Here is a 117,806-nt window from a genome sequence, read left to right as displayed (position 1 = left end):
TTTGGTTGCTTGGGATTTTTTTTAAATACCAGATAGCAGTGTTTCATAAAAAGCTTTCTTGGGACAGAACAAGAGCTTCCATGCATATATAACATCATGATTAGCATTTTGCAATGAACTGGCTAGCATGCACAAAGTGCTGTCTGCTGGTAGATCACATAACCTGCTTTTCCTCAGCTGCTTTAGCATAAAGCTGATGTTTGAGTAGAAAGTCCCAAGGACAGCCTTAATGTCAGAAACATAGAATTATTTAGGTTGGAAAAGACCTCTGAGATCATTGAGTCCAATCTGTGACTGATCACCACTATGTCAACTACAGCATGGCACTAAATGCTACATTCAGTCCTTCCTTAAATACCTCCAGGAATGGTGACTCCACCACCTCCCTGGGCAGCCCGTTCTGATGTTCAGCAATCCCTTCCATGAAAAAATTCCTCCTCATGTCCAGAAAAAAAATTCTAAGTGATCCTAACTCGCAGCAAAGCAGCTGCGCTGGCTTTGCCTTGTGTTTCCAAGATTGCCTTCTTTCTAGGTGAGCCCTCACCCCCAGCAATAGAAGAGCTGGGCTGGAGTGTCCTGCCTAGTGCCGGACAGAGCAGGATTACACTGACTCCCTTTGGGGGAAAACCAACTGGTCAGTTCAGATCGGCCCTCCGGGACAGACAGGACAGACAGCACCCTGCAGATCCCCCGCCCGAGGGAGCAGGGTGTTCTGAGGGTTGGAAAGGCAGGACGACGCAGGACCAATAGGTCCCACCTCAGCTTTCCAGCCTACTGGTTCTCCCCCAACCATCCCTTATCCACCATCACTGAAGCGGGCAGAGCAGGCTGCGGGCAGCACTGGCACAACGCAGGAGGCGCCGCTCTGGCTTCCACTCGCTCCCGGCTGAGTCTGTACCACGCCAAGAAGGCTCGCAGGGCTCAGCCCAGCGCCCTCACCAAGATGGCGCTCGCCCTCCTCCCCTCTCCCCAGCGCGGCCCCTCACCAAGGCGTGCGCATGCGCGGCCAGGCCGAGCCGGGCCGGACCATGGGCAGGCGGCGCGCGGGGCCGAGCGTGGCCCGGGAGGTGAGGGGGGGGGGGGCGGGAGCAGCGCTGGGCTCTGAGGGGGAGCGCGGAACATCGTCCTCACCGCCGGGCTGTGAGAGGGAACGGAAAGCACTGTCCTCATCGCCGGGCTGTGAGCGGGAGCACTGTCCTCACCGCCGGGCCGGGAGCGATGGTGCTTGGTGTCGCTGCTCCCGCCGAGCCCTGGAGCCGGGGCCGTGAGGGGCGGCGGGGCTGTGCCCGCTGCTGCGGCCCCCAGCGCGGTGTGGGCGTTGCGGCGAGGGCAGTCAGACGTGCGCGGGGCACGGGCTTCTCCTCATGGCTGCTTGTGAGGAGCCCGGTGGTGAACCAGGGTGTGAGGGGCCTGTAAATCACAGCGAGGAGAAAGGGGAAAGGCTGTTTTTTAATAACACGTCTCCCTTGTAAAATGTCTTTTTATTGTTGCACTTGGGTGTTTTGTCTCCCACGCCGGAGTTACTCGGGAACTGTCTGGACGCAGTCCTGTGCCACGTGCTCTAGGATGGTCCAAGGTCGGACCAGATGATGCACGGTGGTCCCTTCAGATCTGACCCATTCTGTGATTCCATGATTCTGTAATGTCCTGCGTGGCAGGAGGGCTGCTGGTAAGCTTTGTTGAAGCTTTACATTAGTGTTAACAGTCTGAGTCACATTAGTTAGGGTCTCTCTGAATCGTATGTCGTTTTGGCTCCTGTGCTAAAGAGTGCTGTCCTGGCTGACTCCGAGGAGGCACTGGAGAGCCTGTAGTTCAAATCTGAGGATTGTGGATACTTTGAGGACAGCAGAGGCCTGTACACTCATCACAAATGGCTGAGATGGGACAGAATCAATCCAGTGAACCTCACTGGTCATCTTTCCTGAAGCCTTTCGGGTGGGATTATGCATAGCAGACAAAAAGAAAACAGAGTAGAAAGGCCAGGTAAAGGACTTGGGGCTTATAATGTATGTGTCATCAGCCATTAACATAAAGGTGTTACAGAATTGTTAGGGCTGGAAGGGACCTTCTGGAAATCATCCGGTCCAACCCCCTGCCAAGGCAGGGTCACTTGTAGCAGGTTACAAAGGAACGTATCCCAGTGAGTTTTGAATGCCTATAGGGAGTGAGAACCCATGACTTCCTGGGCAGCCTGTTCTAGTGTTCTGCCACCCTCAGTGTAAAGAAGTTCTTCCTGATGTTGAGGGGGAATTTCCTGGGCTTCAGTTTGTGGCCATTGCTCCTCCTCCTGTTGCTGGGCACCACTGAAAGGAGTCTGGCACCATCCTCTTGGCACCTACCTTTGAGAATGTTGATGAGATTCCCTCTCGTCCTACTATGTCATATAATTGGGAGTTCAGTTCATAGTAGTTTTCTTGTCTGTTTCATTGGTTAGGCTTTCATTAGAGACACAGACGTTTCTAGGCACTCTAACCCAAATATAACCACCAAAGCGAGTCCAGAGGAGAGTGTGCTGACTGTCCAGGCTTCCCTTCGATGAGCCTAGCAAGGAGCTGAAATGCTTTTTCAGTGGTGGTTGTTTGAGATATGGTAGACAAGGGGAGTTGAGACGGTAGAGCCTACCTTACAAAAAAGTGCTAAAAGGCTGAGCCTTTCAGGGACCTCTTGGCCACAGATTTTAGCTGCTGCAGAAAATTCTTGCTAAGTGTTTATGGACTTGTAGTTACTTTAGGTTTTCAGGGTGGGGGAGGTTTAGAAGTTGTTATGATGGAACACAGTAGTTTTGAAAGGATTTTAGAACTACTCTTTTTTTGGTGTGTTACAGGTGAAAACCTCGCAGTGCAAAGATACTGCTAAAAGATAAACTTCTTTCCACTTGCAGTGATGAGAAAGGTACTGAATAGCAGTTAGGGAGGAAGAAAACAAAATCCCTTTAAGCCAGAGGAAGAGGGCTGTGTTCCAGGTGTCAGAATGCATGACAACCAAGACATTGATTTCATAATTTAAACTTTTATTCTGTTCAGTATTACCTTCTGAGCTGTTATGATTGTAAAGAAAACTTTCCAAATGAGTCTTAATATGACGTGATGCATGGCTAGTTCTGAAAGGCCTCATCTAGGCAGAGTCATGCTTGTTTAACTGAAGTCATGATGCTAAATGAATGTAATTTTCTATATGGACACTTATCAGATTAGCTTGCACTTACGAATTGCAGGTGTAATTGATATGATCTGGTTTAAACCGATATAAATGCATCTCCATAATGTTGTGGTGGTTTAAACGCGTCTAACCTCTTTCCTATAGCTCTCTAGTCTTTTCAACAGGCAGCCCTACTGACAGTGCTGAGCTGCACAGAACTCTCTTGAGGAAACTCGTCAGGAAAATGAAACTGAGGAGACTGGTCCATTTTGTAGCAAAATAATGAAAATGGAAAGAACTTAAGAGAGTGACAAGGATGATCAAAGGTGTGGAAAACTTTTATGCAAGATTCTGCCAGGCGTTCCAGGTCCTTTTAAGCTTGAAAACATGACTGCAAGGGAACCCAATATAGGTCTATATCCTCTGCATGCTATTTGTAGCTTTAAACAATGAACCTTCACTGTCAATAAAAAATTAGGGCTATCAAATGAAACTAGCAGCTGGCGAGCTCAGAACAAACAAAAGGGGTTGGTTCTTCCCATAACCTGGGGCTGTGCTGTGAAACTCCCTGCCAGAGGATGTTGTAACCCTTAAAAATATACTTGTGGATCAGACAACAACTGGAAAAAAAATCACGGAAGCGAAAAGTGCGTTAAATGCAAAGAGAACACCCTGCACTCGGGCAGTGCCTAAGCTGCAAAATGTCAGGTGTGTGTTTGGAGAAAGTATTGTCACTTTGTGTATTGCTGCTTCTGACAGGGCAGTTCCTGGTGACTGTCTGTGCAAGAGCATAAAGAATAGGGAAAAGCCAACATAGTTTTTACTCAGTAAAGCTGTTCTTACAGGATTTTTCTAAAAGCACTGGTCTGAGCTGAGGCAGGATGTGCTTATGGGATAGTCTCTGCAAGGCTGAAGGAAGAGGTGCAGGTAGGATTCAGCCTTTTCTTCTTTAGCAATGCAGAGGATTGTTCTGCAAAATTTATCCTGCTGGAGGATCATCCTCTGCTGTGTAGTAGCTTATCTCGTAAGTATTTCCCAGCACACTGTGGGCAGAGCATCTGTGAAATTATTTGCCAGCACACAAAATGATTCCAGTAGTGTGGAGAAAATGGAAATGTGTACATGAACTGCAAGTTGAATTTAAACAAAACTTGTTTCTGCTGGACTGATATTAATAATCCAGCCAAATTTGTGGGTGAAGGAACCATTAATTCTTCTGTGAAAAGAAGGACTCGAGTATGCTGGCAGGTGATAAGGCATGTAAAGACTGCTCAGGGAAGGGTTTCTTCATTTGCCCCTACCTCTTCAGTTGGCTTTGATCTGTTTTATGAGGGTCACAAGATGAAAACCTCATTACCTAATGCTGTTGGATGTCAACGTATGTGTGATATGGCTTTTTGCCAGTATTTTAATTAGGGAATTCATAAAAGCAGAGGGTGGATGCCAGTTCTTGAAAAGCGCTTTTAGCCTTTCTGCTGGAAAGAAAGATTTTATTAATTCATTACAAAATGTATTAAATGGGATCCCGCTCAACTCTGTAAGCAAAGCTGCTTCTTTTTCTCTTCTCTCTTTGTCTCTGCCTTTATGTGAGCTATTTTGGGCTCCCTGCCCAAGATGGTCCCCACAAATGATATTTGTAATCAGCACATAAATCAGTTTGGATTGAAATCCATTCCAGGTCTCTCTGGCTTAAAAAGGTTTCCAGATTGTGAGCGAGTATTGCCAGAATTCAACAAAAATAGCCCAATGCCTTGTCATACCTGTGGAGCAAAGGAGGCATCTGGTCTTAGATCTCTGTGTGCATCCAAAGCTGCTGGGACCTGACTTTGTGGAGTGTCTCATGATGAGCTCCAGAAGGGCAGCTCCGCGTGCCCCGTGCTGCTGCCTGGATGTGAAGCACCCATTTCACTCACCCCTTTTAACTGGCACTACTTAAAGATGTTGCTGTGAGTGAAGTCCTGTGTCCCTGCTACCGCCTGTGAGCCATGATGAGTTGTCGTGTGAGCCTTCTGAGCGCTGCATTTCAACTCTGTCCCACAGGATTCCCTTCATGGAAGGGAGAGCTTCAAGGAGAAAGGCTTCGTCTTTGCAGCTTAAGAGTCACTGTGCTGAGCTTGCCACTAAAACGATAAGGCAGTGTGGAGTGCAGGGGTGGGCCAGCTAAGCGAGCTTGGCTCTTTGTTTTCCTGTGGGCTTCTAGTATGCCTGGGTACATACCCCAGCTAGCCTTCTCCTGTATTAGTTAGGAGGGAAAGCTTTCCATCCACAGCTAGCTGAGGTGAGCCCCTATTTCTAGGATTGCTCTCCTGGAGAGCTGCATAGGGAATTATGCCAAAGCCCTACAGATTTTCTTGTGCTGCAATTTTACAGACTACGCCCCCACTGTGAGTTTCCTGAGCAGCCCAGAGAGTAATCAGTAAATCCCAGGCATTAGTCTGATTTTTCCCTGTGCTTGTTTTCTATTTCTGTCTTTCCTTTGTCCTGCAGTGAAGAATTATTTGGATGGCTGAGCTCCTGGAGAGCCTCCTGGAGAGACTCCTGGCTTGCAGGAACTGATCCCAAATCCCAAGTGAGGTAGTGGCTTCTTGTGCAAATGAGCTAACTTCAGGAGGCAAATGGTATTGTCCCAATTTGTAAGTGGGGAAACTGAGGCATGGTGATGGGTAACATCTGTGAATGCTAACTCTTGTCCTTCCTTACAACCCCTCATTCCCTAGACTAGCTGGAAGAAAAGAAACAGAGAGATTCTGAAGGAAAAGTATTTTGTTCATTCAGCAGTCTGTTCCTCCTTCCTTACTTCTTTTTTTTTTTTTCTGATTATTTCCTGTCCCTTGTGCCCTCAGCTCAGCAAAGCTGATGGTGCAGTTCTAGGGCATGTGGTTTATTAGCAAATTATTGCTCTCTAGCAGGGGACCCAAACTTTGGGTTTGATTTAAGAGCAGCAACACCAGTTGAAACTTTTAAAGTATTGTGTGGAATCTGGAGATTTTTAGTCAGCAGAAAGTAAAAGCATTGCCAGAATTGGGTGGAATATCCTCTTGTTGAGTCTCATGAAATGAGGGAAGTATGGGCAGAGAATGTCCTAGTGAGAGCAACTGCAGACTCACCAGGAGGAGCAGCTCTGGAGGAGAGGATAGGAGTGGAGTGGCATGGACTAATTTAGTGGTGGGGTTGGCAGCTGACTAAAGCTCTCATTAAATTGTATTATTTAACATTATTTTTAAATGTATTTCCCAAGAAGGCATGGTGCATTGTAATAAGTTTACTGGCTAAGGAGAAGCCAAATAACATGCTGGAGCATCCCTAGCTGTGTGTATATACGAGGGTTTCCGACACCTAAGGGAGCTGAGACAGTAATTTTTAAATGGTAGGAACTGGTGAAGGTGATGGTAGTTCTTAAGCTGGACCAGACAGACACCCCACCTCCACTCTGCTGCACTCTGCCTTTAAATTAACTTGCTGATAACTGTGGTCAGAGTTGACCTGGGCAAAGCCCTCACTTGGCCCTGAAACATCATGCTGATTGACCTGTAGTGGATGACCTAGTGATGAGCAGCTGGAATTAACATTCCTAGCTGGTACAGCTGGAAATGGAGGAGAACAATTATCTTTGCCCTCACCGAATGCATTTTCAGCTAACGTGATTCAAAAATATCCATGTCCCCATCCAGGCAAACCCAAGCATTGCCAAACACAGAAGTGCCCTTCCATGTGCTCTGGATCAGGTGATGTGCTTTGGTGCTCCCCTTGGGCTCAGGGAAAGCTGTGCAGGTGCCTCTGGGGAGCTTGACATCTCAACAGCCCTAGCAGATTTGCCTAATAACGTGGGACTTTGAAATTGCTATCTGGTAAATAAAATACTTTCTTGAGCCTTGTTATATGTGTCCCCCTTCCCAGCTCTGCTGTAATCCTTGCAGTGAGACTATTCAGCTGACTGGCTAAACTTCTTTTTATGGTCTGTTTTGTTCTCCTCTTTTGCGTAAAGCCTCTTCTCCCGTCCTGCTTATTTATGATGCTTGCCTGCCTTTCCTGAGCAGAAGGTGTGAATTGCTAATGAGCTCAGGACAGAGCTGATTCCCAAAGCAGCAATAATTAGGGATCACTACCTTTGATTTTGTTTCCCTTATCACTCTTTATGGGAGTGTTTGTGCTCTGGGCCACCTCAGAGGCTGATGTCCAGGCAGCTTATTCCACCTCAGTACTTTGCCCAGGACTGTGCTGCCTCTCAGCATCTGGTGTGTGAAAGCTCCCACCATAGAGAGGCTGCGCTGCCTGCCATCTAGCCAGCCCTGGCCTTCCCTGGAGAACCAGGCACAGCAGGAGTGTTGTGCTAAGTAGCTAAAAAGAGAGGTCATTGCCACCTCAGGGCACCAAGGCTGTTTGCTTTCAGGCTAGGTTGTTGTGTTCATATTATCTGATTAGTCCCATTGTTTCCCTGCTGGCAGCAAGCTTGAAAGAAAGTTTTCCTAAAGATGTCTATGTTCTGGTTGCCAGGCAGGAGAGAGGAATGATTCCCAGAACTGTTGCCCACAGTGGGATTCTCTCCTGGGCAATCCCTTTGCACACAAGTAGATCAACCCCTCCTATGCTTAGCCACAGTAACTCCCCTCCACAGGAAGACACAGGAGGAGGGCGGCTGTTCGGATACTTGATGAGGAGACACAAGAAGATGACCAGTGTTTTTCTGCATGGGAACATGTTGCTGCCAAAATTTGGTGCAAGTGGAAGTTGTGGAGGTAGGGTTGAGTGCTCTCTTGAGCGTACTCTGCAGAGCACTGTTGCTGTTGTAGATTTAGTTGGGTAAAAGAAGGTAAGTATTAGTGTTTCTTTCCCCTTTTTCCCACTCTTCACCCAACCAGACAGCTGAGGGTGCTTCATAGTCACATCCCATGAACTTCTGCATCCATTCACAGTGCCATATCGAGACCTTGTCCCTCAGGCTTTGGCCTAGGCCAGTCTCTCTTTTTTTTCTTAATTGCCTAAAGATGCCTTAGATCACATCTTGTGGAAGTCTGCTTGTGGACCCACATGCAAAGAAACTAGGACAGGCTGGAACAGAATCAGATCCTGGCAAAAAGGTGCTAGCCAGCCACAGAATTGGCAGCATCAGGGCTGGCTTGGCTGTGTCTGGCTTTACGATGTCACAGTTGCCTGGGGTATAATACAGGGTGATCTGGGAGGCAAAGGACTTCCTGTGCTGTGATATCTACACAGAGCTGAGGTTCCTCCCTGGATTAGGGCAGGAAGAAGGTGGAGTGGCTGAGCAGCCACCCTTCTCTTCTGAGTGGGAATGGGTCGGTGTTAGCTGAGGCAGCAAATGATGGTGACTGCTGTGGTGTTTTTCAGATCGATGGACTGGAGGAGAAGCTGGCACGCTGCAGACAGAGCATGGAAGAGGTGGAACTTAAGCTGCGCAGGGAGAAGCTCAGCCCTGAAGGAAGGTATTGATGACCACCTCTTTTCATGGCTGTGGCTGTGCACTTCAGCTGCCTTGTAGTACGGAGCAAGGGCTCTTGAAAGGATGGGAGTCTGTGGTTCCCTGTGACAGGACTCTCTTCCCCCAGCTTGGAGCTCACTTGGGGAACTTGCTGTGTGAGCAGTTCAGTGATAAATGGAGAGAGCTTTATCTTGTTAACGGCCTGACTCCAACCTCCACCACAACCAGACAAGCAGTGCCCAAAACTTGCCAGTTTGTTTGCAGATCTGGCTCCTGGCTTGCTAGGAGACAGCTCTGTGAGTCTGGCAAAGGTTTGTGGCATGCTGTTGCTTAAGCCTTGCCAATGCTGCTTGAGTTCAGTCGGGGGAGATGGGCAGCAGCTTCTAACGAGGGCCAAACCAGGCTGGGATGCAGTTGCAGAAGAGGCTGAGGGAAATCATCTGTGCCTGTGTTGCACGTGTGTCTGGATGTAGGGATGCATTGACACACTGGCTTTTCTTGGGAAAGCTAAGAGGAACAATCCTCCTGAAATCTGTCACTGCTGTAGAGGTGGCAACTGTTGGCTTCTAGAGCTGGAATTCAAGCAAGGACTTTGGCCTGGATTTTGCAGCAGACAGAGGCAGAATCTGCTTTCTCCTGAGTTTGAAGCAAGAGATCCTAAGTCTTCCAGCTGATTCTCAAATCTCTCAGCTTGAGGACATTCTTTCAGTCACCTGAGAGGAGCTCAGTTGGTCAGAGCTTGGTGCTCTTAACGCCAAGGTCATGGGGTTTGATCCCCATAGAGACCATTCCCTTAAGAGTTGGACTTGATGATCCTTGTGGGTTCCTTCTAATTCAGAATATTCTGTGACCAGCATCCTACTGTTCTGCTCCTAGCAAAAAAGGCCAGGAAGCTCAGTTATAGGCCCAGGGCGTGGTTCTGTTGATCCTGGTGCTTGCTCTACAGCGCTGTACTACAGAACCCGTTAGAAATGATCCTAGCAGTGGTGATGTCTCCATACTCTGATATTTACCAGCCTCAAACTCTAATTTGCACTCTGCCTCACTCCTTTACTGGGATTTTGGATCCCCATCCGTATTTAGATAGTGTCCTGTCCCTCATCTCTTTAGCTCTTCATTTCAGTCCTTTGCTACGTCTAAATTCTTGTTTACTGTGTGTGTTCTTTATCTGGTACTTAGATGGCCAACAACAAGCCTACAGCTGTGATAACTTGACAGGATGGAATAGAGATGATGGTTTCTTTCTGAAATACAGGGCCTAGAGCAAAGAATTAGAAATAGGGATTCCTGGGGCCTTTTCTGAACTTTACAGCTGGTATGGAGATAGAAACAGAACTTCAGTTGCCCTATTCCAGACTATTTGAAAAACCCTTGAGGAAGGTACCATGAGGAAAATTATTGATTCAGTGCATAGTACACAAAGGAGAGCTCTGCTTTCCCACTTTGAAGTTCAGTTGTCATGGTTTCTTCATGTCTCATTCTCAAAGCTTCTTCCCTTGACTCTCTTCACAAGGCAAGTTTCTAAATAGCAGCTCAGTCATGTTGGTAAATGTCTTCTCACTTCCTCCTGGCTGCTCTCCACATTGCCTTTCCCCAGTTGTATTTAAAAGCCCTTTCCTCTCCTGCTGCTCTGCTGTAGCTTGCTTTCTTGCCATCCCTTACTTAACCAGCTGTACAAATAGATTTGGATTTCTTTCCTCCTGCAAGTTCTTGGTCTGCCCCAAGGGGAGCAACAAACTCTGTTACACTTACTGCCTTCTCTGAACCAGGAGCTAATTTGTTAGTGCATGTTTATTGATGTTCATAGTCTGAAAGGAGTGACCGTGTCCCCACTGCCATAATGGAAGTGCTGCTGCTTTCAGGAATTTTATTTTGCATCTATATTTTAAACTGCGTATTAATTAATCATCTTCTGCAGTTTAAGACAAGAGCAGGGTTGGCCTGTTATTATCATGAGTTTTCAGCATAATAACAGGTTGTTTAACTGGTTGCTACTGGGCTTGGAGTCGGCTTGTTTCCTGGAGTTCACCAGTCTGTGTAAATGGGATACCTCTGACACAGGGATCCTGGCTTCTCTCAGTGAGAGGAATTACTGGTGCAGCACTAAGCCAGTGTGCTGGAGAGGTAGGATTCTGCAGAGAGCACTTAGGGACCTGCCCCTTCCCACAGCTATGTCAGAACTTCCTACCCCACCTGGGAGAACTAGAGCAGGGGCTCTCTGACACACAGACCCCTTTGTAGCTGCTTCAGGAACACTGACACCATCCTGAAAGAAGAGACGGGAAGCAGTTTGAGGGAAGGAGAAAAATAATCTAAAACGCTGCATTGCTTCTCTTGCACAACTGGGTGTTTCTAGACTGTCATCATTCCACAGTGAAGGGTGAGGGGCTCATTCTGTGAGCAGATATCCCCAGCAGTGGGACAGTCTCTCTTCCATCATGTAAGCAAAGAAATAGGCTGTGTTGTGCCTCGCAGGTAATGAACTCCTCTTCTCATTACAGAAAGTCACTGGAGAGAGAGAGAAACTTACTAATGACCAAAGCTGACAACTATGGTAAGAGCTTCATTAAAAATGGTCCCTCTGGGCTGGATGGGATCACTGCTGCAGCTTAGCTTTGTCTTCTAGCTCCTGCCACCTCTGACTTCTGCCTTTGAATTTAGGTTCAGCCAAAGGGAGCTAGACTGAGGGAAATGTAGTCAGCATATTATAATAGGAGTCTGTATCCTCCTGCTTGAGCTGTGCTACCATAGGGGAAAAAAAATAAGCATCAGCTAATGAAGGAGGGAAAATGTCCCATTCACATACCCCAAATTACTTGTCTTTAGATAATCATAGCCAATAGATCAGCTTGAGTAGCTTTTAACATTTCTTCCCCCCCCTTTTTTATTTTTTTTTCCTTTTTATTTTTTTTAATAGAAGCTTGCTAAGCAAACTGGCAAGTGTTAGCTGAAGTGCAGCAAAATCTGCCTTCCTTGGAGAAAGTTTGTACTGCATCAGTTTCTGAGGCCACTCAGCACAGGACCATAGGGATTCACACCGATGTGCTCCCTGAAGTTCTAGAGAGTCAGGGTCTTTCCTTGCTGCAAGTCCTGATGTAGACGGTTAAAATGAGAGTCACTCCAAGCTACCACAACTTCACAGCCTGTCCATTCCACCAGGGATGCTGCTTTGCACATCTTCAGGCTCCTGCTGTTGATCATCGTGTTACCTGCTTGACAGTACTTCTAGGCCTGAAGAATGGAAAGCCAGCAACTTTGTAATTATAACTCCTGTTAAAGGACTGTTTCCAGAAGAGTAGCCCTTAGTTTAAATAGATTGAAAGCTGTTTCCTAAGGGGCTACCACTAGAGACAGCAGAAGATTCTACACATCACTGCCACTCTTTCACCAGCCAGCAGCCAGCCAGCACTGGCAGCATCAGCAAAGTAGTCTGACAGCAGCTCAGACAGCAGCAACAGCCTCACCTAATGGTGATGGCTGCTCCTTCTGGAACAGAACACACAGTGCATGTGTACGGAGTCTTTTTAGATCACTGCTGTGGCCTCTAATTCTTTACTTATTCCAGCTGACACGAGGTCATGAACTGCAGCGGCTGACGATGGCATTGCTCCATCACTTCAAGCTGGCACTGCTGTGCGTGAGGTTATGTGACCTCCTGGCTGTGCCACTTCCTCGGTGGCCCTGCAGATTTAAGCAGGTTGCTCTGTGGTTGCATGAGAATGCTTGCATTACATGAACAATGGGGGCAGACAGAACAGCTAAGAGTCTCTTTTGGTACCAACACCAGTTTAGGAACTGCTGGAGGCTGCTTGTGCAAACTGTAGAGGCAGTCACTTATGTAGTTATACTGCAGATGAACTCGGCAGCAAAAGCAGTCTGACTCTGGAGACAGGCCCCACCCAACTCTGCCCTGCAAACCATTACTGCTGTTTTACCCTGTTTGATCCTATTTAGTGCTGGAGGCCTCACTGCTTGCCTGTACCACCCAGCAAAGTTTTGTGGAACCAAACTAGCCGGACTGGAGTTCTCATCTTTTGTAAAGGAGACAGAAATGAAATGGAGATCAGCAAGACTCCACACCTGCAGTAGCCGCTTCCTTTATCTCTCTATATTTGTGGTGGTTCTGTAAACCAGGGCAAGCAATACCAACCTGTCTCTAAAAAGCTTCAGACCCCAACAGAATGAGTGTCTAGGCTCAGACCTGTTCCACGCTCATCCTTCTGAAGCACAAGGAAACCCATATTCTGCAACATTCAAAGGCGGCCACAGTTGTATTTAAATAAATTTTAACACTAGAAAGAGCTACCAGGCTGTTACCCCTAGAAGATATTAGAAATAGCTCACAGCCCTCTGTCTCCTTCATTCTCTTAGGGAACAAGCAGTTATTCTAATGACAAACTCTGTCTGTAGTAGAGGCCTACAGCAATGTCATTTGCAAACAGGAACTGGTCTGGCACTGAAGTATTCCCAAGCACAAGTGTCAGGATGAGAGTTAGCAAATGAAAAGGTTCCCACTAGTTTACTTCCTGTTTGGCACATCCTATAATTGGCAGCCTTGCATACCGCTCCCAAAATGTTGCCCGTGGCCAAGGTAGCTTTGTGCTTTTAAGAGAGTTTTGGAAGTAGATGTAGCTGCAATATGATGAACCTTCACAGGCAAGGCTTTCGTTTGTTTCCCAGAGAAAGAACTGAGTGCTCTTCGCAAGGAAAATCGCAAGAATGCTGCCCTTGCTGTGGCCATGGCGTTGCTGATGGCTCTTATTTACGCCTGCTGGACGATGTGATTGCAGTCAAGAATTCTCCCTGCTGACCAAACGACTCTCCTGCAAGGGGCTCTTCCTCCTCTCACCACTGTGCCTCCAAGAGTGAGGATCAGCATTTCAAAATGCTGTTCTTGTTTACTGTCTCCAAGCCTCATTGTAGGGAAGATTTTTCTCTGCAAATTGAGGGGGACAGGAGACAAACCAGAAATCACAGCACACTTGCACTTGAAAATCAGGTCAAACAGAACTCAAGGTGGTGCCATCTTACCCAAAACACAGTCAAGACCACCCAGCATGATGCAAGAAAGCAGTTCTCCCTTTTGAAGAGGACATCTGTGGTTGTAGACAAGTGCTCTCTGCCCAGCCCTGGTGGAACACATGCCACTTTCTTGGCTCCTGTGACTCCGCCTTAAGATGAAGGGACACTAAGCTCAATCAAAGGGTAATCTTGAGGAATTGTGACCTTAAGATTTTATGTGTTTGCAGAGCTGCACTAAAGATGTTTCCTCCTCCACCCTGACTTTAAGGACCAAAGGAATCCTACCTCCACAGAAGCATAGGTACATAGGTATCTCTTTTTCTGCAAGGTAGCATACAGCTTGAGATCTGGATGCTGGGGGCTTTAAGAAGATCTGCCTGCTTCTCCAGTGCATCAGAGCTTGGTAGCCATTTTGTGCCTTTGAGAATCAGCGCTTGCAGAAGAGAATTTACTAGCACCTGCCAGAAATGGAAGTGCTTGTGTAGGGTTTTAAATAAAATAATCTGACCTTGTAATTTCCTGGGTTTTTTGCTTGTTTGTTTGTTTTAAATTTCTCTCCTTGTTTTGTCCTGTTTTGCCAGCAGTGCTTTATTCCCATCCTACCATCTTCCTGCTGGCACACACTGCACCACAATAAGCCTAGGCTGGGTTAGGCACTTAATATCCCTGGACAGTGAGGTCTCAGCTGTGGTTACTGGTCTGTTGCAGCCTGGGATCTGCTTCCTTTGAGAGGAAAAGCAGCCTAGCATGCTGCAGAGGAGCACTGGAGACTGTCCCCTGTAGTCAGTCCCCTCATTTCCATGCAGGACATAGAGTAAGTAGCCCTCAGCATGCTCTAACCTGGCAGGAAGGCCTTTAGAAAGGACTGCCTTGAAAATGTAACTCTGCAAGGCATATCTCTGTCGCCACACTAGCACACACTGCTGGCCAGAATTTTGTGGGGAAGCGAAGTAAACAAGCACTGCTGTGAACTAAAGGGGCTGTATTGGCAATAGAGACAATGAAAGCAGAGAAGTCAACACAAAATAATACAAAGCCTAATAATACATTGTGCAATTAACATACATAACATTCCCTTCAGCAAGACCTTACCCAGCCCTTCTCAACATAATCCATCAGCAGGGAAGCAAGTGGCATGGTGGCTCAAGCTTGTCTCGAAGGGAGATTTGGAATCAAGGTTCAGTGCATCAAAAATAAAATCAAAAATAAAAAGCAAATTTAAATGAGGAGCTAGAGACAACTGAGTAAACATAAAGTATCCATTCATTAAAGCTAGCCTGCAGGCTGACGAGGCATTCTTGTACCCTCAGAGACCTACACTCACCCCCCCTAGTGTCCTTCTTAGTCACCCCTCTGCCAGCCCACAGAAGTCAAAGCCTTGAGTGGAGGGTACAACACTCAGGGAAGGAGCTGGCAGAGGGAGCAGCATGCTCTGCTGGCACTGGAACAGCCTCAAGGCAGTCCACACAAGTGCCAGAACTCAATTACTGGTTGGTTTAAAAAGCCAGCTATACACAGGCCAGGACACCACACAGTTGGAGGTACTTTACTGCCCAGTGGGAGAGATTCTCCTCGTTCCTCGTGGAATTGCTTGTGTCAGGACAAAAGGTACTAGTGACACACTTCTGTTCTTTTGGAGGAAGGACCACCACTTGTTTCATACACGTTTGAGAGCAGAGGGGGTCTACAGGTCAGCAAGAGGATGCACTAACAGCCTGCAGTCCTTCACCTGCTTTGACAGACCTGCATCTGAGTGGAAATTTCAGTTTTGCCGCACAAGCTTGTTCAAATCATATGTATGCTTGCGGAGAAAAAACTCTATCTAATAACTGCTATAGACTCTAGAACTATAGCTTTCCTTAAGGCACACTTCAGACCTAAATCAGTTTTCTCCCTACTGCCAATCTGTGTTTAAAAACAAGAACAAACAAAACGAAACAAAACACTGAACAAAAAAAAAAAAAGGGGCAATTTTGCTTCTTGGTCAAAAGCATTCAACTATGTGTTATCTCCTGATTTATGTGGAAGACCTGGCAAAGTGCCATGGAAGCCAGAAGTGAAGATAAAACATGCAACAGAAGCCAACTTTGAGCCTGGCACAGAAGTGCTTGGAGAAGTCTGGATGCGAATACCATGCTGAAAGTTTCACAGCTCTATGCCTTCACCCCAGATGCAGTTCCACAGCCAAATGAGATACAAAGGGTTTCAAAGCCTCTTTGACATTTAAAAAGGAAAGTCTGGTTACCTTGCCAGGGGTACAGTCAGGGGACAGGATTTCTTCTAATTAACCAACATGGTCAAAGTCAAGATCTCTTTTCACTGAAGCCCTGGGTCTTTTTAATTAAGTCAGACATCCTCATAATTTCTTCCAAAGACTCCAGCATCCCAGCCTTCCAGTGTCTTCCCTCCCACATCTGCCTTCCTCCCTGAAGATTTGGGTAACAGTGTTGAGTACCAAGAACCAAAGCACCTTGGTCTCAGAAGTACCATGAGGCACATATACCAACAGTGGTACCTGTTCACAAACCCTAGGCTGCTGGCTTGGGATCAGTCACTAATGTGGAGAGGGGAAATCCTTGTCACAGCAGCTTCTAGAGGTCTGAGAAAGCCCTGGCACTGAGCAGTTCAGATCTGTGCCAGGAGCTCTACTCATCATCTGCATTGGCATTTGTCCGACAGGATACCATCACATAAGAATTGCCAGTGGCCAACTGAGTGCCTTGATAACCAGAAGTGTTGGAGACGCCAACAAGGATACATGACTTGTGTCCCACAACAAGCATTCCCCAAGAGTTAACACCCTCCAGTGGGAAGTGTAGGCCTTTGACAAGGCCAAGGAGACATAGCTGCCAGGAACAATGCAGGGCTGCTTCAATGTGCAGTTGCCAAGCTCTGCCATCAAAACCTCTCTGCTCCTTCCCGTACTGCCAGAGAAGCACAAGCCTGGAAAGTTCTGGCACACACAGAGCTCCACAGACCTTGCTGAATGTTTGAGCAGGAGCAAAGAAAGCTGCCAGCCCCTTGGCCTCATGCATGCAGTAGGGCATTAGGCCTTGGCTCCAGGAATCACCAGGGGTACTCCGGCAGCAGGTGCTACCTGGGCTGTACTCTTATATACACTGCCAAGGTAGAGCCTCATCCTGCGCCTTCTGCATACCACCCCCTGCTTCAATCACCTCCAGGAAATCAGCTCTGGAGAAGAACAGGATAGAAGCTGTGGAGCCTTCCCAGTCTCATCAGTCCCTGAAGAATCCAAGCTCCCCCTGCACCCTCAAGGGAGAAGGGTTAGGGGTAGTGTGCTTGGATGAAAGACAGGACAGTCTCTTTTGAGAGCTTCTCTGGATCTTGTCTCTTCTGAGAGTCGTGCACTTTGACACCTTCCCCCCACTCCCAGAAGAGGCGGCTGTAATGGCAGATGCTGTGGGCAGAGAGGAGAGAAAGATTAGTCTGGCAGGGGAGGGAAAGGAAAACATTTTCATCCTATCCAGGGACAGCTGCCTTTACAATGGGAGCCACAGAGAAATACTGGTGCATTCATTGACCTTACAACAAACTCTACAGCTCCCAAAGTACAGCAACTGCCAACCCTGAGAGATTTCCACAGAAACAAACTTCTTAATTCTAGCTTCACTTGAATTCAGTTCAGTATTTGCTGGAAGGAGTCAGGTCATTAGAGAAAAAAACCCTACCTCCCCCCATGTTTTTCAGAGGATGAAACTGTCATTGCAGGCAATGGAAAGGCCTAATGAAGAATTTAGAAAGCCTGCCAGGGGCAGCAACCTAATCACTCACCACAGATCTACTATAATCAGTAATGGCTGTCCTATGGAGCTTTGCAAACAAACAGCACTTCCCACTGCACAAAAGCAGCTACTAGGATCATCCCCTCTTTCCCCTCGTGTGAAATAACAGTGTTCAGCTTGGCTGCTGACAGTTCTAGTCCTACAGCCATCTCCCACTCCATCCATCAAGCACAGCCCTCCCTCACTGCATCAACACAGTCCCAGCCATAATGAAATCAGAGCTGCTAATTACTGCCAGCACAGCAGCCTTTAGATTTGTACAATTACTGACACTTAATATTCATAGCTTATTTAGTGCTTCTGTTCTAACAAAGCAGTACTAGCAGAGGGACAAGAGCACATGTCAATGGCTAATTACAGACATTAGTACTCACTAACCACAACACAAACACAAAACATCCCTTCTAGAGTCCCACACAAGCACTCCCTCCACCTCCTCAGCCATTCCTGCAGGTTCGTGCTGGTCTATTTCCAGTGCAAAGGCAGAACTAAATGCATCTTGACACACAGAGGGAAAAGGCATCAAGTGCCTCTGCTTTTTAAGCCTGTTTTCCATCCACCCCGCTAGGGAAAGCTTCAGGATTCTTGAGAGCACTGCTGCAAGGGAGGTAAGGCGAAACAAAGGGAGAAAATCAGGAACCCTATTTGATACCAAGCTCTTGCTCGGAGGCACAGTCTTGGGTAACAGTGGTAGAGGGCATCTCTTGAGACCACCTGAGGGCAGGGTGTGCAGAACATCTCCACCCAGGTGGAGTGTCTGAGGTGCCCTGAGGTGTCACAGACAGATTTGATGTATTTAAGTAATGGCCTTAGCCTAGTACTCAGTAGAAACAGATGGGGTTCAGCAGCCACAGTGTTAATGACTGTCCCACAGCAAGCCACTCCATCCTTTCCCTAAGAGCTGCTATTTTTCACTCCCTCTCTCCGTCTCCCCACTTTAAGAAAGCTCCCGGTTTCCCACAGCTTATTCCAGAGCCTGGCCTAAATGAACTGGGATTTGCTTTTAAATTAGCAACTTCCAACCAAGCACGTTAAAATACAGAGACAGAGCAAACTATCCTTGCTGGGCTCAATTTCTACTTCCCTGTGTGCAGGAGGCTCAGTAACCTGTACTCTGCTGCAGACAGGGAAACAAAGTTGTGAGGCGTTTGTTATTCATAGCCATTATCACAAAATCCAAGATTCCAGATCGGCAGTTTCCTGAACGTCTGAGAAGGTACCAGCTCCTGCAGCACACCCTGCTGGTGACCAAGCTGCACTTGCAGTGCAAGAACACAAGCACTCCTGAATTCCTCCCAAATACCCAGGTGTGCACACACACAGAGACACTCAGCTTTCTTTCCACAGCCTCAGCTCTGGCTCATACTCACTGAAAGGGTGCAATGGCTTCAGCAGGCAGGCTGTACGTCGCTACATTGGTCATTTTGTTGAAGAAGAATTTCCTCTTGAAGTTTTTGCTATATGCCATTGTCCAGGGATCTAGTAAAAGTTACAGGGATCAGACAGAAAATGAAAGGGAGGAAAAAAGCACAGTTATAAATACACATACAGTGCAAGCAAGAAGGAAGAATCTATAATAATAATTGGGATCCTTCTGTTACTCCTTTTTCCTTTCCTCTCCCCAAGGTGTCCTGCTCCCCAAGCTATTCTCTGAGGAAAAATCCCTTATCCCTGCATTTAAAAGTTGACATTCCAAATTGGATATTTCCATGTACCATTACTCTAGAAAACATCTTGATAAAAAATTCTCCCACTAAAAAAAAAATAATCAGTCATGTAAATAAATGGAATTGCCCACATAATAGCTAATCAACCCACAACAGAAAAACCTGTCTCATAAATATACCCTAACCCTTATCCAAATCCAAGCTACCCTCATTACATGCAAACAGTTGGAATAGCCATTGGAATACTCCCATTAGTTTTCTACCAAGTTACAACAGGAACAAGCCTGGTGAATACTTTTTACTTGGAGAAACAAAGAAAAGCTGAGTTAGAGTGAGGACTGTCTCTTCCTACCATTCATAGTCCGTACGATGTAGAGTCCGGTGGGCACAAAGTGCCGGTCATCTCGGCCAGTGTAGGACAGCCGGGGCATTCCCCCTGAACTCTTGATGACTTTCATCTCTAACCTAAATGTTGAGAGAAGGCAGTGATAGAGGTTGCCTGTTTCTTCCTTTACCACTCTCTTGCACACACCTCTCTAGAGAGTGTGAACTGACAGCACTGTACGGGACAGGACCAAATCATCACATCCCAGAGAATTCAGTCTCTTGCCTTCCCACACAGGGCTAGAGAAATCAGCCAGACCTGCCTAGATCAGGTTGCAAACTGAGTATTGGGATGAAGAATCTGTGATGAACTACCATAATTAATCCAAACATGGTTACCAATTCAGGTATGAACTCTTGATCTTTCAAGCTAGTGAGAATCCACTGATACTGCTGCACACAAACTCCAGCACTGTTGCTACTCCAGCTGTTTTTAAGTGCACTGGTCACATCTACAGCATTAGAATGCAGCAGAATGATGCTCTGAGACAGCATCGTCTCGGGAACAGCAGCCACCAGCTAAATGAGCTCCAACAGGACTCCTCTAGCCCAGATGAGCACATCCCTTCCATTCCTGTGCACCAGTGGCTGATAACCTTAGTTTCATTTGCACCAGTCACTTACCTCACAAAAATTTTCTCCATTTCCTCCAATCTGTATACCTCCTTCACTCTAGGAGGAAAACACAAAAGCATGATTTAAAAAGAAAAAAATTAACTATTTTTTTTCCTGTTCCAGCTACAGGGAGCAGACAAATGGCTGATTTTGTACAGCATGAGGTAGTCAAGCATGACTTGAGGTTCACCCTTCTCCTCAATCTTATGTTTCAGTGGCTAACTCTTCCTGGTTTGAGAAAACCTGACACCTGCATGCTCATGGTTGGGTTGCTATGAGCAGCATGTGAGCATCCTTGCTGCTAAGGAAGCTGTGCGTTTTTACTTCAGGTTGAGTACACAGAAGAGTAAGAACAGTGAAAGTCAGGTGCTTTTGTTTTCCCATCAGATAAATTAATTGGGATCAGACCCAGACAGGTTCTGGCCTCACAACCTGATCTTCACTGTTACTATCCTCAGGGATGCCACAGATTCCTTAGTTACCATGAGGTAAAAACAGTTTTGGTTGGTTTTTTTTTTTTTCAATCAGTAAAGATGATTTTGAGTCATCATTCCATCATTTCATCAAACTAGTTCTGTTGTTCTGAGACACAGAAAAACAATCATTAAGTTTCAAAAGCACTGCCTCTGATCTGACACTCCAAACACCCATTTCCCATATACTGCTACAAGCATCAGGCTTCAAAGCGCATCACTGGAACACCTTAACACCTTTCCACAAGAGCAGCGAAGGACCCCTCCACAATCCACTTCCACAGCTCTCCTCCTCACTTCACCTTCAGCCCACCCCAACACTTTGAGCTCCTCCAATTACTACAACTGTCTGTTTGTCTCGAGTCTGAGATCCCACTAATTACCTTTCATTAAGCCACCAAAGACAACATTCTCTTTCCCTGCCTCCAGATTCTTTCCTAATATTGCTGCACTTCTAGCTTCTGTTTTGTCCATAATACCTATCTGGTGCCCAGCACAGTAATGCTCTTATGCTCTACCGCAGCAGAATTAATGAAATGGAAGGTCAGGAGACACTCAAAGGTGAAGCCCATTGTCAGGAACTTTCTTAGGGTTGTAAATAAAGCCTTGTCTTGATAAATGCTGGTCAATATTTCATCTATTACCAGTCAGCATAGAATTCTTTGCAACAACTAAGCTAACTAGGTGCTAGACCTATTATTGCACATATCTGAAATCAGCACCAGCCAATCCACCTATGAGGAAAATATGACTGTTTGACATTTGAAAGGAGGCCACAACTTCTCCTCTAACAATATTTACCTTAGATATTGAAAGAGCTTTTAGCCTCTTTCCAAAGAATATAAACAGAACTATGAATTTCAGTCTGAAATTTAACTCCCCTTCAGCTCCTTATCTTCATCCTCCAACACAGTGGCACCAAAGCATGCCAGGCTGAGGGAAGGAGTCGTTACTCACCGGATGGGGTTCATATCTGGTCTGCTTGGTTTAGAAACAGCTTTAACAAACTTCTCCGCCAGCCGAATCCTGAATGAAAATGGAAGGAGAACCCAGCAATTTAATGAGATCTTTGGCACAGTGGATACTTTCAGCAGAATAACTGATTAGATACTTCAATACATGCAAACTGCCTCCACTGCTAGCCAAATGGGTCTGAGCAAGACTTTTTTCACCCCACCCTCCCAATTCAGTGCCCAGTGATAGTGGCTATTACCCATTAGGAATGAGTCTCCATAGCTTACTCTACAGGCCCACACACTTTTGAATGCATTGATGCATCAGCAGGATAGTAGGACTAGCAGAGACATCATGTCCCTAAGGAATCAGAGGGGCTTGTTCCTTCACCCTCAGCCAGTTATTAGCTGTATTCCCAGAATGCTCAGTTTACCCCAGCTGTTCCTGGCTCAACCCAGACTAAGGAAGGAGCTAAACCTGCCCTCATACACAGAGAAGATACAGCTGGAAAAGTCTATAAGCACTTCACTTCAGAGCAGCTTCATTCACAGCTCATCCTTGTATCTCTGTTTCAGCTGAATGCACTTGTCTCCCTGTGCTCAGCATTCTGCTTTTTGGGTGAACACTGTTTCCCAGTCACTCCTATTCAGGTACAAGAAAAAAGTTTCTCCAGATCCCACATACCTCTGGTTGAAATGCTGCGTTCGAACATCATTGCCATTCAGCACCAAGACATCAAGGATGTGGATGGCACTGATTTTTCGCTGGGCTTTCCCCTAAGGAGGGCAATACAGAGATTTACCACTCAGACTGGTGATATTTCAGCTTGGATATATAGCTCCTTTTTTTCACACAGCATCACTCTTTTCTATCAAGAAAGCACCTTTCTTGATATTAGAAGCACACAAATTCCCTGCTGCCCATTATACAGTAACATGCCATCCACCAAAAACTGGGGCATCCTAAATACCCAGTTCTGTCTAAGGGGAGGAGAGGGCAGTACCACAGCTACCATGACCAGCCCTCTGTGCTTATCAGGTACCACAGCACAAAGCCCAGTGCACTACAGCATCCTCATCTGAGGTACCAGAGGACAGGCAAAGTCCCAGGCAGCTGAGAATTTCTACCTTACGCTGTGAATATACCTTGAGAATCTTTTCCCCACAGCCTGCAATCACTGCTGAGCATTTATGTACCCGAAGAGCCACAGACACATGAAGTCATGCCGGCAATGCCACAAGCTGCTCCACGTAGAACAGCAACAGTTCAGGTCCAAAGGGTTTTTAAAACAATGTTAAAAGTTTGTATCTCTAGTGCTGGACAGAAAGAAGAAACTTCATCCAATACAGTTACTCTAAAGACGATGTACCAAAAACACTTTGGACCCGGCACAGATGGAACAATTACTCTGCAGTATCTTCCACAGAATAGGCAAAACCTCTCTTTGTATTTGCAGCCACTTGGTAAGCAAGAGAATGGGCTCCTACCTCTCCTTTCAGCTCATGAACAATCTCCACAGACAGAAGAGTATCTCGTGGCAGCTCAGTTTTCAAATCCAGTTTTGTCCAGCGATCTGACTGGCGACCACCCCAGGTGTAGATCTGCGATTTCTGTGTGCAGAAGGCAGAGTCAAACTCAGCCAAAGCTTCATGAGGGCAGGGGTGGAGGAGAGACCTCTGGCTAACTGCAGAGCAGCCCTCAGAGAATCTTTCTGTCCTAAGCTGTTACAGGCAGTTTCTTTGTCAGAAGTTTTACGGAAGAAGTTTAATGTCTACAGCAAAGGAACAAAAACACTGATTCTAATCTGCGAGTGACTTTTCATACCTGCATAAAGAACCAGAAATAGAACACCTTTAAGAGAACAGTGAAGATAATTAGAGACACTAGCAGGAGTGCAGGTCTCTGTGTAGGCTGAGATTACAAAAACAGGGTTAATTAGTGCGAAAAGCAGTGACATCAGGAGAAAGAAATATAACTGGCAGTCTCAGATGCTGCTGATGGGGATTCTTTTAAGGAAAGGATGGGCTGAAACTGCAAAGCAGAATAGTAGCATTTAAATCAACCAGCAAAACTTCCATACTGTCCTTAGCACTTACCCCTAAGCCCAAGAGGAACTTCTGCTCGCTTCCAGACACCATACACCGGTAATCTAACACTTGGCGAATTTTCTCCAGTGTGCTGGAATTCAGAGGGGTGGGTTTGTAACTGAAGGTATCAATGTCTGTGCCCTAAAGAACAAAGTGCAGAGAAGGCAACTTAGATACATTACATCAACAGGTAGGTAAATGCAACTTCTACATGAAATGATAATCCAGGACTAGGTTCTTCATCTCTTAATTCCAGGGGGGAAAAAACTTAGATTAGTGTGAAAGGACTCAGAACAAGCTTATGGGCAAGGTCTCACCTGAATCAGCTCAAAGAACTTGGACTTGGGATCTGAAGATGAAGGAGCAACACGAGCCTGATCAGGAATCTGAAAACAAATCCAAACAACTGATAGTAAGTGTTATTCTTTGGCACATTCATAGGAACATTTCTCGTTTCAATACATGACAGAACATCCAGCCCCCAAAACTCCTGCTCTTGGGATTCCAGTTGAAGAAGAGACGTCATATGGCATCTAGAAGGTCTCATGTTTTGCAAATTTAATGTAGGCATACCACATCTCCCAGAAACCAACAGGCAACTTCAGAAAGATATAGCCTAAACCTTTGATTTCATGCATGTTTTGATGAAATACTCTTTCATTGAAGACATAAAATTAGTATGTGAAACTGAGTGCCAGCTCCACAGCTCCACTGCAGTCAACAGCTTGGGAAACAGAAACTGCAGACTCATAAAACAAGACCTTTTGAAGAGTTCTGCTGCTTGAGATCTAGGTGTTGAGTTCACTCCATGTACAATGAGATATTCTGAACTGCACCAAAGGAGCCTGCCTGGTTAAGCCATACACAATAAATCAGGGATATCCTGTTTAATTACATAAACAGCTTGAAATGGCCTCCAACTTTCCTACAAGACAATATATTAAACCTCTGGCTAAAAGTCGTGTCTGTACTGCAGCTCCACTCCTGTTTCACCACAGCAAGGATCCTTGCACAACAAGTGCCGTGCCTGACAGCACACTTACCCCCCATAGCTGGAGACACTCCTTCCGGATTTCAGCCTGCCGTGGCTCAATCAGTGTCCTAAAGAAAGACAGCAGACTGTTGAGATGCTAAAACCTCCTTGATCTTGCAGCCTTACATATCCCAGCCCTACAGCACTTGGATCTTTCAGCCTCTGGCTTGGACATGACAAATATGCACGGCTCCACAACAGGTTACACAAAAGAGGAATGATGCCTTCCCTCCCCACCCTCCACCCACTTCCAGTTCCTGTGTTCAGCTTTATTTCATGGCCTGCACTGCTGATTAGCAGCTACCACTCCGTTCCATGAAAGTACCACTGGGTATAAATATTTTCAGAAAGTTATGTATTAGTATGAATTTATGGTGATCTCCAAGAGCTGGGTACACAGCCCTACTTAAGAACAGCAGTGAAAACCCACTAAAGGCCACACAAAAACCAGCATCAATGTTATTATTAAGTCTTGGATTATTCCTTATTACCAAACTCACCCAACTTTCTACCATATATTATCTCTCAATAACACCTGAACAGAAAAGTCATGGCAGGAAAACTCTGCAATGGCTTTAGTTTTATGCAAGAAATTAACTTCATAAGTGTTGAGTAATTCTAGGTATGTAAGTTAAATGCTTTCAATTGCCCCTGGAAAATGGAACAGCTATGAACCACGCTCAGCTTAGATGGTTACTGTTGAATTGAACATACCAGCTGGGAGTTACTTCTCTGCTTTTACACTCCTGCTAAGAAGCAAGCTCACTTATGGTAACTGGAAATCATGCAATGCATGGAAGCCTTCTCAACAAGGGTGATAATAGACCATCAATTTTCAGGACTCCTCCAGCCACCCACACGTTTCTGCAAATAACTCAGGCAGAGACACAAACTGAGCTACCTAAAAGCACTATTCATTTGCCTGGCTCCAAAGGCCAAGACAAGTACTAGCTCAAATCAAGAGCATATTAAAGAAGGGCCAAGCAATTAATTTACAGTGGGTTAATTACATCCTCACGAAAAACCAGAGGAACATACTCACGTGTCTTGAACAAAAGCACGAATTTTGGCTAGCGCCTTTATCTGAACTTTGCAGTGGCTAAAAGAAAATAAAAGTTTCAGTCAGAGAGCAAATTATCACCACCAAGGTTGTTCTACCGTTCAAAACACAAAAGAGTGCTGGGACAAGGGGGAAGCCAGTCTGATCCTCAGAGCAGTGAGGGATCTTTGCCAACATGATTCAAACTGACAGGAAGATCACTGGAACAAATTAGGCAGTACCCTCCATTCTTTTCTGCAGAGTACTCAAGAGGCCAAACTGTCACTAACATCTATACAGCATTTCTGTCTGCACAGAGTCCCTCTGCTCTGCTCAGCCTCTTGGGGTGCAAAAGCAGTGCAGTGTGGCAGCATCAACAAGTATCTCCATGAGTGCAAGAAGCTACAACTGAAAGCCATGCCTGCCGATTAACCTGCCTACAGCCAGCAGCTCTCATCACCCACAGGCACTCACTTCTCGTTGGACTGGACGATGTAATTGTAGAAATCCTGGTTGTCCTTGATCACTTTCAGTGGGACAATAAGGTTCACATCCACATCAGAGTTGCGCAGCTGGTTGAGCCTGATGTTCACCGTGAAGAGGTATTCCCGCACGTCATCAATCCCTGACTTCAGTCCTTTGCAAATCAAATACCTGCAGAGCAAGGCAGGGACATCATGTGGGTTCAGTTCTTCCGCACAGTCAACTCTTCAGCCACACTTCTGTTGTAAGGACAGTTTCCCAAATCCCAGGAATTCCTTTCTCCTGGATACCCCTAGGAAGGTGCAATATCACCTATCACAAAGTCATGATGTTTTCTATGCCCTGGAAAGACTGGGAAATGCAACCCTATGCAAAACACCCAGAGACCTCCCTCAAGTAGTAAATCAATTCTGCCAAATTTGACAGGTACAAAGAAAAATACATATATCATAGAATGTTTTGCATTGGAAGGGACCTTAAAGATCACCTAGTTCCAACCCTACTGCCACGGGTAGGGACACCTTTCACTAGAGCAGGTTGCTTAAACTCCCATCCAGCCCAGCCTTGAACACCTCCAGGGATGGGGAATCAACAACTTCTCTGGGCAACCTGTTCCAGTGCCTCACCACCCACATAGCAAAGAGCTTCCTTCTAGTATCTAACCTAAACCTACTCTCTTTTACTTTGAATCCATTACACCTTGTCATATCTCTTACACATCCTTGTAAAACATCCCTCTCCATCTTTCTTGTAGGCTCCCTTAAGGTACTGGAAGGCCCCAGTTATGTCCCTAAGCTGTCTCTTTTCCAGGCTGAACAATCCAAATTCTCTCAGCCTTTCCTTGTCAGAGAGGTGGTACTCTATCCCTCTAATCATCTTGGTGGCCCTCCTCTGGACTCACTCCAAGATCCAAAGTCAATGTCATTCTTGTGCCGAGGACCCCAGAGCTGGATGCAGTGCTCCAGTGGGGTCTCAAAAGAGCAGAGCAGAGGGGCAGAATGACCTCCCTCGACCTGCTGGCCACACTGCTTTTGATGCAGCCCAGGATACCACTGGCTTTCTGGGCTGTGAGCACACACAGTCAGCTCACATCCAGCCCCTCATATATGCTCTGGCTTCATTGAAACCGTAGCCGTTTCAAGCAAAACAGAATTTGTTATATATCCAGTACCACAGCTTTCTTTCCATAAGAGCAATTTGGCAAATATCATCTTTGCCTTGTCATAATTTGCTAAACACCTAAAATGCTTCCTCCTTCAAGGCAGTTGGCAATTGAGGCATGTCACAAAGCTTCCACTAGGCTTACCCAAATCCATTTATCACTGTATTTATAGGATACTTTATTTAGTAGTCCCTCATGCTCAAGAATCTTACCTCTCCGAGTTAGCAGGGCGGCTTGTCACAGGTTTAAAGATGCACACCCTCTCAAAGCAGCAGTACAGCAGATAAACAAGTCCCACACTGAATGGAGTAAACAGGTCAAAGGTTTTGCAGACAAAATGCCCTCCTGGAAAACAGAAAGGAAGTACGTAAAAACCAGCAGATTATAAGGAAACAAGAAGATACCAGGCACCTCAAAAACTTTCTCTACTGCAGAACTACTTATCGTGTTTCTGTACAACTAAACAGCATCTAGAACACATTTATGAAGTGCACCAGTAAGGCTTAATGAAACATCATCCCCATGTCTCTGCAGCAAAGAGAGAAAAGCATCCCCTTGACCAGAATCAAATCAATATGTAGGCTGTCTCACAAGCAAACCTTCTATCTACCCAACATACTTCCCCCTTCCAGGCACAAGTTGTGCCCTCTGGCATGGCAGCATGCTATGCCAAGGCCTCCATGGAAGAGAGGCTCTAGTATGTGCAACAAGGAGCCTCAGGCTGGAGGAAAAGACTAAGAAATGTTACCTAAACAGAATAACTTGCTATCTAGAGAGAAAAAGAGTCTATGTTGCCTCTCACCTTCAGACAAGATTCCCAATTTTCCCAAGCAAAACGCAGGCAGTTTTACAGAATCATTATCTACCCAGGTAGGAAAGACTTCAAGGCTGCCTCTTTTACCATATTACATTTGAGACTTCTGCTGAGCAGATCGTTGCCTCAGGTACTTCTACACACAGGGCACGAGATAAAAATGATCATTGTGTTACCATGTGTCTCCTGCGTCAGTGCCAAAGGCTAACTAAACTCACTGGAAGAGAGAAGCCATCCAAATCAGATACAGCTGTAATGTCCATCACTTAGCAACAATGAGGTACAGCTAAGACAAGGTGAGACATCATCTTGTTCTGATCACACCGATGGCAAATTTAAAGGAGAAAAGCCAGAAGTTACAGAAAAGGATGAACTGGATAAAGACTCTGTTCTAATCAGCCGACATATTCAGGAAGCACTTGGTCCAGCTAGTGCCACAAAACTCAGATATACCGTCCGGTTATCACACTAGTGACCTGAGCCCAAGACAGCAACATAACCTAACAAATTAGGAGGTTTAAATTAACACATTTTACCTTATGCTTTTAATTAAAAGCAAAATAAACATTAAAAATCTTGTTTTTCTGACCAGTTCTCTTAACTTTGTGACAACCATCTCAGGATGTATGCATACACATTCAATTCTGTGCAACTGAGCCTCACTGCAAAGAAGACTTCAAGGCACATTAATAAAAATTGTACAGCAACCTTTCACGGTGCCACCCACACCTTAGAGAAGGAGGAAAAGATTAATGGATAAAACATACCTGTCCGGACAATGGACAGTGCTGTAAGGAACTGGCAAAGCATGAGCTGCTTGCTTAGGATTTCTTGCAGATTCTCCTGACCCTCCACCGAGAAACCCTGCAAAGCACACAGCATACAATTAGTATCTCCACAAATGTGTTGGTCAAGCAAAGGATTCTACAGAGATAAATCATGGAATCCTGATAATTTCTGTTTCTTCAAGGTAAAAGAGCTGCTACCAGGAATTTTAATGGCAAACCTTGAAGAATTTCACATCATAGCTAAAGATACATGTCAAATACCCTACTATATGCAGACTGAGGTATCAGTTTTGGTTCTTAGTGCAAGAAGAAAAAAAAATTGACCAACCCCATCAGCCATTAAGAAATGCACTCCTTTATGATCAGTGTTGTCCAAAACAAAATTCTGGAAAGCAGTAATGTTCTCTGATCGAGTGATGTCTCCATCTCCATCAATCCCTCCCTCTCCTAAGGTGAAAAAGGAGACAATCACTAACATGTTTGCAAGTACAAAATACAGATCAGTACGCGCAGATGTACTCAGGCAACATTTAGTCATAAATTACAAAACCCTGATAGGCCAATAAGCATTCCCTTGTTCGCCACCAAAGATGTTTTTTAATTTACAAAAACTATTCAGATTGTGTGGTCGGGCCAAAACAAAGCCATATAATAACCACGCTCAAATGATGAGTAGTACATTAGCCTCAGGACAACATAATATTCTCATTCAAGTAGGAATGACACATAGCTGAACCTGCTAAAAATGTAAGATTCAGCCTCACTGCACTGCTCACCTCTTAAAGACATGTTATTACAGGCATAAAATTATTTACATTGTGCATTTGTAACCTTCTAATAATAAGTCCAATCATCCCAAAGAAATACAATACTCACTTCCAAACACAATATAATCTGGACTTTTTTTAAGCAACCACAAAAAACCCCTGTGTCATAAAGCAAGTAGGGAAAGGGAAATAAGTGCAAAAATATGACTTGATATGCAAGCTCACCAATTTCAACCCCTTTCTCTGATGGCAACTCCCTCCTACCTTGCAAACTTTTCCCTAGACTTCTCCTAGATCCTGGTGCTGGTAGCAATACCAGTCCTGCTACCAATGCAGAGGCTGCATCATAAGCGAAAACATCAGGTAACACTCATGGATGCACTACATACCATAATAAGGTTCAAAGAGCTCACTGGAAGCAGAATAAAAATCCTCCAGTTTAAAATCATTAGGTCCTTTCAAGGTCATGCCAAATCCTTTTGCATGCCACTTCCGCCTCCACAAGACATATTCAGAGAAGCCTCCAGGACCAGCACACACGTCAGCAAAGTAGAGCAGCTCTGCATCATACTCCTTTATCAAAGGCACCTGCAAGAGGAAATTGAGGAAATTTACCAACCCATAACAGATACGCCATAAACTGCACTACTCGGAGAAGTCTTTCAAGACACCTGTTTTGCCAGTTAGTATCCTATAGATTCTCCTTTCTTCCCACCTTCTAAATTCTCTGAGAAAGCAGTGCTGTTTGAAAGCCAGAGGCACTCACCCCATTGTAGTCCTTAGGGTTTGTAAACATGTAGTCAAAGACGTGGTCCATATTTGCCATCTTCATTGCAGCCCTGTGAACACATAACCAGGGCCCTTGTAAGTTTTATCCTTGGCTCCCACAGCTGAAAGTGGACATAAATGGGAATGGGACTACACTACCAGATGTTCTACAAACCTGTTCAGAAAGAAAGCTCCACGGATCATCTCGTAGGGGTTAGATCTCGTTCGAGCTCGACGCATTTCTTCTCCATCCAGTTCATCGAATACACTCTGCACAAACAGAAACAAAGTTCAGCTGGACCTGGCACAGGCTGGAGGGATAGGTAGGCACGAGTATTTCCTATCCTCATGCTTCTCTCTCCTTAGACAGCAAACTCCAGGCAGGGTTTGGTTTACCAATACAAAACATTTTTCCATCACATAACGATATCTGCTCTTCTTCAAAGCCACCTCAGCTCTTAAGCAAATTTAGCAACACTGAAGAATTCTGTATTGACAGTTCCAAAGTCTGATAAGGTGGTTAGCCACCTCAAAAGCAGTCCCAAACCAAAGTATGTATTACACAAATATACACACTCACATTCTACCACAATTTACAAAGGGCATGATAAAATCTTGGATGGAAGTGGAACACACAAGAAAGGGAGCTTATTTCCCCAGCTTATCCAAGCCTTCAGCCTTTCAGTCGGACTAAGAAAGGGAGACTATTTTCAATCATTTCTGTGCTGGTTTTGGCTGGGGTAATTTCCTTCACAGTAGCTAGTATGGAGATAGATTTGTGATGGAAACAGTGTTGGTAACAGAGATGGTTTTGCTGAGCAATGCTCAAACAGCATCAAGGCCTTTTCTGCTTCTCCTACTGCCCCATCAGTGAGTGGGCTGGGGGTGCACTTCTGGGGAGTTTGGAGGGGACACAGCTAGGACAGGTGACCCCAACTGTCCAAATAGATATTCTATACCATATGGCATCATGCTCAGTATATAAGGCAGAGGGAAGAAGGAGAAAGGGGGAACTTTCAGAGTTATGACTTCTGTCTTCCCAAGAACTGTGACATCTGAGGGGGCTCTGCTCTCCTGGAGATGGCTGAACAACTGCCTGCCCACGGGAAGCAGTAGATTAATTCCTTGTTCTGCTTTCCTTGCATTGAGTGGCTTTTGCTTTACTTGTTAAACTGTCTTTATTTTAACCTGTTAAGTTTTTCTCACTTTTAACCTTCTGATTTTCTCCCTGATCCTGCTGGTGGGGGAGCGAGTGAGCAGCTGCATGAGGTTTAGCTGCCTGCTAAAGACAGTCTCTTAGAATGCTGAGGTTCAAAACAGATTACTGAAGAGACAGTAAAAACTAGGATGCTAAGTCAAACCAGTGACATGAAGGTGAAAGAGGACGCTCCGAGCACTAGCCAAGCACCCAAGTTAACTACTCAATCCTCTTCAATTATTTCCTACACTTACTTCCCCAAAACCTCAGTTCCTCTCTAAAAAGGGCACTGACCTTGCACTGCAGGACATTACGTAAAAGCTCTTCATTACAGAACTCTGTTTCATCTTCAATCACCATCTTCCTCTGGAACAGGACAAGAACACAGATAGCAATTAGCAAGCATGGTATCAGTCAGTTCAGAATGCAGCATGTATCAGTAATGCATGAAGTCTGCCAACCACTTATTAGGCTGAAGTAACAAAAGTGTGGCAATCAGGTTGAGGAATTATTCTCCCCTCTTATGTATCTTAAGACCACATGTGGAATACTGCATTCAATTCAGAATTCCCTAGTATGAGACAGACATACTGGGGCAAAACCAGGAAAAGGATCACCAAGATGACAAGGGCGCAGAAGCACCTGCTGTAAAAGAAGAGACTGAGAGAACAGTTTGTTCAGAACAGAGAAAGGGAGATCCTATCGCTGTACTTAATGGTAGGAAACAGAGAAGACTGACATAGATTCCTAGAAATGTACAGCAACAGCATAAGAAACAATGGGCAGGAGCCACATAAAAAATGTCAATTAGCCATACAGAAATTTTATTTTGTTGACTGGGTTATCAAACACTGAAGCAGATGCTCAAACAGGTCGTGAAGTTTTCATCCTTGGAGATGCTCAAGGACTTGTTTGGTTGTGTTTTGAGTAACCTGACATAGTCAGCTCTGCTTTAAGCAGGAAGCTGCACTAGCAGTCTCATGTGGTTGTTCCCAACCTGGGCTATTCTACAACTATTTGACATGGCAATCGTTTCAGGCTGGGTAGCCCTGCTTTGTCTTAGGCTGGTAAGTACCAAGATATAAAACAATTACCTTCCCCACAGTCATCCACTCCTTCAGCTCCTGGGCATCTGGGATCTCCGTGGTACACTCGGGGCACCAGTCCACCTTCTCGTAAGCACTAGGCTGCAACCACAAGACCAAATGTGAAGACCAAAAGATGCTTTTACAAGTAAAATATAACAATAATTGCTCCCCCAAAGTTTGCCTTCCAATCTTAGCATAAAGGGTTATTTTAGCATAAAGGCCACAATTTTAGGGCCAACCATATTTTTCTCCTCCTAGACTAAAATGTATCTTACTTGTTTGTTTTTAAAATTTAAAAACTCAAAAACAAACAAACAAACAACACCACAAAAAAAATCGAAGTCTGGCAATCAAGACGAGGCAAAAGTCTAATACTCTCAAAGTACAGTTGAGAAACACGGGGGGACAGCTGTTAAAAAAAATCCCACACTTGCTTTACACATCGTTTCTCCCAGTTCCTGCTGAACACAGCAACATAAATGGGGAACAGAACAAAACAGAAAGTACTTACCTCTGGCTCATCCTGCCAATCAATATTGAGGTCCCCATCAAATCCTTTGAGGGTCAGCCCAAAGCCTCTCCTTCCCTTCTGATTGGAGGCCTCAACAATATCCTTCCGGCCTTGGCCATATTTTCCCAGACCTTCTCCTTCCCGGAAGCCCATCTTGGCCTATAAAGAAACCAAAGGGAACAACACAGTGAAGCAAGTGGACTTGAGTTTATGTACTACAACTGAGGTCAAAGACAGGAAACAGCCCATTACCCTGTGACTTGAAGGCACTGAGCATTTTTAATCTCAGTTGTGGCTTTCAGGACTTAATAGTGAGTTCACCTCATGAAGCAGGACACAAAAAAAAAAAAACTAGATCTGAAGAATGATGTTTGAGATGACAGAAAATTACAAAAGGTTCGGTAATGCAGGAACAGCCTGCTCAGAGGGAGAAGTAGTGAGGAGCGTGGAGACATTCATCACAGAATTCAGTAAGCATGGAAGGCTCATTAAAAAAAGATGTTGGTGCAGGGAAAAAAATCATATTGTGATGATATTCTTTTTTGTGAACATGCACTCACATGCATTTCAAGCATCCGTAAAACTTCACCTAAAGCTCAGAGGAGGAATGCAAGACACACTGTTCCAGAAACATCCTCATCTCTTAGGTTAAAAGAACTATGTTCATTAACTGCTAGTTTTTCAGGTTTTTCTCTTAGTAAATGATAGCAAAAAAAACAGAACAAGAACAAAAAGCAGGGATGCATTCAATTTCACATCCTCCAGTATGCATCTACAAAACAGTAAGTAAATAGAAGACCTAATGACTTATTCACTTTGAATGCTATCCATATACTCCCTCCTGTGAGAAGCAACAAAAACATTGTTTATTACCAATCTGTATGAGAAACAACACAAGAATATCTGACAAAATGTTTTCCCATTACCTTTCCTACCTGTCTCTGAGTGTCACACCAAATGTCACAGTCACCAAATCTGTAATACCAGTTTTCTGAGGACTGAATTTTGAAAATGTAGCAACTAAAGACCATTTTAATTTTACTTGCCTAATGCTGCCAAATTACTCAATTACACTTGGTATCACTTGATATCAATCTTTAAATTCAAATTTATGAGGTCTTACCAAAAGCCTCCCAGATTCAGTAGTAAAAGCTCCCATATTGTGGCAACTGAAAGCACACTTCTTAATTGGCTCAGGAGAGAACTCTCCAAAGATAGTCTTGCTCTAGAATCAGCAAACTCCTGTCCAGTGCCAAAAATGCACATGGACAGAGTCTGAATGATCAGCAACTCTCAGCCTCTGGATCCCACTGAGTTCTGAATTCAGCAAGAAAGATTTTTTTTTCATGTAGAGCCATGATCCTGCTCCTCAGCAGCATTCCACCTCCTTGAGAAGCAGTCCCACCCATAGTAGCAGCTAGTTCTTCCCAGCTTCTAGCAGAACACTGAACTTCTAACTTGGCAAAGGCAGGTACAAGCTGGTCTACCAGCACAGAAAGACTGAGTACAGGACCAGCACAGAGAAAAGGGAGATCCACATTTAGGTCTCCCGTGAGTCCCAAACTTTCTGTCATGTTTCAAGTAACACACAACTATACATCTCTTCTTCTTCCTTGGAACCCAACACTTGGAAATCAACATTTTTGTTTCTCTGTTCTTTCATGATTATGAGACACTAGTGACACCACGGTGACTAAGTCTGCATCAGGAAATAAGCATACATCAAGAGACTCCACTGCTCTACAGCCCACTATTGCCTCAAACTCAAGAACAAGCTGCCAGGTTTAAGACTACCATGAGACAGTTTATCGTTTCTTAGAACTTTCTAAAAGCATTTTCTTCTTCCGTGCTAAAACTGTGCAATCAAGGGGCAGCTGATCACTTTCAAAGTTTAGTTGTCACAGTTGTAATCCTTCACAATTCCCTGCCTCTCTGAGAAATTTCCAGCCCTACATAAAGCAGAGCGTTATGACTAGAAAGAAAAAGGAACACCTTAATAATTAAGGCAATAATTCCACAAGAGTATACTACCAGCCTTCAAGACCAAACAAATTAATGTCAAGCAGAATTTACAAGGGCCTTTCTTCCAAGGCATCTTTTAGCTTAAGCATTGCAAAGTAACACACAGTAGGACTTCTTTTTCAAGCTCAGCAAGCTGCCTGACCCAGAGATCCTTCCCTTCTCATTCACCTCCCTGCTCCTAGGACTTGAATGTGAAACAATTTTCTTTACCAGATCCTCTTAAACCAAGCTCTCTCAGCCTCCCCCAACTGCTGCTAGTAGATGGCTCAAAGATGCAGAGAGCCCCGGTACGAAGAGGATCAGAATCAAAATACCTTATAACAAAGTGATCTTTTCACTTTGCACTCATCAGTCTCTTATAGTTCAGTCCAAAACTATTTTGACCTACCATGAGCTTTTGGGAGACACTGTTATACATTGAGTAGCGAGATGAAGTACCCTCCACAAGAGAGTCTTGTTTGAACTCATTGCTGAAGACTGGTCTTTTTTCATCGCTCTCACTGTCAGACCCACTGCTGCTGCTGGAAGACTCTGAAAACAAATGAAAAAGTGAGAAAAGTGAGAATGAAAATAAAAATAAAACGGAAGACAGGCATCTCAGTAACTACATTAAAACACACTTGGGGGACATTTCAGTATCTCAAATGTGCTATGGGAAGCACACAGGTGTAATATAAAATACCCTGTGGAACCAACACCTGGTTATCTGCCCCTTTGTCTCAGGGACAAACCTCTCTGAGCCAGTGGATTCCAGGCCCCACAAAGGGCTGGGCAAACCCCATCACAGCAGGAGAGCAGCCACAGCACAACCATGACAGAACTGGGGTGTGCCTGACCTTTGCAATGATCCTGAGGAACTGAGAAGGTCCACAGGGATTCTCTCCCGAGAATAATGACAATTGCACCTTGATGAAACATACTGAATTTTCCTCCATATCCTATCTAGCTGCAAGTGTAAATGCATCCCTAACTTAACCAAAAATCTGCATCCAGTACACAGGCATCTACAAAATGGCCAACACTCCAGAAAGAAGAGAAATTTAAACTTGTTAAGCTTTGAGCCCCACTACCCACTTCAGTAGCAAGGATCTACAAGTTCACTACATCAAGACAGCTTTTTACCTCTCAAGACAAAGGTTTGAGGATGAACTTAATAAAATCACGTTAAGGGGTTAGAAGGGACCTGAGAGAACATCTGGTCCCACCCCTCACTGCCATGGGTGGGGACACAACCAAGTCAGTGGTTCAATCAAGGTACCACCATACACTCAAAATAAACTTATGTCACCTGAAACTGATGCGTCAGAGCCTTCATGGGCACTAGACAGTGAAGCTCTGTCTATGCCCATTTTCACCTTTGGACCTAGCTGGGAGGAACCTAGGCCTGTATGAACTGTATAGTCCTCAGCTGTGAGATGCCCAAACCTATTTGCTTTCGGCTGGATGTAACTGGGATCTGGGCAGAAATCATGGTAGTGTCATCATTTCTCTCAGCCTGCTCTGCACCAGGTGGGTGACAAGGGAGGCCCTAAAACCCAGTGAGTCCTTCCATTTCTCGTGTGGTAATATCACTATGAGGGTGAAGCAACGGCACAAGTTTCCTTCCTGAAATCTGCCTTGCACCTCATCAGTCATACTACAGCTAACGCTGTGGGACTGACCATAAAGACCACAGGAGCAGCAATCCACAGCAAGCACAGCCACACTCTGCACTGGATCTGTGCCTCTTGAGCCTCCCTTGTTAGCCAAGCACTAGAAATCATTCTGTGCTACTTTGTACAACTAGGAGAAGTTGAACTACAAAAGCTGCCCTGAGATAACGCAGAAAATTGTTAGAAGAGTTGATCTTTTTCTGTGTATCACTTAAAAGGGAATTATTTTGCTCCACAGATGCGTTAAAAAAAAAGACATTACAGTTTCCTAAAAAGGATTAAACTTCTTTTACATTTGTCTAATTTAAGAGAAAACAGACTATTTCTCTCTCAACTCACACATCTCCCTACTTTCCCATTTCTGGAAAACTGCATCAGTGAAGTAACAGATGAGGAAAGAGTTGAAAAGTTAGCAAAAAGGCCATTACAAAAAAAGTGAAGTGAAAATGAACGACACCACCATGAAATATATGACTGTAATTAAAAAAACCTTTCAGTGTGTCAAGACTTGTTGCTGAACTACCAGTTTTTAAGAGTCAGGACTTGTGTCCCCTCATAACTACTACACTAGAGTCTTACTCTAGTAGAGTAAAACTAGAGTTTCACTAGAGTATCAACCAGCAAAAGAGATGGTGCTAAAACGCAGGAGCCTAAATCAACCTTTGTGTTCATCTCAATTTCTTCCATCTGCAAAAATATGGTAAGATAAACAATTTCTTTCTATCCTTTAAACAAAATTAAGTTTGCAGTGTTTCTTTATGGTACAACACCCATAACTCCTCACTACTGAGAGTCTCCAAACCACAAATACCTGCTGAGACTTACAAGATCGATGCTGCTCATATATTACAAGACTCTTTATAGCTTTGGAGGATGCACAAGTCAGCTACCTCAAACTCGATTTTCTACGTCTGAATTCATACAATTCCCAGATCAAAATGTTTACATGAGATTTTAAAAAAGCTTAAAAAAAAATCCCACCAATTCAAGGCTGTGAAAAGAAATAACGTAGTTTTTTTTTAAGGAGAGAGTATTATTTTGAAGTTCAGGCTATCAATTATGACTTAAGAGATGTAGGTTTAATTCCTAATTATTACTTAGATTCCCTGCAGCAACATATACCAAATCTCCAACCTTACCTTGAGTAGTATGATTACTAAATTGATTTTCATCATCTGAAGTAGAACTGAGGGTTAATCCCAAATCTTCCAGCCTCTTCTTCTGCTTATTTTGGGGGCTGCTAAACTCGGGTTCTGTCCTTCTCTTCATTTTTCTTCTGAAATGCTGAAAGATGATCACACTTGGCAAACATTAAACAAATTAACTTTCTGTAAAATGCAGCAGCATAGTGACATAGATTATTTTATGGACTGTTTGGTGTTATGCTTCTCAAATTTCTTTAATTTAAATACATGGCAGTTGATTATTACTACTACTGCATCAAAGATACATTCTTTGGTGTGCTTGAGTAAAATGAAAGATGAATCTAATGGAGAACATGCAAGGCAGAACCAATTTCTCACAAGGGACTCTGAACAACTCTGACCTCACTTCTGCAAAGGTTAATTAACAAAGGAGCTTTCCCACGTGACTTGTGTAACAGAACTTTATTAAATACCCGTGCTTCAGTTGGGGGTGTGTTTTTCACCAGGAATCACCGTCAAGATAAGAAGCTTCTGGGTGTGGCTGATAAATTTCACATAAACCCAGAGAAAAGACTAATGTTTAAGATAGAGTTAAATAGAAGCCAGCTGGGAAGGTCTGCAGAGGACAGGAACCAAGGAACAGGAAAGCAGGTGAAAATTAAAAGGCAGAAACACTTAGCACTAGCTAAAACCTCCCTGTTATTGAACAACAACAAAAAAAAAAACCAATTAAACTCCTATTGGTGTTTATTATTCTACATAGGAACACTGGGCTAGAAATGGTGCCCCAGGTCACCAATTCAAACCCTCTGTTATCTAACTTATTTCCACAAGCACATACAGGGCAGTTTAAGGCCAAAAGCTTCATTCATCCCCACAATCCTGACTGCAAAATGATCCCATAACCTCACTGCACTATGGCTAGAAAATCTTTTCCATTCTACAAGAAATTCTGTTACAGACAACTCGCCTTTATCTGCTCTTGCCTCAATTTAGGATATTGCTTTTTCCCCTCCTTCTAACAAACTAACTGGCCATTTTCTATTTCTCCTGAGACAGTCTCTCAGTTTACCCCCGACAGGTTCCTCTACAGAACCCCACTAAGGGTGGCTCACCGCATCTGCCTTCCCGACAGATTCCAAAGCATACAAAATGAAGTGGAAAGTTAGGGACACTCCGTCCGTCGGGAGCCCCTCCGCTGCACCACCTCTGTGCCCGCGGGGAGCTCCCAGCCGGCCTCGCACGGAACCACAGAATCAATTAGGTTGGAAAAGACCTCGGAGATCATCGAGTCCAACCTATGGCCGAACAGCAGCGTGTCAACTAGACCAGGGCACCCAGTGCCACGTCCAGCCAGCCTTTCCTTAAACACCTCCGGGGAATATGACCCCACCACCTCCCTGGGCAGCCCATTCCAATGTCACATCACCCCTTCTGTTAAGAGATCCCTCCTGATGTCCAAGCTAAACCTCCCCTGGTGCAGCTTGAGGCCATGTCCTCTCCTCCTGTTCCCTGCGAGAAGAGGCGGACCCCACCAGGCTACAACCTCCTCTCAGGTAGTCGCAGACGGCAATAAAGTCCCCCCCCCCCCGAGCCTCCTTTTTTCCAGACTAAACACCCCCAGCCGCTCCTCACAGCACTTACCTTCCAGACCCCTCACCAGCTCCGCTGCTCTCCTCCGGGCGCTCACGCCGGCCGCACCGCCCGCCTCGCAGCCCCCGGTGCCGAGGCCGAGCCGCGGGGCCCCCCGGGCGGAGGGAGCCCGCGGGAACCACCGGCGGCCGCGCCCCGCGCCGGCCCGCGGGCAGCGCTGCGCTGGAGCGGGCGGCAGTGGCGGCAGCCCCGGCCGGGGCGGGCTCCGGGGGGGCTCCGGCTCGCAGAGCGCGGCGGGGAAGGACGCGAGGCCGCTCCTGCCGCCGCCGCCGCCGCTTTCGTTTCCCCGCTCGGACGCGGCGCCGGCCCCGCCCCCGGCCCCGCCCCTCCCCTCGCGCGGGGCCTGCCCGGCCCGCCGGCGCGCGGCAGTGACGCAGCCCCGATCCCGCCGGCGGGGCGGGGGGGTGAGCGTACCGGGATTCGAGGGGAAGTGCCAGATATTCTTCTTCCTTTTTTTTTTTTTTTTTTTTAAATGTAGCTATGTTGGATGTAAAAACGTGTGTCTGTCGTGTGTCGTAGGCAGGCGGGTTCTTCAGCCTGGAGAAAATGAGGCTCAGGGGTGACCTCCTCCCTCTCTACAAGTAGCTGAAGGGAGGTCGTAGCCAGGTGGGGTCGGCCTCTTCTCCCGGGGAACTGGAGACAGGACAAGAGGACATGGCCTCGACCTGCGCCGGGGGAGGTTGAAGTTGGGCAGCAGGAGGAATTTCTCCACAGAAAAGGTGATTAGACATTGAAATGGACTGGCCAGGGAGGTGGTGGAGTCACCGCCCGGGGAGGTGTTTAAGGAAAGACGGTTTATGGCACTCAGTGCTACGGCCTGATTGGCATGGTCAGAGGTTGGACTTGATGATCTCAGAGGCCTTTTCCAACCTAACTGATTATGTGATTCTGTGAGCTGCCTTGTATTTTGCGCTAAGCTGTAAACCTGGGGACATACAGCTCAGCACACAAGCCTGAATGCTTAGTCTCAATAACCAAAGCAAACATGGTAATTAACCAAGGGATAGGAGGATCCTACTTGGGAAGCGTAGTTCCAGATTATCTAGTTGCTGTAAACTATGTGTCTGAATAGGTCAAGTTATGGCAAAAGGGACCAGGAGGAGGAAGAAATAAAACATTGACTAGTCAGAGTACATCTTTGGAAAAGAAAACCCAGACTTCACTTGGGGGGAGAGGGGCACAGCCTGAATAATAAATTGCCTATTACATGTCCTGCAAAGTTGAATGACAGTTGTTGCTAAGGCTCTGCAACAATCTGTAGCAGGATGCTGTGCCTGAAATGGGAAAAACAACAATGCCCTATTTGCCAAGCTATCAGTGGTAAATGAAGAAGGGGTCATCAAGCTGCTTTTGGTGTTGACTAATGCTGAATCCAGTCTGACTCCTTAATGCCAAAATTAATCATCCTGATAGTGAGATGAAGATGTGGTAAACTTGGTGAAGTATCCAGATAAAGGAATAAACAAGTGATACTACTGATAACTTACCTAAAGCTGCTGAGCTGACACAGCTGGCCTGGAGACATATGACTGACAGTCAATCACTTTATACTGTTAAAGCCCAGTCCCAAATTTAAACGGCAGGGTCTTCTGACATATCCCTTCTTGGAGTGTATGTGTGGAGATTCCTGCCTTGAGGGGAGACACCCCTCAAGGTTACTCCTCGAGGCTGAGCAAAAGAGATTTGGTCCTTGGTATGTGTTGAGAACAACAATCTCTACTTAATAATTGGTTTTGCTACCTTTAATACAATTGCTTTAATATAATTGCTTCAATATTGCTTCTTAGTGCACTACAATAGTTGTTATAGCTCCTATACTGTATAGTAATTCTGATTAAGATATTTTTGTCTAATTATTGTCATAATAAATCATGTATGAATATATAAATATGTATCTGGTTTGCCATCCTTAATCCCAAGGTATGAAGTTGTATAAAGGTTCAATTACACCTAGGTAATCCTTTACATGCAAACCACTGACAAAGCCTGGGGCTAAGACTGGATCCAGCCACACCTAGGCTGCTCTCAGAGGAGTTTAGAGAGCAAGGGTGCCCTTTGTGCACCTCGTGCCTCAGGGAGGGGCCTTCTTTAACAAACTTTTGACTGAAGATCCACAGGCTCACCAGATACTAAGATGCTAGATTTTTCTTGCACATGCCATTGTCAGATTCTTCTCGGGCTCCACAAATCTTCATGAGTTAAACATGCCCTGTGATGTGACAGTCCCCTTCCACAATCCATTATCACCTCTTCCCACTTATTCCTCTGATGCTGCTAGACAATGCATTCCTCCGAAAAGAGTTTGATTAGCACACTACTTGACAGCTGTCTTCCAATGGAAAGCAGCAAGTCTTGAACCTCCATCAAGCCTGCTGTGCATCAGCTGTGACTAGCTCAGCTGTAACCTGAATTCTGGAAGCGCTTGATGCCATCCCAAGGGATGTTACATTCAGGATATAGCACCTCCAAGGGGGCATTCAGGTGTACAATCAAGTAGAAGAAAGGATCCAGAACTTAGACCAAAGGAGAGCACACTGCTAGAAATACAGGTCTGGTTTTGTCAGTGAAAAACTTTTGCAAGTGTACAGTGTTATTACTTAACCTCTCTCCGTGGACCTTTACACACTAAGCACCTACCAGCAAGAGTGGAAATGGGTTGGTATACCACTTAAATTCTTCATGTTCTAGTGAAAAGAGGACATACTCAGAAATTGCACCAAAGATTACCATTCTGTTACCAGGGGAAGTGTTCTCCTTCTCTGCAATATGCATAAACACCAACATAATAAAATATATCTATATTTCACAAAATGAAATGAGCAAAAAAAAAGCACAGCAACACAGAGGAGATACACAGTAGAAGAATTTGCAGTCCTAGGTAACCAGAGTATTTTCCTTCTACTCCTCTTCATTGGGAATGCCTGTTTTACCTCAGCCTATTTCATGAGCATTTTGAGAAACATTCTTCTCTTGCACATCCCAGAAAGCACATATTCACAAAAGAAACTTTCAAGAGCACATACAGCAAGTAAATATTAAAAGAGAAAGAAGAATGTGCAAGACATAATGTCTCCTTCACAAAACAAATCTTACACTAAAATTTTAAGCAAGTTGCCTGGTCCTCAGATCAGGCCCCCACTCCTGTTTAAGTCCTACCAATCAAATCTGTCAGAATGCACTAAGTTCCTAAGGACACTATCACCTTTTTAATGGGATATTTCTTCAGTGGAAGAAGGTAAGAGGTACGATTTGTAGCTACTAAATTCGCATTAGGGTAGTCACAGTCTTTTATCAGTTCCTCAGTACAGGAGTCTTTCAAGTAACTTTACAGTACCCACACTGCTTACAGCAATCAAAACATGAAGCAAAGTCATTAAATGAGATAGTCTCTGTTTTCTCCTAAAAAAAACCAAAATCTAAAGATGACCAGGAGAAAGACATTCATCTCAGTGGCTGCACAAAAGAAGGCTAATGCAGAAATGGATTTATATTTTCATTCTTAAACAAAATAAACATAGAAACAAAAGGAGCACATACAAATAGCCAAAGACATATTACAGATGAGAAGGGCTTCCCCATCTTCTGTAAGAGTCCTTTCCATGTAACAGCTAAGTCAAAAGCATAAGCCACTAGAAAATGGAACTTGACAGACAAATACATGATAGGATGAGCCAAGACTTGCTCAGTCTCTTAGGGATGAGTGATTTTCTGTGAGGGTAGTACAACCCACAGCTCAACAGTGATGTTTTGTAAACAATAAAACGAAGTGCTTCATTCTGTGCCTTGTGGTTGCCTACAGATCCTGCTTTCCTACCCTGCCAACAGGACATTTCAGTAATTTGGAGAGCAGCACTTCTGAAGAGGCAGAGGTTCCTCTCTGCTGCTGACTATATGTTTCTGAAGTCACTGCCAATAATTTCTGGATGTGCTGCTTCCCAGTTCTAAACCCCTTTATGCAAAAGCCTTAAGAGGGAACAATCCAAAGACACTACATTAAAAGAGCACTAGCTAAGGAATTCTGGAAGATATAATCTCCTCCATCCCTATCTAACGGAAAATGAATTACATAAAAAGATAGAGCTGATGACCAGCAGCTCAGCTTACAATGCACTTACGGCCAACAGGGTCCATAACCCACCCTTTATTACCTTTACTGCCAGAGGCCTGGGATGACTCTAGCTGCTGTATGAAATTCAAGGGGAAAACCCACACTGGCACTTTTTCCTGATATACGTATCTCCTGCCTGCTGGTGGGTATGGCCAAGTTCTCAAATAGCTTGGGCCATTCCCTCTGCTGCCTGAAATAAGGGAAGCTGATGTACACATTTAAACATGTCATTCACTGAGGAAAAGGGCAATGATGCAATACAAACTATTACAATACACCTAATGGGTCTCAGGCTATCATGGAAGCTTAGGGTTTGTAGGTCAACTAGCTAGTGTAACAGCATTTTTTCTCTCGCAACCCCAATTGGGTTTTAGAGATCAAGCTTCTGTACATTCATTGAAAAAACAAGGTACTTCTTCCAAATGCTGCTAGTTCTGAGCTCCAGCTCCAGCCTCCTTCATAGAGTCTCTTCTTCCAGGTGTCCAGTCCACTCCTCCAGCAGCAGTTGACCAAACACCATTAGGTTGGCTCTGGGCAGCGCACAGGCAAACCAGTCCGCAGTAACAGTGTTCAGATAATGTAATAGCTTTCATTATAGTAAGAATCCTCCTCAGAGTCCTCACTGTCACAACTGCTTATGGGCAAGATGGAGTAGGTGGAAGAAGTGACACTGTTGTCATTGTCTGTGACTGGTTTCACCATCACATTCTGTTTCTCTGCATTCAAAACACACAGATACAAAAGTCAGCTGTGACTGCAGTACCCACAAGTGCTAATTACCAGTTGTCTGAAACTATATTATAGTCTCTCACTGCAGTTTGATATATGTCTTTTAAGCTGCAGGGCATGGGCATTTTTCTTTTCAGTGTTCAGCATTAAAAGAACAAAAGGTTGGGGGTTTTTTGTTTGTTTGTTTTCTTAAGTGTTCTAAAGTGTTGTCTCTCTCTGTTAAAATAACAGAGATGAGGACGAGATATTCTCCATCCCTTCACAGGCATACAAGTGGCGATGGAAATGGATGACTATTTCAATGCCTTGGCTAACTATTACAGGGAAGAAGAAGGAACAAAATGTGGTAAGGAGCTCTCACGCAAATAATAGTTGCTCAGGACACTTACAGGCCCATCAAAACTTTCATACATTTAAGACTGCAAGCTGTCCTTCTGGTGCCCATTCTACTAAGGCTCTTGTAAATGTTTCTTGGGAAGCTCTGACAGCTTCTCAAGTGCCACTTGCACCATTATTACTCTTTCAGTGGGTTTACTTCTTAGGCATTAATTTTAAATAGACACATTGTTATCTTCATTTTAATCAAAATGTTTCCATCACTGAATAAAAAGATGGCACAGAAACCATTTAACCTTCCTCCTGAAGTGTGTCACAGTTAAGCTAAATGATTTCCTACCCAGTCATTTATGAAGATAAACTATGGCCTTATTTCCTTTTTTTTTCGGTCAAGGATGAAGACCATTGGTTTAGCATGCAGTGGGCTCCAATGAAGGCACCACTGCAGCCAGTCCCCATTAGCCACCTGATGAGACACTTCAGGAGCTATGACATACTCTGCCCAGGTGCACATTGCACAAGAGCTGTGTCAGTTCTGCAGGGGTGAAAGCAATTCATGAAGCTGAGCCAGGCAGTCTCTGAGCAGTGTACCCTTTCCTGAGGGAATCAGGCTGAGATGGTTGCACAGGTTCTAATTTCAGGCTTGAACTAGCACTGCTTAGTGATGTCACTCTACGTCATCATGGAGCATCTGAAAAGTTTCAAAAGCACCTTTCTTTCATTAGGTAAAAGGCTTGACACACTGCAAAATGAAGGATCATGCACTGACCTCTACGAAGGGAAAAGAAGACAATTACTTAAGGGAAGAGAGTAACAGAAATTTGTTAAAGAGCAGCAGGAAAAGATGTCTACATTTTAGCACCTAGATACCACTGTCAAGTGCTCTAGAAACAAATCTGGAAGAAGGAAGCAGAGTAGGAATAGCCCATACTAGAGTTTTTCTTATAACTATCTCCACCATGCACAGTCTTTTAGCTCCAACTAGCCAAGATGTTACGTCTTTAAGCTGCAAAAATAAACATGGCAGAGCAACTGCCAGTTCAGCCATACACTTACAGGATATACCAATGTCCCTTTCAGAGATTTCCTATATAAATCTATCACATAGAAGAGAATTCAGAGCTTCTCATCTGCCACTGCCCTGCTGAGTTTTTGCAATTATGTACTCAACAGTTTAGCAAGCATGCCTGGCAAATTATTCAAGGACCATTCTATATAGTTTTGCTTTTATTTAGTGATCTCTCGGAAATAGAGCAACCTTTAGCATGGTTAAATTAAGATATCCTGCAAGACTGCTGAATTAGTACTGAAGTCTTTTTCCAAACTTTTTATTAATTTTATTTTACTGTGCAGTAAAGCTGGTTACTCAAGAGATCTCAGGATTACTTTTCTAGTGTTTCTGCTGCATTCCCCAAGCATCTTCTTGGTATATAGGTGCCAAAGAAAGTTGTACAAAATAGATGGAATAAAAGATTGCACTCATCATGCCACATCCACCCACCTCTCACCTTTCCGCCTTCTGATAAGGGTCAGGCGATGCTCTTTCATTTCCACATCCAGTTTTTCTACCATCCTGTCAATGCAGTTATCCAGCACAAGAGAGCGTGTCTTTGATTTGATCTCCTGCCTGCAGATGGGGCACTCCACTTTACGTTTCGTCCACTCATCGATGCAGTAGGAGCAGAAGCTGTGAGCACAGTTCAGAGTGACCGCCTGTGGAATTCAGCGGAACGACACTGGTCACAGCGTGCTCATACGTGCATTGTACAGAAAAAACATACTGAAGATGGAGAAATATTACACAAACACTTCCTATAGGAAAGAGAGGGGAGAGCCTAAAGCCCCTTTTCTTTAGCCTTTGAAGGGGTTACTCATGCAAACCTCCCATGACAGAGGGCAGGCCAGTTTTACAAGCAAGTTAATGGAGTCACTGTAAGTCATGGCAAGACAGAAACAGACAAAATGAACTAATTCCAAGTTTCCCCAATTTGAAAAGGATAAATTCTGAAAAAGCTCAGATACTGCAGAATAGTGTCTTAAATTACTGAAAAAACAGAAATTAAAATTTGAGCTAGCTCTTAAGCCATTATAACAAGACCAAAACACCAGGTTTCCCCATAGTAGAAATGAATGTAGCGCAACTGAAGTTCCAGCAAAAATGAACAAAGCTAACAGTCTCCATGTCAGGCATAGCCTATCAATTCTAGAATCAAATGAAAACAGGCCAGTTTCTCAAAGAAAGTGTTTACCTGAACAATATAAACGGTTCAGGATTTAATTGATCTAACCTCTCCATATATCTAAACCTGAAACAGTCTAAACCCAGTCAACTTAAAGCAAGGTCCACTACAAAATGATTCTTCCCCAAGCAGGCTGTCAGCAGCGACTCAGAGCACCAGTTCAAAAACCTGCACAAGCGTTCCAAGTTTATATGCATTTTAGGATTAAGCACTCATATCTACGCAGGTAGAGACATTAAAGCTGAATTCTCTGTCCAGAACAGTCAAAGCAAACAGAATGGATTTCTGAATCAACCCATTCCCATAACAACTCAGTGCTGGGACTGTTAAATTAGTGCAGTAAAGAATTAGGCTTAACTAATGCTTTAACAGAACTAAGAAAAGCTTCTCAAGTCTCCTCTTTACTGGCAAACCCATACACGATTAAACATACCTCAATAAAGTGCTCAGAACAGATTGTGCATTGCAACTCATTCTCCAACACATCATTCATCTGATTCAGCACCTCTTCTTTCTGAGCTCTCACCTTTTCCTTCTCCTCCTAGTGGAAACGTACATATGTCAACAAATACATCAATGCACGTGTCAACAAAGAACAAGATTTCACACAATGTAATACTGGCAGGAAGCACGTGTGCAGGAGAAGGTAGTACAAACAGAAAATCATACAGCAAGTCTCCACATGTCAAGTCTGTGTCTATTATAACACCCAGCTATGTAACCTCCCTCCTCTTTGCAGTCACAGCAGTATTGAGAATATTCCCGTGCACTGCAGAGAACTTAGTGATGTCATCCTACGTCACCAGGGAGCATCTGAAATGTTTCAAAAGCATCTTTCTTTCATTAGGTAAAAGGCTTGACACACTGCAAAATGAAGGAAGAACAGCAGCCGCTACCAACATTCCCTTCAGCCCTAGAAAACTACCAGCTGGATCTATTTTTTCAGAATCTTTTTCAACCCATTCCTGGCATGAGTTTAGCTTAAGTCAACAGTTCTTTTGATGTCTGATATACAAAGCAAAACGCTCAACAGACAAAACACCTCAAATGTTAAAAAAACGAAGCATAAAAATTTAAAACATTTATTTGCATTTAACAGCCCAGTAATCTTTTTTTGGTTGTTTGGAGTTAAAGTAGGCTGATTAGGCTAGGTATCTGCTTTATCTTCTAAAAATAACAGAGAAATTCTTCCAATTGAAGCTATAGTTGAAACAGCAGCAGAGTTCCAAAGATGACATAAAAAAAAAAAACAAACAAAGCAAACTGCCAGAGATAGACATTGTGATAATTTCCAAGAGTAAGACACAGAAAGAATCTCCTTAATTATTTTCCACTCACCACCTTGTGTCAAGGGCAGGAAGAAATGTGGCTTATCTCATTCATTATTCAAATTTCATGTTGCTTTAGTCCTACACTCCCTTATACAATTGCTGTCACACTGCAGTTTTACTTATACACACTTTATCTGAAAATGAAGCACCTCACTTTTCAAACATTTTTGGTGTTTTTTTTCTGTTGGTGTTGGTCTGTTTTTTGGTTTTTAAAGAAAGGGTGGAATGGGCCCACTGCTCCTGTACAATGCACAGTTCAGGTGCTCTTGGCTTTCTTTATGATTGAGAAAGATCTAGTAACAACTGTTCAATACTAGTTTATGAACAGGGCAAGGTGAATCCTCCCCCAGTCCTGGGAACCAGTCAGCTGCCACCTCAAAACACAGAAATTTTGCACTATGGGAGGCCAGGCAGAACTAAGACAAATGTAAAATAAACCATTTCCTCAGCTGCAGCATATAATTTTTCACTTATGAATAAAGCTGAGAATTCAGTTATTCCTTACCTTTGTTTCTTCCAGTTCTTTATTCTTGGCTCGAATTATCTCCTCAAAATCTTTTTTACTACGGCTCAACTCTTCCATCAAAGCATGATGCTGTAACAATACCATCCCAGAAGTTATGAGTGGCCTTATAAGCTATCCTATTAAATATACATAGTCATAGTCATAAGTTTCAGCATACTCTTTTCTCCTAATTTCCTAAGAAAGCAATATTGCCATTGCCAAACTCATATGTATATATGAGTTGAAGTGTTAAGGCAGTTTATCCTTAGCTTAAAATTAGAACGTATTGCCAGTTATTTATGACCTTCGCAGTGTCACTTCACTTTGCATTCCCTCTCCCAAGTACTCTTTCATTTCAGTTAGGTTTTACAGTCTGTTAGACACCAGATCAGTGATCAGAGGTGAGGAGGATCTGTATCCTCATGGCAGGCCCCTGGACCCCACATGGGAAAGCCCCAGAGTAGGTGTCAGTCACAAACAGCCCAGGAAAACTATAACACACCACACCTCTTGGAGCCCCTAAACCAGACTCAGAATGGTAGGGACAGTGAGAACACTGCCCCTCACCTGAACCTGGAACCCCAGAGTGGCTGGTGAGCCAGAGACACCCTGCCTGGAGGGGTTGGCCATAAGGACCAGAGTAGATAAACCATAGGCATGTGTTTGCCTTGCGTCCCAGCCCTGCCACTTGGACATGTGAGAGCTGGTCTTCTACAAGGTTCCAGTGGTAGCTATATGATCTGTCTCTCCTTCTTCCTCCTTTTCTCTTTTTACTCTCTCTGGTTCTCTTTCTTTACTCCTTTCTTGATGCTTTGGGTGGCTTGGAATTGGAGGGTTGGATCTTGATTTAAGTGTTGTGGATTAATAGTATATGCTGAGTCAGTACTGTGGTGGAACATTTTTGTCTAGCTTTTGTGGTGTGTTTTTGAGCTTCGGCCAAGCTCCCTTATTTGCTCCCTTAAATTAATAAAGAAATCCCTTGGGAACAAGACCGTGATTTATTCTCTTGACGCTATCTTGAGGTATTAAAGAACACTATATCTATATATTAAACTCCTAGCTAGCAGCTCCTGGGCTGGAGTCTTACACAGCCAGCTAAGGCAAAGTCCTCATCTTCTACCAAGAAGCCACAGCAGTAAGAAAGATTTAAACATCCCAGTTAAGAAGTTAGACCAAACCTAGACTCATAACCACTTGCCTCTTGTAGGACCTGGGCCAGCTGCTCCTTCAAATTCTCCTCCCCATGATGCCACTTTTCTCCCTGGGTGGGGTAAGAAGTGGGACAAAAACAAAAAAAGACTTGAGGAAAGCAAGAAACAGAAAATTACTATTCTGCACTCTGTCTTTAGAGGATATGCTTGAAGAAAGAACATTGGTTTTCAACAAACCCTGAGATGTCCTAGTCTAGCGTACCACAGAAATTAGAACTATCATTTACTGTGAAGAGTTAAAACGGATATATCATTTGCAGTTACATTTTTGGAACACCTCCACAGTATTTTAGCTCTAAAGGCACCAGCATGTTCATAGAAGCAAAGAGGTCAGCAACAGCTAAAAGCTGCAACTCTATCTTTGAGCACATCCAGGGAGGTCAGACATACCTAAAGCTCCAGCTGAACTTCACACTGTGCCTAAGGACACAACTCCAGACTTTCTGTACTTCTCATACTGGTACACTGCCTTTAGCAGCAGACTTTAAAGGAAGAAACTGATAAATTATTAAACTCACTCCAAGATGAATCCTAACTTTCTTTAAACCAGTTTTTGAGCAGTCTCAAGTTTGAGCAGTTTGTTATCTAAAAAGCTATTTATCAACATACGTGAACTGCTTGAAGATACATATTGCAAGAAAGGTTTCTTTGAAAACAGAAAAATAAAAAATCTCCCTCCCTCCAAGGATTAAGATATGCAATAATTCATTGCTTGGAAAGCAAGTGGATTCGCCATGCAAAGTGGACATTATTTCAGGCATATACAAAGAGAAATTCACACTCAAAGTAAATACTTTTCAACTACTCCTCTCTGTAACCACAGGAGATCAGGCAGAGACTTTCCATTTTTTATTAAAAAGCAAGCTTCTTTACCAATTGAAATGCTTTACTATGCACCTTTTCCCTAATTCCCCACACAGCCAAATTTCTTCAGTCTTTACACTTTTTTTTGGTACAAGTTAAGTACTTTCCATGAAAATTTTAACAGGGGTAGTTCACACAAACACTATTTATGTTACTTTATAGTTTAAGAGCTATTTGGGGTTCCATAAAAATGAAGACAGGCAAAAATGATTACCACCATTATACCTCTAGCTTCTGCTGCTCTTTACAAAACGTCCTCTCCAGCTCTTCCACCTGTTGCTGCTGATGCTCTTGTTCCATGCACAGCTGGTCCTGCAACTCCTGCAGCTCCTGCTCCATTACCAGGATCTCCTTCTGAGCACACTTCCTACGCTTCTGCTTCACATTCAGAACTGCTGTCTGCTTCTCCTGCACTTTGACCTTTAATTTCATTACATCTACTAGAGTTTTCCTCAGCATTTTCAAGCCAGTCCATGACTCTGTAAGACCAGAGCCCTTCTGGTCCTTATGGGGGACAGGCACAGCTTTCTTGGAGTGAACAGGGCTGGTATGCACCAGAGCGCTATCCCCCTCACTTGGTCCAGGAGCAGGCAGCTTGACATCCATCTTCTCTGTTAAGCGTTTGGCCTCTTCTACCCGTTCCCATGATTTATCCAAAGGTTCACTGTCACAGGACACTCTGTCTCTTTTGCATCTGGAGTTTGAAGGGCCTTCTGATCCAGATGTCTCCGATTCCTCCAAACTAAATTTACGTTTAGTTCTTGAACTCTTAGCTTTCCCCAGGTCACTTCTTTGGGCTAAAAAGGGCCTAATTTTCTCCCATTCCTCTTTAATTACTTCATACTCATATTCAGCAGTCTCTCTGTTTTCCAAAGGCACTCCCAACTGGATACGGTCTCCTTCAGCAATAGGATAGACTTTTGATGGATCCAGGCGCTGTTTGTTAAGCCAGACTCCATTTAGACTCTGCCAACAAACACAGAATCAGCAAAATTTAATATGTAGTTACAAAGTCCTCTCCAGGTTATTTCTGGCAACTGTAAACACATCCAACCTCTTCAGTGCTGCAGTAAGAGCAAGCCACCTCTTTAAATAAACCTTGCAATATCCAAGTTATTGGCTGTGTGTTTCATTTCTTATTTGCTACACTGTATTATTTACTGTGCATTATTCTTGCATTACCAATTTTGTGGACAAGCACTAAGAATAGCATTTTAACATACACACTAGTGCAGAAGGAAAAGAAGGGGGAAAAAGGCACAAAAGCTTGTTGAACATTTTTCTTTGACCAGTGCTGTTTTAAAGCAAATTACTGATTGTACAGTTTTCAGTCTGAATGAGAATGTGGCAAGATCACAATCCAAAAAACAGATCACTGAAGTCAAAGCGAGCCCTGGGTGATGACTCTCAACATTTTATTCTAATTAGCTGAGAAGGACTTTCAGGAGAAACTTGTTTGAACATAAAGCATGTCTTTTCTAACAACAGATTCTTGTTGCAGTTGATTATAATTAAAGCAATTATGTCGCTACAATAAGGAGTTACACTTTATTCTTTCATTTGCACTACAAGAACATTACCCTTTCAAAGGGTAAAATCCTATGGCAAAATTCATAGGATTTTTTTTTAAGAAAGCAACACAAAGCAGGTGCCCTTGGCAAGGCCACAATTGTCTGAAAAACGCTAAACCAAAAGGTGAATCTACATACAGAAGGTAATATGATTTGCATCCAAATTGCAGCAGACTGAAGCTTCCTGAAGGGAGTGCACAACAGGCAAGACACATTCCCATGAACCTTCTATCACACTTACATCATACGATATCACGGCCCATACACTGCTTGATCCCAACAAGGCATTCTTTTCAATCAATCTCAAGAGCACAAGGTCTTCAATAAGTCTCAGTACCTTGTTATCCTTGACAGTCCACTGGCCTTCTGCATTCTGCTGGAAAACACAGTGCTTACGAGAGATCATCAAGGGACACGTTTTGGACACCAGCTGGTACGTGATATCTAATCCTCGACCTATAGTTACCTAAAAATAAAGTAGGTTAGTAACTGCAACCATCAACATGGTAAATTCAATTTATGTAATTTAAATTTAAGTACAGCAAAACTCTAGCATCTTATAGCTATTTCCAAAGAGCCTGGCATAATATGACTCTTTTTTTTTGCATTTAAATTCAAGAGTACATAGAAAATGGAAACCTACAAAGTTTGAAGTACCATCTTTCTCTCCCACTGAGGAAAATTTGATTTCTCTGAGCCTTATGGACCTCATGGTTTCATGGACATCTTTCCTAAGCAGCAAAGCTGCTCAAAGCCACCCTCAATCCATCCGTGTCCCACTTTAGTCATTACCTAACTAAATACCATTTCTTCAAAGCAGTAGTATTGTTTGTGGTTCTCAATATTACTTCTTACCCTCTTCTTTTGCCCTCATTGCCCTAAATGCCCAATACTTTTGTAAATCACACCATCAGTCTTATGGCTCAGAATCTAAGCTACATGCAACTAGTAACCAGTAGTGAAAGTGATCCAAATAATCTGATTACACTCTAATAGCACCTTCTGGAAGAAGGGACATAATTCAATTGTAGAATTTCACAGTATCTTATTAAATCCCATCTAATTGCCATTTAAAGCACGTCTCTGCTCTCCCTCCCTCCACTGCCTCTCCTGCACACTTTTCTTATTCATCCATGCATTGCACATTACCTGAGCAGGTCTCACCTTGTTTTTAAAGCCAGAACTCAGACTCCAATGTCATAACTAAATGCAAGAAAGCAAACTAAGATGACAAAAGCAAACTTAACCATGTTGTTCTCACCTTCTTAAATATTTCATATACATTAGGGTTCTGCCAATGTGGATTGCATCTTTAAGAGGTACAGAAACTCAGGTGGATAAAGAGTCCCCATTTCACGTGGACTCGACCATAAGATCAGCTTTGCACTTGTCCCTGCAGCAGCAAGAGGTGGCCTGAGCCACATGAATGATTCTTATGACCCAGTCACACCCATCTGCAAGGCCTCACACACAAATATGAGTGAGTCCAAGTAGGGACAGTCACAAAACTTCCCCTCAATCAAGTTCATTTAGCAAACAGGGGTCCAAGATGTGTTACAACTCGCCTTCTGGAGTTCAGTGCTGCCCACAGCAGTACCAGCACATCAAAGCACATCCCCATGCCTTGGGCATGCCCTTTGGCACTGAAGTGGTCACAGCACCAAGCCTGACAGAGTTCAAGAAGCATCTGGACAATGCTCTCAGGCATATGGTGTGATTTTTGGGGCTGTCCTGTGCAGGACCTGTACTCAGTGATTCTCAAGGGTCCCTTCCAACTCATGATATTCTGTGATTATGATTTAAACCCCCAGCAGAAGTGGTTTGTGCTCTGTGGCCTGGCATACCTGCAGCATCAAGATGCCGTCAGCCCTCCTGCTGTCTGTGACAAGTGCCATGCAGTCAGCTGGAGCAATAACATCCCAAAAGGGATTCTCCACACATTTAGTGGACCCCGGCTGCAAGTTCTGCAGATATATCAACTTCGGTCCTTCACTAAGTGTAGCTGCACACCTCAGGGCTTCAAATACACGATGGGAGAGTAAGAAAACTATACATTTTCTTAAGACTTGACTAGCACTGAAAGATGAGTCTGAAGGAGCACCTTCTCCAGTGTGTGAACCCAAAGGAGTTGGCGACAGCATCACCCACACCACCTAAACTACCCACCTGGTTTTGACCACCAGAACAGCAATTCCTCCTACACCGCCCCAACCTCACCACATGTCTTTGCCTGCTGTGTTTAAGAGTACAAGGGCCCATTTTGCCTTTTCAATTAAAAAACACGAATGCTGAAAAAAGGTTATTCCTGCACCGCACCGAAACACAACCGAAACATATTTAAAACGTGACCTCGTTTACACCTGAACACCTTAAACCACACAAGTGCAATGCCTTATTTAACCTCGCCAAAGCATCGCCTTGTTAATTAGGCTGTGGACTCCCTCCCCCATCCGCACCACTTCGGTTACTGTCACACAAACAACTCCTATCTAAATACGACATAAAACTTGTAAAGATAGTAAGAACCGAAGACTCGGCAAAGACGACTGCAGCGCCCGGACCCGCCCTGCGCTCCCTCCGCGTCACCGGGGCCGCAACGCGCCCGCCCCGGGGAGGCTGGGGCAGCGCTGGGGCGGCCCCTCCGAACGGCCACGAGCGGCGGCCGCTGGTTAAAAGGGGCTTTCTCCTCTCGGGAAGCGCCACAAGGAACAACGAGGGCCCCCCGGAACAAAGCGCTCCGAGGGCCGCTCGTGCGCTGCCCGGGGCGGAGCCGGCCGCCGCAGAGCTCCGCCCGAGCGGCACCGGCACCGGCCGCCGGCACGTGGGGGGGGCTCCGAGGGCCGCGCCTCGGCCACCCATCCACCCCTGCCCGCCCGCCCCCTTCGAGGGGCCCGCGGGGGGGCCCAGCCTGGCCCGGCTCACCTGCGTGCCGGCCTCCAGCAGCAGCCAGTCGCAGCTGGCCCCGACTCGGCGGAGGCACCAGGCCAGGCGCGGCGCCCCGCGCACGGCCATGGCTCCCCCGCAGGGATCGCGCCGGCACCGACAGCCCTCGCGCGGGGCGGAGGACGAAGCGCCGCCCCGCTACCCGGCCCCGCGCGTGCGCCCCGGGAGCCCCTGGGACCGCTGGCCCTATCCCATTATCCCACGGTGCTTCCCCCGCAGTCCCGCCGCGCTCCGCCGTGTCCCGCCCCTCCGGCGCCGCCCCCGCGCCGCCCCTTCCGGGCTCCCCGGCGCGGCCATCCCCCACCATGGCTGCGGCCGGGCGGCTGCGGCGGCGGCTGCTGCTGGCGGTGCCGTGGCGCTGGCCCCGTGGCCCCCGCCGCGGCGCTGCTGGCTGCCCGCCGGCGGGGCAGGTCCGCGCCGCCTTCTTGCGCTTCTTCCAGGAGCGCCACGGCCACCGCCGCCTGCCCTCGGCCCCCGTGCGGCCCCGCGGCGACCCGCGGCTCCTCTTCGTCAATGCGGGCATGAACCAGGTGCTCCCGGCGCGCCCCGTCCCCGCACGTCCCCGCCTCCGGCTCCCTGAGGTCTCCAGAAGAGCGCGGCCCGCCTCCGCTGCCCCCTGTCACGGAGGTGTCCGGTGGTGCTCTGCGCTGACCGCGCCGCTGCCCTCCTGGTCGCCTCTCGCGACCCCCCAGTGCCTTACTGGGGATATTCAGGAACTGCCAGGATACAGTCCTGTGCCATATGCTCTGTTTAAACAGAGAGGTTGGACCAGATGACCCACCACGGTGGTCCCTTCCAACCTGACCCATTCTGTGTCTATGTTTCAAGAGCGTCAGGCATAGCCCCCCCCGCTCTGGGTGGCATCTAGCAATAGCAGGTGTCTCTCATTTCCAGTTCAAGCCCATTTTCCTGGGCACGGTGCACCCCCGGAGCGAGCTGGCGCAGCACCGACGGGTGGTGAACAGCCAGAAGTGCGTGCGTGCCGGAGGGAAACACAACGATCTGGAGGATGTGGGCCGAGATACTTACCATCACACGTTCTTTGAGATGTTGGGGAACTGGTCCTTTGGAGATTACTTTAAGGTGAGGTGATAGGAGGAAACCCTCTCCAGGGGAAAACATGGCCTTTCTTTCGGAATTGTGCTATAGGACTGTCAGCAGAAGATATTTTGGTAAGCTCCTTATTATTCCTTGGGAGCTCTATGGCCTGGAGCAGAAGTGGTCAGCTGGTGGGCTCTGACTAAACGTGCCCTCCAGACTCTCAAAGCACTCAGCCTGTCCAAGCTGCGAACAACACATACAAATCAAAGTTCTCTGTGAGAATGCCGGTGTAGAGCATTTAATATGTTGAAAAGAGTTTGCCAGTGTATTTGATGCTTATTACTAGAAAGTTTGATAAGGGAAGAAGGATAAAGGATGCCACTTTTTCTTACTGAGTATATTTTTTCCTTGGAAAGAAAAAAATCCATGGAACTCTGCTGGTAAACACATAGAAGTAAATAGCGCTGTGCTCCTAGAGGTCTCCCAACAATTTAGGAATGTTAGCTTTTCGCAGGCAGCAGAGAGCTCTCTCACTCTCCTCACCCTCATCCTGCTCTTTGAAATAAGCCTGAAGATTGGCAAGGGAGAGAGAAGCTGAAATTAATTTCTTTGGTGTTCCACTCCCATTCTGAAGAGCCTCCCTGCATCACTATGCGTCCTGGCTTACAATGCTTCATTTTTGTTCCCTACCTGCTCAGGAGGAGGCATGTAGCATGGCCTGGGAGCTCTTGACAGAGGTCTACGAGATCCCCAGAGATCGTCTCTATGTCACCTATTTTGGTGGAGACCCCACGTTGGGGCTGAGTGCAGATGAGGAGTGCAGGGATGTATGGCTCCGCCTCGGGTAAGTGTGTTCAAGAAAGGTTCTGACCAGCAAGTGCTGACATTTCGGTCTCCTCAGTTTCCCACGTAATCCTTAGTTGATGTAAGGGCCTAAAGTTTTAAACTTATTTTGTTTCTAGTTTGGGCTCTGACTAGGACACTTGACCTTTAAGCTCATTCTCAGGTGGTATCACTGGTGGAACTATATGCCTAACACTGGCTGGCCTGTGTGAAGTATCTTTTTGCTTTCTCTACATCGTGAGTTGTGGAGAGCATGTCCTCTGAAAGCTAGCGATTGCTAGTGAGAGGGTGAAGCCATTACAGAGCACTGTTGTGCTTTGGAAGCTTGTTCCAGGCTCTGTGTGGGCTTTGAACCCAAGGCAGCCAGCTCTGTTGGTGTACAGCCTTGTCAGCTGTGATCAGGTCTTGCCTCTGCTCCAAGGAGGAAGGTGCTTCACAGACCCAGTGGAGAGCGTGTCTCCGTCAGCAGGGGCCCGGCTGTGTTTGCCAGTTGTTCTAGGCAAAACCTGTCTGGTTTTGTTCTTGCTAAGGAGAGTAATTATGTGGGAACAGAAGCAGGGGAAATTCTAATATGTTTGCTTATTGAGTCTGTGCGGGGAAGAAAGTATTCCTCCCTTCCAACTTTCTGTGTGATCTAGGCTACTGTGTGCTTTGTGTGTATGCCTCAGTGCTGCCACCTGTGTTTGCCTTTCCAGGGTGCCTTCCAGTCACGTGCTTCCTTTCCCGTTGAAGGACAACTTCTGGGAGATGGGGGACACAGGTCCCTGTGGTCCATGCACAGAGATCCACTATGACCATGTGGGTGGTGGCAGAAATGCTGCAGCACTGGTGAACCAGGGCAGCCCTGATGTAGTGGAGATCTGGAACTTGGTCTTCATGCAGTACAGCAGGTACCAGGCATCTTGTCTGAACTCCAGAGCCTTTCCCCCTTGTCTGACTCCAGAATTATATATGTATACTCTCAGACATCTCACTGCTTTCCAGAAGCAAGAGGGAAGCTGGGGTGATGTTCCAATGTGGCTATTGGTCTGCTTCACTTTATTTGCCCTGTCCTCCTTCAACCTTTGCTGTCTGTTCTCCCTTAACTGCTGCATTCCAGAGGTCTCTGGAGATTTGCAGCAGCCCAGAGAAACTTGCAGAAGGAAGAGAAGGCCTTTGGCCCTGTCAGGGAAGGCCTTTTTCCTTACATTACAGCCTATCCTGACTGTTTGATGGTCAGATCCTGGCTGTTTGACAATGCCAAGGCAGGCTGTTGGTAATCTTGTTCCTGTGCTTCCTTTTGCTGGGTCTCCCACTGTTTCCATCCCCTGTCACTCTCCCATTCTCTTTGGTTTACCTGCTCCTTTTGGTTTTTTCCATTAACTGACAGTTGCTTCTCTTTTGCCTTTTATTTTTCCTGCCTGGCTGACAGAGAGGCCGAGGGGAATCTGCTTCCCTTGCCACAGCACCATGTGGATACAGGAATGGGTCTGGAAAGGCTGGTGACAGTTCTGCAGAACAAACGCTCCAACTATGACACAGATCTCTTCACTCCCATCTTGGATGCCATTCACAAGGTGATGGTGCTTCTGTTCAGAGTCACAGCTCAGCAAAAGATCCTTGAATGCAGACTGCTTGCCTGGTACCATAGTACAGTCTTCTCTACATGCCATATTTTGAGATGGTTATGTCTTGAGAGGAGATTATGTCTGGCCAGGTCCAGAGCAACATTTTAGAAAAACTGGGGAGAATTTCAGGTTGGAGATCTGCTGGATTACTGGCATTGCTGATCCATTTTTCCTCCAAAATTTCTTAAATTTCTCAGTGCCAAGGCATTGGCTGACCTGTGTTAGGTATAGAAGTCTTGGTTTATAATGCTATAGAAGGATTTAATAAGTACATCTAGATGCATGAGGTTCAGAAGTAGTCGAGAAACTTGATGTCAAGTGGGAATGGCTGCCTCTTGCATTGAAACTTCTTCTGCATCCATTAATTTCTGCTGATTTATATTCCTACATTCTCTTTTAGAGCTGTGGGGCACCCAGATACCAGGGTCTGGTTGGGGCTGCTGATGTTGGGCGCGTGAACATGGCGTACCGTGTGGTGGCAGATCACGTGCGCACTTTGTGTGTGTGCATCACTGATGGCATCTACCCAGGCTTCTCTGGAGCAGAGTAAGGACATGAAGAAATGGCGTGGGGTGGAGGGAGTGAGGTCTAGAAAGGAATATGGACAGCCAGGGGAAAGGTTCTCTTGCGGGCCCAAGATAGGGAGTGTATGAGCTTTGGGAAGGCAGGAAGGTGAGAGCATGGAAAGGGTTCCAATCTGCAGACTCATCCTTGGATGGGTGTAGAATGTGGGGAGCAGCTGTCCTGTGTTGATGAATCAGACCAGAGGATCTGGGGGATGCTGGCTGTGGGAGCTGCTCACATGGCTGCCTGACGAATCCTGCCCTGTTTTCAGACTGGTGCTGCGCCGTATCCTGCGCAGGGCTGTCCGCTTTTGCTCTGAAGTCCTTCAGGCTCCACCTGGGCTCCTGGCCTCCCTGGTGCCTACTGTAGTGGAAGTGCTGGTGAGTAAAACAGCTGCCTTAGGGTAAAAAGATTATCACACGTGTCCTATTCAGCCCCCATGTCCCTTTCCTGCACACTGTCAGGAGACAATATTGGATGTGAAGGCGCTCCAGGAGGATGTGTAGTTGATGCTATGAATTGCAGCAGTAAAAATCTTTTGTCCCCTGATCATTTGTGATGGGGGGGGGGGGGCCTAGTGTGACCTTTGGTACGGTCAGCCCAAGCTGTAACATGTAAGTTTATGCGAGTGCACATTGCTGTTTCCTAGGGCAGTGACTTCCAAGGTGTTGTATCTGGAGAAAGCCATATGAAATTGATCTCTGTTAGTACTAACAGCATCTTCAAAGACAATGCTTTTTTCCTATTGTGATCTTCCTATTGTGAACAGATGGGTTTGCCAAGGGATGCTGTGCAGGGATTAGCAGAGGCCAGTCACAGGGAGATAGGCAGGAGATGGTCCATGTGTGATTCCTTCTCTGCGCTGGGGCTGCCTTCACACTCATCTGCCTGAGAACTCTATGTTTGTGGCATGCTCTGAGATTCCCCGAGGATGATGCTGAGGATGTTACCACTAACTGAGGTTCACTCCACAGGGAGATGCTTATCCAGAGCTGACGAAGAATGCAGACCAGGTGAGCAATGTGGAATCCCCTGGAGAGGAACCTCCATCTCACTGTCTTTATGAGGCACTGCTCTCAGGGGCAGCAGTCAGCCCTTCCTTGGGACTTAACTGGAAGAGTTTGCATAGCCTCCTCCATAACCACGTTCTTGTGGGTGGGCTGAAATGTGCTGGGCACAAGAAGTATCTGTGGCAGATTTTTGTGTGGGAGCTCAACTAGATCCTTACCAGGGACTTCATGTCCTGGCGTAAGGCAGCTGTTGCTCTAAAAAAGCTACAGAAGTTCTTTTGTTGAGTGCAAGAACAGCCTGTCCTAGCCTGGGTACCCTTTTTTTAAAGTGGATTGGTAATTTAAGGCTAGAACTGAGTTGCTTCTGCTGACAGCAGCTATGACAGGCAACTTCTCTGGCTGTTCCAGACATAGAGTTGTAATTGGGTCACAGACATGAATGTCTGACAGAGACCATTTGTCAACTTAAAGCCTTCCCCAGGTGTATGGCCAGTATTTCCTTGACAGGAGTGGTGACAGGACGCACAATGACTTTGGCACTGTTTAATAGTGTATTGGAGACGTTGTGATGGATACTTGCAGAACAAAAAGTCTGGTTGATTTGCTTTGAGCTGACTGAGCAGGGCTGAGCTGAGCGGGGGAACTCCCCGAAGTGTTGTGGCTAACCCTTCTTGTGATCCTTGGGCAGATCATGGATATCATCAATGAGAACGAGGCCATGTTTCTGTCCTCCCTCGAGCGTGGGAGGCGCATCATTGAGCGGACAGTGCAGCAGATGGAACCCTCCACAAATTTCCCAGGTCAGTCTCCCTCTGACAAGCTGCATTTAGAGATAGTTTGCTCCAGGTCTTTACATGCATTGCAGTCAAAACTGGTGAATGTCTGCCTCCCCCAGATATCTTTTGTGACTTCCTAGCCCCAGGCAGTGGAGCAGATGTTGCTCCTTTCTCCAGATTGCAGTTGTTTTCTAGTACTTTGTTCTTACAACAAACGGGGCACCAGGAAAGTTAGAAACATTCCCTTGCTGCTATATTGACTGATAACTAGGTCCTTAAAAGACACAGCTGAAAGGAGCAGCACAGAACCCAGCCAGTGTGGCTGCCTGCCTAGATGTGCTGCGCTGAATTTCAACAGGAATGGGGCTGTGGAACATCATCAATATTCAATCCCATACAAGAATGGCATGGTGTCTCTTTCCCATTACCAGTGCAGCTGCACACAACACAGGTGAATCCAGTTACCAAGGCACACACTAGATTGGTCCCATCCAAATCTTGAGAAGCCTTTGCTTTCTGTATTCACACAGAGTTCCTGTCCTTTTTGTCTTACAGCTGAAGTAGCCTGGTCTCTCTATGGGAATTTAGGATTCCCTCTGGATCTGATTGACTTGATGCTTGAAGAAAAGGGAATCAGTTTGGATTCAGCTGCCTTTAGCAAACTTGCCCTGGATGATGCAAAGGTAAGAGGGAGACTCACTGTATCAGAAGAATTCAAAGCTTTCTTGCTCTCCTGTGAGCATGGAAGTAGAATCCCTTTCACTGCTGAGTGTCTTTGGATGCACCATAGGGCCACATGGCTTCTCACTGAAGGATTCTGAAATAGCAGTGTCATCACAGTGCCTTTGCTTATGAGTGTGGGAATGAGAAGTATTGGCTGGTGATTTTCTTCAGATTGGTAGAAGTATGTTATAATGCTAGAGTGAAGGTTATAAGAGAATTATTTAGTGTTGCTGTGTAAGTCTACATGTAGTCCAGCTTCTCTCACAAAGGAGAGCCAGCTTTGAGAGCCAAGCAGGAAATTATTTATGAAGAGTTTACAAAATATCCTTGGGCTCTGTAGTGCTGGAAGACTTGCACTGCCCACCCACCTGTGCAGTAATTGGTTCAAGGCCTTACTCTCCTGAGCTTTGATGGCCTGGAAGTTTCACAGCTACACAGCGAGCTGTGCCAGGGAGGTTGTGTTAGCTGTCGCTTATGGCCTGGCTCAAGGCCAGCACAGAGTGGTATTGAGTGCTTGTGAGGTCTGAAGGAATGGAGTTGGTTTAGCAGTAGCCTCCATCAGCCTGGATCTAAACAAGCCTTTTCCACAAAGGGTGAAAAGTTGTTCCTAGACTGTAGCACTAGTTACTGTTTCGTGTGCCCCCCCAATGTCTCCCATCTAACTGTTCCTGTGCTCTGCTGCAGCGGAAGGCTGGTGGCCCACAGGCAGCGCAGCCAGAGGACACAAACACACACCTTGATGTGCACTCACTGGCTCAGCTGCGGAGCAGCAACGTGCCGGCCACGGATGACTCCCCGAAGTACGCCTACACGCTCGGGCAGCACGGGCAGTACGGTAGGTGACCAGGCCCCACCTGTAAGGCAGGTTCTGCCTGAGGCCACTGGGGTCCCTCTCAAGTCTACTTTTACTACTTGACCCTCACACATGCAGAACGTGTCTGTTGTGGTCCAGACTTGTCCACCTTGCTAGTGCAACTTCTCCCTGCCCCTGCACCTCATCCCAAAGTAGGTGCTTCTCTTAGTGCTAAGGCTCTAGGAAGCCTTTGGGCTGGTGTCAAGGCTGTGAGCTCTGGGTTGGCACCACTGCGTGCAGTGGTGAAGAAGGGACTGTTGATTTCTTCTAGAGATGAATCTGTCTCCAGCAATTAGGCTTGTGGGTGTGTGTGCTCGGGAGAATAAAGGATAGTTACGCAAAGGGATTAGGTAGTTGTCTGAAACCGTGCCCTTGCTATTTCCGTGGCAGGCCACTAGATGCCAGCACAGGCTCTTTATTATTTAGGTTAACTGAGGTTGCTGATGCTCTAGGGAAAGCGTGAAGATAAACCACAGAGAGCAAGAGGTGGTGTGGCTGTCACAGACAATTAGAGATAGCCGTGCACAACCAGCTCCCTCTTACCTAGTGTGCTGGTGGCAGTCCACACTAAGCAGAAAGTGAGGCAATTCGAGCTATAAATACTACAGCAAGAGCACAATGGAGGAAAAACCCAGCAGTGACATTGGCTGAAATCTCCAAGCTAGAACTGTCCCACCTCCTCAACCTCTAAATCATGTAATAATACAGGTTGAAGGGGATCTCTGGAAGTCCAATTTCTTGGTAAAAGGAACATCAGCTTCACAGTCAGATCAGGTTGCTCAGAGCTTTGTCCATTTAAGTTTTCAGTATCTTTAAGGACAGAGATCCCACAGCTTCTCTGTTCCCTGTTCTTTATTACTTTTAGTGTGAAAAGTTTTTTTCTTTACATACAGCCAGAATTTCCTGTACTCTAAATGTAGTCTCATAACTGCTAAATAGGGATGAATAACCTCTTTCTTTGACCTGCTGGTTATGTTTATGTTCATACAGCCCAGCAGGTAGGCAGTCTTCCTTGCTGCAAGGGCACCTTGCTGGCTTGTGCCCAGCTTGATCCCGAGGACCCCAAGATTTCTACCAGTCCATTTCTGTAGCCTGCTGAGATGCCTTAGAAGAGCAGCCCAGTTCTTCAGTGTATCAGCCAGGGCCTGCCAAGTCATTGCCATACACAAGTAGGATATGGGTACATCCCACCTTGTCATGGATAGTCATTAATGAAGATGTTAAATGGTGTTGGCCCTAATATAAGCCACAAGGTAGCTCTACTAGTAACTGAATATTAGTTGAACATTGAACTGCTGTGGGGCCAGCTGCCCAGCCATTTACACACCCACCTTATGGTCCACCTCTCCAGTCCGTATTGCCCAAATTTGGCTTCAAGGAACCTACAGGAGAGTATGTTAGAAGCTCGCTGCATCAAGGAAGGTAACATCTGTGCTGTCCCTTGTCCACCATGTCTGTCATCTCTTCATAAAAGGCAGGTTTGCCAAGCTTGCCATAGAGCAAGATGCAGATGTCTGTGCCACATTTTCTTCTGCCAGGCTCATGTGGAGCCAGATTGGGTGTCCCTGCCTGTGTAGCTGCTACTCAGCAGTTCTGTCATTAGTTAAGTGAGGGGTGACTTAGTTCCAGTCAACAGATCCTTCATCCTTTCTGCCAGTTGCTGTTCCCCTCCTACCAAGGCAAAGTGCCAGCTTTTCGTATAGCCTGGGTGTTGGCAGGGTTGGCATGGGGAAGTGATCCCTCCTTTCCTGTTGCAATCTAACAGGGTGTATGCACTAATTGTTGCCGTCTTCTTCCCCCTGACAGAGTTCAGCCCATGCCAGGCCACTGTCCTGATGCTGTACAGAGATCAGTGTCTCCAGAAGGAGGTTGGGGCAGGGCAACGTTGTGGTGTCATCTTGGACAGGACTAACTTTTATGCGGAGCAGGGCGGGCAAGACTCTGACCAAGGCTACATGATACGTTTAGGACAGCAGGTAAGGCCCTTTGCTGCCTAACCCAAGGCTGCCATTACTGAAGCCAGGCAGAGTTCCCCAAGTGATGAGCTGTTTTACTCTGTTAATTTGCGAGATGCTGATTCATGACGGTTCCCTTGGCTTTGCATCAGGGTTGGTGTGGTGAGGCAAAAGCAGCAGTAACTTTACAGAGGTGTACTTGCTGCTCTGGTTGTCTCTTCTTTGCAATTTCATCTTACTGGGGAAGACTGTCAGACTTCTTAGATCTCCCTTCAATGGGCTGCATTCTTGCCAGCTGGGGGTATAATGCTGAGAGAGGGCAGTCAATGATCAGAGTCCATGAGCTGAGTAACTTGTCTCTGGCCAGTCCTGGACAACTGCAAGCAGTGCCCAATCTGAGACCCAGCGGAAAATTTCTTATCGCTCCCAAGAACACCAAGAAGGACCTCTACTTCTGCAGCATGTTCTTTCAGCCTTGCCAGAGGGAGAGTTTTGACTCTCTTATGGAAAGTTACACAGGTGGAGCTTTTTCTCCTTCCCACATTCCAGCTCTTGATAATCACCCCGGGCATTGATTCTGCCTTTTTAGCCTTGCAGAATGTGATAGTGCCTTGCTCAGCACTTCTCCCCAAGCTGAAGTGGGCATCTAGTTTCTGTTGCCAGCCCAGAGAGGCAGAATTGGCACCTTGGATGCCTGAGACAGGTGCCTTGGCAAATGCTGTCCATTTTCTCATGAACAAGCATCCTTGTTAAGAAAATTCATCAGCATGAGTGGTGTTACTGCCCCTCCACTGCAAGCTGGCAGCCTCAGCATGTTGTGCAAAGAGTGGCTGGGTGCAAGGAAGGTCTGAGGCATTCTGGTTACATTTGCAGCAAGCTTCTCTCTACTTTTTCCACCCGATCACTGTCTTTTAGGGATCAATGGATATTGTGTTTCCCAGCTGGATCAAGCAGATACCTAGCACAGGTATTTGGATTTTTCCCTGTGTCCTAACTCATCCTTCTGTCTCTTTGCTCAGGATGTACTCTTCCCTATAGAGTCAGTTCATCTCTGTGGTGGCTACGTGATCCATGCGGTCACTGCTGTGGAAACCCTGCGTGTTGGTGACCAAGTGCAGCTCTTTGTGGATGAGGTGATAACTCACTGCCCTTTCCTTGTGATGTCCTGAGTAGCCTGGGCACAGCAGATCTTTGTCCCTTGTATTCTTGAGACTATTACTCATTGTAATGTGCAGTGAGAGGGAAACATTACAAATGACTCTGTAATTTTCTGTGAGCCATTGGTCTGTCCAAAAGTATGCAGCCTGCCCTTTGCTTTTTTGCAGAGGTGATCCCATAGGAAAAGAACTCAGATCTTCCCTGTGACATAATTAATCTGACGGCTGTACTACCCATTGTTTTTCCCCCATCTTCTCCCATCCCTTCACATGCAGCCTTTCCCTTATCTCTTCATGCCATCCCCTGCTCCCCTGAGCTGTGGAGAACCAGCACTCCTGCCAACACCCTGTCTGTGCTTTCAGGCCCAGCGTCTGGCCTGCATGACCAACCACACCGCTACCCACCTGCTGAACTTCGCGCTCCGGCATGTCCTGGGTGACAGCACGGAGCAGCGCGGGTCCCATGTGACGGCAGAGCGGCTGCGCTTCGACTTCGATACCAAGGTGACTCTGAAATTCAGTTTCCTTGCTCTCAGCAGTACCAACATTCCACTACTGGCCTTCTCTCCAGGGATTTTTCACCTCTCACCATAATGACTCCTTTAGAGATGGGTCACTTTCTGTCTGAGTGATGAAGCTTGGCCCTCTGGATGTGATGGGGTCTGCTTTGCATTGACCTGATCCTGAGCAGAGCTTGCTGAGGGGATGAATGGGCATCAGAAGGAAAACACTTAGCAAGGCCAGTGGTCGTGGGACTAACATGAAATAGTGTAAAGGGGACTTTGAGAGATGGTACTTGGCTGTGACACATGTCTGGTGTGGACATCCAGGTAAGAGTATTTGGGAACTGAAAGCTGTCTGGTCAGGCTGAGTGCTGGCCCTGGTAACCTGTCACTCATTGCAGTATCTCTCCTGAAGGCTTTGGATGATGTTCTTGTATTAAAAATCCTTAATCCCTCATGGGAGGAGGGGATGGGAGGGCCATGATGCTCCCAGTTCCCTTTTACAAGTAGAGGAGACACAGGGGAAGAGTGGTGTGCCCAAGCTGAGTCGCCCGGCAGCCCTGCCCCACTTCTCCTCCTTAATTCTGTTCCTCTCAGGAGGCTTCTCCTGAAGGTGGCTGATTTACTTCCTCAGGGCCCTGTGACTGTGGAGCAGCTGCAGCAAGTGGAGCAAGTGGTCCAGGATATGATCAAAAGAAATGAGGTTGTGCACATGGCTGAGGTCCCCCTCATGCTGGCAAAAAGAGTTCAGGGACTCCGTGCAATGGATGAGGTATGACTGGATAGCAGCACACATCTTTATGAGCCTTCTCCTTCAGCAGGAATCATCTGGGACACAAGAGATGTCGACTCAACGTGTTTCTGCAAGGGAATTGACTCCTAAAACTGAGAAAGGAAAAATGGGACAGAGATGAGATCTCAGGACACTGTGTTGTAAAACATGGAGGCTGGTGATGCAGAGGCTTTCTGCTCATTCCTTTGGACCAAAAGCCTACAGTGTCACCCAACTGTTTCTTTCTCCCCATGGTGGCTGGTTGTGGGGGAGAAGTGCTGCCCCTGACTCTGGGGCTATTCTAGAATAGGGGAAAAATGAGGGAGACACCTGAAGCCATGTAGTTAGTCTGTAAGTGCCCCTAAAGGACCATGTTGTGAGCTGCTGATCCCTGTCTCCTCTGTCAGGGGTATCCAGATCCAGTGAGGATAGTGTCTCTGGGGGTCCCTGTGGAGAGTGTGCTGACCCGTGACTCCGAGGCTGCAATGCAGACCTCTGTGGAGCTCTGCTGTGGGACGTAAGTGACTTTTATTTGCAGTGAGAAGGCATGTTTTGAGGCACTGGTGGCTGAGGTTATAGACGTCATTGCAAGCTCAACTCCCTGTCCTTGTGAAACTAAGTTTCCTCACTGGGAAGGTGTTGTGAGGACAAGATGGGTTAGTTGTGAAGCTTTGGAAGTCCCAGGGTGAGCAAACTTTAAAGAAATGCAAAGCATTTTCCTTACTTCATAGTCTGAAACCAATCTAGAAGCCACAGGTCACCAGCAGGGTGTGGGAAAGGTGTGTGTGGCCTGTCACACCAGTGCTTTGCCTTTGGGAATGCAGGAGGGCTGGGGACCCAACTGGAGACTCCATGATAGTTGTGCAAACTTGAGACTGCTCTGATTATTTTAATTAATTATCTTCACCCTCTTCTGCTTTTAGCATTAATGGGAGTAGAAGAAGAGTTAATCAGTCTTAGGACAGTGCTGAAAAAAAGAACAGCCAGGAACAAATTGGCCTTTGAGCAGATAGAGCTGAGAATGAGCAATTTTCTAGCCATGAGATCATTCTTGTAGGAGTAGTGGGACAAGAAACTGCATGGGAATAGAGATGATCAAAATTTTTGTGAAGCTGTCTGAAATGATTACTTGTGGTAACAGTACCTGAGACACCATAGTTTTCATATCCAGTGTTAAATAACCAAGAAGGAAAGGGGAAGTTGTCAGAGCCCTGAAGACTGCAGAACTATCCTGTGAATCGAGTCTACTGGCCAGGCTGTGAGCCGGCCTGACAAGAAAGTGGTGGAGTTGGAGCATAAGATTACTTTCTACAAGGTTTAGTAGCAGCTGAGTAGAAGAGAAAAATCCCAGTTTATCCCACTGCTGAGAGAAAGGAGAGGAGAGGAAAGGAAGGCAGAACTTGGCTATTATGCACCATTGACAGAACCCTGCTGGGCAGGTAGCACAGACGTTCCTGTGGAGTAGCCTCAATGCCGCTGTCTCTTGCCTGACAGGGTGCCATCAGGATTTTAGGGATGGGAAAGGATTCAAGCTATTGGGATGGGGAAGGGGCTCCTGGACTTCAGACTTCCTTAAAAAGAAAGCAGGCTTACTGAATTCTGTTTCTAGAGAGTAACTTGTTTTATTTCCTGTTCTCTACTGACTTTTTAGGCACCTTCTACAAACAGGATCTGTGGAAGATCTGGCCATCATCAGTGAGCGTCAGCTTGTTAAAGGGATTAGCCGTGTCATTGCAGTGACAGGGAGTCAAGCCAAACAGGTAAGAAAGGGGGAACTGAGATTTCTGCCATGTCAAGGCAATGCCAGAAGGACCAAACTTTGTAGGTTGATTATAGACAATTAGCTCCCTACAGCTTTGGTTGGAGCCTCCCTGCTGTGCTTGATCTGGCTTCGTCCTTCACCCTTGGACTCAGCTCTGCTGCTGTACCTCACTATTTATCTCTTTTACCCCCATCCTAGTCTTCTGTCTCCTTGACCTTCATTCTTCCACCAGACCTACTTTTCCAAGATAAAAATTTGGCACAAAATATCAGAAAGCCTCTGGTCTATAAATTTCAGTCCCTGGGTAGACACTTAAAGCTGTGATCCTTTGTGCATTGGCTTCACCTCCTGCTTATCACAGTTGGATTTGCACTTTATGGCCTCATTCTTACAGCCCTTTTGCTTCTTTTCTTTAGTCTTTTTCTTGCTAAGCTGTGGTTCTGGTCTGGCTGGGTCTGTATAAAAAATAAGCAACCTACTATTGTATTTGTGAGATCACTCTGTCCTTTAATACCTGGAAGTGTCGGGTGCCCCACAAGCTTGTTCATTTCCTTTAAGGCTGCAGTCAGAGGAGAGTGACTCATAGTCAGTGGAACTGGAAAGACTAAAGGCAAAGCCCACCCCTGCAAATCTGTTGCTTTTTATCTGGCTGTCCCCTGTGCATTTGTGTCCCAGTGAGGCTTTTGTTTGTGCAGAAGAACAGAAAGCTGCAGGGCACATCTGCATGCTTTGCTGGAAATGCTGACCTGGAGAAGCCTCCAAGAGGAGTGCTGTGGATGTGTTAACATCCAAGGGATGTCTGGAGGCATGAGGGAATGACTTGGAACAAGGGTTGTATACCCTAGCTAGGCAGAGCAGTCCTCAGTTTTTACAGCTTTTCTTACATACTCTCTGCTGTCCTGGTCTAAAGTCTTACAGGACAATCATGGGCACAGAGATCTGGCAGGAGGAAATGCTCCAAACCAGAAGGATTGTCACTGATGAGAAAAGCCTGTAATAGCTTTTTTTTTTTTTTTTCTATTAATGGTAGCATTGTTGTTGGGGAAAGCAATAAGAAATATAACAAGATAGATGAACTGAGGAAAGGTGCTTGAACAGATAATAAAGTTTCTTTTAGTTTTAGTGTTTGTTTCTTCAGTCAGTAGTTTCAAGATCACATTTGCTAATAGTTCTAAGATGCAGATGGAGCTCCCCAGTTTTATCTCAATGAAATCATGATTTGGTGCAAGATAGTGAGGAAACATAAATGCTTGATAGCTTGGTCCCTGGGGTGTAACCATCTAGTGATGGTTGCAAATCTGGAGCAGAACGTTCTATTTCAGAGTCTTGTGGGAACAGTCATTCTTAAAACATCTATAGGTGTCTTTCCACTGGATCCTGAGCAGCACTTCAGTGTTTATGACCCTGCTGCCTCCCTACTTTCTCCATTCCTGCTCATTTTTTCTACTGCTACATTTCAAGTTTGCATTCCTTCTATCTCTCCAGGCTCGGGAAGTAGGCCAGTGCTTGGCTATGGAAGTGGACTCTCTCTCCCTACGAATGAAGCAGAGGAGCACCTCTATTTCTGAGATGCAGAACCTCTCTAAAGAAGTGGGCCAGCTGACCAAAGTAAGGACTACGCTCCCCAACAGAAAGATCCTGGTGTGGGCTTTATGCACTTGAGGCACATGACTTTTTCCCTACCAGATTCACGTGTTACCATGGTCAATAGCAAATGCAAATTGCTACCTGGTATTGCGGGATTTTTACCAGTGCCCAGGTGCCTCTGTTGTAGATGGCCAGCTGAAAAAGAAAGCTACTTACCACAGTGGCTGGCTGGCCTGATCACATGGGCTGTAGGAAAGTCTGAAAACAGGCCAGGCTCCAGCCTGACCTCCCAGAGAACTGGCAGTTTACGTCTAGAGGTACAGTTTAATGTTCTTACACAGGAAATTGTCTTGCAGGTAGTGTCCAGCACTGCAGTGCCCCAGTGGCAAAGGAAAGAACTACAGGCCATCCTCAAAGCGCTACAGCGAACGGCCAACACAGCCATCAAGAAACTGGAGCTGCAGCAGGTACTGTGGCAACAGCACACTGGTGGCAGGACAGAGCCTTTCTCACAGCTGTGTGAATATTGCTGTGGCTTCCCTCATGTGTTTGTATTCTGACAATTTACATTAAAAGCCCTTTGGAAATGCTTATTGGTGACTTAAGAGATTTCAGCAAGAACTATCTCTTTCTTACAAGTAGAAGCACCTTGCCACAGAAGCCTTCCTGAGACGTGTGGTGGTGTATAGGTCCAGGAGAGGCTGGAGACTGAATGGGTCACTGTCTATACCACTTTTGCCAGGGGTTCATCTATGCTTGATTTCAAGGAAAGAGGGCTGTACAGGTCTCCACATGAAGATTTCAGTCTGCCAGTCTGAATTCTGCAGTCATACATCTCCCTTCTGTCCTACTGAGCAGCACTTGCATTCTCTTCATATATTTGTTGCATGCATATGTCCCCATCCAGCCCACCCTGTACCACCTGTAGCCCTTCAAAGTGCTGTGTGTTTCTCCCTCCAGGCTGAAAAGAAGGCGCAAAGCCTGCTAGCAAAACATTGCAACCAACCTGTCATCATTGATACTGTCCCAGCTGATTCCCTCTCTGTGAGTAATCCACATTCCTTGTTGGCCCAGCGGTACCTCAGATGCTGCAAACAGTAAGAAGGAATTGCTGGGCACATTTTCTGCTGGATACCAGTCTCCTTTGCTGTAGCCTGACCCACCTTCTCCCTGTATTTTCTAGATCCTAATGAAGGTAGTGAATCAGCTGTGTGACAAGTCTCCTGACACATCAGTCCTGCTGCTCAGCCCTCAGGCTTCCGGGGAGGTGCTCTGTGCCTGTCAGGTGTCCAAGGTAAGCAGAACCTTGGTAGAGACATGGGGAACCTGCCTGCAAAGGGACATTGGACCCACTGCTCTGCAAGTCCTGCTTGAGGCTTTTCCTGGGATTCTGCCCAGAGTTGGTGGTTAATCACACAGGGACGGGACTTGAGATGACCCTACTGGGACCAGATGTGCTTTCAGTCTCTGCTGGGCGTAGGTATCCCTGGATTCTCCAGGTCATGTTTGCCCAAGGGCAAGACACAGCATTAACATGTAAGCTCAGCCTTTGTCATCCTCACAGTCCTGACTGCCTCAGGATAGTGAGTGCCCAGGCTGGGTGAGGAGAAGGTGTTGTTACTTTCTTTATTCACACTTCAAAGTGCTCCACAGTCCAAATGACTTTTCTGTGTCTCTTCCCCAGAACTGCCTTCCCACGTTCTCTGCTGCTGACTGGGCCATGGCTGTGTGTACGCAGATGGGAGGCAAGGCAGGAGGCTCTCCCATCGTTGCTAAGGGCAGTGGGAATGCCAAAGGCATGCAGGGAGCCCTGAATACTGCACTGGAGTTCGCTCACAGTAAACTGTGATGCTTTAGTGCCAGGACAGCTGTATGCACCCAGCTGCAAGCTATGGGTACACTTGATATCGAGCACGTACTTCTGCCGGTCTGAAAAGTTTAACAGCTCCCACACTGAACATTGCTGCTACCACTGGATTGGAGCACTTGACTTCTGACCATCCAGGATCAGCAGAGACCCTGCTTCTGATCCCACTGACAGAACAATGCTGCTTGTTCTTCAGCATGAGCATATGGGCATTGAGCCTTGGAAAGCACTAGTTGCAACAGCAGGTCCTTCTCTTGGAAAAGTGCAGTTCTTGCCACAAGACCAGCATGGAGACTCTGTGAGAACAGGGGAGATGGCACAATGCTATCCTAAAGCCATTAAAGGGTAGAGAGTGTCTAATCCCCTGATGTTTCTTGTTAGCTGCACCATTTTTTTCTGTTCTAGCAGAGGGGTTCATTCTATTCCTGCAGGCCTGGAAGTCAGCACACACTTGTGTCTAAGAGGTATCATCCTACTGCAGAACTTGGGACACCCCTCTAACTAAAAATGCTACTGTAATTTAGAAATGGGAAGAGAAATCCCACCTTGCTCGTGGGCTCAGGCTTGTTAGGCTATGCAGTGCGTGGTACTCAAGCCTGTCCTCAGAATGGAGGGAACAGAATCATCCCAGTCTCCACCTCTTTGTTTTGGATGAACGTTCCTATCCCTGTTTCTTCCTTGTAACTCCTTCCTTCTGGTTTCTTACCAGCTCCTACCTAAAAATCAGCACTGATCTGGTGAATTGTGTGAATGTTGCTGTGTCACAGCATGTAAGTCCCTGCAGCAAGACACCTAGTATTGAGGTGAGCAGGTGTCTCTCTCATAAACTGGTCATTTTTCACAAGCAGAAGCAGACCCAGCAAATTGGATTCATAAAGACGTTTCAGGCTTCATTGTTAGAGTGATGTCTAGAGCTCCTGGCCAAAGCACCATTATTTGAGATACAGTTTTGACCTAAATAGAGATCACAAGCTGAGGTAACTGAGGCAAAGGTGCAGTGGGATAGTGATACAAGCAGGTTTCACTGTGAGAGCAGCAAGAGCAGCCTGACAGGGATGAATTTCACCAGCAGGTAGGGTTGCCTGGCACTGTAAAGGGAGGTGGAGGAAGCAGTAGCTGCCTGCTTTTGGGGAGAGGGGGCAGGGTTAGAAGCATGTGATGCTGATGGATGGGTAGCAGGCAATGGCTGTCGCACAGATAAGGGTTGGTGAAGAGGATATAGAGGGGAATGGCCAGTGTCCTAATGAGAGATTTCCCACTTAGCTGTCTGCCTCAGGAAAGGAGGGTGAATAGCTGCTATGAGCAGAGCCTTTTTTTCCTTCTCTCTTCAATTAACAGCTCATTTTGGGGGGGAAAAAGGGATGTGGACTTAAGGGGCATCACCAGCAGACAAGGGGTTTTCTTCCCTATCTCAGAGGTTTGGGCTCTCCAGACCAAAATCTCATATGGAGCTTAATGTGGCTCCTACTCATCTTTGTGAAGTGCCATCAACTGTTTTGCATTGGATTAAGTGCCAGATATAAATGTGAGGACTCGGAAGAAGCTCTTTAGGGGCTGGTGGTGCTCCCACTGTCCTCCCCTGCTCCCCCAAAGCACTGACAGCTGCAGCAAGAGTGCAGACCTTAAGCCTTTGGTTCAGTAAATGCTGCTTCCAGCCAGGGAGCTTAAGGCAGAGCTTGTGGCAAAGGGGTCTGTGAGCCAAGACATCTGCCCTTGCTGCCATGAGTTCAGCCATCAGAGGGGTGCGCAGGCCCCTTTCTTTCATCACCCTGCCAGTGGGGCAGATTGTTGTTTGCCCCAGACTTCCTCTGCTTTCCTATATGCTGTAGCAGAGCAGCTTGGTGCTTTCTCAAATCTCTTTCCACTTATGAATGCAGAGGTACTTTTGGTGCTCATAAGATCTCTCCAAGGAACCTGAGCCCTGGGGAGAGCGGAAAGATTTAGCCCAGGGCTTTGGGGACCTTGTGAGAAGGCCGGTAAGGTGCTGGAGAGCATGTGTGGAATCCCGGGGAATGGTTCGTGCCATCAGTTGAAAGCAGCATCAGTGCTCAGTGTTGCACAGCTCCTGTGTTTCACTTGGGCCACAACAGTAGCACGTGTGGGAAGGGGAAGGGGTGCTCTGTCTTACAGGGAAAGCACTTCCCCAGAGTGATTTTGTGTTACTGTATTAATAGCTGCTACAGGAGATGATGTCTCCTTTCTGTATTGGAGAGTAGGTGTGAGGAGGAGGAAAGGAATGCTGGGCTGAGCTGCTCCTGCACGATGCTCCAAAAGCAGAGCTTGAGCTTGCCAGCAGCAGCCTTATGTAATTAACCCTCTTTGTCTTGACTATTAGCTTAAAAACCACTGAACCCTCGTAGAATTTTGTCCAGCCCCTTAAAGGGCAGAGGTCTGGGCACTGACCTTCAAGGTAATGCCTTTACTGATGGGGAAGTTGAGCCATTGTCGTCATTCCCCTGGAGGGCCAAGGGCTGCTGCTACAGAGGCACTGTGGAGCAGTGGCTCTTGGGGCTGTTAAGGAGGTCCATCTCACGTGTGGGAACTGTTACGCTCTCAGCACTGTGTGAAGAGTGAGCAGCAAAGGCCTGATGCCTTGACACTCCAGCTCTGTTTGTCCCCTCCTGTGTTCCATGAGAAAAGTGGCTTCCTTTCTTATGGTATTTGTACCAGCCCCAGCACCCACTGCACCCAGGGATGCTGCATCTCCTGCACCACCTTCCTATAAGCCTTAAAAAACACCTAGTCAGCAAGCAGGGCTGCAGCCTGCTGCAGGGGCACTGGCTCTTCTGCCTCAGCCAAGTCAGTCTTGGGGAGCCCATTTTCTTTCTCCTCCTCTGCTGCTCTTGGCTTTTATAAACATGAAATTCGTATTTCCCTTCCCCTTTCTGAGCCTGCAAGGATCATTGAAATCACAGCATAACCAAGTCGTGATCTTACTAGATCTTATAAGCTCAGTTACACTTAAACTGCTCTGTAATCAAAGAAGAAAAAGGATCTTACCCTACCACAGTGGTTCTGTGGAGGCACTTATGGTGCCCCAGCACCTCGAGCTGGTAAAGTGGGTTGCTGTAATAGAAATACTGGGATCTGTGCTGCAGCCATGCCAGGCCAGCACTGATCCTAGGAGAGAGCGTTTCCTGTTCTGGTGAGCCCCCAGTACACAGACTTACATCCTGTCCTCCTTTTACCCTGCTGCAGAGGGACAAGACATTCACATCCCATGCTGGAGCTGCAGTAGTTGCCACATTTCTGCCTGGCACGCCCTGCGTGTCAGGAGCAGGGCAAGCAATGCTCAGATGGGGGGACTTCAGGGAATGAAACACAAGTTTGAAATACAGTTTTCTGTCCCAAATAGCAGCCTACATTCCCTTACAGCCATCGAGGATCTAAGGTGCAAGCAGTATCCTGGGCAAATATTTGCAGCTCCGAACACATGCACACAGAAGGGACAGCAGGAAGTGGGGAAACTAATTAGAAGACAAAAGCATTTTTGCTGTGATCAGGTGCTGTCAGGTTGGCAACACCTCAGTAAGGCCAGATGGACCCTGAGGTCCCTTAAGGGCACCTGCAATGCAAGGGCTTGCCGGCCTCAACCCCAAGCAAAGTTCCTGACATCAGCAAAAGGGGAGCAGAACGTACTTGGGTGTCTCTTCTGACCCACTTTGCTCCAGGAGCTTCAGTCTCAGTACCCTGGGCTGCAGCATGAGAGGCTGGCATGCAGTGCCTGTGAGAAGCCCGCTCTCCCTAGGCACCCCTGCCACCCAGTCCCTGTGGTAGGTTGCTGTAGGGACTTGAGGTGCTGCACCTTGGGTCCCGAGGGACTCATTTCATGAATGTGCTGGGATTGTAGTGGTGGTAGCAGAGCCGAACCAGGCAGGGGATGCCATATGCATGCTGAGCCAGAGGCTCGAAAGCTGTGGGGCTTGGTACCTTACAGCTGGAACTGAACATCTCCCAGAGACACTGAACATAATGCAGCACGTCCAAGCTAAGCCCTCCAGGAAGGGAAAGCCCTCCAGGAAGGGGAATCAGAGGTGACCTTTAAAGGTCCTTCCCAACCCAAACTATTTTGTGATTCTACGTGCACGCTGGTAGTGTGCACCAAGCTAGTCACCTCGCGCATGTACTCATGTGTCATCCAGGAACCCACGCATCCACCTCTCAGTGGGTTTCTGAGTTACCCTTGCAGGCAGGCTCTCACCATCACAGTGCCCTGTGCCGTGGGCTCCCTGCTCCTGCAGCAGCCAGCACCCCCACATGAGCAGCTGCTGCACAGCACACACAAGGCTGCAGTGGTGAACCATGAACCAGGGACTTCCCACCCCTCAGGAGCAGCTCAGAGCCACCACGAGCTGGTGCTGCTGCTCACCCTCAGTGTCCTATAGGCCTGAGAAAGGAGCGGATGGCTCTGTGCTAGAGGCATTCAGCTGAGGGACAGGCAGCATGTTAGGGCATTTGGGCAGGGCAGGAGAGCCTCATGGCCAAATCACCCCTCCAGCCTTGGGCCCCCAAGCTTCTGGGGAGCATTCCTGGGAAAGAGGTGTTTCCACTGCAGCAGAACGCTGTCCACAGCAGCATGCTGAGAGCCTGAGGAGGCAGGAGAGGCATTTCATGGGGAATCCCAACAGCTCGCCTTTGCTGCGTGCCCTTCACGGCCAGCCGGTTCCCTGCGCGAGAGCACTGGCGCCTTGCAGTCAGCTCCTCAGCTTGGATTGCAGCTGGCGTTTCTGTGCCGCTTGCCCAGAGGCATGATTTGCTCAGCTGCAACCCAAAGCTTCTCTGTCCTCCAGAAAGCATCAGGAAAACCCACAGGGCTGGGAAAAGGGTTCCCCTTCCCCCTGCATCTTCCCCACCTCCACTCCAACTGCTGTCAGGAGCACCCTGCTGCTCAGCCCACCCTTGTGGGCTCACACCTTGAGGCGTGACAGGGCACACCTCATTTCCATGGAGGGATGAATTTTTGATTGACTGATGTCATTCTGGGCCTCAGTCTATTGGAGGATGGCTGTGGGGTCCCAGGATGTCAACACAGAGGGTATGCAGTGAGGCTGTCGTGGTGTTATCCAGGATGCATCCAGACCCATCATCCAGAGAGCCGCATGCTGCTGCATCTGCCGTGCACTGCAGAGCTGCTTATCCTGCAATTGTGCAAACATGGCAGGCCCTCATGGGAAGATGAGCGAAGCTATGCTCATGACCAGCCCCAGGCATTGGGGTGCTGCTGCCCACCACGTGTAATGGCTCTCTTGAGACTGGAGGGGGAATGGAAGGTGACCCTGTCCTGAAGGGTTTGCTGTGGTGTAGACTGGCATAAACTCATCTCACCCAAGTCCGTATTGCACACAGTGCCTGTGTGTCACTTTTGCAAGCTTCAGACTAGGGCTTCAGACTAAGTTGTGAAGTCCTACCATCCACAATCACTTAAGACTCCCATGGGGGCTGTCAGCCTCAAAGTACTGCTGCAACTCCAGTTCAAAACTCTTCCTGTGTTTTCAGCTGGCTGTGGGATCCCTATCCCAGAGCTATTGCCATCAGATAGTCTGGTTTTTCTGAGACACTCCACTTCTGCAGAGCCTGCTGCAGAAGTTCCTGAGGCTACGCAGACACTGGGTTACTATTCCAGTCCCCAACCAAGATCCCTGCATCTCCTAGTCCTTGCCCAGCCTCGTGTCACGCACTTTCCTCTTGCTTTGCATCAGAGGTTGCCTGGGCTTGAGGTCCAGGAACAGGGAGATAAATCTGAGGCTACGTAGACCTTCTTTTCACATGGTGAAGAATTATTTACACTCGGGTTGGGATTTGCTGCTCTACTAATTTTGTTGTCTCCTCGTTTGCCTGTTTGTCCCACATTCCACACATTGTTTCCTCCCTCCCTCCCCCTTCCTTCTCTCACTGCCCTCACTTGTGGGTGTCTTTTCTCCGTCCTTCTGGCTGGCCAGGTTAGGCAGGTGGAAGAAGATGCACAAGGAAGACAATCCATCAACTCAAATATCACCGAGTTTTACAGAAAAAGGGGGAAAGAGAGACAAAACCAAATGACCTTTAAAACAAGCAAGTTCTCAGGCTCCCTCCCCCACCCAGAAGTGGCTCCTCTGCTCTGCTGTAACCTCCTCCCTGCCCCAGCATTTATTTATAAGCACTATCAATAATTAAAAAGCTGCCTGCCTGCCTGCTTGCCTCGGCTACAGTGTTGACAGAGGCATTTCTGATGTTTCGTGGCTCAGCCTGGCTGCTTTGCTCACTTGGGCTTTTAATTTTCTTCCCCTGCCTTATTAGAAACACAGGAATCACCCACCTGGAACGGACCAGAGGTTCAGAGAGCCAGGAGAGTTCCTGCTGCAGCTGGTTGCCCCGAGAGTGATCCAGGAGTGGCCGGCTCTCACAACCCTGCAGCAGCAGCATGAGCTGTGATGTCTGGGGTGTCCCTGCTATGGGCACCACCACTCCCTGCCAGAGTCAGGCTCTGGGAGAAGAGACCCCCTTGTCCACATCTGAGAGCCCGTGAGCTCTCACAGTGGCTTCCTTTTGTGGAAAAGACAGCAAGTGAGGGCTCTGCAGCAGGACTTCCCAGTCCTGGGGGAGCAGTATCACCCTGGGCACCCAGTCCTGGGCACCTAGCCAGGGAGATGGAAGAAGGAGAGACCCACCAAACAGTGCAGCCAAAAAGCACAGCTGAGTGGGATGAGTTGGCCCTAGCAGGCAGAGCTGGAGGCCTTCCTGTAGAGGGGTATAGCTGGATTTAGAAATCAGAAATGGAAAGCTTTACATTGGTCCAGAGGAAGCACCACAGGGCATAAGCCAGGGACAGACCAGGCACAGAGGCAGCAGCTGGCCTTGGCACATTGCTGGCAGTACAGAAGTCCTTGGGAATGCTCCAGGTTGCTCCTCATGGGTTCAAAAGCACCCTGCGGGCATCAGGCAAGTTCTGACCCTTAAACAAAAAAAGTGTGGGTTTTCCAAACAGCCTGGCTCAGCAGCTGCAAGCAGAGCCAGCAGCATGTCAGGGCCGAGCCCAGCTCCCTTTACCAGTGCAATCCCGATGTGGTGATGGGGCACAAGAGGGAAGCCCAGTGGTTCTCCCTGAGCTGGCCTGCGATGCTGCCGGACATCGCAGAGACATTCAGGAAGCAGTGGCAAATAGCTGCAGCCAGAGGCATTTGGCAGCACGCACCCAACTCCCCCCAGCACACAGCGTGACGCTTTGGGCTCCCCTGCTCCACCAGCCAAGCTCTGAAAGGGAACACAAAGCAGACTGTGGCTCTGCTGTGGCCTCTGTGGCTCTGCCGTGGCCCCCACACCCTGCTGTGAGGCCAGGGGGTGCCCAGGAGCTGGGCACAGCAGCAGTGAGAAGCAGATCTGTCACAGAGCGTGGCTCTGGAGGGACAGTGATGGCAGTTGGCAGCTCCCGAGCTCTACTGATGCTGGGCTCCGCTGGTTTGGGAAGAGGGCACTAAAGGACAGTGTCAACTCAGCAGCCCTTGGTGCGCAAGCTCCCAGGCTGTCCTATCCCATCAGTGTCCGAATCCCACCGCAGCGACCGTCCCAACATTGTCCTTGCTGTGACGGGGTGGACAGGGCCCCCCTTCGGCCTCCGCAAGTTGCCCTACACCAGACCCTGCAACTGCTGATACAAGATATATGGAGCTGCTGCTGGGGGACACCAAGGGTCTGAGAGATGGAAATGGTGCCTCCTTCCTCAGGTACCCCCCTGTCCCCAGCCCATGCAGCCCAGCTGACCCAGGGATGCTGGAAGAGCTCACCCCTTCCCACTCCTCTCCTTCTTTTATCAGTCAGTCTCCAAGGAGTATCCCCAGCCTTCTAGGGAAGGGGTGTCCCCATGCAAGGGGTATCGGGTGTCCCTCTGCAAGGGTTATCATAGCCAAGCTGGCTTTGAAGGTAAATTAGGCAAGCAGGGATGATGCCCTCATTTCAAATATAACAAGGACATGGACCTCTGAGCTGCTTTTGGATGCCTGCATGAAGAAAGGGTGCTGCACTGCCTGTCCCAGGATTTTCAAAATCTCCCTGTGCAGTGCCTGTGCTGTAGGATCTGATCCCGTTTCACATCTCTCTAGAGCACTTATCCTGTTGCACGCACTTTGGTTTATCAAAACACAGTATGACAGGGATAGGTGGAAATGGGGGCAGTAAAGGGAATGACACAGAGTCACAAGCTAAAATGCAAAGCTTGGAGTACCTTGTGGAAAAAAGAGACTACGCAAAACCAGTGGATCATCGCCATGAGAGTGCTGGAAAACAGCCTCCCACTAATGCTCATCCCCAGCCTGGGAAGGGAAAAGCTTCACACCTGCTCTGAATGTCGTGAAGTCTGCAAGAAGCCCAGACAGGAATAGAAGTCACTAAATAGATGCTGTCCCTCCTCCAACCAAATATGCAGCCAGCTCTCCTCTCCCACGTGGCACTCCAGCTTGGCTCACACATCCACTGCCGAGTTTGTTGAGTGATCTGATGCCGTCCACTTGCAGAGCCCTGCAGCCAGCAGCCAGGTGTACAGAGAAGATGGAGTATGACCAGCATAGCTGAGGGAGCTGGCCACAGCTGGCATCCTCAGCAAGGACACAGCAGCACCACATTCCCCAGGAACTGAGGTGGAGAGGAGGAGGGCTAGCAAAACCTTAGTGGCCAGGGTTTCTGTATCAAATACCTCCTTCATGACCCAGCCTGCTGCAGCTAGTCCTGTTTCTGTGCATGTCTCTTCCTGGACAGATGTCTTCCTGATCCCCTCCGAGAAGCTGAGTGACAGCAACCTGGCAATGAGGGGACACACATGCTCCAGGGATGGCATCTGTGGGGATTGCTGCGACACAGTAGTGACAGCCGAGACCCTAGAGCTCAAGCAGTGCTAATGGAGATTCTCCTCCCTGAGTATCAAGAAAAACTGGCAAAAAGCGCCAGAATCCCTGCAGGAAAAGAGGGATTGCTCAAGGGGCCAGTTCTGAGCCAAAAGCAGCAGGCATTGTGCTGATGCAGCTGTTTGAAACACAAAGACTGGAAGTATCTGAGCACATCCTCCCTGGGTTCCTTTTGCTGTCCAAACACAGCCCCATGCACCCAGCAGGGCTCACAAATAGGATGTTTCTGCTGCCCACAGCCCCTGCTGTCTAGTAGGACAGTGGCTCTGCTTTTCCCCTCCTCCTCTTCCTCCTTGTTTCACTGTGGGGGCCTAGGCACTTGTCCTACCCAAGAGAAGCTTGCCAAGCCTTCAGATCTTCTGACCTGTAACTACCTTTGAAGGCAGTTACTCAGTGCTGTTGAGCAACCCTGGATCAACAAGAAATTTTCCAGCAAGTAAGGAAGGAAGCAGGGCCGGGGGAGCATGGAGTAAGCAGTGGCTGTGGTTGTATCCTCGGCATTGCTTGTTAATTATAGCAGAGAGCTGGGCACAGGGGAGAGCTTCAGAGCAGGTCCTCTCTTCCCTGGCACCCCTTGGTCTGGGGTACTTCCAGTACCTCCCATTCAATCCCACTGCAGCTAGAGCTGAAGACTGGGGAAGTTGGCACAAACATGGCAGCCTGAAATCTGGCAGTGCTGGTTCTCTTTCTCTTTTCTGTAGATTGAAGGGTGGAGAGAAAGGGAGGGGAGCCTGGCACAGCTCCTTCCTGAGCCTAGAGTGCCATCTGGCACTTGAATGCAACACAAGGGGCTGAGTAGGAGTCAGCAGAGGGACCTGAATCTTCTGGTCTGACGTTGGGGAGATTTTGGAGAGAGAGGACTCCAGCAGCAAGGAGACAGGGGTATTTCAAAGAGGAGCCAGGAGGTCCCTGGGCACAGATCCGGCACAGAAGAAGGTTTTCTAGAATCAGTCAAGAAAACATATGATCTGGGGAAAAAAGAAATTAAAAACTAAGAGGAGGCAAATAAACTGTCTTGCCTGGGGAGTTTCAGCTTGGTAGGATGGGATAGTGCATCTGCCCCTTTACTCTCACACAGCTGCAAGCAGCAAGAATCAGTGACAGCAAGGGGTTCCAGTGGTGGAAGGTGTTACTAGCTACTAAGCTGAACCAAGCAGGGAAAAGGCCAAGTTTTGGGGAACAGCAAGGATTCATTAAGACATCGTGGCTGTTCAGGTGGACTGAGTGGGGTCAGTGAAGTGCAGCCTTATTAAAGCATCTTGGGCAAACACCGGTGAGAGGGTGTCCTGCCCCAGAGCCAGAGTCTGGGATGTTCAGGAAAGATTTAACAGACATCCACATTTTCTTCCATCTTCTTGGGATGTGATTCCTGGGAGGCACAGTCTCAGTGGATGCAGAAAACCTCGTGTACTATTTTTGCAGTATTTTTGAAGTAACTCGAATGAAGGAAACCTTCCTACTTCAGAGTTCAGGCCAGAGGTGCAGTGGCATAAGATCAAAAACATCCCTCCCTTGGGCAGATCGTATCTTGACTAACCCCATGACATCTAGGCTGGGCCCTGTGGGAGACGGAGGCCAAGTCCAGGTGTATTTTGCTGTTTTGCACCAGCAGTGGAGGAAGGATGCCCCGTTTCACAGATCTTGGTGCAATGCATGATGATGGGGATGCCAACCATAATGACAGGTCAGATTCTCTGATTATTTCTTCCCCTGTTTTGTTTTTTTTAATTAATCTCCAAGAGAGAACACACCCACACCCTCGGGGTTTGGTGGGATCATTTATCTGACTCCCCACAGGGCTCCTGTGTGCCATCGGAAAGACCAGGCTGAGATGAGCTGCTGCAGCCTGCCAGCTAGCAGGCTCTGCCTCCGCCCCGTGCCCATCAACCACAGGCAAGGCCTGCAGGATGTCCTGGGGAGATGAGCCTGCACTCCTGCTGCCAAGCCCTGCTCCCCACAGAGCCAGTGCAGGCAGCAGATGAGCTGGTCTCTCCCTGCCAGAGCAGGCAAGGGGGTTGGAAGGTAGGAGGTAGAACCAGTCTCATTAAGGGTAATTACCATTCATCCCAGGGAGCAGTAGGAAAAAGAGCCCACATTCTCCCCATCTATTAATAGCTGTCAGCAGCTGCATGGTTCCTGCTGGCACCTAGGGAGAACAGAAAGCTTTGGGAGAGTGGCAGCACAGAGAGCATCCTGCTCCCCATTCCTTGAGCACTGGCTGCCCAGGGGCCTTTTTCCTCCTTCCAGGATGTCATTTGTTTTCCTGCTTCCCCCAGGACTCCAGGAGCTGCCAGCTGCTTTTAAACAGTGTTTTCCGGCAAGAGCTGCAGGGAGCCAGCCAGAGAAGGGCCTGGAGACAGGGTTTTGGAGACAGTCCCTGCTCCTCAGTATCCTCAGTTTGCTGAGTCCCTCCCAGTTTTGGCAACTTTCTGTGCTCCTCGTTGAAACGGTAGAAGCCATTCATGAAAGAGGACTCCACCAGTGCCAAGGACAAACCTTGCTGGCTCCTGCCCTAATGAATCCCTTTGGTGTCAGGCAGAAATAAAACACCAACAGCCTCCTCTTGAACCTGACCTTCAACTGTGCTTGTGGTTCCTCCCCATGGCGAGATGAACCACATCTGACAGATGAGTGTAGCCTAGCTCTGGGCATCAGCTAGAGAAGCTGCCCCAACCCAGAGTAAAGGACTCAAATAAATGATATCCTGGACTGGTATGGTGACTTCTGGCAACACAAGGGGATTTCGTTCTGTCACGGTGGGGTATGAGGACACAGGGGGCTGCAGAAGATGCACCAGTAGAGCTGACTTGGGAGGACACGTGCACAGAGGGGTTTTTTTTTCCACTCCTGCTACCTCCAGCTGCCAGTGCAAACAAACAGCCTGCCACTTGCCATGGGCAGAAGCCTCACCAGATGTTTTCCTGCAGTCCTGAGGATGGTCCTGGTGTCAGAGGGGAGGGGAAGGGAGGGAAGAGAGGGGAGGGCATGGGAGGGGAGGGGAGATGCTTGGCTGCAGGGTATCTTGGTGGCTGAGCAAAGCCAGGGAGGATAACATGTTACTTTTCCATCATGCCTGGGACACTAAAAAAGGTTGTCACCCTACAGCCATATCTCTGTTTCCAGAACAACACCTGAATCTTCATATTAGCAGCAGAAGATGCCTTGTGGGATATGTTCCTCCCACACAAGGCACTGCAGAACCTGGCTCCTGTCCGATTTATTTGTTGTGATATGAGTTTTGACTATTGTTACACGGTCCTCCAACTCCAGGCAAAGCTGGCAGAGCTGATAATGCACAACGCCAACACAGGTGCTGTCTGGGGGAAATCTGAGACCTGGCAGCTGCAGGGATACAGAAGGCACCTGTGGTCTGCTGGTAGGATGATGCTCTAGTCACTAAGGCCAGGAAGCAGCACCTTCCCTCATCCCCACCCTCAGATGTGAACAGGGGGAATGGGAATGGATACAGATGTTTTACCCTACACAGTCAGCTTGAGGAAGAAAAGCCACTGCACACCCCACTGGGAACAGGTGCTGATGCCTACACTCGTGGAAATAAATGCTAAGATAGATAAAGAGTTAACACAGCTATGTTTTGACTACCACTACTTGGTTTTGGCATATGATTCAACACCTGATCGCATCCAGTTTGACAACTGACTTCAATACTTGGGCTGTGTTGTCTCTGGGAATCAATGACTGGACAGACACAGCTGGACTCCATGGGACAGTGAAGTCTCCAAAATACTACATTTGCATCATGCTAGCCATGAGGGGGGCTAAAAACGTCAGTGTTGATGGCTTGTTGAACATTCAGCTCAGAAACTGATCACTGTTGTGGAGGCAGCTAAGGGGAGCTATTTCTGTGGATCCAGTTTGGCTATCTCGTTTGCTATTCAGGTGTCTGACTTAATACATGCATGGAAATCAGTGCAAGAGAAAATATTTCTGATCTTATATTGCTCTCATTTCTCCTTTTCAAAGTCTCAAAAGCCCTGAAGATGTATTCCCAGGAATAACATGGTCAGTGTGGGGTCAGTGTTTGTGAAGGGCTTTGCAAGGCTTTTGACACCCCCACTGTGTTAAACAGCAGCTTGACTCACAAGGTGGTGTCACTGTCTTCTGGGGAGTTGAGTGACAGAATCAGGCCACACCTAGAAAAAGAAGTACACTGCTGCCAAAGCCTAACTTCCCATCTTTGAAACTCACAAAGTAGGCCTCAAAATCTTGATCCTTTTTTTAATCTATGCCTCTTTGCATTTATTGTTATGCTGCTGGGCCTTTTGGGTATTCTCGGATCATGCTTGTAACATCTTTTTCACGACCAGGAGGTATATTTTATATGAAAGTCAGCACAGCTTCCTAAAAATGCCAGCTATTATGGGACTTGCAGGACAGTTATGAGAGCTGGCATCAGTGTTATGTATGCTCCCACAGGGCACAGGCTGGCTGTGCTCCTCATGTGCCCACTACTGAGTGTATCAGCATTCTGATGAAGAGAAAGAAAGACACATTTTAGTTTGAAAATCCCCTGGCAAATACTGAAATGCTTAGATCTGAGGAATGGAAAGAGAAGGTTGAATGTTTTTATCCCTTTGTTTACTCTTTGTATTCCACCTCATTATGTGTGTGTAGTCACTGCCTTGACAAGAATTCCAGTCTTTCCCCTCCTCAACAGAGGATGCTTAACAGCAGAATGAAAAAAGAGCACATCAGGGAGGAGCGATGGGCACACAGCAGAGGGATCAAGATCTTCTTGCCTTCGGTGGAGTTCTCAGGTTTGCTCTTCTCCCCCTTGGACCTGCCTGAGATCTGCTGTTCGGCGGTAACAGCCCCAAAATATGAGGCCTTGGAGCAACCCTGTTTCATGCACTGACAGTGTACCTTTAGCATCACAAACACGCAATAAAAACCAGGTATCTTGAGGACTGTAAAACATTCACCCTCCGAATACTGGTACTGAACCATTCACACGCCCTGCTCTATTCTTTCCGTTGTGCCGTGATGCCAGAGCAGCTGTCGCTGCAGGAGTGTCCGCGACCTCGGCCCCTCCCGCCCCACTCCAGCACTCCTGGAGCATCCCCCTGAGGGGTGAGCTCCTCCGTGCTCGAAGAAGGGGCACCCACTCGGCGCGATCGTGATGCGGGACCAGCTGCCCCTCGAGCCCCACGCGTGCCCGGCCGGGTGTCCCTCCCGCCCCGCGGGGGCCCCGCCCGGCAACGGCCGCGTCCGCAGCGACAGCGGCGGCGGGGCGAGGGCGGCGGGGCCGGGTGGTTCCTGCTCCCCCCCGCATCGCAGCAAGGGACGGAGCCGGCAGCCAGAGCCCCCCGGGCCCGCGGGGCCGGCAGGGACCCCGCACGTTTCACGCCCGGGTGCGCCCACGGCGCTGCGGGGGCTGGGAGCGCCCACCTCCCGTGACCGGACACGTCGACCCTCCGGCAGTTTGCAGGTCTGATTCTTAAGGAAGCCGGGCCGGGCTAATGAGTTTTCTTCCCTCTCGGGGTCTCTGGAGAGGAGCTTGGCCGGGAGCGGGTAGCGCAAGGCCGTGCCGCCGGCATCCCGTGGAGCTGGGCTGGAGGGGCAGCAGCCAAGCGTTCTCCTTGCCCGTGGGGAAGGGACCCCTCTCCGAGTAACCGGGGGCTGGCACGGCAGAGCCGGCTGTGCGCAGTGGCCGGGGCTGCGGTGGGCGATGCTTAGGTCCGAAAGGGCTTTCGTGTTTCTGACATCCCTTTGGGGCAGAGATCCTTCCCGGGTCATGCTGGCAGAAGTCCAGGACCTTCACACCGCCTGGATTACAGTGGTGACATTAACCATATTCCCAAAAGGCTGGCTGGCCTTGTTCTACCTGATCTCCCATTACAGACAAATTTCATTATATCTGAAGCTAAATAGATTCCTCATTTGACATGCCTTTTTTCCTTTTTTCTTTTTTTTTTTTCTTTTCTTTTTAACACACTTAAAACCCATTGCAGACACTCAGCCTCTTGATTAGCCTGTCTTAATGCACACTTAGCATCAGCCTTTGGAAGCGCAAGGGAGTGTGGCAACTCACCTCAGGTGGCAGCAGGATCAGCAGTGTTAGCCAGCACTTGGGATTGTGTGCCCGGACTACAGATAACAGCACCAAGGTCAGGACACCTGCAGAATAACTGGTGTGCCGCTGCAGTGGTGTAAGAGCTTCCTTGATTCATGCATAGACAGAGATTCAATGTGAATGGGATCTTGGCCAGGGCATAACCACCCTCAGAAAGAATTTCTCCTGCACTTGCAAACTCTCCAGTAAATGCAGTGTTTAATTGTTTCATATCTTGGATCTCCATAATGCTGATAAGAAGCATCAGCCAAAGGTCACCAGTTTCCATACAGCTCTTCTTTTTTGGTCTCCATGGGTTTTGGTGTGAATCAGAAGAGCAAAAATTTTTATTCCCAGGTCAAAACAGGCTCAACTGGAGAAGCTTTGTTAGGCGCGTTAGTAGCAGCATAAGTTGGCTGTGTGAGTGGACTTCTGTCAGCTTCCTCCTGGGAAGGGAAGTGTGATTTTTTTTTTTTTTTTTTAAGAATTTTAGCATTATTTACCTTTCAGTCTAACCCAGTTGTTAAATGATACATTGGGAGTTTACTACATGACCCCATTCGTTGTATATCATTTAATAAAGCCTTTTTAGGATAGGTGACCGCTGTGCGTGTAGAGTGTGTGGGAAGGAGTGTGCATTAATTCTGTTGTCTTGGTTTATTGCTAGTGAATTACAGTGCTTCTCCACTTTTAAATACACGCTTAGCAAAAGCAGGTATGGAAACTAGCTTGGCGTGTCAGCTCTGGATGGGTGAGACTTCTGCACCCGAGCCAGAGGGGATGAGGGCCGAACGAGGTCCTTCCCCTGGTGGTAAGCACACCTGGCAGGGTGTGCTCACTGTGCTGGCATGGTGGGAATGGAATTGGGAGTGGTGACTCAGCATGAGACCTGGCACTGGGGTTGACTTGGAGGCCTTGCAGCCTTGCTCTTGTTGGCTTCAATAGTGAGTGACAAGTGGGGATGGCAGAGTCAACTGAGCTACTTGCTCTGGGGCTCAGGTCAAGGGAAAGCTTCTCAGCAGCCCAGACACAGAGACCTCAAGCTGTCTGCCTCTCCTTTGTGCCCACCTGACATTGGGGCTGGCCCACAGCTGAGCAGTGCGCAATGACTCACCTCTCACTGCAGGAGAGCTTTGCTCAGAGAGCTTCGTCCATTGCATGGAGGCAGCTGCACTGTTTCTAGAGATGGGTTTCAGCTCTGCCTGTGTCTCCTGCTTCCTCTCCAGCAGTCCTGCATGTGCCATGGTTTACCTACCCTTCAAAAACTGGTAAATTGGCAGTTGGATCACCTGCTGGAACACAGACAGGAAATAATCCTAGGCCACCAATGCTGCACTAGCTCTCCCCAACAGCTGGCCTTTAATGATTGCTTCCAAAAGGTCAGGAAAGCCATCAGAAGCTCCAATTAGCTGTGACTGGCCTGGGGGACAGAGTGATACAGATGATTTTTGAATAGGACAAAGGATTGAGCAGGGAGAAAATATTTTTCCCAGTCACTTCTCTTCTATTAATGCCACCTAACTGCCTTCCAGCTGTGCTTTGCCCTTCTGCTGAAGTCCATCAAGCTCCAAGAGCCGGGTTTCAGCTGGGTAAGTGTGCTGTGGAGAACCAGCACCTTTCTCCCGAAAGGTGGCCCACCATCATAGCACCTTCTTTTGGGGCTGAGAAGCTTTTCAGGAAAACAACTCTCAGACCATCCTCACACCTGCCTGTTGCTCATTCCTTCTTCCACATCCATCCTTCTTCAGACCAGGCTCCCTTTTTCTACAGCCTTTGTCTTTGCCATCTGTACACCAGTGCCTCCCAGGAAATATAGCTTCATCCTCCTGCTTTCTTGTTGAACCTGGAACTCAAGTGGAAGATTCTTTCCTGGTGTCTTCTCTGCCTCTTTCGGACTGGTAGTGCTGGTAAGAGAACCGTTAGGACTTCCAGGCAATAACCGTACATGTGGGATTCTGATGGCAGAAAGCACTGGCCCTGAGGTTGGAGTAGGAAACGGCAAATGGACAACTTTGGTCTGGGAGGGCTCTGCAGAGCTAATAGGATTGGGCATACTTTCTCCCGTTCCAGGCTGGGTTTTTAGTTCATATTTGCTCAGGCTGAGTGCAGTCTGAACAGGTCTGACCCATCTCATCTGTTAATGGATGTTTGGAAAGAGTTCAGCTGGATGGTAATTGAGAAATGCAGGGGAAAAAAAAATCACACTTATAATGTATTCATCTGTAAACCATCTGTCTTTAAAGAGTCATAAGAACAGACATACTGGATCAAATTGGGGGATAGCTGGCCCAACAACCCATCTCTGACGACGGCTAGAAGCAGACACCTGGAGAAGAGTAGACAAACAATGCAAGTATATGTTCTTCATTCCTCCAGCAGTCTCCCCACCTCCAGTTGTGTTCAGCTCACACTGAGCCACGTGATTTCTGCGCATTTAATCATTCTCAAGGGGTTTTTCTTCCATGGACTTGTCCTGGAACCTGCACAGTCTCTTAGCATCCACATCATCCCATGGCAAGGGATTCCCCAGTTCAACTGCAGACCATGTAAAGAACCATCATTTCCCTTTGCTTTAAACCCAGCTCCTGTCAGCTTCACCTATTCCTTTTATTGGAAAAGACAGTAAACAATCAATTCCCGTCCATCCTCTTCAACAGCACTCTGAATTAACACCACATTATTATCTGCTTATTACATGTAATGCCTAGAGACCTCTTTGGATGGGGCGGGATATCAAGATAAGGCTGAGTAATAGTTGTTTGGCTGAAGTGCTCCAGTCCAAAGCAGAGGAGGCAGGCAAATGTGTATTACAGAAGAGCAGTGGAGCAGATCGTTCTTATCACTGGCCTCTTTCTTGTCTCTTTCTTTTGCAGGCAGTCCAGCTGGAGAATGTGGTGCTGACTCTTAAGCACTTCTGAGGGCGAAGTGGGTCCTAAGCAGGATGCAGCAGCCAGTGACTGGTGACAGGAGCACAGCCATTCCCTCGCCACGTCCATCTCAGGCCAGCTTTGATGCTAGCTTGTACTACGCACGCCGGTGCATCACTGAGGACCCCAGCTGGTCTCTTGTCACTGTCCCTCACCTCACTGAGCTCTGCCTCCAGCACATCGTTCACAATTTTGAAAGTAAGTGGGGGTGCATTTACCCTGGGGCACAGGGAGAGAGAGCATCAGTCCCAGGGAGCAGAGGGTCAACAAGGCAGGCAGATGCATCTGAAAGGCAGAGTGTGGTACCCAGCCCTGCCAAAGGGACAGATGGGGAGAAATATCCCCTTGGGCAGCCAGTTAAACAAACTGTTTAGTTGCTAAGTATGTACTTCTACACTCCAGGGATGGCTGTAGTCCTCTGGGCTGCTGTCCAGGATGTGACTATGCCCTGACCTTGTTCAATCATATTGTCTTCCATCTGTGCTCTTCTGGACTCACCTCAGCCATGGCTGGATCTGCGGAGCTGCTGTTTCCTCCTCTTGATTCATATACTTGTTATGGTAGCGCTTGAGGATGGAGCCCTGTTATACTGAGAGCTGTACTCCTCCCTGCCTGGAGGAACTGCCATCTCAGAACACGTATTGTACTCACAGACTCAGCCCTCCTCCATGGCTTTTGGTGGTGATGTGACAAGTTATATCCCTGGGCAGAGAATGTGCTTTTGAAGCAGGTGGACTGAGGAAACAGCAAAACAGAAAAAGCATGTTTCATCTGAGAACTGACTGGGAGGGGGAAAAGAAGGGCCTACCTGTCTTCTTGGCTGACTCAGTGAAGTGGCAGCAGAAACCAAAGACAGCTCTAAGGCTATCTCGACACTGGGACTGTAAAGACAGTACAGAGGAGCTCCGTGCTGCCTTATGCCAGGAGCTGATGGTACCCGAGGGTTTGAGCTGGGACACCCTTGCAATCCTATCAGCCTCATCAGTAAGTCTGATGCCAGATGGATTGGGCCTACATTGTACGTACATAAAAGCAGTGTGCTTGGTGTCATGGGGACACTCATGCTATTACTTGAGCTGTGCAGCTGCACCTTGCCCACTGCTGTGGCCTGAGTGAACCCAAGCGAAACTAGCCCAGTCCTGCCCATATGTGTCCCACCTCTGCTTGTGTTGTGGGACTTAGCAGAGAAGGTCACTGCAGTGTTAACTGTAGGACACTGGAAAATAGACTCCAAGAAGAGGCTGTGGTAAAACTCTGGGTGTCCTTAGGAAGGAAATGCTACAGCAACAGAGGAAATATAAAGATAATCCCACTTTGTGTCTCAAAATCTGGTTTCTCAAGCACAGATAGGTCTCTCCACTGATGATACCTGTTACTCAGTATGACTCTGTACGTGTCACCAAACAGTCATGATGTGAGTACCCATGGCTTTTCTCTGGCATTTCCCACCACAAAGAACTTCCACCAGACAGAAGCTAGCTGAGGCCTAGGGTGAGAACTGGGAAAGAGTCTGAGGGGAGAGAGTTCCTGGGGAAACAGAACTTTTATTTAAACAAGGTGGGCCTAAAAGCTAGGAGTGTGTCTCAGTGAAAATGAATCGGTTTAGGGTAAGACAGACATCTGAGTTAAGATAAATAGGCACAAGGACCTGCATGAAGAGCACACACAGACAGTCGTTCTCAAATACTGTTCTTCAATATGCTTAGAAACCAAAAGGGAGAAAGTTCAGCAAATGGCAAACCAAGCTCTCCCATTGCTATACAGCTGAATTAGCTCTCTTGGGAGCAGAATTCCTGCTCTGAATATAAACTGCATTCAAACTAAATTTAAATGGGGAGCTAAGTTTCTGTTGCAGTTCTCAAATATTATGAGAGTAAACCCAATTACGCTGATATTTATTGTAAAAGTTAGAAATCCTACACAGAAATGTAGGAGGTGAATTCTACGTATTTTCTGCCAGCTTAGTTATGCACACCAGCCTCTGGCAACTAAGAAGAGAGCCAATATCAGCAGAAGGGAGGGCCTGGGCACAGAGCTGCGGGGCTGGGCAGAACCGTAGAGCTAGCCATGGATCTTACAGCCAAGACCAATCTGTCCATCTTTTTATTCCTTCCAGAAAACCCTATTTTGAACTATCTTCTGCCTAAGCACCAAAGGAAGGTGCTGGACAGGCTCTCCACTGGCCTTCCACTTGCTGTGACTGCCAACCTAGTAAGCGATGAGGAGTACTGGAAGAGGTGCTGTACTGAGCGCTGGCAACTGTGTGATGTCTCCAACTATGGAGACAGCTGGAAACGGATGTTCTTTGAACGTCACCTGGAGAACATCCTGAAATGTTTCACCCCTAACACCACAGACCCCAAACAGGTCCTGGAGCTCATCCCACTCTGCAAAGGCTATGTGAGGAAACTGGAGATTGATCAGTTCCTGCCACCGGTGAAGGTGGATCAAAAAGAGGAGAGGGATGACCTCTCTGATGCAGGGAGTGACTTTGAATCTGGTGAGGCCTCTGTGCAACACTACGACCTGAAAGATCTCATTACTGCTCTCCCTCACCTTGAAGAGCTTCATCTCACTTATGGTGTGAAGGACTGTGGCATGAACTTTGAGTGGAACCTCTTTAACTTCACCAACCAGGACTGCTGCAATTTGGCTGCTGCTGTGAAGATGTGCCACAACCTGAAAGTAGCGTACATCAAACTGAACCTTCCCCTTCCTCAGATAGATTTTCAAATCACCTGGGGATAGAAGTGCAGGGACCAGTTTTGCTGGCAGCACCCTTCCTTTTGCAAGTTACAGAGTCTGGCAGAGCACAGAGATGTAACTTGCTGGCCTAGTGCTGAGTATCTCGTTCTGCAATGTCCTTGTTAAAACGGGTTGTCAGAGGGTCAGTGAGAAAAATACTTGCTCCCACAAAACATGCTGCCTGTAGCATAAGGGACAGCAGCACTCCTGTTTCAACTCCTCACACAGTTCTGGGAGGGAAGGAGAAATCCAGAGAGAGTTCTTCATAAGGAATTTTTGGTAGTAATGCTCAGTAAATACATGCCAAGGTGCAAAGATGCCCAAGAAGAGCATGGGGACATACTCACATTTCTCTTAGAATGAAGAAGGGTTTTCCTCCTGGGCATTAACAGCATCTTCAGTTCTGTGGTAACTGCAGTGGAGATAGCCCCTCCCAAACACCAGTAGGCTTTCCTATCTATAGTGGAGACAGGGCAAGCTGGCTGAACACTCTCCCCATAAATCAGCATGCTTTGGGAAATATGTGTCTACTTGGCTTCCAAAAGAGAAATGACCTCTCTTGAGGCTGTTAAGGTGCCTGGGCAGCACAGGACATTGCACCGTGGTTACCACTGGTGTGCGCGTTCATTCGGACAATGTTTGACTGTGATCTGGGGTGGGCTCTGCTGTCACTTGCTGCAGATGTTTGGACAGCTTTATCTTGCTTTAATTTAGCCCCTGGTTAGAAATCTTGTAAAGTCAGAGGAGAGGAACAGGAACTTCCAGAAGACAAACCATGTTTCCCTAGAATAGGCATGGGACACCAGTGGCATGCCTTGCCTGCTGGAAGTATCTGCCCACTATGAAAGCAACTACTTGACCCTACTGGCTAAAGGTGATGGAAGTGAAGAGAGATGAAACCTGTTTGGAGGACCATAGGCTTATCTCCCTCGAGATCTTGTACGAAGCTCAGTCCAAAGCACTGGCTGTTTTAGTGACCCTGTTTTTTATCCCCCCAGGTTTTCAAGCTGACACGAAGCAATGTGGATGATGAAAAGACTAAGATCCTGGCCCGTAACTTGCTGGATCACCCCTGCTTGGTGGAGCTGAATTTGTCCCATAATCTCATCAGGGACAAGGGGGCACAAGCTCTTGGCAAGCTGATCAGTCGCAGCAAATTAGAAACCCTCGATCTGTGCAACAACCAGATCCATCACCTGGGGGCTCAGGCTCTTGCTCAAGCCCTGGCTGAGAAGTCCACCCTGACCTCCCTGAATCTGCGCCTCAACTGCGTGGAGGACAAAGGCGGGGAGGCGATTGGGCATGCCCTGCTGACCAACACCACCCTGAAGTCCATCCATCTGGGAAGTAATAACCTGTCAGAGGCAACTGCTGCAGTGTTCTCCCAAGTCCTGGCTCAGAACACCACCCTGAGGAGCATCAACTTTTCATGCAACCAGCTGGGGCTGGTAAGAAAACCCACTTCTCCTTGCAGTCTGTGAAGCCTGTGTGGTGACCTTGAAAAGCAGATGCTGTGCCTGCCCTCCCTCAAAGCCACAGAGGCAAATGCATCCTTCGTTTTGCAATCTTGCTGTGATGACAATCAGTTGCGAGCAGGAAAGAGACTCTAGCAGAGGGCGGGAAGGAGAAGGACACCTTCTGTGTGTGCACATATATTTATCTCACTTGCTACATCTAGCTCTGTGCACAGGGCTGAATCTGGCTTTGAGGCTTTGGGCTTTTGGGCAGGGAGGGATTCCCCCTCCCAGGAAACTGAACACCAGAGAGTATGTCTGGGAAAAATCACAGCCACTTTGCACATGTGAGAATAGTTAATAATGATGGGTGACATGAGATGAGGGCCTCATGCATATCCTCTGTGCTTTGGATCTGCTGTGCCATCTGTCACTCAGCAGCACACAGATAGTGTCACCCTTCCCAGAATTTCTCCCATCCATCGCATGCTCAGAGGAGACTGTTAGAAAATTGGCTCAGTTGCTGAGCTTCTTCAACTCACCCTGCAGCCCTGGAGCGGTGCGCTGGGTCACAAGTGTCACGTCTGGGTGCTTATAAGTTGCTCCTAAAACACGGGCTTACATTTTCTAGGCAGAAGAGCATCCACAGATCTTACGACATCCCAAAGAGCTGCAATATGCAACATGCACACAAACCAGACCGCTTCTCCTCTGCCGATTAAAAAGAGCTTTAGAAATCCGAAACTAGGCAGCCAAAAGCAATCATGCTGGCTTTTAAACTTTCTGTGCTGCCTCAATTATTCTCACTGTCAAATAAAGAGACAGCAAGACCAGCTGTCCCTGCTGGCAGGAATATTGGCATCAATGTGTTTGACAACGGTTTTAAAAGGATTTGATGGCAGAAAACCTTTTGTGAGCTCTGAGTTTTATGGTCCTGGATGTGGAAAACCATTTGAGTGTAATGATACAAGTGGGCAAAGGTTGGAAGGTTTTTGTTTAGTAAATAATAATCTCTATGCTTAGCATCTTCCTTCTGATAGCTCTCCTGTTACCCATTTGTGAAGCCTCACAGCAGCCCAAAAGTCAGCTGGTGGTATTATCTTTGCAGAAATTGGGGGTTTTGCTAGACATGCACTAAATTCTGACCTCTGTACCCCATTACAAAGAGACTCCTTCCCAGTCCTTTTTGCTCTGCCCATTTTGGCAAAAGGGCTAAGAGGCAGGGTGCTGGGACGAGGGGACCATCTGGATGGAGGAGATGGGGCAGGAGGTGTATTTGGTGCCTGAAAGAGAATAGCTAGGATGGTAAAAAGTTCAATTTTTCACATCTCTAATACCTTTGTTTGGGTAACAAAGGGAAATGCCCCAGAGCGAGTTACCTCCCTAAGGCTATCTACATCACATGTTCTGTCCCAAGCAGGCTGGACCTCAGTTGTGTGAGATGTTCCCCTCAGGAAAGCCAACCCAGCCTGGGAAATGGCATCCAGGCAGGAAACTGCCGGTGCTGGGGCTCACACCACTGATGAGAGGAGGAGCAGGATGAGGAGCAGTACACTAATCACACTGCCATTTGTCCTCAGCCAGCAGTGAGCTGGGGACTGGGGGACAGGGGGAGCAGACTCCTCTCAGGTTATCACTGCCAGACAGACGTGTTATTAACCAGCCTGAGCTTGAGAACTCCTGACATGGTACCCAGAGGGAGTCATTAGCATGTGTCATATCACTGAGAGATGCATAAGGTTACACTCCTTCCCTGCACTTCTCCTGTAAGAAACATTCAGGCTTCGGTGAAGGCCTTCATCCCTTTCGGCAACATCTCATGGACTTTCCACTGCCAGCAGCAGAAGTTGCCCTGGGGAGGAGAGAAAAGGAGCAACGCACCTCCCTTTTGGATCTCCTCCTTTAACCACCCCTTCTCATCCTTTTGCAGGATGGTGGGAAGCAGCTGCTTGAAGGGCTGGCAGACAACAAGACTTTGACTGAGCTTGACCTCCGCCAGACAGAGGTGGACCAGGAGGCTGAGTACCTCATTCACCAAATTGTGTGGGCCAATAGGGAAGCAGTGAGGCTGCAGCACACCACCACCAAGCCCCCCTGAATAAAATGCTCCAGAGCAATGAGCTTGGGAGGCACAGTGTTAGAGATACTTTACTTCAAAGTCTTGGTTTTATTTGTATTCCTGAGAAACACTTAATCTTGTGGCTGCTATCGCAACCTTTCCCAGGCCCCCATCATCCAACCTGTGGCTTAATAGGAGACAGACGTAAGACCTCAAGGGGCTGTAGTGGCACCACAGAGCAATCTGCGTCTTGAGCCCCCAGATTATATTCCACTTCCTGTGGTGTTTCTAACGTGCCCCAGCAGCCAGCTTAATTCAGGTAACTGTTCCACCTGTAAAGCAGCTGAGGTGAAGTCTCTGCCATCTAAACATAGTCCAGAGCTAACTTTCAGGACAGGCAGTTTTTTTAAGCATTTTGCTGGGGAGGATGTGAGATGCATAGGGGATTGAGGGAATGTTGTTTCTAGTTCCTTGGCAGCTTTTTCTGGATACTGCCCTGCTCAAGAATTTATTTGTATTTATAGCAAAATCTGTCTGGAGTCTGATATGGATGGTGAAAAGCAGTAAGAAATAAATTCAATAAATTTTAGGTCTCACCACTGTGGTTTCCTGCTTTGGGTTGCTACGCCTTTGATCAGTGCTAGCCTGCTTTGCAAACAGGTGAATTCTTTATAACCAGAGGCTTACCTTGCCTAGTAGTGATCTTCTGTGCAAACTTGTACAAAAAAACCCTGTGTTTTGCAAAACTTCAAGCTAGAGGGGTCCCTGCGGGACTGCTGGCCCACACAGCCCACAGTATTGAAAACGGAGGAGTTTCTTTGGAGTTGGAACAAAATGGAGCGGCTTCCTTTTGCTCTACAGGCCATGGCCACCTGAGGAAAGGACAGGGCACATACTTGACTGCCTTGGTCCTTTGACCACCCCATTGAGGAGATGTCATCAGGGAATTCAGCAAGTGGGCTGACTTCCATCCCCTCCTGCCCTCTGAGCAATTGTATGGGGGCTTCACATGCCTCCACACCTGCCCAGCACCAGTGCTCACAGACCCACTGCTGGCAACCACCTCAGTGAATCATCTGAAACTTTTATTACACCGATTTGGTTTACAATCTTTGTACTTTGATATTTCCAACAAAAAAGGCAACATTGTGATATACTGTTTGTACATATATAGAGAGACAGACAGAGCTAGATCATATTGACAGAGTTGAAAAGTAAAAACTGTTTCCCAGTGTTCACAAAAGAATTTATCCACCACGTACCCGCTTCTGCCTTGCCCTGCCTGATGGATACAGACACCTGTGGTGCCGCCGGCCCCCGGCCGACGGGACCTTTACCTGCACCGTGTCACACCCGTACAGATCAGAAGGATGGAGTGCGAGGCTGTCCCCTGTGGCACTGGCCACGCAAGGAGCGCGGACAGGGCTCAGCCCCAAGCCCTCACAAGTTTGCGTAGCTCCCTTCTCAACTACTGATGGAGGCTTCAGGGGCTACATCTGCAAGAATTCCTAAGCAGAACAAGCAGCTGTGAAACCTCCCTATCTGGGCATCTCCCACTACTTGTTTCCCATCCTCGAGACCGAGGTATTGAATATACTTATTTATTTTTATTTGCATTTACAAAATATTTCCACTGGATGACACACCTCAATGAGATGAGAACTCATGTTCAGAAACAGCAGAAAAGACCCAGATCAGCATTAGGCTGATGAAGCAACAGCTCCAGCAGTGAGGGTGGTGGCTTGATGGGGGTGGCCTGGTCCTGAGCAAGCTTGCCTGTAGCTCCAAGGACAGGGCTGCAGCTAGTCAGCCAGTTGTGCAATGAAAGCTCATGCTGGGAGGGCAGCGATGAGATCCTACAGACATGCTAGCAGACACACGAGGAGGAATTGACTGCCAGAGCAGTGAGAACAGGGGAAGGAAAGAAAAGGGCTTGGGAAAACATGTCATCACCAGAAAAAACTGCTGGCTTGCTTTCCAGGATATTCACTGCTCCTTTTCCAGCAAACAGTCCTGAGACTGTTAACACCACCTAAGTACCCTCCAAATCCACTCCTGGGCTGCCACAGGCAGGAATGCCTGGACAGGTAGCTGTTGCCTGGAGAACCCTTTGCCATCCCTCCCATCAATCTCTTGGCCAAAGAGCAAAGCCCACACCAAGCCGCCTGCACCACATGCCCACACCCAAGACTAAGAATCAACTATCCGCCAGTCTGCAAGGGCTGAAACCACTTCAAATGCCACATGTTGGCTAAAACTGAAAGGTCTGCCAGCAACAGCAGATTGTATGAATGTAAACATTTCCACTGTTGGTGGGTCGCTTGTCAGCTCCAGGTCCAGTTACCACACAGTGGGACTGCCTTCCAGAGCGGTAACTAGCTGGTCACTCTGTGCTGGGAAAGGAATGTGCCTGCGCAGGGCCAGGACAGACCCCTTAGCTCTCCTTTGAGATCTATTCCCAAGGAGTACTGTCAAGCTTTGAGGAGGGGGGTCAATCTGTGGGCCTCTGTCTGGAGGAGGGAATGACCTCCAGCACTGTCACCACCCACCAACACTGCATGAGTGGCACTCAGCTGTAGAGGCACCCCAGCCAAGCTGGGAACATCCCCCAGCCCATGGATCTGCGTCAGAGAGACGGGGAGAGATGAGGGTGGCCGGAAAGTAAAGGAGGGGGAATGACACAAGGGCTTGCACTTGGGCTATGCCAGCGGGTGCCCCATCAGGCTGGAGCAGGGGTGCCCGGCTCGCTCCGTCATGGAGCAGATGGCGAACCCGGCTTCCGCTGCTCTGAGCAGAGCGCACGTGGCAGCAGGAGTCGGTGGCCAGCTTCCCAAGCCTGACGGCTTCTGCTCACAGAGACCCAGGCATGGATTTGCAAGGTGTCACAGTGGCATATGTCGCAAACAGGACAGCAGGCTGATTTGAGCACTGACTGGGGGAGGAGGAGCAGACTGCCACGGCGATGGGCAGAGGCTGTGCATTGAAATGATTGCTGTTCAGCCTCCCTTTGCTCCCATGGAGCAGGATTTGTCCACACTGAGCTTCTTCCCTGCCCGCTGGATACTTGCTGGCCCTCTGCACAGTCAGACAAAGTGCTAGTGGCTGGGGTTCAACAGCAGGGGGGAAAATGGGTGTCCTGCGCATTGCCTCTAGGACATCACAGTGAAGCTATCTCTGGACAGGGTGAGGGCTTGAGCTGGGGCAGGCTCAGAGAATTTCCAGATTGCCTCTTATAGGGGCAAACTATGAAACTGAACTGGGGAGGAAACAGCATGCTTGTAAAACATGGCATCAAGCGCTACTGGCCTGAAATGCACAGTCCAGCCCATACAACTCTACAACCCAGACAACTCACACAAGCTCTCCTCATTGCTGGGGACCTACCAATTTATGGCACTGACCTCTACATCACCACCCCTGTCCTGTGTGCAGCAGTCTGCCTCCAAACTCCTCTACCAGCTAGCCCCATGCACCACCCTGCTGACAGGGAGCTTTTGGCTAACCTAGATCCTTTCCTGCTTCTTCCTTCAGTTGCAGTGAAAAGGGACAAAACCTGAGCTCATGCGACTGGGAAGCTGGGGAGTGGCACAGAGCCAAACCCTGAATTGGTTTCCCTAGGTGGAGGGGATGGCTCAGAAATGCAGCATTCCTCCTCCCCACAGGGTGTGCCTGAAATAGCCAAGCCTGTCAGATCCCTGTCTCCGGCCGTGATGGATTAGCCTCTTCAAGGCACAGGGCAATTTATTCATTAGTGACATTTACACCTTGTGGCTGCATTAGCCATCACGGTTGGTGACACGTGCTCAAGCTGTCAGTGCTGGGCTTAGAGGCAACATCGCTGTTCCAGCAGTGCAGCAAGACATGGCCTGGGCACCTCAGCTTGGGAATACCTCCTGCCTGTCTTCTCAGCCAGAGCATGCACTGACTGCTTTGTCTCTTGGGAACCACTCTGTTCCCAAGCGTCTCCACCAAACACCCTGCTCCCTTTGTTTCCTCCCCCCCCACTCCCTGCCTTGCAGCACCGCTGTTCCAGCACCGCAGCCTCCTGCCCTGTCTTGCCTTCTATAAAAACCACTGCACCCGCAAAAAAACTTGTTCTCCTACCAACCCTCCTCTCCACACCTTGCTGAGCATCCACATGCTATTCTGCCCTCCATCAGCGCGCCTTGAGCAGCCCGCAGCAGAGCTGCCCTCAGCCCCAGCAGAGAAGCACAGAGCACACATTTGGAGACTCCAGTGGACGTGCTGCTTTTACCATGATGCTGTCCTCTGCCCTCACACTGCCACAACAGCCAACCTGCCTCACCTCCCCAGGGGCAGCACCAAAGATCTGGGGACCGGGACCACCAAAATGTCAAGGCCTTCTGCTTTCTAACTTTGGTCTGTTGAACTTACCCTGATTACCGAGGCTCAGACAAGTGCTGTGTGAAATTCTCTGGAAAACCACAAGGTGATACCAGGATGTACTGCTGCAGCTCTCCCCCAAGCAAGGAGGAGGTATGCCAGGGCAGGGAGCACTGCTGGAATGCTGCACACCAGCAGGGCATTGTGAGTTCTGCCCACAAGCACGCTTGAGGTCATCATGTGTCTGCTGGCATTTCATGGCTGGCCCACAGCACCCAGCAGGGACAGGACCCAAATGATGTGAACACACAGCCTCAGAGGAGTTCAGGGGAGAGGGGTCCTTTGGCTACCTCACAGGAATGACAGTTTTCCCATCGGGTTTGGGGAGGGTGGGAAGAGACGGAAAGCATTGTCCAGGGAGCAGATCCAGCAGCTCTCCTGTTTCAGGCAGCCAGCAATGGATTAGCTTGTTCTCAAACACAGCTTGCTCCATGCTTTTATCCCTGCTCCCTGGCACTCACTGCAGCAAATGTGACACTTCACACCATCTTCTCACAGAAACCAGGTCAGGAGTTTCCTCTCGCAAGGAACAAGCAACGCTCTGTCACCCTGAAGAGCCCTTGCCGCAAAGGTAGATGGGTGTCACCAGCCCAGAGCCACAAACACACCAACCCTCTGCAGGGCCACAGGTCCCAGCTGTGCACACAAACATGCAGAAGCCCACCCTGCCATGCGTGCGTGTGTAGGTGGATGGCCAGGTCACACCTCAGAGGAAGACTTTAAACTCCAGCCTCTGTTCCAGCCTACCCCACTGCGAAGCCACAGGGCCACCCTCCCAATCTGCCTTGAGCATTTCTTCTCCACCAACACAACAAGGGCTGGAAGGAGTGGAGAGTTTAAACCCACCTCACCCCCAAAAATTATTTTTTCTTTAAGGAAGGAACAGCAACACAAAACACTTCTCACAACTGTTAAGGCCTCCTAGTCTCATTTCAGTTTGAAAAAGATGTTGGCATTCCCAGTGTGAAATCCTGTTATTTTGGGGTCTAATTGTCACTGCTGTTTCCCACTGGCTGAGCTGTGCCGTGCATTTTGCTCCATCAGACATATCACTACTCTCATTCCCCTCTGCTTGGCCCCTGGGGACAGGCTCTTCCTGGGGGGCAGGTGCAGCACAGAGCCCACCAGCTCCTGGCACGGCCGAGCAGGAGGTGATGCCTGCTTTCAGCTGATCCTCCCCCTGCATCTGCTTCAGGAGATGTGCTAGACTCAGGCTTGTGTTTTTCCAAACTTTTACCCTGACTGGTTCATGGGCTGCCATCCAAAATCCGAATTCATGGCACAGCAGCTGACAGCGCTGCTAATGGACATTGGGACCATGGGACTGATGCAAAGTACTACGTCATCTCACCACATTCTAGCTAGGATTTTTCTTTCGCTAATGTGAGTAGCTAAGATTGCAGAAGCAGCTTGTGCTGATGGAGAGTGAAAGAACCTCATGTGTCTGTGTGTGAAGTTATTTTGTTCTACAAAATCCGTTAAATTTTAATCACAGTAGGTGATCCATCCATTCACGAAGTTCAAAGGACTGGGGAGGGTTCAGGATGGGCACCAATATCTCACAAGCTTCATTTCCCCCAAATGAAGTTTACAAAAACGGAACAAACAAAATGGCCCAACAAAAACAGTCTTCCTTGGGAATGGGGGGAGGAATAAAACCCACTTAGCTTTCCAGCAGCCTCTGTGCTTATTCTCGGTGCCGGATGGCCATGCTGCACATTGTAATGAGCTCCTGAAAACTTGGCAGCTTCTGGAAGAGTTGCATAGGTGGATGATATACCTGTTAGTAGAGCCTGTGTATGAGCCTGTGTATGAGGAAGAGGAGCTTGCTGAACTCCACAGGGAAACCGTCCCTCCCCCAAGACAGACATATGAGGTAAGGAGGGAAGAAGGAAGGGCAGGCCACGAGGTCATGGGTCTTGCCGGTTCAGTTCTGTCCTTGGGACCTCTTTTCCCTCAGGTGCAGAAAGGTTATGGTCCTGTGGGAGAAGGTTCCTCTCCCATTGCTGTGGAGGTCAGTTTGCTTGTTAGCTTGCTTTTGAGAGAGTTGACGAGATCACATCCACGGGCATAACGTTCCCCTTGGTGGAGCAGCTGTGATGGAGGCAGTAGAGCAGAACAATTCAACCCACTGCTTGCAAAAACAGTAGATATTCAACATTCATTTATGTTGGTCAAGTCCCAACACAGATTCTATACATCAAAGCAACACTGTGACAAATCAATTTGTCTGGACTCAAAGACAAACCCCCTCCAAGGAGCTGCTAAGCCAAGCTCACATTAGTATAGTACCACTGGCTTCAATAAAATTACACTAGGAATGAGCATAGCCCATTAATTTCTACCTGAAAAGTGACTATGCTCGTTTCCACTTTTTCCAGAATGCCCACAGGGGAAACAGCCCCAGGTGGGCTCAGCCCCAGTTCCCCACTGGGTTCCCAGGTCCTATGAACCAGCCTTTGGTCCCCATGCATACCTGGCTCAGTGGAGACTCTATGCCCAAGTGCATCACAGGAGGCAGCAGCACCAAACAGAGCTATCACTTACACCATGTCTCATTTCTGAGATCACCGGGATACAGATCATATTCACACAGACCTTATTCTAATATGAACATGAATGAAACATGATCAGAAGCACATATCCCAACTTGAGACTTACAGCTCTTTGGTAACACAACATCTTGGTGGTAGTATAGTATTTCAGACCCAGACCCTACAGCTACTGCAGCAGAGAAGGAGCACACTGCAGCAAGGTTGCACCCTGCTCATGTAAGGCAGTGTCCTGGTGATATTAGACAGTTGTACTGAAGCTGTGCTTGGAAAGGTTGGAAGAAGAGCTGAAAAGGTGTTATTTGTCCCATTGGCTAATCAGCAGGCACTGTTCTACTGACATCGGATGCTACTTAACTTTCTTCAACTTCCACTTAATAAACCTTTTCCTGCAGTCCTCTCCCCATGGGCATCCATCAGTTATTAAACATCTCTCCAGCCCTTTGAGTGAAAAGACAACAAAGAGAGCAGGGACTGGCTGGATCTCTAATGTGCATTTTATGGGGAGCAGAAAGGGAGGGGGATGTTCAGCAGCTTCCCCGGCCTTAATACTGCACCTTTGCCTGGTGTGTGATTCTGGAAGGCCCAGGCTTGGCCATAAGCTGAGATTCCCTCTACCCATCGTAACAAATGCCCCTACAGCTGCTCACTCTGACAGCCCTCTCTGAAACCTCCTTCCTTGGTGTGGTGTGAGACACGACATGCAGCGGGCTCAAGAAGTACCACCAGGCTGGCTGGTGTCACTGACCAGTTCTGCACAAGCAAAGTGCCAGGTGCTATCTGGGAAGCTTCCAGTGTGCTGAAAGATAGATAAATGCATGGCCATGTGTCTGGAAGATGAGCTAATTCAGAGCTTCTTAAGTACCTGACAAACATACTGACAGCAACAGCAAACATCAAATAGCCCAAACTTTTTGTCCACCTTTGCAGCAGTAAGGACTAGCTCCTCTTCTGGGATGCATTAGCACCATGAAGGGCCAGGAAGAGGAGCTGGTAGCATTCCTGTCTCACTCCTTCTAGTATGTGAGGAAAGCTTGCTGATAAGTGCAATGCTGAGCCTGACTCTCAGCCCATGGAAAGCTGCAGTGGGTGAACAATGCATGGAAAAAAACCTAAGCCATCTGACTGTGGAGATCCTCTAGTTATTGCCCACATCATACTGACAAGCACACAGCTTTCACCTTCCCACAGGGCGATGTGCACTATCCCGCTTTTCTTGTGGAAGGGGCCAGCACCTCTGTGTACTCCACTCACTTTGAGGAGATCTTCTGCTCTGGAAGTGAGGATACAGCCTCCCTGACAGACCAAGGCATTGCTCGCACCTTTGGCCCTCTCCTCTTGCCCAGGCCGGGCTCAGAGCAGGAGTGACATACTCACTACACAGGGAAATCTTCTGCACCACCACTCAAACCAGGGTTTGGCAAGTGAGATCAAGACCCTGGGATTGGTGAAGGGAAGGCTACAGAGACCAGGTGATGCCTGCTTGTGTAGGGAAGGCTGGGGAAAAAGGAGCAGAGCCAATTAGACACACCAGTCAATGAAGGAGAAGTAATGGGATTAAGATACAGCAGGGAGAATTCAGGTTAGATATAAAGGAGAAGGCTATCATGAGAGGAGCCATCGAATGAGCTGCCAAAGGAATCGTCATCACCAACACGGACACGGCACAGAGCAGACACAAGTCTGCAGGAGGAGCAGATGCCTGACTGCTGCTCAGCCCGGAGCTGTGGTGGGTGGGTGGGTGGCTGTGTGCTGAGGAGATGGGACAACTCCACAATGGAGAGGCTGTGCTGCCAGAGCAGGGACACACCATCTCTGGGTATCTGTGCTAGTAACCTGCGCCATAAGGAGAATTGTATCAGCTGCCCTTTATCCACTACATCAACACTCAGGAGGAAACTTGTACACAGTCTTTGCTGGTGGTGTCGATGCCAGGAGAGGGAAGGGAGAGCCCAGTTTTCTGCTCTGAACTTCCCTGCCTAGCTAGACGTGTCAGGAAGAACCCCAGTTTCAGTCTGTCCTCTTCAGCTCTACCACTTCTTTGCCAAGCCAGCAGGCAGCTCCTGTTCCTCCTGCCCAGCCCTGCTCCCTTACCATGTCCACGTGTGCCGTTCCCCTTTTCTGAGCCTGAAGCAGGGCACGAATATCTCCACCCTTGCGAGAATGGAGTAGCATGGACCAGGGGGCAGCTCCACCAGGAGTAGTGGGGTAGCAGGGCCAAGAATATGAGGAAGGGGACCTCTGAGAAATCCTGGCATCCAGCAGGAAGCACTAGCTAGAGAGGTCCCACTTCTCGGGGTATTGAGGATCTGGGACAGCCACAGACAGCAGCACTGGGACTATGTCTGGGACCTGGCTGCAGCTGGCACCAGGTACACGGGGAAGGTGTTCAGCAACAGGAAGACTGTACGGATCCTGCTGGTCAGAGCAGCAGCCATGCCTCGAAGATCTATGTGTTCACCTGGACAGACCACCTCCAGAATAAGATTTCACAGGAGAAAATGGGGCAGAGGAACAAGATGAGGCATTCTCATGGAAAGCCCCAGAAAGAGCCAAGGACACAGTGCCTGCAACTCTGCTGCAGGCGCTAAAGGATGGGGGGCCCAGAGACCCTGCTAATCTCTCCCTATACTGAAGACTGTCTTTGCCCCAGGGAGCTAAAAGGCCTGCCAAATCTCAGATAAATCCATCTGTCCAAGGCACCTTGGATGCTGGAGATAGAAAGATGAGCCATCACAGCCTAATTTAAGCAATGTGTAGGAAATTTCAAAGAGAATATGCCAGCAAAGACAAGGTGACCACATTTCTTTCTCACTAATGACCCGTTGCAGCTCCACTGTCTCAGTTCACTGGGACATACAAGAACACACCATTATCTCCCCAGAGTCACGTGGACTCTCAACATTGGCCTTGGCTTACATTAAGCCCTTGGAGAGAGAGGCACAAATGCACAGCAAGCCAAATGTCATTACTGAGCAAGGAAATCCCAGGGTTGCTTTCACCCGGTCTGAAACTGTGCCAAAAATAATGAGAACAAAACGCAGAGAGGGATGTGCCCATACCAGAGAACTTATGCTTCTCTGGCCTCCCAGGGACCCTCTTTAAGCCAACATCTAAGACTAGTGCAAGTAAGGGCAGATGACAAGACAGAATCATAACAGAGTGAGATTTTAAGGGACTTTCTGTTCAAACCGCTCTTCTCCAAACTCCTGTCTGGAGTCTGGAACTTGGGATTCAGGAGGATAAGCTGACTTGAAGGGCAAGAAATGCTGACCAGGATACACAGGGCATGAAGAGCAGAAGAGACTGCTCTGGGGGAAAAGACAAGCAGAGCCCTACAACACCCACAGGTGATGACCGTTCCAGGCTTGCCAGCAAGAGATAATTTTCAAGAGGACTGATGTTGGTGCATGGGTGCATTTGCAGCCTCCTCAAGACCTGGGAAGCAAAGTAATTCAGCAGCATGATGAGAGAAACAGAGCCCTCATTAGTAGCTGGCAGGAGGAAGACAGGCTGGACTAAAGACAATGCCTCACTGTTTGCTGTTACATCTCGCCTTTCTGCGACGGATGTGAAGGCAGACATGCCTCAAATGCCCACTTGCTAAAGGACTTACCCTTGTCACCCAAGACCTACTGCTTTTAGCTGTTGTTTGCCCCATCTGATGAAGGAAGTGTGGTGGGGCTGAAAAGCAGTGCTGTTTGGAGAAACTGCTGGCTGATTTGGCACGTACTTCCCCAAAGAGCTGACTGGAAAGGAGACAGCTTTTCTTAGGAAAAACTGGGTGTCTGCATGCTGCAGCCACTGACGAAGCTTCAGTGACATGAAGGCTCCTTGTCCAGTGTCACCAAGATCCCTTCCAACAGGATAGAAGGGGCAGCACAAAGCTCAGAGCAACCTGCCAGGGGCTAAAGGGCTACACAGAAGTCACATCACTTCTCACAGCCTGATAGCTCCCTGCAAAAAAATCTGTAGTGCAAACTGCTCGGTTTTAACCAGGTTCCCCTCTAACACATCCCTGGCCTCTGTTCTGGAAAGCATTCTTCATGGAAGATGCCTCCTGCATGGGTCCTGCATCCACAGTGGGCTCTCACAGAAAGGGAATCCTTTTGCTCCTCATTTCCCCAGCCCAGGTTCTCTATGCTCCTGCATGCTTTTGCATTTCTCCATCCTAGGCCCTCAGAGCTCTCTCCCAAAACCAGGCTGTCAGGAGCCTGCAGCTCAGAGTCCACAGCCAGAGCCCAGCTGGATCTCATGCAAAATTCACTCATGCAGACATGCACCAACCTGCTGCTCCATTATCAATAGGTGAACTGCAGCTGAACCTACCAGAGCCTTCCTTGATGCTTGTCTGAATCAATTAAGGACTCAATTCAAAGACAGGAAGGGTCCCCAGCCACCTGACGTGCCACCTGATACCATGATGCCGCCTGTCCCAGTGCCATCCTCTTCCCCTTCCCCAGCTCATCAGGGGCCTACCGTTTTCTCTTTCCAGCTGAGCCCTCCTCCAGCAAACACATCGGTAGCGCTGCAGATCTCTGCTCCATCTGGGTTTGCACATTCATCCCTTCCCCAGTGCTGTGTGCCCAAACAGAAAACCCTTTACCTAGGGGATGCTGACTCAGAGCTGGCATGCCGAACCTTCCTAAGGAGCCTGGGATCCTCTGGAGGCGATGCCATTCCCAGCAGTGAGAACAGAGTAACAGTCGGAGCATGGTCTAAAAAAAAAAAAATGGGGAGGGTGGGGAACAGTTGGGGGGAAGGGAAAGAGCTGGATTCATGGCTTTCAGCCTTTGCTTTAACCTGCCGCTCCATCCACGTGCCAGGATGTCCCAGACCTTCCGTTACAGGCAGTTACACCCTGCTCCCAAAGGGCCCATTCCCCTCCACATTGCAAGGGGTCTTGCTCCAGCACGGGAAGCAGGGTGGGCTGAGGTGCAGCAAAGCGCTTTCTGGTGGCTGCTGGTTCCTCAGAGCATGAGCCAGCCTGGAGCCAGGGCTGGGAGCCAAAGCCATCCCCTCCCTGCATCAGGCCTGTCTTTTTATTCTCCCCTTTGGATCTTGATGCCATGAATTACAGTTTTGTGGTTGGTTTGGTTGAATTTTTTTTTTTTTTTTTTTTGCACGTGGTGGTTGGTCTAGAGTTCTGTGCCACATCAGGGGAGCACCAGCACCCACCCCTCTGGGAGGTCAGAGCCACAGTGGGGGGAGCCTTTGCTGGCTGATGGAGCGAGATGCCACGTCCACTCCATCCTGATGTCCTCTTAAGCCTGTCGCCCCTGTGCTCCTCTCCCCAGATCCTGTGGTGGCTTGTGCCAGGCAATGGACAATGAGATCTCACCGCCCTCTGCTTTCACAGTGAGGTCTCCACGCAGGACCCGTTGCGATGGAGGTGACGGTGGTCGTGGTTCAGGCAGCCTTCGTTGCGGTGTACGATGAGAACGGGGAAGTAGAGTGCATCCTGGTAAGGAGGGGGGTCTTCCTCCTCCACAGTCACCTGGCTGGAGAGGCGTGTCTGCTCAGTGGGGCAGCTCTGCTCGTTCAGGCTCCCACTCCGGCTCTGCCAGAGGCAGCTGCGTCGCGAGCCGTACAGGCGGCCCAGAGAGAAGCGGCTGCTGCTGAAGGGAATCCTGGGACTGCCGTTGCAGATGCTCAGAGCACTGCGGGAGAAGATGGAGGAGCTGCTTATAGTCCTGTGGCATCGCTCGCAGTTCTGCCGGTAGCCCCCGTACCGGCACGCAGAGTAGCTGGTGCAGCCGGAGAGCCCCACCAAGTCCATCAGGACCGCTTCCGAGTAGCTGGGCACCAGCTGCTGGTTGGATCGTATGTGCCACTCCAGCTCGGTGCTGTCCACCGTGTTGACGCGGGGCATCCTCCGGCAGAAGGTGCGCTCCTCGGCCGGGGTCACTGCCACGTAGTCGAACCCAAAGAGTTTCTCCACGTGGTAATGGACATAGGAGGTGCGGTACTCATTTAGCACCCTCAGGGGCCAGGATAGGGTCAGCAGAGCTGCCACCCAGAAGACATAGTGAGATACATACCAAGGCAGGTTGTCTGGGTCGGAAAAGGCCACCATGTATTCCTTGAAGTCCACATTTTTGAGGTGCATCCCCTCCCTGGCCTCCATGTAGTCATCTAGGCCCTCGTTCTCTGTGAAGAAGCGGGCCCGCTGGGTCAGATAGGAGTTCTCTGACTCCACATTGGCAAAGCTGAAACACTTGGTGAAGCGGAGCCGCGTGGCCGGGTAGCTCTCCAGGTCAATGAGGTCCTTGGAGATGTCCTTAACTCCACAATTGGAATAATCGAACTCAGCCTCTGCCACATGGGTGTTGACCCGCTCGTGATACACTTGGGTGGTGGTGTAGGCATCCCCGTTGCGGTAGCGGGTAACCTGCCGGGTCCTGCGGACGTAGTGGTAGCTGATGGCCTTCCACCAGATGCAGGGAGTCGCCTGCTGCATCCGCTGCACACGCTCGTGCACGCTCTCCACGTCCACTTTGTATTGCAGCTCGTTGCGGGTGTAGCAGTGCCAGCACTCCACCAGGTACACCACGTAGAGCATCACCAGGAAAGCCAAGGGGATGTAGACGTAGCCGTTGGAACAGGGGCTGTCGTGGTACATCATGGACTTGCCTTTGTAAGCGCTGTCAAAGGTCAGCCGGGTCACCTTGGTGACGTGGCACCATGTCATGGCTCCCATGCAGCCGTACATGAGGAGGGACAGCAGCAGGCATTTCCAGTGGGACTCTCGGCACAGAGACTTGCTGAGAGACTGCTTCACTGGCCGCTGCTGCTCCGGTGGACCGGGGAGAAGGGGAGAGAAAACAAGAGAGGAGTCAGTAGGGTGCAGAAGCAGAGGGAAGGGGAGAAGGCAGCAGGGTGCTAGGGTAGCACCTATAGCTCTGTGGAGACAAAACTGTCAGGCAGATGCCTGGGGCTCCCAGCCTCAGCAGGCAGGCCAGAGGATCTCTCCCAGAATGACAATCACACAGTGCAGGCAACTGTCACCCCCACTTCCCTTCATGGTGCTCTGCCCTTCCTCGGGAGACATCCCAGCTGGATGTGAAGAAGAGCGGTAGAGGACAGCTCTGCTGGCCATGCCCCAAGCATTCCCCTTCTTCAGCGGGGAGTAATCCCTGCCACTGCCCCATCCTGGGGAGGGGTGATGAAGCACAATAAGGTAGAGGCTGGTGGATTTCTCCCACATACATCAGCTTCCACACCCATCCCACCAGGGCAGGCAGCTCTAACTGATGGGTCGTCCCACCTGAATCCCTCCCCACAGCTCATCCCAGTGCACCTCTCACTGCTCACACACCAGTCGCTCCCCTCTTCCAAGTAACGAGCACCAGCAATATTCCAATTCCTCCCACCAGGGCAGCACAAGCTACCTGGAGTGCCTGTAAGGTGGAGAAACAGACCTTCTGCAGCTGGGAATGTCTCTGTTTGGTAATGGCAACGGCAATTCCCACACAACGTTTGGCAGCCTAAGGGGCTCTGAAGTGCTTTTCAAGTATAAACCTCACCAACGGGAAAGTACTTTTCCACAACTGAAATGCAGCCACCTCTGGCAGGAGAGAAAGCAAATATGGAATAACATCCTAAAAAGTGTTCAGGCTGGAAGAGCATCCCACCAATCTGCAGCAGCAGGGAGGGCAGGAGGCCACTCATGGCTGCTAGCAAATGTCCCTGCTTGTGCTGGGATTCAGCTGTGACAGCCCACACTTCCAGAAACTGCTCGCAGGTCTTTTACGGTGAGGGAAGGACAGAACTTCAGCAACAAGACTTTTTAAAGGGACTAGTGCCTTGGTGCCCTGGTGTCTTTACCACAGGAATAATTTGCACAGGGTTTCACACAGACCCATGAAAAAACCCCTGGTTAAGGAAACTTCCGTCACTCTGCAACACTCTGCAGTCTCAAGTATTGATCCACCTTGGTCTGTGAGACCTGACATCATCCCACTCAAAGAAAGATTTTCTGCTTTCTTACATATCCAGCAATTTCCAAATGTGTAACCTGAGAGAGGGGGGCAAGAACTCCATCGCTGTGCAGATGCCACAAAACTCACTAAGAGGCTTTCAGCTTTGCTCTCCCTCCCCACCTGCACGGAGCACGGAGCACCCTCTGCCGTGGCAGGGGCTAACGCCAGCTGTAATGGCACCACTCATGGCACTGAAGTCCAAGCCTGGCTCCATTCTTCTTCATTCCTGAGCACACTGGGCTGGACAGGTTTCTTACTCAGGGATCCCAAAATTGCTGAATGGGCTCACACTGCTAGAAAGCAGGAGGGGCACTTCCACTCTGGCATGAAAAGGAAAATTAAAGCAAGAACCAGAGATCACAAGGCCACTGGCAGGTCTAGGGAAAGATTTGGACCTCTTTAAGAAATGTGTCTTGCTCTCCTGAAGAGCCCCTAAGTGCTGGCTTGGTCCCCTAGAGTCCCACAGGCTAATCTTTCCTCCCTACACCTTGTCAGAGCCTGGTCCACCCCATGGCAGTGGGTCTTCTGCCACCACGCTCAGCAGGGCTGGATCCAGCCCAAATCTTCAACAAAGGTTTCCCTCTTAGAGACAGGGAGCTTCCCTGCCTGCCCACCCCAGCAGCCAGCCAGAGGGACCACTGGTGGCAAAGGGAATGGTGGTACATCCCACTGGCAGTCCCAAGCATCAGTAGCACTGAGCTCCCCTCTTTGGAGCCACCAGCTGAGAGCAAGAGCTGGAGACAGACACCCAGCCCAGGGCTGGCAGGTGGGGCAGTGCCAGTCTTCAGGCAAAACCGAGAGGTGCAGGGTGGCTCTGCTCAGTAGCGCCAGCATGGACACACATGCAGCCCAGTCTTCGCATTGCAACCCACCACTGCAGCATCCTCATGGTCATGGAACAAGAAGGGAACCCCAGCTAAGAGAAAAGGGAGTGGGGAGAAGAAGGGGAAGCCATTCAGGAGGCAGAGCCTCCCGAGCTGTGCCCTCCCTTTTGAAGTCCACGCTGCAGTTATAAGAGCCTGCTCAGATCCCTCTGTCTTTGCTCAGCTGCAGCATGGCTCTCCCATGCTGGAATGCTGTACCACTACCCAGGCAGCTGAAGGTTTCCTCTCCCACTGCTGCCTTCTGTGTTGCAGATCTTCCCTGGCAGCAGCAGCACTGACTGTGAGGATCTAAGGGAGCTGCTCAGCCAAAGGAGCAGCACGGGGAGGGTCTGAACAGGCGCCTCGGGGAGATGCAAGGTACATACTAAACCTATGGTGTCGAAGGCTGAGAAACAGCACCTTGTTCAGGAGGCAGATCCGGAAACAGAGCACAAGGAAAAAAAAAAAGCATTCAGCTCACTCGTTTGCCAAGCTGCGGAATGGGCACCAAACAAACAAGTCTTCGGAGATGTCTGCCTCAGAAAAACAAATTCTACCTCCCAGTCACTCCCCAGGCCTTCACGTTCTGCACTGCCTGTGTCGCAGGAGAAGGGAGATGCTGGCTGTCACCCTGAGAAGATGCAGGCAAGCCCCACTGCGGTTACCTATCCAGGGCAGGGAGCCTGATGCAGCCCAGGCTTGGTTCCAGGAACTGTGTTAGCAGGGCTCTAGTCCATGCATTAGTCTCCTCCTAGGACTACGCAGCATTTAGATACTGCAGTGCTTTTACAGGGTCATGGTAACCCCTGCTATAAACTGTTTACAAACCAGTTTTGTCTTAGGCTTCTGAGGTAAAACACATACACCTCGGCAGCACTGGGGTTTCCGAAAGCTGATCAAGTGCAAATGACGGGATACAACCACAGCAGAGACGGAGGAGGAGCCAGCTGCAGAGTCTAATCCCAGTAGGAACTGCAGCATCCCTGTTCCTCTCCCAGGCTGCAAAGGGCTCACAGGAGCAAACAACCGGCTCCACGGCTTCCCCCCGCAGAAGCAGCTGAATAAGGTTGTCTCCTTGAGCTATTAACCAGCCTTGGATAAGTCCAGCATAACAAACAAGCAGATGAAAAAGCTGGGGAAAGGGAAATCTGTCCCAGAACAGTGTCACTGGGAGGAGAGCAGTCTCTGATATAAATGCCATCGTCATCTGCCCGCTGCAGTCTGATGGAATGAGGCAAAAGACTTGCCCTACTTCACTGCAAACAGGGTTTCCCTCCATCACCAGGAACCTCCCTTATTGCTCAGGCTCAAGCACTGGAGAGCCATAAGCAAATCTGCTATTGCAAGTGCACAGAAACATCTCTGCAGTGCTAGAGGGCAGAACTGGTCCCCCTCTGTGGGATCCCAGTGCCTCAGTTCACCACACAGAACACACAAGGCAACTCTTACCAGGCGCCTGGGCACTAACTGTAACACACGTTGGAAAAGGCAAGGGTTGGGCTCCTGGTATAGCCTCCCCTCCCTCATACATGGCATTTGTCTCTGAGGTGGCAATGTCTCCCTGGCATTGCCCCTGAGATGAACAGAGCCAGAGTCCCACAGCTGCAGTTGCTGCCCTGGGATGCACAGGGAGGGACGGCGGGGATTATTTACAACCAGCCGTGAAGCAAAAGGAGATTCCCACAATGTACAGGGCAGAGGCAATAGAAGGCGGAGGCGGGAGGGATCCTCTTCTAAAAAAAGCCTTGAGGAGACAAACATGCCCAGCACTCCAGTGGCCAAGCACACGGGCCAAAAGACCTTAATCCCCCCTGCAACCTTGACCCTGCAGCTTTGAACACTAAACACCTTCAGAAATCCTTCAAGCTCTTTAAGCTCCTCTCTGTAACAGTTCAGCCCTGGCCCCATCCATTGTCCCCCTGTTTAACAAGTGTTTCCATGTCATCACCTCCCATGCCTCTTACCTGTCTCTCCTTGCAAAGACCTGCCTTAAATCTCCGATGCTAAACCGTCACTTTTCAAGACGCCCTGGGGCTCAGAGGGTTAGGTGTTCTAGAGACAGCCCTCTAAAGGACTTAAAAAAACAATCAAAAAAGCCCCAGAGCAGCAGCCTGAAGGCCCAGGTAGCTCCTGAGTGCCAGGCAGTGGCAGCAGCTTTCAGGTGTCTCCAGTGGGACTCTTGAGCATCAGTTTCCATGGCTCTTCCCTACCATTCACTTACATCATGCAAGAAATGAATGAGATCCCTTTGACCTCAAATCCCTGGAATAAGGTTGGCACGGAAGATCTAGGAATTGCCACTGTCTTCCAAGGTCGTGGACAGAGACTGGCAACTCCTGGCCAGGATGGTCCCAGCAAATACCCACATCACACACCCTATGCCTACAGCCCAGATTGAGGAGCTACCTGAGGTGGCTCAAGACTAGGCAGGCAGCATTGCCAGCTGCAGAGGGAAGAGGAAGGTTGAGCATCCAGGAGCCAGGGAACTCTGCCAGCAGTCAGATCCTGCAGCGATACCAAATTCTCCATTTTACACAGCAACTTGGAGGAGGAATGGTCCCTTCCATCAGATACCACCTGAGCAGCAGGACAAGGACATTTTTTGTCTGTTCCCAGGCTGAAGAGCTTTTCCCTTGGCATTCCCTACCCTCCAAGTATGCATTGCTGAGTGAAATTCAGCTCCATTAAAATTCACCACCATTAAGTGTATGTGTAGGCATGTAATGCCAAGAGGAACATGGGCTCAGTCAGCTCTGGCCAGTAGTTCTTGCTACTTGCCTTGCTGGGACAGAGAAGCACCTGAGGCCCTGCCTGGCTTCTAGGTACAGCAATCTGAGATATGTCAACATGAGGTACCTTCAAAGACAATAGAGCACGTTTCCCATTTTTCAATCCCCAGACATCTCCTCTGGCTCCCCACCTGCCCTGGCCAATGGACCCTGACATGTGGGATTCAGCCACACTGCTGGGATGCTCAGCAATATTGGCGCCAACAGTTGGTTGTGATGGAAATGAGGACATTGCTACAGCCTGTCCTTCTCCCCTCCTGCTGTTTCTGAAGACAAGACCTCCCTGGGTCAGTCCACAAATCCAAGCTCCCCTTCCCACTAAAGTCTCTCCTCATTGCATCACGAGACACCAGTAAGCACAGCACCATTAGGAGAGACTGCAGCTCCCCTCTCCTCCGCCAGCTGCTTCATACAAGTCTGTGACAGCTTCTGGCCACAGGAAGGATGCCCTTAGCCTAAAAAGTGCAGGTCACGGACTGTACCCCTTCTGCCTGCTCTCATGGTGTAAGATTACACTGACACCCTAGTTGGCAGCCACCACAGAGCAATCAGACAATCTTCTTGTAATCCCTACGAACCAGGGGACACTATAGGTGAGGGAAACTCACCTGAACGCTGCCCCTGCTACACTTCTTTCATCCAAAGTGGCTCTTGAACTGGCACCTCTGAAAAGCCACTGTGCTGTCTTGAAAGTAGCACCAGCACTGGCAGAGCACTGACAGCAAGAAACCCCGTCACAGCATGGCACAAGCATGTCCTCATGCTAAAAAGACACCTCATAGTTTAGCTACCCTGGTCAGGATCTGTTTGGAGAGCTGGGCTCAGGGCATCAGGAGTTGTTAAATGGAAGCAGGAAGAGAGGAACAGACACAGAGCAGAGTACACAGTATTTGTACAGCTTCCCAGTCCTTGAACTTCAGCATTCCTCTCCTGCAATTATTTATTTCTAAATATAAGTTGTATATATAGAATAACACTGCATGAGCATGCATGTTCTGTCTAAGCCAAGGAGACAGAGAATACTAGGATTATGCAGCACTCACTGACTGCAACTCCTCAGCAGCAGAGGAGACAAGTGATGCATCGGCTCCTGAGCACCCCACAAGCTGCCCTTTGAGCTGTGCTCTCACCAGAGAGGGCAACCCACCACACCAGGAGAACGCTGTCCTTCCTACACTGCCCAGCTGACTTCCATGGGTCACCAGCCCCACGGCGTAAGGTAGGTCTCACTAGTCGCTGCAGTTGCTTTCTCTCCTCTTGGGAAGCCCAAGCTGCAAGCAGGATCTGTGGAGGCAGACAAAGGGGCTGGCACACCTGCCTATCGGTGCTGCTCCCCAGGCACAGGGCACTCTGCTCTTGAGCATTTCTGGAATCTGCTGCCTGGACTCCAGAAAAGTCTCTCCAAAAAGGGGAGACTGCAGCACATGTGGAGGCAAAGCTGTGCTGGTACCTGGCCTGCCCCAGTCTGCACCTTCCACTCTCTCCAGCCAACCTCCAGCTGGGAGCAGCGACCAGCAACAGTCCCTGGCGTTGCCAGGTCCCCAAGCCCTCTCCCCTGCTATCCACCGCGCCTTCCCTCGCAGTGACCTAGGCAGCTGTGCCACCTCCTGGATGCCCCCAGAAGCCAGAGCGCAGCAAGGCGGGGGTCTCCACTTCCATTTCTCCCAGCATAACAACCTCTGCCCGTGGCAGGAAGCCCAAGCGGCGCCCCGCGCCTCTCTTTGGTGATTTTCTCCCTTCCTCCTCCACCCCGGCCACTCTGGCTCCGGCCCCCGCTCCGGACGGCGTTGGCCGCTGCGTCCCTTCCAGCCGCGGCGGTTCCGCGGCGATCCCCAGGTGACAGGCGAGCGATGGAGAAGCGAAGCGCCGGAGCATCCCACGGGCGGCGGGGACCGACGGGTGGGTTTCCCGGCCCACCCCTCACACCCCCCCGCCGGCCTGCACCGCATCCCCGGGGCCGGAGCGGGGCGAGGGGGGCTCCCGGAGAGGGGGTCCGTACCTGTGCGGGCAAAGCCCGGCCCGGCCCGCGGCGGGGCGGTCATGAACGCGCCATGCAAAGCGGGCGGGGAGAGAGGGTGGTTGGGGGCAGCCCCGGGCTGGGGGCGGCCGCTCTCCTCACCTCCTCTCGGGCCCCCTCCGCCTCCTCCTCCGGAGGCACCGGCGTGCTGCTGCCTCCCTCGCTGGCGGCGGCCGCCGAGGCCGGGGGGGACATGGCGGCGGGGGCGCCCCGCTGGCGGTGCCTGCGGGCTGGGCAGCCGCATTATCCCGCCCGCCGCCGGGCGCTGCCTCGCCGGTCGCCGGGCGGGCGGCGGGGCGGCGCGGCGGGCGGGCGGCGCGGCGGCATCGCCCCCAGCCGCGGCTCGGCGGCAGCGCTGGCCGCCCGCCGGCCCCCGGCCCCGGCCCCGCTGCAGCGCAGCGCCGCTACACGCGGCGGAGGGCGGGCAGAGCCGCGGTGGGAGGGCCGCGGCGGAGGCGGGGGGGGGGGGGGGGGGGGGGGGGGGGGGGGGGGGGGGGGGGGGGGGGG

General features: G+C 48.3%; 6 protein-coding genes across 20 annotated transcripts; 3 read left to right on the top strand and 3 right to left on the bottom strand.

Annotated features, from left to right (window-relative positions):
• The first annotated feature begins 995 nt into the window (after positions 1 to 995).
• On the top strand, positions 996 to 13,680 carry CCDC167 (coiled-coil domain containing 167). Of its 4 annotated transcripts, none has more exons than XM_027887626.1 (4): positions 1,006 to 1,067; positions 8,485 to 8,579; positions 11,077 to 11,129; positions 13,256 to 13,680. In XM_027887626.1, the coding sequence occupies exons 1-4, from the start codon at positions 1,029 to 1,031 to the stop codon at positions 13,357 to 13,359; spliced, it is 291 nt and encodes a 96-aa protein (XP_027743427.1). In that variant the 5' UTR covers positions 1,006 to 1,028; the 3' UTR covers positions 13,360 to 13,680. The 4 variants fall into 4 exon arrangements, with proteins under 4 accessions (XP_027743426.1, XP_027743427.1, XP_027743425.1 ...); XM_027887624.1 differs by lacking the exon at positions 1,006 to 1,067 and adding an exon at positions 1,198 to 1,401; XM_027887627.1 differs by lacking the exon at positions 1,006 to 1,067 and adding an exon at positions 1,463 to 1,669.
• Positions 13,681 to 14,562: 882 nt separating this feature from the next.
• Positions 14,563 to 39,790, bottom strand: CMTR1 (cap methyltransferase 1). 2 transcript variants are annotated; one of them, XM_027887621.1, is made up of 24 exons: positions 39,695 to 39,790; positions 38,045 to 38,189; positions 35,642 to 35,784; positions 33,232 to 33,390; positions 32,727 to 32,819; positions 31,927 to 31,998; positions 30,610 to 30,704; positions 30,433 to 30,505; positions 30,056 to 30,254; positions 29,228 to 29,346; positions 28,879 to 28,975; positions 27,510 to 27,642; positions 26,127 to 26,306; positions 25,656 to 25,712; positions 24,624 to 24,681; positions 23,898 to 23,966; positions 23,590 to 23,721; positions 22,981 to 23,103; positions 22,178 to 22,269; positions 21,497 to 21,565; positions 20,076 to 20,123; positions 19,420 to 19,532; positions 18,771 to 18,879; positions 16,883 to 17,015 (listed from the first exon to the last, which is right to left on the bottom strand). In XM_027887621.1, exons 2-24 carry the CDS (start codon positions 38,172 to 38,174, stop codon positions 16,883 to 16,885), a joined length of 2,496 nt encoding a protein of 831 aa, XP_027743422.1. In that variant the 5' UTR covers positions 38,175 to 38,189; positions 39,695 to 39,790. The 2 variants fall into 2 exon arrangements, with proteins under 2 accessions (XP_027743423.1, XP_027743422.1); XM_027887622.1 differs by lacking the exon at positions 39,695 to 39,790 and having other exon boundaries at positions 14,563 to 17,015; positions 38,045 to 38,174.
• A 2,624-nt stretch (positions 39,791 to 42,414) lies between these two features.
• On the bottom strand, positions 42,415 to 55,649 carry RNF8 (ring finger protein 8). Of its 4 annotated transcripts, none has more exons than XM_027887648.1 (8): positions 55,521 to 55,649; positions 52,936 to 53,064; positions 51,253 to 51,993; positions 50,151 to 50,213; positions 48,953 to 49,042; positions 47,550 to 47,657; positions 46,378 to 46,589; positions 42,415 to 44,527 (listed from the first exon to the last, which is right to left on the bottom strand). In XM_027887648.1, exons 1-8 carry the CDS (start codon positions 55,608 to 55,610, stop codon positions 44,488 to 44,490), a joined length of 1,473 nt encoding a protein of 490 aa, XP_027743449.1. In that variant the 5' UTR covers positions 55,611 to 55,649; the 3' UTR covers positions 42,415 to 44,487. The 4 variants fall into 4 exon arrangements, with proteins under 4 accessions (XP_027743449.1, XP_027743448.1, XP_027743452.1 ...); XM_027887647.1 differs by having other exon boundaries at positions 46,385 to 46,589; XM_027887651.1 differs by having other exon boundaries at positions 46,385 to 46,589; positions 52,936 to 53,054; positions 55,521 to 55,625.
• A 197-nt stretch (positions 55,650 to 55,846) lies between these two features.
• Positions 55,847 to 72,929, top strand: AARS2 (alanyl-tRNA synthetase 2, mitochondrial). The gene is made up of 22 exons (XM_027887646.1): positions 55,847 to 56,071; positions 56,436 to 56,624; positions 57,281 to 57,426; positions 58,121 to 58,315; positions 58,837 to 58,981; positions 59,433 to 59,578; positions 59,868 to 59,976; positions 60,571 to 60,609; positions 61,295 to 61,406; positions 61,938 to 62,065; positions 62,790 to 62,940; positions 64,765 to 64,934; positions 65,933 to 66,046; positions 66,434 to 66,574; positions 67,208 to 67,345; positions 67,753 to 67,862; positions 68,997 to 69,105; positions 70,593 to 70,715; positions 71,051 to 71,161; positions 71,655 to 71,738; positions 71,878 to 71,988; positions 72,379 to 72,929. The coding sequence occupies exons 1-22, from the start codon at positions 55,847 to 55,849 to the stop codon at positions 72,541 to 72,543; spliced, it is 2,961 nt and encodes a 986-aa protein (XP_027743447.1). The 3' UTR covers positions 72,544 to 72,929.
• A 14,473-nt stretch (positions 72,930 to 87,402) lies between these two features.
• TCTE1 (t-complex-associated-testis-expressed 1) lies at positions 87,403 to 97,291 on the top strand. Of its 6 annotated transcripts, none has more exons than XM_027887690.1 (7): positions 88,223 to 88,318; positions 89,040 to 89,096; positions 89,315 to 89,414; positions 90,381 to 90,632; positions 92,551 to 93,119; positions 94,178 to 94,627; positions 96,564 to 97,291. In XM_027887690.1, exons 4-7 carry the CDS (start codon positions 90,449 to 90,451, stop codon positions 96,729 to 96,731), a joined length of 1,371 nt encoding a protein of 456 aa, XP_027743491.1. In that variant the 5' UTR covers positions 88,223 to 88,318; positions 89,040 to 89,096; positions 89,315 to 89,414; positions 90,381 to 90,448; the 3' UTR covers positions 96,732 to 97,291. The 6 variants fall into 6 exon arrangements, with proteins under 6 accessions (XP_027743488.1, XP_027743492.1, XP_027743491.1 ...); XM_027887689.1 differs by having other exon boundaries at positions 89,278 to 89,414; XM_027887688.1 differs by lacking the exon at positions 89,315 to 89,414.
• A 465-nt stretch (positions 97,292 to 97,756) lies between these two features.
• TMEM151B (transmembrane protein 151B) lies at positions 97,757 to 117,707 on the bottom strand. 3 transcript variants are annotated; one of them, XM_027887684.1, is made up of 3 exons: positions 117,402 to 117,707; positions 107,978 to 110,438; positions 97,757 to 103,190 (listed from the first exon to the last, which is right to left on the bottom strand). In XM_027887684.1, exons 1-2 carry the CDS (start codon positions 117,492 to 117,494, stop codon positions 109,002 to 109,004), a joined length of 1,530 nt encoding a protein of 509 aa, XP_027743485.1. In that variant the 5' UTR covers positions 117,495 to 117,707; the 3' UTR covers positions 97,757 to 103,190; positions 107,978 to 109,001. The 3 variants fall into 3 exon arrangements, with proteins under 3 accessions (XP_027743485.1, XP_027743486.1, XP_027743487.1); XM_027887685.1 differs by having other exon boundaries at positions 108,128 to 110,438; XM_027887686.1 differs by having other exon boundaries at positions 108,255 to 110,438.
• Between the last annotated feature and the right edge of the window lie 99 nt (positions 117,708 to 117,806).

This window comes from Empidonax traillii, unplaced genomic scaffold (assembly GCF_003031625.1).
Source record: "Empidonax traillii isolate 1590-97213 ecotype Southwest subspecies unplaced genomic scaffold, ASM303162v1 scaffold218:size1087226, whole genome shotgun sequence".
NCBI classification, from domain to species: Eukaryota; Metazoa; Chordata; class Aves; order Passeriformes; family Tyrannidae; genus Empidonax; species Empidonax traillii.
This window is presented reverse-complemented; position numbering and strand designations above follow the sequence as displayed.

Bases quoted from the DNA above. Each gene is read 5' to 3' on its own strand.
- TCTE1 (XM_027887687.1), top strand. From the start codon at position 90,449: ATGCAGCAGCCAGTGACTGGTGACAGGAGCACAGCCATTCCCTCGCCA. The intron at 90,633-92,550 runs GTAAGTGGGGGT...TATTCCTTCCAG, and splicing joins CATCGTTCACAATTTTGAAA to AAAACCCTATTTTGAACTAT. The intron at 93,120-94,177 runs GTAGCGTACATC...TTATCCCCCCAG, and splicing joins AGATGTGCCACAACCTGAAA to GTTTTCAAGCTGACACGAAG.
- CCDC167 (XM_027887624.1), top strand. From the start codon at position 1,219: ATGGTGCTTGGTGTCGCTGCTCCCGCCGAGCCCTGGAGCCGGGGCCGT. The intron at 1,402-8,484 runs GTGAGGGGCCTG...GGTGTTTTTCAG, and splicing joins GCCCGGTGGTGAACCAGGGT to ATCGATGGACTGGAGGAGAA. The intron at 11,130-13,255 runs GTAAGAGCTTCA...TTTGTTTCCCAG, and splicing joins GACCAAAGCTGACAACTATG to AGAAAGAACTGAGTGCTCTT.
- TMEM151B (XM_027887684.1), bottom strand. From the start codon at position 117,494: ATGTCCCCCCCGGCCTCGGCGGCCGCCGCCAGCGAGGGAGGCAGCAGC. The intron at 110,439-117,401 runs GTGAGGAGAGCG...CCACCGGAGCAG, and splicing joins CGGAGGGGGCCCGAGAGGAG to CAGCGGCCAGTGAAGCAGTC.
- AARS2 (XM_027887646.1), top strand. From the start codon at position 55,847: ATGGCTGCGGCCGGGCGGCTGCGGCGGCGGCTGCTGCTGGCGGTGCCG. The intron at 58,316-58,836 runs GTACCAGGCATC...CCTGGCTGACAG, and splicing joins GTCTTCATGCAGTACAGCAG to AGAGGCCGAGGGGAATCTGC. The intron at 67,863-68,996 runs GTAAGTGACTTT...CTGACTTTTTAG, and splicing joins GTGGAGCTCTGCTGTGGGAC to GCACCTTCTACAAACAGGAT.
- RNF8 (XM_027887647.1), bottom strand. From the start codon at position 55,610: ATGGCCGTGCGCGGGGCGCCGCGCCTGGCCTGGTGCCTCCGCCGAGTC. The intron at 51,994-52,935 runs GTACTGAGACTT...GTTTGTTGGCAG, and splicing joins GGACTGTCAAGGATAACAAG to AGTCTAAATGGAGTCTGGCT. The intron at 47,658-48,952 runs GTAAGGAATAAC...CGTTTCCACTAG, and splicing joins AAGAACTGGAAGAAACAAAG to GAGGAGAAGGAAAAGGTGAG.
- CMTR1 (XM_027887621.1), bottom strand. From the start codon at position 38,174: ATGAAGAGAAGGACAGAACCCGAGTTTAGCAGCCCCCAAAATAAGCAG. The intron at 29,347-30,055 runs GTATGTAGTGCA...TTTTCACCTTAG, and splicing joins GCTCTTTGAACCTTATTATG to GAGAGGGAGGGATTGATGGA. The intron at 20,124-21,496 runs GTGAGTAACGAC...TTTTCCTCCTAG, and splicing joins CCAGATATGAACCCCATCCG to AGTGAAGGAGGTATACAGAT.